Source organism: Talpa europaea (assembly GCF_964194135.1).
Source record: "Talpa europaea genome assembly, chromosome: 13".
NCBI lineage: Eukaryota > Metazoa > Chordata > Mammalia > Eulipotyphla > Talpidae > Talpa > Talpa europaea.
In genome coordinates this window covers 20,228,892-20,373,070 of record NC_140080.1, presented here as the reverse complement: position 1 = coordinate 20,373,070, position 144,179 = coordinate 20,228,892, and the positions used below count along the sequence as shown (strand labels likewise).

The 144,179-nt window shown below is 36.1% G+C and overlaps 1 protein-coding gene across 8 annotated transcripts; it reads right to left on the bottom strand.

Annotated features, from left to right (window-relative positions):
• Positions 1 to 75,008: 75,008 nt before the first annotated feature.
• CSNK1G3 (casein kinase 1 gamma 3) lies at positions 75,009 to 136,187 on the bottom strand (the record flags this gene model as incomplete). Of its 8 annotated transcripts, none has more annotated exons than XM_084252218.1 (13): positions 75,009 to 75,063; positions 84,721 to 84,744; positions 85,282 to 85,388; positions 95,454 to 95,549; positions 99,158 to 99,253; positions 100,814 to 100,962; positions 103,443 to 103,527; positions 103,645 to 103,730; positions 112,727 to 112,961; positions 114,496 to 114,644; positions 126,853 to 126,922; positions 131,579 to 131,619; positions 136,010 to 136,187. In XM_084252218.1, 13 exons carry the CDS (start codon positions 136,185 to 136,187, stop codon positions 75,009 to 75,011), a joined length of 1,371 nt encoding a protein of 456 aa, XP_084108344.1. The 8 variants fall into 8 exon arrangements, with proteins under 8 accessions (XP_084108344.1, XP_084108345.1, XP_084108347.1 ...); XM_084252219.1 differs by having other exon boundaries at positions 100,814 to 100,959; XM_084252221.1 differs by lacking the exon at positions 95,454 to 95,549.
• Positions 136,188 to 144,179: the final 7,992 nt, after the last annotated feature.

Below are 144,179 nucleotides of genomic sequence, written 5' to 3'. Positions count from 1 at the left end.
CCCTTGGTGGCTTTGGCAGGCTTTTATTGGGATTTACCAGGCACACGGCAGGCAGAGGTGCTGGGGGGCAGGCAGGAGGCTGACAGGCCTCCCAGCCCCCAGCAAGTCTCACTCTGTCTGGGCTCTCCGGCCTTCTCTGGTGGTCTCAGCTGCTCTCGCTGTGCTGCTCTCTCTGTTTCTCTGCCTCTGCTGGCATCCCCGTGATGCCGCCCTTAAAAACCCAGTCTCAGCCCAGGTGAATCCCATCTACATCTGCCCACACCCTACTCCAGGTGCCCACCCTCAGGCATGCATTCAGGACCTCAGGGTTCCGTCATCCATCCTAATGGCGGGAGGGCAGAAAGCCTGATACTTTTTTACCTTACCCTACACTGACAAAAAGGGAAAAAAATTTCCGTATAATGTCTTCTCAGATGGAATTATCAGAAGGTTGGTTTAGAGTAAATTATGAAAAAGAATAAGTTGGAATAAATGCTAAAAAGTCATGGTTTGGCATGCAGTAAGCTTTCAAATAGATGAGTTCAGGTGTTTTTAAAACTTATCAGAAAAATTCTGCATTTAACCAAGATGTTTACAAGTTTTAACCCCCCCATCTGAAACAAGTTAAGATTTATCCCTACCTCCAACAAGGTTTTCATACTCTAGTATTCAAATAATAAAGTCCAAGTGTCCAGATGAAAATAATGAATTACATTAATAAAAGGAAGTCAGGATGTGTTATGATAAATACAGATGTGATCCATTTCCTAATAGTGTCCAGCACATACAAAGAACTCAACAAATGTATTTTGGTTGAATCCATTAAATCAGATAACTCAGAAAAAGCTAAACTGGAATGAAATTAAACTCACTTGGTAACCATCAAAACAGTGCAATAAGACAGGGACCAGAACCGTGAAAGTATTAAGAGAAAATAAGTATGTTAGCCACTAGATAACAGATAATCATGCATGAGAACATAGGCAAGTGATTTCCACAGAAGTGGCAGGGAAGTCCTGGGTGATAATGACTTACATGGAAATGAGAGATCTACAGGATCTATGAATCAAAAAAAAAATTTTTTTTTAAAGCAACAGATTAAAATCAGCTAAGATAAAGCATACTGTACGGTAAATGGAATTAACCAGGCGTTTTACCCCACTAGCCTCTGTGGCTATCACCTGCAGCCTTGACTGTAGAAGGCGCTTGGGAGTGTGTGGACACCTGAACTCGGGTGTGTGCGCATGTGCAAGTGTGCACCCCTGTGACTAGGAAAGCTGGGATAAAATGTCAGTGTCACCCTAGGGGAGGGACTCAAGTTGCTGTCTCCCTACTGGTTTGTTTGCCCTGCTTACTATTAAAACCTGCGAAGCCCCGGCGGCGCAGGGGTTGAGCGCAGCGCTGTGAAGCTGTCCGAGGCTGTCGGGCTTTACGGTGCGAGTTCGAACCCTGCTGGCCGGAAGCAACCGACTTGGCACGGCAGGCCTCTCCTACCTCACCCTACCTCACCCACTGGTCCCCTCAGCAGTGTACTTCAGTCCGAATACCTGTTCTGCTCCCCACTGTGTCGCTAGTGAATCCTCTCACCTCCCCCCCACCACACATCTGGCCTGTACCCCAGTTCTTGTATAAATAAAACTTTAAAAAAAGAAAACAATAAAACCTGTGAAGATGGGGCCTCTCTGGTGGCATAGGGGTTGAGCTCTGCGCTGTGAAGCTGTCCGTGGCCGTCGGCCTTTGTGGTGCAAGTTCGAACCCCGCTGGCCAGGAGCAACACACATGGCGCTGCAGACCTCTCCTGTCTTCCCAGCTGCTCCCCTCAGCAGTGTGTTTCGGTACATCTGCCTGTTTCGGTACATCTGTTCTGCTCCCTGGTCTCTCTGGTGAATCTTCTCACCCCTCACGACTCCAGCCTGTATGTACCCCATGTAGCGTAAGGAAAAATGTCAGGCTTTTCTGCCCTCCCACCATCAGGATAGATGATGGATCCTTGAGGTCCTGAATGCATGCCTGATGGCGGGCACCTGGAGTAGGGTGTGGGCATACGTAGATGGGATTCACCTGGGCTAAGACTGGGCTTTTAAGCGCGGCGTCAGAGGGATGCCAGTAGCAGCAGCAGAAGCCGAAGAGAAGCCGAGATCACCAGAGAGCCCAGATAGAGTGAAGACTTGCTGGGGGCCGGGAGCAGGCCCCCAGCACCCCTGCCTGCTGTGTACCGGATAAATCCCAATAAAAGACCTGCAAAAACCACTGAGGACTCTGACTCCTCCTTTACCCAGTCTGCATGGGATCAGAAAACCTGCACTGTGGTCTTCCCGCCCTCTACACCCCACTTCTAAAAAAATAAAACCTGTAAAGATGATGCAATGGGCTCCAAAATTCTCTTTTAAACTGTTAGAGCTGATGGTCAATGGCCTTGACTTGGTTGCACAACACATATGTTAACTATAAACACTTTTTTTTTTAAAGATGTCCTTATTCATGCATACAAGATCCAGGGTACAGGCCAGATGTGCGGGAGGGTGAGAGGATTCACCAGAGACAGAGTGGGGAACAGAACAGGCCGACGGACCGAAATACACTGCTGAGGGGAGCAGCGGGCAAGACAGGGAAGGTTTGCCACGCCATGTGGGTATCTTCCTGGCTGGCTGGGATCGAACCCGCTCTAACAAGGCTATGGACAGCTTTAGAGTGCTGTGCTCAACCACCTGCGCCACCAGGGAGGCCCTTAACTATAAACACTTAATTAGAATTTCTTACTTGAGAAAGAGGGAGGGGGGATGGCAGGAATGAGTTTAAATATTCAGACATTAAAAGAATTTATTCAACCACCAGTTCCTCTTAAAAGACAGGAAGTCTATTAAGTTACATTAATGAAACTGCAAAAAAAAATAAATGTTAGAAAGGCATCTAAGAAATGGAAACTGACAGGACTACGGGTGTTGTGGTGCTTGTGACATGGTAACATGCACATGAAAGGTGGAATCCTACACCTCTCAATAGTACAACAATGTTGCCTCACAAAAAATTAACAGTACCATTAAAAATAATTAGCAACACAAACTATATTTTAAAAAAAGGAGGGAAGTTTCAGTCAACAAGCATGCTCAACTCCATGGAAACAAGCAAAGCAGCAAACACTTTTGCTTCTTTGCTTTTTTGGTGTTTTTTTTTTTTTTTTTTTTTGATTGTCAAATGGGCAAGTGTTTGTAAATACTAACACAACCAATTACTAGTGAGGAACGAGGACAGAGTTTCTTCCATTTGTTGGGGGTGGGGTGCATTGGAAATGTTGCAGTCACACAGTAGCGCCAATGGCAGAATCCAATCAGAGTGCAAATATCCTCCATTCAGAGATTCATTTGCTGATATACACATGAGAGAAACACCCCCATATGTTATCGATGATAAGAAAAGGTATAATGGAGAGAGTAAAGGTAGTCATACGTAGGACTTTGCAGTTCTGTTTGTAATATGGGAAACATGGGAATCTACATAGATGTCCATCACCATTTAAATATATAAGTAAAATATGTATAATCAAAATGTGTTTAATTCAATGCTGGAATTCAATATCACTGATAAAAGAACAATATCTACATACGCAAACAGGGTTGGATTTTTAAAAAAACAATACGAGTTTTTAAAAAATGTGCAGAATGCTACATAAAGTATGGCATTGTTAATGTACATTTAAAAACCACAAAAATCCTGCTGTCTGTAGTTCAGGAATTATATGCAAGTGTGTGAAGTCATTAAGTAATTGATGGCAAGGGAAAGCACCCACAAATTCTTGCTGGTGGGTGGTTTGGGAAAGTAGAGGAGACACAGTAAGTGTTGGTGAAGAGACCTTCAGCTCTGTAATGTTTTGTTTCCTAACAAAAGAAAGCAGATGAAAACACCAATTTATTAATGCTAAGGTGTGTGAATATTTGTGTTTGTCATATCCATGTACCCTTCCATTAAAAAAAAAAGTCAAAGGAAAAATACACGTAAGAGAATTATAAAAAAAAAAAAAAAAAAATTCTGGGATAAACCATGAGGCTGTTGCATTCATTTTGAATAGTTTGGATCTAGCGCCAAAGACTGATCCTGACCGAGGCAGAAGGTATGGAATTTTGTTACAAGTATAAAGGCAAAAAACACAAAAATGTTTAGTTTAAACAAGGTGTTGACAAAGGCACAATCCTAAATTCCTTCTTGATACAATGGAAAGCTTGCCTACCAAACTCTAGCCCAGCCATTTGTGCTCCGGATTCGCTTTTACTCCTTTCACGTCTCAAGGAACTTTCTGCCCCTCCTAATGCTAATCTGCCCTTACAATGCTCTAGTTACTGTTCTCAATGATTACTCCTGTGTCTGTATCATACCCAACTTTCCCTGGGTACATTTCCACCCTCGGAGGTCCCATTCAGTCCAGTATCTTAAATATCACCAATATGTTGATAATGCCCAAATTCTATTTTCAGTCCAAATCTTTTTCTTTTTTTTAAAGATTTATTTATTTATACAAGCACTGGGTACAGTCAGAAGCGCGGGAGGGTGAGAGAATTCACCAGAGCCAGAGCGGGGAACAGAGCAGGCAGACTGATGAGATACACTGCTGAGGGGAGCAGCGGGCGTGGCAGGAGAGGTCTGCGCACCATGTGGGACCCTGGCCAGTGGCCGGGGATCGAACTGGAGCTGCGGAGGCTGTGGGCAGCTTCGCAGCCCAGTCCAAATCTTTTTTTCTCCAGACTTGTTTATGCAAAACTGCAAACTTTACATTTCTATGTGATATCTAGTAGATGTCTTATTTTAACATGTCAAAACAAGACAGTCTTGATGCCCCTACCACAAAACTATTTTCCTCTAGTTATGTCCAATTTAGCATGTTACCACAATCCCTGCAACTATTTAACTGTCCTCAGTTCTTCTTTTTTGATAGACCCCCATTCATCATCCTTTAACTTCTGTCATTTCTATTTCCAGAATCTGCCTAGAATCCATTCACTTCCTTTCACCCCCACTGCACCTCTGTGGTCCAAATTACCCTGATTGCCTGTTGAGGTCATAGCAAAGCTTCACTTTGTCTTTTGTTTTTAACTGTTGTCTTTATAATATATTAACTATCCACACTGCAGACAAAAGGGTCTTTTAAAAAATAATCATATTACTCCAAGCCCTGAATTTTCAAGGCCTCCCAATAACTTTATATATAATAAATTCTGAAATCCTTAAAATGACTTACAGAGCCCTGAAGGAAGGAATTCCTGATTTCCTCTCCAACTTCAGCTTGTATCCTTCTTGCCCTCACCAGCCACACTTCAAGAACAATGTCCTTTTTTTTCCATGGGTCACAACAATCTCTCTTAACCTCCTCTGCATCTGACCTTCCTCTGCATAGTGTGCCCTTCTCCTAGGTCACCCATTAATGGCTCCTTCGAATCTTTCATAGGAAAGATCGAACGTCATACAGAGACCATGTATACATGTGTGCTGCTTTTTCTGTTAAATTCCAAAAGATTGAAATTTATGGTGTTGTAAACCACCATGTTTGTGGCAATTTGTTGCAACAACAATAGAGACCTAATGTGACATATTTATGGACCCAAAGTTTCTTCTCTATGGAAAGAAGCAAGAAATTCTGTTGTCTGCTGCAAATATATATTCACTTCATCACTAGCTATTTTACACAAAGCCTGCATTGGGGAGGGGATGGGGGTGGTTTCTCATGTTAGAAATAAAATACTACAGAAAGGAAAAAATAGCATTTGGTAAATTTTTAAAATTGTAACTTATCCTACAGATATTTGCCATGGCTAGAGACAGTCTTTGTGGGGCAATTGGCCTTTAAATAGAGAAAATAATGATCTAAGTTTCAGATTCCTGCATTAGGGTTTATTACTTGCGATGTCTGGGTTATATTAAACTCCTGGAAATCAGGGTTTATAATGGAATGGCTGACAGACCCTTAACTTTAATAGCCTTTCCAAGTACTGCAATAGTGAGCATTACTTTTTAATGTCATAAAATGATGGTTAAAACACTACAGAATTTTCTCAAGACAGATAAGCAGGTGTTCAAGAGAGCAGAACTATTTAAACTTCATTGATTTATGGTCTATCTTATATTGAAGGCCAAAAGTTTTATTGAATTCCTACATTAGATACTCTGAACTTAATTTTCCAAAATAGAAGGACTATTTCAGGGTTCCCCATATATATTAATTTCTTCACTTAACACTTGTGCTTCTATATTTTTAAAGCTACTAGGCATAATGAAATAGAAGTCATAGCCAAAAGTGTCATTTATTCTGTTTTCTTTTTATTGGTTGACTTTTCAAAGTATATTGTGTGCATAAAACCCAATGCATAGCTACTAATTCATATAATCTAAGTACACAAGACACCAACTAATCACTGAAGCCGTATTTCTGTTACTCTTTAGAATCACAAATATGTCATAACTTTTTATTTTGTATGAAAGAATGACAAAGAATTTATCATAGCCCCTCCCTTCTCTCATTGCACTTTCAACCCACCCCTAGCCCATGATCTCCAGTCTTTATGCTACCTGACTAAAAGTAAGGTGGTCATTAGAAAAGTCCAATAAACTCTCAAACATTTTATATGATCCGTTAGCATTTTCTGCTGGTTTACATAAAAAAATCAATACTCTTGTAACTGTAGAGCCCAACCCTAATGATTTAGTGAAACTTATATTTACTGTGGGATAAAACAGAAATACCATTAGTCCTCAAAATCAAATAACATTAGAGAAAGCTAGAAGCAAAATAATTACTATTATTTAGACATGTGGCTACCAAAGCATCTGATACCCACTTGTTTTTAGTACTTACTGGAAAAACAATAAATTCTGCTCATGAAGCTGGAGAGTAAGTGAGGTGAGGTGGTGTGAGAATAGACACATGACTTACAGAACATTTACTCCTTTTTTCTTCTCTCTAGCTTCCCAGACCCTGATAACAAAATTGATCAAATCAAAAACCGAAAGGGCATTAGAAATATACCAAGTTAAAACGGCAACACAGGATTTTAAAAAGTGTAGCTGGTAGCAGTTCAGGGAACTTTAGATATAGTCAGTTTAGTTAACAGATCTATGTAACTTCTACCCATGTCAATAACTTTGTTACAATCCAAGAAAATTACCAAAGATCTGCCCCTTTAATATATATTAATATAAAGAAACTTCAAATATACCATGAGACACCATCTTACACCAGTGAGAATGGCACATATTAAAAAAACTAGCAACAACAAATGTTGGCGAGGGTGCGGAGAAAAAGGAACTCTTCTACACTGTTGGTGGGAGTGCAAACTGGTCCAACCACTATGGAGAGCTGTGTGGAGATTTCTGGACCTACTAAACATAGAGCTTCCCTAGGATCCAGCAATTCCACTCCTAGGTATTTACCCAAAGGACACAGAAACATCCATTCCAAAGAACACCTGCACCCCTATGTTTATAGCAGCACTATTTACAATAGCTAAGCTTTGGAAACAGCGCAAATGCCCAAAAACAGATGACTGGATCAAGAAGATGTGGTACATATATACCATGGAATATTACTCAGCATTCAAAAAAGATAAACACATGCAATTTGCAGCAACATGGATGGCGCTGGAAGGGATCATGCTCAGCGAAATAAGCCAGAAAGAAAAAGAAAAATACTGGATGGTCTCACTCATAGCAGGAATCTAGAAAACTGAAATAAGGGACCAGGAAAATGAATAACTATAAGAAAGTGAAAATCAAAATCAACAAAAATCTATGAACCAGAGACACTTTTGGGGGGGTGGGTGGAGGGAGGGGAGGGATTGGGGTCAAAATGGGGGGGTTGAAATTGTATGGGGAATATAAAAATAAAATTTATTATAAAAAAATAAGTAAAAAAAATAAAATAAAATAAAAAAAAAGAAACTTCAAATGATGGATCCAATGCCTTGATGCTTGTTTGACAAAAATCATTTCAATCATCTAGTCAAAATCACTCTCCACTGAAATTTCTCATGGTACTTCATTCCATCCCAAAGGCTATACAATTGGATTGAAAGAGAAACCTCAGTTTTTGAATAAATAGGAGAAGCTGCACAAGACTGTGTAAGTTTCTTCTTTATCATATCTGTAAAATATAGACTGGCTATTGGTGTGCTATTTCACTAATTATAAGATTGTGTCTGTGATCTCTTTAAAAACCTCATTCAACCACGAATATAATAAAAAAGAACTTTCCTCTCATAAAAATAACCAGTTATTTGACCAGCTACACCTTAGATTATTTTCACATTCGCTTTGTCTAGTAAAAGTGAATGAAACAGAGAAAAGTTGGAATACTGAGTCTTTTAATTACTGGTCTTAAGTTATTTGAAAATCCTGAATGACTAACAATGCCTTTTTTGCCATATTACACCATTTACTGTACAATATTTATAGTACAATATTCAGTGTGACCTGAGTTATAACTATATATCCACCATCCCTTTCTCCCACAGGCAATTCTGGATTCAACTTCCCTAAAGTAATCCTACAGATTCAAAATGGTGCTTGGATACTTATAGACAATAGAGAGTTTTCAAACTTAATGAACTTTCTACATGTCTGTTATCTGAAGTAAAACTTCAGACTTTGACCTATGGAGTCTTTTAATATGATTTTGACCACAGAATAGCCTTATTTCTTTAACTTGAACATGGAGGGATTAGCTTATGCTTTCATTTTGAAAGTCCAGAGGAGAAAACAATGAATAGCCTCATTTTGTAATTTGTTTAATTTGAACTACTGGTAAATATAATCCTTATAAAATTAAATGCTGCAATTACAAGCATATATTTTAAACCTCCTAATTATAACATTGTCCCAGACGATCTGTATTAATAATAGTAAATTTTAACAGCAAGTATGCAAAAAGGATGACTTTCTTTTTGGTATCTTTCATTTTTTAAAGATTTATTTATTTATTTATGCATACAAGAACTGGGGTGTAGGCCAGAGGTGGGGGAGTAAGAGGATTCACCAGAGACAGAGTGGGGAACAGAACAGGCAGATCTACTGAAATACACTGCTGAGGGGAGCAGCAGGAGAGACAGGAGAGGTCTGCTGCACCATGTGGGTATCTCCACGGTCGGCCGGGATTGAACCCACACTGCGGAGGCTGCGGACAGCTTCACAGCACTGCGCTCAACCGCCTGCACCACCAACTAGGCCCCAGGAAATTGATTCTTGCAGGGGGGTGGTGAGGGAGAAGTGTTTTAAGGGAGGAAGAGGCTATATCCTAGCATTCAGAGCTAAGCAGCAGAGTCAGTAGACATGTAAGTTGTTTGGGAAAAAGAGGGTCCCCTAAGAACCTAAATGATACCTTCCCCTGGAGTTAAGAAATGTCTGCAGAGGGCCTCCCCGGTGGTGCAGCGGTTGAGTGCTGGGTTGCGAAGCTGCCCGCGGCCTCTGCGGCGCCAGTTCGATCCCCGGCTGCTCCCAGGCCACCGGAGGAGGATCCCACATGGCGTGCAGACCTCTCCTGCCGCCCGCTGCTCCCCTCAGCAGTGTACTTCGGTCCTTCTGCCTGCTCTGCTCCCCGCTCTGGCTTTGGTGAATTCTCTCACCCTTCCGTGCTTCTGACTGTACCCAGTGCATGTATAAACAAAACAAACAAACAAGCAAACAAATAAATAAAACATGCCTCTATAAAAAAATAAAATATAAAAAAAAAAAGAAAGAAATGTCTGCAGAATCTGTCAAACAGCGGGTGCAGGCCTGAAAGAAAGTAGTCTGTGTGAAGGGCTAGTGTGCCATTGACTTCTTATCCACATACAGACATCTCCGCCACCTTAAACACACACACACACACACACACACACACTCTATCTCAACTTTAGTCACCGCATTGTTTTGTTTTTGCTCCTTTGCAACAGAATCCTGATTTTAAAAGTTTGCTACAAAACCTATCTCCACTTCCTTATTTTGCATCCTCTTTTTGATTCAAAGCAAAAAGCTTCCATTATCATTGTCTCCCTTAAATTAATTCCAATAAGTTCACAGAATGATTATATTTTAAATTCTCTAGTTACTGTCTATTGTCTTTTTCTATTTTTACATAGATTCTAACACTATAAAAATTAAAAACTCGCTGCTTAATTTGTGCTTCCAATTCTACAAATACAGGCAATTTCTTATTATATAGTGCATTTCTTTGTGTAAAAAAAAAAAAAAACCAACAGGCATTGTTTTATTCCTTATCACACTTGCCCTCTCTGCAGCATTTGACCTTCAGGATCTTCTTATCCTGTTCTGAAACTCACTTGTCAACTTTCTCTTACAACTGTGACTGCTTCTTTTCAAGTTCAAGAGCCTCATCTTCCATGTGTAGCTTTTGAATTAGGATTGCAGAATATTTCATGATTATTAAGTGAACATGACTAGGTCACAGAAAGTGAGGTGGGGTACGGTAAATGATCACTTGGATAGGTTACCAGGAGTCAGATCACAAAGGGTTTTACAAATTGTAGCAAGAAACTCAGGTAGTCCCCTCAGGTCAATGAGCAGTCATCAGAATGGGGGATGTTAAGTTCTTGATGTGCATATGTGTGTGTGTGTGAGAGAGAGAGAGAGAGAATACTTTCACCTTTCTTTATTTACATGGACTTGAAATGCATATATTTCATACATAATAGGGCTGTAATTTGCATATTTTATGTAAGCTGGATGCACAACCAAGACTAAAAGAACATCTGGTCCAACACCTAACACCAAAAGAAGCTCTGAGAAGCCTCCTAAGGAGTCCCATGTGTGTTCACTATCACCTTGGCTTTATTGAAATAAAGGACCAGGGGACTTTAGAAAATGAAGTCATGAGAAGAAGGTCTGTTATTGTTGGGATGTTCCTGGTGAGTCTCAAGAGTTGGTTGTAGGTTACTTGTTTCTTTCAGCAGCTCTGGATGTGTGCATTAATTTCCTGTTATCTTCAAATTGAGTGTTGACATTAATATATTTAAGTGTACTTAAGTATACCAATCATTCTATAATTATTTCTTGATTATTAACTCCCCCAAATAATCATTTGATCAATTAATATATAATTCTAATAAAGGAAAAAAATGTACCTTATCTTTTTAATGGGCAGATAGATAAAGCTGTTCCTGAAGAGTTGTAGTGTACTATCTCCAAGATGCTCTCCTGTTTTGAAATTAAATTTTCCTTAAGTCCATGCTACCACAGTAGCAAAAATATCCCTCTATTTCATTTTTTGAAGTTCATAATTGAAATTTCTCTGTGACCTTAAAAAAGATTTCTTTCACAGTCAATGAAAAGGGTGAATTTGGATAAGTGGGCTTATTGGTATTATTTATAGAATGAAGTATATAGAGATGTTTTCAAAGCTTAGTCAGGCTCCAAAATCAGTCACTAGACTTGCAAACTATGAAATCATTGGAGCCCTGATTCTGGGAAACAAATATGACCTATTCAAATGGGCACATACTTTTTATTTTTCTGTACTCTATTGTCTCAAAGCAACACTTAGCCAAGTGATTTTTTTATCTGCTTGAATGATTATTTCTTATTTTTACAGGCCACTCCAATTATCCAGCTTGAGGATTAATCTTTAAGTGTGATATTTTATAACTATCCCAAACAATCAGGAAAACTGGCAATAACTTTAGAGTAATTTAAATGTCTTGAAATCTGTGACATATAAAATCATCAGTTCATCCAACTCTGACATCATTAGGTAAGACTATTCTTTTTATCAGTGAAATCACTTGGTTACTTTCAACCTCTGCCCTCCCAACTTCTGCATAAAAGATTCTTTTAAATGTGTAAATTATTGCCACAGGACAGTATGAAGAACTAATTAGAAGAGTAACAAGCAGGCTCTTACACTTTCTCATGCACATAAACCTATTGATTACTGAATTAAGTATGGTGTCTTTTTTATTTCCTTGAATAGTTATATGTTGTGAAGGTGCCTCTCCTTCAGAGAGGAAATGCAGTTCAGAATAATGACAGTTACTGATCAATATGTGCATTTAAAGAAGAGACAGAACAGGGATATGAGTCTTAAAAGAAATAAATAAGCCGATACCTAAAATGGAACCATCTAAAAGTAGAAATAATGATTCTTATTAGAATCCACCATGTTTAAAATTTGAGCTGAATCAGGTGCATTGTTGTAATTTCCTGAACATTTGTCTTGAAAACTAATTAGAAAATCTGGAGATAGTACTTGTAATTCCTAACATGTCCTGGAAGGCTTTGTGCTAGTTCTTTCAAATCCAAGCTCCCATTTGGATGCAATCCAGAATCTAACAATCAGACAAGCTTGACTCACCAAGATTCACTTTCTCAATGTATATCACTCAGTGAGAGCATGAGAACAATAACTTGGTGTCCTAGGTGAGAGACAAAAGTAAGAAAAGGAATTCTGTTACAATGACTATAAAACAGCTCTCCATCAAGAGTATACTCAGCTCTTTATAAAATCGGATGTGCTGTTTCTGTGCCTTTGTATGCAGATATGTCTGTAAACAAGCAAGAGAAACCATAGGGCGAGTAACTAGAAATCAATCATGTCAATATTATGCTCTGCTTATTTCTAAACCACAGGCTGGAATTCTGCTAACCTAAACTTTACTAAATGTTAATATAATAGCTAGGAGCATAAATCAAAAAAAAAAATAGGACTCCAAGAGTAACAAAAATGAAAATATAGCCCATGACATTGATCTAAGATTCAACAGACATTTTTGGTCAGCATAACATAAAAGCTCAGAAATGAAGATCCAGTCATGTACCTTTCAGAGAAGACTTCCTCTATAAATAAAGTCGTTACAGAAAATGACTAGCAACATCATACCCTAAGCATCTTGGCCAATAATAAATTGTACATTAATGGAAGCTGACTATTCCTTACATGCCCCCATGAACTAATAGGCTGAACATCCCAGGCATCTGGAATGACTTGCTCTGTCATGGGCTGCCATCCAGTTCATCATCCCCAGACCTATTGGACATGGCTGGTGCTCTTAAAAGCCCCAGTATTTCTGCAGCTGAACTAAAATTTCACTTTGGGTAGCAATGACATTTGTTGATCACCAGGACAGGCGGGAAGAGAAGGGGCTTGAAGAAAACTGCTTATCATGCTCCAATAATATGCACAGAGAAGAAAGAGACTGGTGCATTATTTTTAAATTGTGTCTGGCCAGCATGTCAGTATTGATTGAGAAATTCATCATCAGAGAGAAGAGTCATGTCTACATTCAGAGATGAAGAGGCAGTTATCCACTCTATTTCTTGTCAACTGACTAGATCAGCCTCTCATTTTTAGGACAAATAATAATAAAGCTTGGGAGCATCTTGTGGGACCTCTAAGGAAAATGTCACATCCACCCCCGCAACAAACTTAAGGGAAAAAAAAGACTTAATAGCTTTCCTCCCCTTCATGTAGAAAGGCAATCTGATGTGAAAATGTTTTCTCCTAAGTGATGGAATGTGCAGTCGTGCAGTCATGCACCAGCACCCCAGAGCTGAATATCAACTTGCCTGTTCTGGAAGGAAGCGCTCTGGGGTTGGACAGAGTGCACTGTTAGAAGGGGAGGCACTTCAACCCGTGAGGGGAAGCTGTGCACTCTATTTCAGAAGATGGAGGTTTATCTTCCAGTGGAGGGCTTTGATGTTATTCATATGCTAACAATATCACCATTTCCTCACAGCACTCAATACACAGGGAATAAAAGACATCATTTGCTGACACAGGGCTGAACACTCTGAGTCCAGCATACTGATCAACAATCCATATTCACCTTCCACAGCTAAGCCACCACATAACCTTTAAATTGTTCTTTTAGCACTTTAAAATTCCGGTCAAAATAATTTACCGTTTTCTAGAATAAAATGATGAAACAAAGAACCCTGACTGTATTTTCCCCATGCTCCTGAAATGTAGCTTCAGTGCCCCGAGGGCTCCTTTCATCTCGTTTAAGTGCTGGCATATGATGTGATTGTTAACATAGCTGGCCACCAGATGAAGGGAATTATCTAAACTGCCAAAGTTCCCACTTTCTTTCCAATTTAAACATCAATTTAACACAGAAACTGAAGGGTATTATGAAAGCTTTAATATGAACCATTTCAGACATGAGAAAAAAATACTGGAAGGCTTTTTCAAACAGCCAAACAAATAAGCAATTTTTTGAACCTGAAGATGAGTCAGGGAAATGAATGGAACACCAGGGCACACAGATCACGTTTTCACCAACAATCACGGAGAAGGCCCTCTTTGTCTTATGTACACACCCTTTTCAGAAGCGGGAGGATTTTATTAAAGAAAATAGCTCCATGAATGTGTTAGGTCATTAATTAAAGACACTAATCAACAGCAAAGAGAAGACTTCTGATTTAAACCATTTCAATATACACATCATAGATGCCGATGATCTGGAATGTTTTGAATAGTATCCTCTACATCATTAGGGTCTTTTTCACTGTACAACTTCCTTTTCTCATGGAAATGTTTTTCTCCACTTGGATCACTATCTGTTAACAGAATGTGCAAGCATATGTCCTGCATATCTCTTTGAAAATGAGACCACTTCATAGCGAATTCAAAACAATAAAAACTGATGCTGTCTCACACAAAATAGAGCATCCCATCCCATATTCCACATAAATTAAAGTATACAACTTAAGCCAAAAGGATATGAATTATCAAACATAATCTTTAATATTCCCAACCTTTCACAATACAAGTGGTATTGATATGTGAAACAGGTAAAGATCTATGTTCACAATTATCAAAATTTGCCCTCATATATAAAATACAAGATTTGAAGAGTTGAAATAAGACTTGAAAAGTCCTATTTAACCTTTAAAACTATATCAATTAAATATTTATGACTTTGCTAGCCAAAAACATTTAGGAAAATTAACATTACTGCAAATTTTTCTCTGAGAAATAGAAGTCCTAGAATCAGACAGACTAGATAGACAGATACATACATACATACATAGAAAGATAGATGCAGATAGCCCTTTTACTATAGAGAATTTTCTTAATCACCATTTCCACCTTAAAAGTATAATTTGGGAAAGTGAAAGAATAAAAGGCTCATATGCACTGACTGAACAAGACATTAATTACACTGTATTTGACAGTAAAAGGGATATTACCATATAAGGATTGCATGGCTGTTTCCATATGGAATGCACAGGGAATATTATTGACAACTTCAGAACAACCATATGCAATGCTCAATGGCACTTCCAAATATAAAATACAAATACAGTATGTAATACATTTACAGCATGTTGCATACCAAATGATCAAGCAATTTACTAAAGATTAGCATTTAAGAAACAAATAACACTACAAATACCATATGCACCTGTTAATGATTTATTTCATACATTGGTGGTATTCATCAGATTGATCATATGTTACAAACAAGTTTTCAGAGAAATTTCTGGCTCTTTGTGGTAAATTCAAGAAAAATTCTAGTACTATCTTGCCAAAAAGATCTTAGAGATCATATAGTCTTAATTTTAAATGGAAAAATTGAGCCTCAAAATGCTAAGTTGTTCGTCTAAGATTGTGAAGTCCATTAGTGGCAGAGTTCCAGGCTTCCTGGTTCAGGATGGGTTCAAAATTAAATTTATCCTGATTAAGTCATATGTACTCATAACACACACACACACACCCCTTTAAAATTTTCCCTTTAAAATTTGTTGTGCAGCACATAATCTGCAGAAACACCCAACTCTGAGTCTGACAGGGCAACAACTCTGTTCTGCTCCCGGTGGGATTTTACTGCCTATGACTCACACTTCCCTTGGATTCACTGGGGAACAGAAGAAGATGCTGATCTCAGTAGAAAAATAGACATGGATGGTTCCATGAAAGTCAAAACAAGGCTTCAAAGTGTGTCATCATGACATGGACTCCATAGGGAATGCCTTTGAACAAGATGCTTTCCTCTCCCTCCAGAGCACTTTAAGAAACACACCCTCCATGTGCCCAGGCCCCCTCCTCCGCCATCAGCCATAACTGGGAGGCAAGAAGGAAAAACTTGCAAATTAAAGCAGAATATGTGGCTTTCTCTCTATACGCTTCAACATGATGTATCTTACCCCTTCCTCTAGAGCCCATACCCTGCCAACCTCATAGACAGGAACCTCCACAGACCCCAGCACCACTGAAGAGTATTAAAGCACACTGTTCAAGTAAACTTGCAGACATGTCCCCAGATATAAAGCATCAGCTTTAAGGAAATACGGCCAATCACTCAACATGTACTTTTTTCCCCAACAGAAACTTGAGAGCTTTCTTGATAGTGAAATGCAAAATATTCAGTCTTAGTAAAGTAAAACAAAACAATAATTGCTTCCTCTCAAATATCATCTTTTCATTTCAAGTAAGCATAGCTCCAACCCAGAAGAATTCCTCAAAACTGTGATTATAACAGAACTTCAGTGTTTTCCAATGACACTTGAACAACCATGCCAGAAAGCCTATAGCTTGGGTTTGGGGGGTTGAAGTGGAGAAACAAAGGTTTTGTTTTTTCAATATTACCAAAACCAGATCATTTTTATGTTAATCACATAAGTAGGTAACCTATAGATTGCTGAAATGGGGGATTCTTTATAAAGCTTAAGAGGACTTGTTATTAAGTTCTAAATTCATTCCTCAATCATCAAATCTAATAATTCAATATCCAGCATTGTTCATAAGGTTCTGAGCATTGCGATTAACCAGACATAAAAAAGGATTCTGCTTCCAGATTAATCATTCTAATTCTTTCTCTGGCTTAGTAACTCACCCCTCTTCGATCAATGCAATTATAGTGGCATTACATTTACACTGTGTTAACTTTCAGTTAGACTTATTTTAAAACATATTAAATGTAGTGCATAGAAATGTCTTTATGAACTAATCTATTTACTATCCATGTTGTCTTTTATTATCAGTTTCCTAAAAAAATCTATAACCCTGTGGGTGAGCAGTGATATAACTAACATATGTACCTATTTTCTACACTAATACAATGCAATAGTCATGCAAACCAAACATTGTATTACTCATTAGTAAATGAGACCCTGAAAGGCACAGTTTCAGGCTTCACTGACCAGTTATAGATACTACATTTTCTTTTGACTTAGTACATGGGCCATTCACACTCTGAATTCCTTAAAATCAAAGAACACAAGGTAGCAGTGAGATTATAGGTGTGCATTTAGCCGCTTCAAATACAGCAGGTCTGGTAGTGATCTATGATGTCAACCCTGAGACAGTTACTAGTTGGATGAGATGCGTGGGGAATAGGAAGGAACCTAACTTTCATTAAATTTCAGCTACAAATATCTTCACACTACATTCTCCAGATCAGTTTTGATATATTGTATCTTCAGGTTAATTATACGGAGGATTTCTGCAAAGAAATACTAACCAATCACCACTGCCTTGGCATGGAGAACTGGCAATTTAGAAAACTCCTCTGAAATATTATCCAAGAAGAAAGTTCTGTTGTAGTTGAACATTGACTCCCAACCTCATCGTGCTCATTATCCATTTATGCTAGGGTTTGAGTCACATAATAGTGCATCAAGATAACTGGTTTTGAGTATTGTTAGACTAATCAGTCTTTTATTTCTGTAGACTAAAATGGGATAGTTTAATCCACCATACTTTTTGGTAAGGGAGAAAAATACTTAACCTGAATGGCCTATGTATTATTATCTAGCTCCTGGCTGCTTAAAGTGTGTGTCCAGACATGAAGCTTTGACCATCACCAAGGACAATGTGAGACGTGCAGAATTCTCAAAGTGGAGTCCATATTATAACAAAATTCCCAAGTGATTTAAATGGACGTTAAATTTTGAGGACCATTAACGTAGCTCTGTTTATAATGTTAGAACTAAAGAGACGATTCACACCCAGTGTATTACCCATATTTTTTTCCTTTACCCATGGGAAGTGTCAAGTGCCATTTATTATATATATAATATATATATTTTAATCTCATGGTTAAACAAATAAAAGCCAATATCAATGGAAAAGAAGATCCAGTTCTTGAAGCCACTTGGCAAACTTATATTCTCAAATCCCCATATCATCTTGATGAGGGGAAGAGTTGTGAGCAACTTCAAAGTTTCAGGCATTTTTATTTGAAGTAATATTATACTATAACATTATATAAGGTTCATATTTGAAGACAAGATGAAGCTGTTTGCTGAGAGACAGAATACAGTGGGAGGAGAGGGTTTTAGAGCCAGGAAAGGGAACACGATCATGAATTTGATTCTTAGTATGCTGGATTTGAGAGGCCTGAGGACATTTAAGTGGTGACCCCAATAGACAGGAAGAATAAGGATCTATTCCCCAAATAAGATGACAGAATAAGGACAAACTAAAAACTAGTATCAAAATGCAACATGCTGACACTTTGAAGGACCCAGCTACGCAAGAACAGACTTCTGACAATCATGTATGCACAAACACTTCAGAAAGAACATTTAGAAGTACAACAAGCATGGGTTATTTTAATGCTAAGTAAAGAGGCACAAAATCAGAAGTAGAATGGCCATAGCAGCAGCAGCAAGTAACTACTCAACAAACAAATGACCTGTATTTAAGATGTAGATGTTTTCTTCTCATTCTATATGAAATATGTTCAGAATGCCCCAGGTTCTCATTTTCCAAAAAAGTTCTCTGTTCATTAACTCTTACTATATTGATGATGGGGTTTAGGACAGGCTGCCCAGAGTGTGCTATCTTGGGATTAACTATTTTGTACTACATAATTTAAGAAACAGTGGGTGCAAAAAAAAAACCCACTGAAATGCTCCTTTACCCTTGTAAACAGGACAATTCCCCAAGTGAAAAAATACCTTCCCTGTAAGAGAGGAACAGAAGGCATTCTTATCACCAGAGATAAGGAATTTAGGCCAGAAAAGGTTATGGAAAAAGACTTGGTAACTTCTCTTCGTAAATCATTTTTATTTGAAGTAATATTATACTCTAACATTATATAAGTTTCAGATTTGTATCCTTATAAATCAGCATGTGTTTATACTAAATTATGTTCACTATTTAAAGTCCAATTATAATTCACCCTTCACCTGATTTTCCCACCCTTAGCAATTTACAAATTTAAATCCTTTCTCATCTCAATTCTTCTTTTTCCACAAAAGATGGAAAATGTTCTGGTCACTTCTCTAGGTCCTATATCTATGGGGCCTCCATATGTGTGAAATTATATTTATTCTTTTTTTTCTCCTGTTAATCTGTCTTATGTCAGTGTTATTATTAGACCAGCCAAAAAACAAAGAAAGGGTTGGGGAAAAGAAAAGTTTTTCTCACTCACAATGTATACATATCACTATGAATCTTAAACACACAAGTGCCTTACTGAATAGTAATTACTAAAGGAAAAATGGAACAGAGGACTACGCAGTAAGATAAGAATCTGTTCCACTCTCTGGTCCAGAAATGGACTTGCTCCTCTCTGTATATCTAGGACAGGAGAGTGAGATATTAAAATTATCTGCCTATTTGATTTAGAGATTCAAGTTTAAATAATCTCATGTTCTTTCTAGCTGCTAACTGCTTCCCAATTCACAATCTTCTGGTGGAAAATGAACAGTATCACAGAGGATTAGAGCTTATAAAGCATTACATGTAGAATTTTATTTCAAATTAGCACTATAATCCGTAATCAAGAGCATGTTTGCCTTTGTAAATCAACTACCTAATGCACTTGCCTCTGGTTGAAGCAGCGTCAGATTATTTCCTGTTCCTCAGAGAGAACAAGGCACTCTCCCTGTGATATCAAATTCTGACTTCAAAGACTTGGTAGAAATAAATGCCTTAAGTGGACTTAGAGATATATACCATGGTTTTAGCTCTTGCTCTTGTGCACTAGTATGCAGGGCCCACTTGGAGTCCCAGGTAAGAAATGAATATTTTCTCAGCTAAACCAAAACAAACCTTAGAAATCTGACTGAGAACTGAGGCTAACAGAGGAGGTGGGAGGGAATGAAGAACAAAGAGGGGAGGGGGCCCAATAGGCTATAGAGAAGGGCTCTGGGTGCTTTGGTGGTGGGTGTGCTGTGGTAACATCCATCTGAAGAGAAGTGAACCTATAGTCTTAAATCATATACAGTGTTGTAAACCATCACCCCACTAAACAAACAAAAAAAAAAGAAAGAAAGAAAAGAAGAAGGGCATCCCTGGTGATGCAGCTGGTTGAGCGCAGCACTGTGAAGCTGTCCGCAGCCTCTGCAGTACAGGTTCGATTCCCAGCCAGGGAGCTACCCACATGGCACAGCAGACCTCTCCTGTCTCGCCCGCTGCTCCCCTCAGCAGTATATTTCAGTTGATCAGCCTGTTCTGCTCCCCACTCTGTCTCTGGTGAACCCTCTCATCCTCCTGCACCTCTGGCCTGTGCCCTGGTTCTTGTATGCATGAATAAATAAATGCTTTTAAAAAAGAAAGAAATACTTTATATTCCACCATGAAAACCTATCACAATCACTGGGTATATTTCTGATGAATAAATTAAAGAGAACATAACTTTCCTCCCCACCCGCCCCTCTCCCCGGTAAAAGGAGTTGTTCCATGTGAGCCACAGTTAGATGTTTTTGCCTTTCAGAGACAGTGAGGAGGCAGGAAAAGAAAAACATATGTTTTTCTTGAAAAGGTAACAAACAGCACAATGAAATAAACTGGGGGAAAAGAAGAGAAATGCAGCGACACCAGCAAACTGAACTTGTAATTAATTCTGAAGCAAGAGGTCATTATGGATTAGTGTGGAGGAAGAACGTAGCTTGAACTCATTTAGATAAACACTGACTAAATGTGGAACAAAGTGCCAAAGTCAGCAATGAAACTGGTGGAAATCAATTTAACAGTATTTGTCAGAGTCTGACATCAAACTAAGCAGAGGCAGAAAAGGAGTCTTCCTCCTCAATCCTCTGCCTCGGTCTTACAGCACAACTTGCACACTGGTCTGGTTCCAACAGATCCCTGGAGAGAGGGAGAGGGATAAGAATCAATGTTAGAAGGAGGGTAGGCGTGCAGGGCTGCACTGGAGTCCTGTTCACTTACCAATTCTCCAACCTTAACGTTTTCCTCATTTGGAAAATATAGATAATTATGGTGTGTTCATCCGAGGTTTATTGTGACATTTTCACAAGAAAAAATAAATAATATTTATCCCATTCCCTGGCTGTAATGTTTTAAACAATAAACAAAAGATATGATTATGTTATTATTTTTAAAGCCACGGAAGTCCAAATTAGAATAATAATCCTTACACTCACAGAATTTACCCCAGAAGAGGCAGAGCACTTCATATAGATCAACTCATTTAATCCTTTCAACAACCTTTACTCTGCTAAGGACACAGAGGCACAGAGAGGTTAAGTAACAATTCCACGAATTTGACCCTACCCAGTTTAGATCTAGAGTCTGTGTTCTGAAAGCAATACTGTACTATCAAAAGTATCCTTGGACTAAACTTGCTCAACTTTTGCATGTTACAGACTAAAAAACCGAGGCATATAATGGCAATGTCATTTATTTTGTATCACAGCCAATTGGGACAATTGTCCAGTTTTAGGAATTTGAGAGCCTGTTTCAATTGCAAACACTCCCCAAAACCAAATGAATAACCCAAGGCCTGCCCCAGGGGTTGAAATGCTTGTCACATTTTATCCAGTCACTTTGCTCCACAAAAAAACGCAATGAATCGGGTGATTTACTCATGTAGGATTCACAGTGGAAAAGTCATCTTTCTAACAAAACTTGATAAATTTGCAACTGCTGGTATTTGTTCTTATGATGAATGTGAAAGAATAGGAAGAGAGGAAAAGAACCAACTTTTATTAAGTAATCACTATGCTTGGCACTCCACGTACTATGAAAACTGATAAATAACCTGAGCCACACAGATACAGGATAGGTCCTGTGCCCAGAGGGTCTAATAAGAGTGTGTAAAAATAAGATTCTTATTTCAGAGGCTGTGAATAAAACATAAGCAATGGTATTGCTTTGTAACATTTAATTGGCTAGGAGGGAACAAAGATGTACGTTTATACTGAAGTAGAAATCTGATTATCACTGCCTTAGGAATTCATTCAGAAGTTGTTGGTATTCATTGATTTGGTGAGTAGGATTTAAATGATGAGTAGGAAGTTTCCCTGATATACAGGCAAATTTCTTCAGACTGAGCATGCTGCCTCAAGCTACCAGAACTCTACCTCAGACTGGCACCCCGCCCCCCCAACACACACACACACCCAGGAGGTTCTCAATTTCAGTAGGAGAATTTGCCTCAGATTACAATGTCAGCAAACAGATAGAAAGCGGAAACAGCTCCATCTGAAGAGTTGTTTGCAAGATGGTGACTGGACAGATCCTTGAGTCATGGCTTCCTGCAGGGACACTAAGGATAGGCACCTGGAGGGAGCCGCCACCACTAGAATTGATCTGGGGATGTGAGGAACAGGATCTTAGTAAGGAACAGAGACCAAAGCCATCAAAAGGCAGGAAAAACTGAGAGACAGCAAGTCATTAAGGGTGTGAATTCACCAGCATGTATAATGCCCCTTCCCCAACCAAGTCCCCCAGGCTCTCCAGGGATCCTGGTCCTGGCCCAGGCAGGAGAGCATGTACTTCTCAGGAGCAACATAGCCCGCTTGTTCAACAAAGGGCACCAGTCGGCCAGTGATAAGTTTCAGCAGTGGGAAGAACCACTCCTCTAAGCCTTACATGACCTCTGTACCCACCATGGGGAGCTCGGAAAGCCATCTATCCCTCCTCTGTACTTGACCTGTGGCCTGCTTGACAAAAAAAGAAAATTACAAATGAACACCCCTTATGACAGAGATGCAAAACAAACAAACACACAAAATGCCCAGGGACAGAGGAATGACTAAGAAGATGCAGTCGAGGTACAAAATGGAGTACTACTCAGCTATTAAAAAAAAGATGAACACTTGAACTCTTCGTATTTACAACAGCACGAATGGATCAGGAGGGATAATGCTGAACAAAATAAGTTAAAAGGAGAAAGACAAATACCAAACGGTTTGTTTATATGTAAAACATACAGAAACAAAACAAACTGTCAGACAAAACCAAACCAATACAAACCCTAAAAATCTGAATGTGTAACTACAAGATGGGGTGAGGAAGAGGGGCACCATAATGGGCTATGGTGGTGGGTGCAGTGTGGTGACATGTGCCTGATGAGGTGTGACCCCCTGCCTCTGAATCACACACAGTTGTAAACCAATGCCACTGCACTAAGAAACTAATAAAGAGTTGTTCGTCCCAAAACTACATTTGTACAAACAATTCCTAATAAAGAATTGTTCTCCTCTTAAACCTCTTTTTCCCCCCACCTCAGTATAAATCGAGGTTCCCATAACAGTTATATCAAACTTCTTAAGATGAAAATAGAGATTCCTCAAGACAGAGGCAGAAAAATCCAACTTTGGAACCTCAAATAATACTCAAATAATGCTGAGAAGAGCAGCAGAAGAGTCAAGAGAGTCTGTTGCGCCATGCGGGTAGCTCCCTGGCCAGCTGGGGATCGAACTTGTGCTGCGAACAGCTTCATGGATTGTGTCTTAAGCCATTGCGTCACCAGGGAGGCCCTATTGAAATATTCTTAAATAAAAACGTTAATACTATAAAAGCAAAAGCAGATCAGCTTTAAAAAAAAAATCTATTTTGGGCCTCCCCGTTGGCGCAGGGGTTGAGCGCTGGGTTGCGAAGCTGCCCGCGGCCTCTGCGGAGCCAGTTTGATCCCCGGCTGCTCCCCGGCCACAGGAGGAGAGTCCCGCATGGCGCGCAGACCTCTCCTGCCGCCCGCTGCTCCCCTCAGCAGTGTACTTTGGTCCTCCTGCCTGCTCTGCTCCCCGCTCTGGCTCTGGTGAATTCTCTCACCCTCCCGCGCTTCTGACTGTACCCAGTGCATGTATAAACAAACAAACAAGTAAATAAATAAATAAATAAAAACATGCCTCTATAAAAAAAAAAGATTTAAAAAATAAAATAAAGACTTCTTGCTACTGAAAAAAATTGTGCATGGTGTCTTCACATTCAATAACCCAACCTCACCATCCATCTAGGTGTAAGTCTTACAAGTATATAATCCTGTTTCTTCTTGCTGTCTTTTTTTTTTTTAAAGATTTATTTATTTCTTTATACAAGCACTGGGTACAGTCAGAAGCGCGGGAGGGTGAGAGAATTCACCAGAGCCAGAGCGGGGAGCAGAGCAGGCAGAAAGACCGAAGTACACTGCTGAGGGGAGCAGCGGGCGGCAGGAGAGGTCTGCACGCCATGCAGGACCCTCCTCCGGTGGCCGGGGAGCAGCCGGGGATCGAACCGGCGCTGCAGAGGCCGCGGGCAGCTTCGCAACCCAGCGCTCAACCGCTGCGCCACCGGGGTGGCCCTCCTCTTGCTGTCTTGCCCCTTCACCTCAAGCAGACATTCTTCCTCCACTGAGCCATCCACTAAACTTCTAGATTGTGCTTTATGGGTAATAGCAGGGACGTAGTTGGAGGAAGACTATATGGACATAATGTACAAATGCCCTAGGACTCCTCCAGTACAGAAGACATCAGCAGGGCCTCAGCCAGGAAGCCCAGCTGGGTGAGAAGGACAGGACAGCCTGATGTGTGCTGTCATCTGCACTCTTAGATCCTGTGACTCCTACCAACCTTGTCTGTAGTGTTTCCAAGTGCTGACTCTGCTCAAACTGAAGACCTCAGCGGGACAAGTGTGATGGAGAGTGATTGATTGAAATTCAGTGCACTTTGCAGAATGATTTGTTTGACATTCCCAGTAGGAAACTCTTGTTTGTTGAACTTATTATTCATTCATGTATTCATGAAAAAAATACAATAAATGCATAATCTCTGCATAGTGCCTCAATGATCACATTGAAATGAACCCAGAGCTTTGCAGTGCTAAGCAAGGTCTTTAGTTTGCAACAGAACAGTTTTACATTGCAATATCATTAACTGTGTCTAGAGTTTACATTATGCTTATAAATCAGCAAGGGAAATTTAACCTGCATTGTAATTTAAGGTTATACAGAGAATCAGACATTAAAAATGCATATGCATAATAATAACTCCTTGTGTGACTTTTTTTTTTTTTTTTTGGTTTTCTTCCTACTGAGTGATTTAACAATTACCATGTTGAGATGTAACTGAGTCTGTTCAGCTAGTGTTTGTGTTTTGACTTTTTGACAACTAGAATACAAGCCAGGGGAAATGCAGAAATTATTTCCAACATCCATGAGTAACTTGGGAAAATGATTCTTTAAATAAGCTATTAGAGTAAGGGAAAACATGCTATATTATTTAGAAAACAACTGCTTCTAATGCAGTGTTTTTAAACAACAGCTATTACTAGGCCTAAAACGGTAAGGTCAGAGTGTTATAATGGTCCATTTTCAGTATGGACCTTAATGTTCACATTTATGACTCTGTGATGATAGACTCTGGCCTTCCTAGTGAGAGCAAGTACAGGGAACACAAGAAAGGACCAGAACAGCACGGTTGCCTCTTTTCACAACTGAGTGGTCCTATTGATCAGCAAAAGACAAAAGGGAATTCAAGAACTACACCATGCATTCGCTTGTCCCAGCATTTTTCTCCATAAAGATCTCTTTTATTCTCAAGTATCCCTACTGAAGCCTTGTATAATCTCCCAGTATATTCTTTAAAAAATCTGCGTGACCTTTCTCTTGCTGACACAGTGAGAGTTACCTGCAAACATTAGAATTCAATCTAATTTCAGGGTTAAAAGAAGACGAAGAGAGGGCCTCCCCAGTGGCGCAGCGGTTGAGCGCTGGATTGCAATGCTGCGTGCAGCCTCTGCAGCGCCAGTTCGATCCCCAGCCACCGGGAGGGGGTCCCACATGGCGCAACAGACCTCTCCTGCTACCCGCTGCTCCCCTCAGCAGTGTACTTCGGTCCTTCTGCCTGCTCTGCTCCCTGCTCTGACTCTGGTGAATTCTCTCACCCACGGCGCTTCTGACTGTACCCAGTGCTTGTATAAATAAATAAATAAATAAATCTTAAAAAAAAAAGAAGAAGAAGAAGACGAAGAGAAAATTATCATCTGGAAGTACTTTAAAAGTCTGGGGTAGCTGGATGTCACTGGTGACTATGGTTATGGGCTTGTATTTTATTTGCGCCTCTAGAACATCTGTAGAAGTTCTACACTTAAGTATCTCATACTGTCTATGCTGCCCAAGCCTACTCCAGAAGACTATATACTAAGCAACAATCCCAAATGTCTTCATCAATATTACTTATACCACCACTTTTCAGTTCTCTGAATCTTACCACTATACAGATGGCACATTTTTTAAATTTCCCTTTTCTCCAACACTAATGCCACACACATATATTCAGAGTCAATATACAGCACATACTCCTCAAGAATATATTTCAGTTTGTTTTTCTATTTAAACAACAACTCATCTATTCCAACCTTGTGTTCTCACCTGATTTTCTGCAACAATATTCCCAGAAGACACTCTGCCTTCAGTATCTATGTATACCAATAAGTCTAAAGCTGCTGAAATATTGTTCTCAAAGTTCAGCTCCACTGTATGCCCCTGAAGCTTACAAACATTGCATTGTTACTCAATGTCTACTGTTTTGACTCAGAAATTGCTTGCATAACTTTTAGAACATTTCTCAAAATTATTCACCCCACCCTTCTCTTTATCTCATCATCCTTCAAGATGTTCTATTCTTGCCTCAGTGTTGTTGCATGCTTTGTCCCTTTTGCCATAAAAGTTGTCTTCTCCTTTTAGACCTTTCATTTACTTAAACTCCAGTAAAAATGCTCACCTACTTTGAAAACAAAAAATGTCTTATTTGAAAGGACAACTAAAATAGGCAAAAGTTTGTCAAATACAACAAAGAGAAAAAATTAACATTTTAACACATGGGAAATGAGAATCATATAGAGAAGAGGTGGTGATTTGTTAAAAAAAAAAAGGATATTATTAATATAAATAGATAAGAATACATTTTAAGAGAGATGAAATAAGTAAAAATTAGTAAAATTAAAATCAAACAACAGGCAGAAATCCAAATATGTAAATAATCAGAAAAGAAATTTAAGGGCCTCCCCGGTGGCACAGCGGTTGAGCGCTGGGTTGCAAAGCTGCCCGCGGCCTCTGCAGCGCTGGTTCGATTCCAGGCTGCTCCCCGGACACTGGAGGAGGGTCCCACATGGCGCGCAGACCTCTCCTGCCACCCGCTGCTCCCCTCAGCGGTGTACTTCTGTCCTTCTGCCTGCTCTGCTCCCCTCTCTGGCTCTGGTGAATTCTTCCATCCTCCTGTGCTTCTGACTGTACCCAGTGCTTGTATAAATAAATAAATAAATCTAAAAACAAAACAAAACCAAAACTTAAAAAAAAAAATAGTCATTATTAAAAAAAAAAAGAAAAGAAATTTAAAAAGCAGTCCAAAAAGAAAAATCGAAACTTTCCCCACCTACAAAAAAAAAAAAAAAAAAAAGCATCTAGTGAAAATGTTCTCATGGGAAACTGAAGATACAATGTATAAATTTTGTATTTTAAAAACTAATCCAGAACATGTTAAAAATGTTATGATTTTCAAATTACCATAACCAATACTAAAGTCAAAGTAATATAGGTTGATGCCACAGGGCATAGCTGAGAGATTGGGAAAAGGCAAAGTTACCAAAAGACTTTCAAAGAACAAGTCCATGTTCACCTTTATGTTTCTCTTGGTAAATTTCCTATAGCTTCTACCTACATTGGACTACACTGCAACACACTTCTTCAAAGTTGATTTACGTTTGTGTGCAGCTTGAACTGAATAGCGCAGGTTCAGTTGTGAGTTGAAGTCTTTGAACACAGAGCTATTCAATACAGCTCAGAGTCTAATATTACCTGTTGACACTGCATTGAATTTAGAAATCAATTACATATAAATTTCCATTGCTCTCAAGCTTGCATTAGCATTTAGAGCCTAATTTTCATATGTACAGATTATAAAACTATATAGATTCTGAAATTTAATTTGGAATATGGGGGAAAGGGAGAGAATACTAGAAAAAGTAAGTGGGGGAATTTTTTAAATCTGGCATTTGAAATTTATAAATTTTGAAAGCTCATTTTAAGTTCCAGCTAAAACTAATCATCTTTATTTAATGCTCCTATTAAAAATGAATGTGATGCAACTGCAAACATGTTAAGATTAACAAAGATATCTAGGAGACAAAAAATAGTCATAATTTTCTGGCTTACAATGAAATAAAGATGCTTCAAATTCCTTTTTGTTTTCAAGAGAAAAAAATATCACTTGGCACCTTCCATTATTCATTATCCATCTGTCATCACTTCACTCAATATTTCTCAAATAACCAAAATTTCTTGGGGCATTTTATATTTCTTTTCCTGAAGATCATTTACAGTGCAGTTGATAAGTCGATATAATCATACACACATAAAGAGAATGGATAGTATCCAATAGACTGTTTACTAGCCAAGGTCCCTTTCTGCTTGGGACCAATGTCAATTCAGAGAAATGCTGATTCATCTTACTATGATTCTATCCATAATAGGTGAGAAAGACAGAGGAATAATACCAAAAATAAAACACAGATTAGCTCACAAACAAGAGAAAGTTACACTTAAATCACTAAATATAAAGATTGGAAAGGCCATTTTGGGGTGAAATTTGTTTTACAGTTGAATATTCAGATTATTTCATTAGGGTAAGGATTCCAGTTTAAGGTTAGCATTCTTTTCAGCATCTTTTTCCAGAGAAAATTAGAAACAAAAATCAAGATATTGAAGGTCTCTGTCCATTGGGGAAATAATAAATTCAAGAACCAGATCCACAAATAAGACAATCCAGAAAATATTTCTAAAAACTTCCTTCTTTATAGAGCCCACAACTTAAGTACTGAGGTGGAAAAAGAGACATATCGTGTCACCAGAAACTAATTCTAAAAGCAAAATACTGTGATTTTTTTTAATATTTATTTATTTATTTATACAAGCACTGGATACAGTCAGAAGTGCGGGAAGGTGAGAGAATTCACCAGAGCCAGAGCCGGGAACAGAACAGGTAGACTGATGAAATACACTGCTGAGGGAAGCAGCGGGCGGCTGCGTGCCTTGTGGGACCCTCGCCAGTGGCCAGGGATAGAACCAGCGCTGCAGAGGCTGCGGGCAGCCTTGCAGCCCAGGGCTCAACCGCTGCGCCACAGGGGAGGCCCAAAATACTGCATTTCTTAGAGAGCAGTTGTGCCTCTCCATTTATGCAATAGAAACATCAAGTAGCAAAGAATGCAAGGGCTTTGACATCAGAAAAAAGCAGGCTTTTTTGCTTTTCATTTTCCTCTTCCTTGGCCAATTTTCTCTCCTAGTTGATGCTCATGGCAATAAAAATACATGGCTTGCAATATTTGAGGATCAAATGGGATATCTACACAACAAAACACATGACACATTGACACTGCACGAGGTTGTTCAGAGGGGTTACTTCTTACTGTTGCTTTCCTTCTATATGACCACAACATGGCACGTTTTCTTCACAGCAAGGGCACAGCACTGTATGCCTTACTGCGCAAGTTTCACAAGTATTAAGTCACATCTCAAGATACTAAATTTAGTCTCTATGACTCTGAATTCCCAAAGAGATGGACAAAATGATTCACTTAGTGAGGGCTCAAGTCATTGAGACCAAATTGACATCTATCTGTTCTAAGCAACTAATTAGGTCAATTGCTAGGGAATGTCGAAAGAAAAGAAACTGGTGTCAAGCAAATGATTTTGATCAGATGAGCTAAGCTTCTACAGCTTTTACCATAGGAATTATGCAGAAATGGATAAGTCAGTGAATTGGTACTATGAAATGTTTCAGTTTGGTGATATTTTTTCTCTAGTGTTCCTTCCTTACAAAGCTTTAATTTAGCCTTGCTGCTTATGATAAATATCAAAGGCAGTTAAAATATTAAAACTCTCTATAGATTTGGAAATAATAAATGTCACTGATAGATTCTTAAGTAATACAATCCTGGAAACATATCTGTAAATTTCTTCCTCATCCTATTCCCACTGAACTGTCAACTTACCTCCCTGAAGCATTTGGAAGTGTGACCACAGTATTAAAAATGATAGCGTTGGCAAGGTAAGCAAAAAAAAGAGACAGTTGATTCCTCTGAAATAAAAAATAAAGGTGTCAGCACTTCCCAAAATATGTATCCCAATGAGTGTATATGAAATCAAACTTTTACAGGGTTCTTGACTTTATAAATACTGAAAGAAAGAGGACAGAGGAGGCGTTAACCACTCACGGCCCCTCATTAAAAGCAGTTTGGCACAAGAAAGATAAGCTGCTGCCAAAATAGCAAATAAGACCTTTTCAGGTCCGACACCCAAAGTTTATCTGTCACAAGGGGCCACAGCACACCACTTTAAATGATGTGCTTCCTGCCTGGAAAATGATATGGATGGCAGTGCCTGACCGAGTATAACAGTAGTATAATGGCAGGCTCTGAAGGCTGCTTTATTTGGTAATTGTTTGGAAATAGGTCTCTACACTAGCTACATAATTTCTCACAGGGATGCTATATCATCTGAGGGCTTCAAGTTCTATTCACCTGGAAAATGTAATCTACAATGAGGGGGAAAAGTGTACAACAGCATGACCATGATGTCTCTACAAGGCAAAAATGCCTGCAGTAAAGAATGGCACACTGATTTAAGTGATGCTGTCAACATTTGCTTCCTGGAGGCCCCAAGGACCAATACACTCTTGCAGGGAAGCAAATTTGGGTCTTATAGACAGACAAAGCTCCTAGAACTGATTATTCACTCAAATCCCCAGGAACTCTTAACACATTTCATATTTTTCAATTTGAAAGAATGATACTACTTATCTAGAAACCTCCTTTCTCCCAGAAATATAATCCATCAACAAAAATATCACATCAGCAAAAAAAAAAAAAAGGAGAATTAAATGTCTTCCTATTTTCTGTTTCCTTTTCAGTACCCTCTACACTGATGTATGTCCAATATCCAGCTGCCCATCTATAAAAGATCATTACTCGGGGGTACTATTCTTGCCCGTCACAGCGAATGACTCAGTAAAATGTTACTGAGTTGGGATATCCAACTCTACTGATTCTGAAAACCAGCTTCACAACTGAGTTCACCCCTGGACAGTTTCTATTTAGAGAATTGATTTAAGACAAATGCACTAAGAGAGACACATAGATACTCAAGTTGTTCAGATGAGTTTTAGCTCTGGTTACAAGTTCTGGTAAATTTACAATTTTCATTACCATTTGATATTTGAAGTTAACACTTCTTTTTCTGAATTTAACATCATCACTTTGAATTTAACCCTTCTTTTAATGTTATAAATTGTCCTGACCTTCGTAATGAATGACTCAGACCAATGCAGAACTAGAAGAGACCTTAGTCATTCATCAGAATTGACATTTATACCTACTCTACCAATTTCTGGAAATATTCAGAATTTTGAAGTAGATTTAAAAAATGAAAATTTACACATACAAATTGAAGTAAAAGGAAGATTATTAGTCACAGAATGCTAGAAAGATGGTATATAACCCAATGGAGGGCTCAGTAGACTGAGGCAAGCTTCTGTCTTACTCACTTCACATGTTCTACTCCCTTCAGGCACCAGACATGATCCTAGTCCCACGGGTTCAAATGTGAATACATCCAGCTTCTTACTCTAAAAGATGTCTCAGCTTACTAACAGAGGAAATGAAACACAACCTTTACAAGATGCATAATAGGGGTATTAAGAAAGGAGAACCTGAGTAGTTAGGGAAAGAGAGAGATAGGAAACCTGACTCTTCCTCAGAGTGCTACACTTTCCCTGGTAAATAGTTTGGGGATTCATTAAACATACTCTTAACATGTGATCTACTAATAACATTCTTTGGTATTTGCCTAAATGAATTGAAAATTTGTGTTCACATACAAACCTGTACATAGATGTTTATAGCAGTTTTATTCATAAGTGCCAAAACTTAGAAGCAACCAAAATGTTCTCCAATAGATGAATGAATAAACAAAGAGTGGTACATCCAGACAATGGAATTCTATCCAGTGCTAAAAATAAATGAACAAAACAAACAAACAAAAACACTTAAGTGCCTATTACTAAATTCAAAAAGCTAAACTGATTACGATTATGTACTGTATGATTCCATTTATATCATTTACATGACATTCTGGGATGGGCAAAAATATGGAAACAATAAAATGATCAGTGGTTACCAAGTGTATCAGGGGAGAAAGGAGTGAATGAGTGGAGCACAAGAGGTACTCAGGGAAGGGAAACTATGTGTGATAATACAAGTATGAATACATCACATGTTTGTCAAAATCTAAAGAACACACTGCACCAAGAGTAAACCCTAAAATAAACTTTTGGTTTATTTGGGTGATAATGATGTGTCAATGTTGGTTAACTAATACTAATAAGTATCCCACTCTGGTTTAGGGTATGGATGGTGAAGGATGTGTGCGTAAGAAAAGAAAGGATGTACATGAGAACTCACCTTGGCTTTTTTCCTAAGGATGTTTCCCAAATTAGAGAACTGAGAAAAAAAGAGAGCCCACGCAAAAACAATGGCCTTGGTGATTTAACAAGGCAGAGGTCCAAGCATGGGCAGCCAAGGAAGCTAAAATGCAAGGATAAAGTCTCAGACAAAAGGGGATCAGATATCACATAGCCTTAACGTAGCCTCAACATTTGCAAACACACTGCCCCATTCTAAGTAGCTGATAGCCAGGTTGTATATGCTGTATACATATGCTGTATGTATATAGAATTTTAGTACAAAAAAAAAACACAAAAAATTAGCAGAGGCTAGAAAGTTCAGCACAGGTGAGCAGGACAGACAGGAGTTAGAGTTCAAGTTCCCATGCCACATGAGAGGCTAGAATTTTAGTGTATTCAGAGTCACGCCTGAGATACAAGGACTAGATCCTCGGAATGAGGGGGAAAACTTCAACCTTCACAAACAGTCATTTATAGTACCAAATGATTTGCTATACTCATCTCTGCCCAAAATATCAAGCTTCCTTCTCTACTCTGTAGCCTGCGGTCTATTTACAATACAGAATAATACTAGACCTATGCAGGTAAATGGTTCCCAACTGTCTCTCTATGGGGGATATATCTGATTAACAGCATTTGCTGATTTCCACTGCACACATATTTCTACTATGAACAATTTCAAGATACCTGAGTGACATCACTGAGCAGATTTGGGCAGAGAGGTGCAAGACTGGCTCTCACCAACTGGTGTGAGCCACTCCAGCACACCCCGGGATCACATAGCCTAAAGCCTACAGCTGACACCTTCAAATCTATGGCTTTTTAGTTGAAATACATGTCATAATTTACCGTTTGTTTTAACAAAAATATTGAATGTAACTGGATAATTATCTCTCTTCAGGGATTTTATTTGCTATAAGGTAATAATATTCTTTAACATAATTTCTTCTATGAGCTACAGCCTGAGTCTCTCTCATTCAGAGACAAACAAAGGAAGTGACTTGGACACCAATGAATAATTTTCCCATTGATTTGCTTTAAACGGATGTTGATTAAACATAGTTTGATTCAACAAATATTTATGGAGTATGTACTCTATTTAAGGCACTCTGCAATGTAATGAAGGGTTACCCAAGTCTTCAATTACTCTTATCAAAACAAATATTCAACAGCCTAAAATAAAACCTGCCGTAAGGAAATGTTTATTTCTCAAGATTGCAGGGAGGAGGAGGGGAAATGTCCAAAATAAAAAGGCAAGGATAAAACAGCATACATGATGAAGGTGAGAGATTAGAATATGAAAATACTGTGATTTCACGTCTTCATTCATTGTCCCTTTGATGCTGTGTAAACTCAATTTGAAGTCTTTCCAATGGATGACCCTTAATGGAAAGAGGCTAGACAAGTTTTCATTTTGACTTGTTGAATTTGGGGTGTTATGACCTTATTCTAGCCCTCTTTTTCTGTTAAATAGAGTCACCAAGTTCACTCATGCTGTCTGCCTATGTCCAAATCACCTATTTTATAATTATGAAAAGTATTCTTTTTCCTCCTGACACTCTGGCCTTTAATGAAAAGGATAAAGCTGTAAACAAATGCTGAACTCTGGTTAAACATACGCATGCTAAAGATTTTATAAGGAAGTATACTGATGTCTGAAACTTACCTTGAAATGCAACAAAAATAATAATATTATTCAGCAATCAAAAAAGATAAACACATGCCATTCGCAGCAACATGGATGGAGCTAGAAGGAATTATGCTCAGTGAAATAAGCCAGAAGGAAAAAGAAAAATATTGGATAGTTTCACTTATAACAGGAATATAGGGGAACCAAATAAGACATCATTGTAAAAAAATTAATAATAACAGTACAAAACATGACAAAGAAAAAACAGACAATTATAAACCAGAGACATCCCGCAGGGTAGGAGAGGGATCAGAGGGAGGGAGAGAGGATCACAGGGAACTGTGGTGATGGTGCACGGGTGCCTTGGGGAAGGAGAGTCTATAGGGACTCAATCTGAGGGGGAGAAGCAAATATTGTCTAAAAAAATGTAAAAAATGATAAATGTTAAAATAAAAAATAAGTAAAATTTCTTAGGTGAAAAAAATTAACATGTTCCTTTGCATTCAAATTAAACTGCCATTAATATTTAAAAACTGCAACAAAAATAATCTGGATTTACAGAACAATTGACAGATGTGTAATGATGAGAGCATAATAGAATGTTAGAGGCAGAAGATGAACATATGGATGTTTGCCTCCAATTTTTTCCAACTTTTCTGAAAAGTTTAAAATATTCATAATAGCCTCATCTAACAAATAGATGAGCCTACAGCTGACATCTTCAAATCCATGGAAATGATGGTTTTCACATATCCATTTATACAAGACAGAGTAGTTCTCTGAGTATGGGTAAGAGGTATGGGGTGAGGCCATCTGAAGAGGTGTAGCAACCATAGCACTAATCCACATATTATGAAATTTTCAATGGTAGTTTCTTTTTGAACTTGACGTAATTAATACTAAATTTTCATGGAAGAATGGACAGACAATAGTTAAGAATTAAGAAAAAATAAAAGTAATAAGGGAAAATGTAATCAGCTGCATACTGAAATGAAATTGAAGGGTAAATGAGAAAGCATTTATCCCAGTTGAATGTAATATAGTACATATCTGCAATGACGGTATTTTTTTAACTTCCTGAAAACAATGGATTAAATTGACTAACATCCTTTTAAAGGCATAGTTGAGATGCGTAAAAGCAAGCAAAATCTCCAGAGGCTAAAGTCCAATGCCCAACAAAAGTGCCGACTACTCCCCATCTAACATACTAGAATACAATTCATCAAGAACAAACATACTAGAAAAATTATAAAGACAAATAATTGCATAAAGTAAGTTCTATACCAAATATTTGAAAATTAAGGACAGGGACAGTGTGATAGGTGAGTGCACATATGATCACCTAGATTAGCAATTTCCAAAATATTTGGTATTACAGTTTAATCAGGAAAAAAACCCAAAAAACAATTGTTGATCATAACCCCTGTATTAGTCAGGGATCTCCAGTAAAAGAGAACGAGTAAAACAGAATTTATTTAGAAAGAGACCTATTATGAGAGATTGACTCACACAACTTCTGGGGCTAAGAAGTCACATCATCTACTATCTGTAAACTGTAGACCCAGAAGAGTCAAGGCATATGTCTAGGCCAGACTCAGACAATTGTGGGCCAGTCGTATTAGTCCCAGACCAATATGAAAGCCGAGGAACCAGGAGCAAGATTCTGAGGGTAAGAGTACACACCCCAGCTCAACAAAGAGCAAATTCATCCTCAGTCTATTTCTTCTATGCAGGCCCTCAGAAGACTGGATGACAGCCACACTTTGGTGAGGGTGATTTTCACTCAGTCTGCCCATTCAAATGCTTATTCTTCCTGGAAACACTCACAGACTCACTCAGAAAGAACATTTTACCAGCTATGTGGGTTTCCCTTGGCCTACTCAAATTGACATACAAGTAATCATCACAACCCATATACATATATATATATATATATATATGTTTAAATGGTGTATATATATAAGCTATGTAAAAATCATATTATTATACTATAAACCACAGCTGAAAAAGTTAACTTAAAATATAAGTGGGACAGGGACACGCATACATGCCTATGTGTATTTATTCTAATATTATCTTAAGCACCTCAGGTATGCACACCTTTTCCCCTCTCTTTGGAAATAACTGTGTATATGAGTGTATATCATAGAATGTCAGGGAAATGGTTAGAAAGTCTTGCATCCTTCCTTTAATTCCTGGCTGATACCTGAATGTCTATTAAGTTATTTAGTTTTAACCTTTAGCATAAATAACTTCCAGTTCCCTCCTGCGAGAACACTGAAGTACAGATCATGGAGAGCATGAAGGCAGCAGCTAAAGTGGTGGGAGCAGATCAATATGGAAGGCAGAGAGGAGGGCCAGAAGGCACTGAGGGCTAGCAAGTAAATACCCCTGTCTTAGAGACATGAAGCCCATTACTCAAAAGATCACAGCACATACATAATATAACTGGAATATTTTTCAATTCTTACCCCCTCAAATTTAATAAATGTTTAACAAATCAACCCAATGACTTATTCCAAACAGATAAGAGAATAAGACACGATAGCTTCCATCCTGTCAATCTGCATAGCAGGTTCGTGCAGCTGGCTGACCAGGCCAGAATACTCTGCCACACTCAGCACTCACATTATCCCCAATGCACCCTCCCTCATCAGAGTTTTAGTCAAGAACTTCTGAGTTTTGTTTCTTTCAGATCAGCCAAATTAAATCTGGATTTGTTTCAATTCTGGTATTTTTCCATGCTCTAAACCTCCACAGTCATTTAAAACAATCCTTTAAAAAAATTTTTTTAATTATTACAAATTGACATTATAGCCCTTTGTACATCAAAAGGTTTTCATTTTTATTTAATGAACTTATCTGGTTGAGAAACTCTCTCAAATGGATTTCATGGCCTTAATCAAAAGATATCAAATGTAATTGGACATATTTTTGGTGAATTCTGGACAATCATGATGAATATCAATTTCTACAATCAGCTGGACAGATGCTTCCTGAGTTCACATTTGCTTTCTATCTGTTCTTGCTCCTTGCCTCCCCTACAACCAACACTGCAGGCATCTCTTGTTATGGGGGGTTTTGTGGACAGCGTGTCTGAATGTAGGAGCTCTTTTACCAACCAGAAGTCTGCACCACCCTAACTGATCCTAGCTTAGAAAAAGGAAGCCATCTTATTGGAAGTTGGAGTATATACAGGCCTCACAGGAGAATCTGAAAGATGCTCCTATGAAGGTGCAAGCTGCTGTAACTTAATGTGGTTATTTATCAAATTCTTGTTAAATCTAGCATTCAGGTATAATATCACTGTGTGAATGTTAAGTAGGTAAAATAACATATAAGAAATAATCTTCAAAATAGCCATGCAATAACCCAGAGTATATCATTATTTGATGGAAAAACCAAGGTTGCAAGTAAATATTTCTTATCCAGGTGACATTAAGTCGATTAAAATAGTGAAAACTGAATTTATGCATATGCTGAGTAGATACATTTCAAGTTGGAGATTAATAGATACTGTGAATACTGATTACATATTACTCTGTCTGCTATTCTAACGTGCAATCTCTAGCACTTTGTGCCTTGGAATTTTATTTAAGAGTCACTTAACATGAGTATAATGCCAGAATGCAAGAATAAATGTAGGTCAAAACCTAAAATGAAGTTTTCAGCAAAAGAGACAAAAAAGCAATGTATACAACTAGCCAGACATAATCACGTGTCCTTGAAACCCAGTCTTTCAAAGGTTAAAGCAATTTTACAGCTGCCTGAATTATGAAGAGCATAACTTTAATTCTTCACTTATTTTTACTTTGCCATATTTGGTCTGAAATTGTATTGTATTGACATCAAACACACAAGAAAGACATAACAGAAAATTCAAGCTTCAAAAAAGCAGCATCACAAGTATTCAGCAAGAAAAACAAAACCAAACCCATCATTCACTCTGAGGATATCTACAACACATAATCGGTAACTGATTATAACTTCAGAGAAACTCCTTACCCCCTATCCCACCAATCTGGTAGAATTTTGACCTCTAGGAACTATTCACATGACACATCAAGAAGCTAGACACAGGTTACACAATCCTACAACAGAAAAGAGAACATCAACACCATCTAAGTCCCTAAGATGTACAGGTTATGAACTCTGACAACTATATTTCACTATTTCCTTTTCTTTAGCCCTGTGCTATATTCCTAATAAAGTACAAAAGTGTATATTTATGAACACTGGAGCAGTAACTTTTGGAGTAGATAAAGCACCTCTCTACTATAGGAGCTTTACTTCTACATCCTCGATTTCCAATACAAATTCTTTCCCACCACAGTGCTTACAGACTTTTAAACTTTCCTCCCTAGGGCAGATTTTGTGGACTTTCTCTCACAAAACATACCCAATCCTTTCCCAACTTGCAATAATAAATAAAGTGTAACAAAATCACACCAGAGCTGACACAAGTGGTCTCAAATAGATATGTACATTGGCTGTATATCAGAAGGCTGGATAATTCATGTTAGAATATATGCCTCTGCACGCCAAGATGCAAGAGGCAGACACGCTATTTCCTTCAGTGAATCAAATAGAGTCTTTCCTAGTAGAGAGATTGTGCTGTGGATAAATGCATGGCAGGTTCAGGGTATCAGGAAGAAAAAGGATGCTTTTCCTAAGTGCTGGAAAACAAGATGATTTAGACATAAGTGAACAGCCCAGAAGAAGCTGGCTGACTCTTCCCTGTCAGTAGAGAGTCACAAATAAGGTAATAAAATTCCAATTTCATGAAGTCAATGCTAGAAAATGGAAATATTTTCTCTTTCTGCTATGGGTCATTGTAGGGGGGTGTGTGTAGGGGAAGGGGGAAATTGTAAGAGTCATCACCATGGAGTTCATACAACACAGAAAAAACAATGGAGACTTGAAATTGCAGGATCTTTGCTCTCTAATCTGCCCAATCCTTCATGTTAGCTCTTATATGTATGTTATTTGCTTAGGGTATTATCTTTTCATTGCAATTTTGGTAAGTAAATAGCTTCTTTCCCAGAAGTTTCTTATCTGGTTGCAGAATCTAATGACTTGATAAGAATAATTGAAGAAATGTAAATCCCCTCATTACTATCCAAAGTGCTTTAAATATAGTACATGTTCCATAAATACTCACAGAATTCAACTTTGCTTAATCAACATCTGTTTGAGGCAAATAAATGCAAAAGTTATTCATCAGGCTCCAGGCCACATCTAGTGTTTGACTTTGAGGAAGATTCTGCTGTAGTCCAAGGAATTTATATTCATGCATATTTATGTAAGTGCCACTTTTTAAGGGGAAAAACATCTAAAGTAAGAGCAGATGGCAGGTGCTCTTAAAATTCTTAGTCTTCTACATTCTCAATTTCCAACACAAATTCTTTCCCACCATAGTGCTTACAGACTTTTAAACTTTCCTCCCTAGGGTAGATTCTGTGGACTTTCTCTCACAAAACATACCCAGCCCTCCTGAAGTATACCTCTCTGACCACTACAGATAAGAAAGCTAAGGACTCCCCAGGTCCGGGGGATAGCTTGGGTTCTGCTGATGATGTGGTCTCCTGCACACTGATGTACCTGCATGTGATTTGGGAGGGAGCTGGGTGATGGAGTCTATGTTTGTGCTGCTTCTCTACTTTAACAAGCACCACCCTGGAAGACTTGATACCGCTGTTGCAGGAGTAGTAAGGACCCAGTGTCTAGATGCTGTGGATATCAAGCAGAAGGCCAGAGCCCCTGTCTTCATGTTTTGTATCGTGTCTGAGGTATATCTGGAACCACCCCTTCATGACTACTGGGGTAGAGATCAACTGTCTGATTTATTCCTGGAAGTGCTGACAAGGGTTGCTCCTGACCCTCCAACCATTTGTTTGTTCCTAACTACTTTCTGCTTAAACTAGCTACTAAAACACTTCTCCTCACATCATTTCCTTCTATTCTTCCTTTGATTCATAACAGTCAGACAAGTTGAGGGGAAAAAGTTTTTTCTAAGAACCTCAGTGCTTTATATATCAAGATCTAAGTATGGACAACGATAGCAGAGAACTTTCACATTGATCCACAGAACAGGAAGGGTGGGGACCTAATGTAAAGTTCCTGCCACATGTAAAACAACAGTCTATTTGGGGGCTGGGGAAGAGGAATGAGCAGAGGGCCAGACAGAAAGTGTTTAAACTCAAGGTTCTTCACTCACTACTCAGAAAGTCAAACCAAAGCTAACCAAACCTGTGAAGGGAAAGACAAATACCTGGACGGTTAGACCTGAATTGTTTAGCATGAGTGCTGATATCCTTCTGACCTAACCTGGAAAGATAACATGCCTTAAGAAAATCAACAAGCAACTATAAACCAGAGACACACTATGGGGAGCAGGGAGGGGAGAGAGGAAGGAAGTAGGATCAAAACAAGGGTGATGGGAATTGTACAGGGACTATAACCAAGATGAAAATGCATACATTGTGCAAAAATGAAAAATGATATAAAAAATATATAAAATTTAAAAAAAGAAAAGTTTCACAATTGATATGACAGTTAGGATATCAAGGGCTGAGAGCAGGAGGACATAAGGACAGCTTTGTAGGTTCAACTCTAAACTGATATACAAAGCAAGCAAGAGTTCTTGATTTTGTGGATCAACCCAGACCACTCTAGGAAGACGGAGTAATGTGGGAGGGGGGCCATGGGTGAGCGGGAAGATGTAGGAGGACAATAGGAAGTAGCTGCAAACATGAGCGCTTTGCAATTGGAGGCAAAAACCACCTGCCAACAGGCTACCCCAAAGCCCTCTGGCCTACCCACATTTCAGCGGATGTCACATCAGCAAGTTCAGGGAAGAGGTATCCCTAAGAATAGCACAGCAGATACCACAGTGCTAGATAACCAAAGTCTGAGCTACTAAATACTTCTATGAAACTATCCACTACAAAAAATACTTCTATTAAACTATCTACTACAAAAATACTTCTAGTAAGCTATCTACTACAAAAAAAAATTCTAGCTATTACAACACTTCTCCTTTTCACATCATTTCCTTCTACTCTTCCTTTGATTTACAACAGTCAGACAAGTTAAGGAGGGAAAATTTTTTTTAAGAACCTCAGTGTTTTATATATCAACCATGCAACCATGCAGGACCACATATTACTTTCCTGATGCCAAAAAAATACATAAGCTTTCCCATAAAAAAAAAAAAGATCTACCTCTGAATGGTGGAGAAAGACAAAAAGGAAACATAAGGAAAACATTAAAGACTGAGGAAGTACAAGGATGTAGCTAACATAGAAACTGGACTATGATACAGTAGTAATTGAATTTGTAAGTGTTCTAAGGATGAGCAAAATTATATATCCAATGAAGGTATGATGAAGTCACATCTATAGCTGAGAGGTATTTCACAAATGACTCCTAATGAATAATCAGTTACTTCAATGTTTTCTTTCTTCCTTATCCATTTGGCAGACAGAACCACATGGGCAGATACTGAGAGCTGTTTGTACTATGGATGGGAAGAGAAGAAAATCCATTTTGCCAAATCTGATACTTTCTTCCCTATAACTAGAGATTGCTTTCCTTTCCTTTTTCTTAACAATACTTCCAACTTCTTGGTAACAGACACTCCGTAGAAAAAAATAATCTAGGTATTTGCACTTGCACTTGATGGTGGTTGCTATAGATTACACATTTCTCAGGTCTCCTTCCTAAACTAATTCATTATGTAGTCAATAAACATTAAAAACATCAGCAGATATTCTTCATCTCAAGTCTTAAAGCAAGAATTATGGAAGCAATGTAGACAATATTTTAAAAATTCTAATGCAACATGATTTCGGTGTGCCATAAAATTTAATATAAAAGAACCTGACCATGTCATTTCCTTTTTTGTACCATCCCCAGAGACAAAGGCCCAGATGCATTGTTTTTCTACACTCACAATTAGAATCCACCCAATCATTTCCATTCCTTCCCAGGTCTGAAAAACTTTGCTCACTGCACCTGAATCAGACCACTCGAGCTTACAGAAGATGCCCCATGGTAGACACACCCTGTCCATTCCCTGTCATCAAGATCCCGGTCTCTGGATCCCTGTTTATCAAGCCATCCCTAAAACTGTGGGACAGGCCTGGGTGTCCACTGTCAGCTCTGAGTTTGCAAGATGGAGGTGATCTGGATGTCAGGGAACTGGAAACTAAGCCCCTCCAGCCAAGTGATGCTTAATTTGGGTCTGATTGCTGCCATGTCACAGTCAAATGCCACTGAATGTTCTGGATGGCTGACTCCATGAAGTATGTTGTTATTGTCATGCTGCTGAGCTGGGAACTCTTCCCAGAGGAACAATAGCATATTTCAGCCCAATTCCTGTGCTTCTTTCTCCATATTTTTGCAGTCAGACAACCAGGAATTCCCTTGCATATCTTGTTAACTTTTGTATACACCCAACATAGAGCCCGAAATACAATAAACACTCACAAAATGTTTATTGAATGAATGAATGATAGAATTAATCAGAAAAGCCAGGATAACCATGTAAAAGATTTAAATTAAAAAGTTTTTCTTCAACGTCACATCATTGTTCCAATGCCATGAAATAATTCCCAGTGCTTCTCAAACTTTAATACATTTAGGATCACCTGGGGATCTTGTTATAAGACATTTTGATTCACTAGGTATGGTATTGTGCATGAGTTTCTACACATCTCACCATCTCCCAGGTGATTCTATTGGCTCAGGCCACAAATTGAGTAGCAATGTCCTAATCAGCATTAAGTAATTGCTCTTAGAATCATTAGCACCTTAGTGAGCATCTCACATCAGGCAAACATATCTATGGTTAATAAAATAACAAACCCATCCTGGTACATAATAAGCAATGCAAAAGATAAACATAAAATCAGGCTTTCATTAAAAATTTTAAGTTGGTTTATATAATACACAGTTTCATTTTTCTAGTAATTCAAGAGGAGATTTACAAATGAGAAACTCTTCTCAGTCGTATGCCTCAGAATAAATTTCAGAACTTACTATCAAGCAAAAACAGTGTGGTCACATTCTGCCAGGCTTAAATTCACCAGCCAAATTTTTAGTTATAAAATGTCTTCAGACCAAGGTACAATTATCCCAAACTTTGTAAACTTCATTCTCATGAAGAATGGAAAAAAAATAGAGAAAACCTGATCATTACCCTAGAATTATTAAATTTTTAACATTTGTTGTTGATAAGGAGAAAGAAGGTACAGATCAAGATGGAACCTCCATGCATGGAGTAAAACTACAGAGGAAGTTAACTGTGGTTTTCCAAAACCCAAATCTTTGAGACAGAATAGAAAAGAAAATACATTTCTTTTTAATAATTTAAATGCATGATTTTCAAAGAAGACACAGTCACTTGTTTACAGTGGCCTTAGGGCTCATATTGATATATTATGGCTTCTACAAATTAAATAATTACAGAGGAGTCTCTACTTACATGGTATTTCTTGACAACAAATATTTAAAATAGTTGTCATGCTTAACTAGGAGCTAGTACTCACTCAACAGATGAGTGAGTAAAGAATACATGATACACACACACACACACACAAACACACACACACACACTGGAATACTATTTAGCTATTAAAAAAAAAGATGAAATCCTGCCATTTTCAACAAAATGGATGGCCTAGAGGGAATTATGCTTAGTTAAATAAGCCACACAGAGAAAGACAAACACCATGTCATTTCACTGATGCATGGCTTAGAGAGAAAACAAACAGATGAACTAAATAAAACAAAGTTTAACTTTTGTATTATAAGACCAATTAGTGGTTACCAGAAGGCAAGGGTAAAAGGAGGTAGGTTAACTGGGGAAAAGGGGACAATAATAGGGTGGAGAATAAATTTGGAGTTTTGGCAGTGAACTTAACATAGGATATACACATGCTGATTTTCAAAGATAAGCACTTGAAAGATATATAATGTTATAATGCAATGTTACTTCAATTTCATAAAAAGTTGTCCCATGAATGTAGGGCTTGCCGAGGTAATCTGCTTTCACCAACATGCTATTATTGGACATGACATGAAGGAAGCCTTAAGAGCTCTTGCATGGGTTGGCTTTGCACTGGAACATCCATGCTGGAAAGAACATACTGTGAGTAACTCGTGTCTCTATAGCCTGGGCCATGGAATAAACACACTTGGAGCAGACCTAACCACAATGTAGAACCCAGAGTCAAATCTGGCTGAGTCCAGCCGAGATCAGACAAGCAGATGCATTAGCTCAAGAATAAATGCCACAAGGACAGTCTGTTCAATAAATAGTGCTGGGAAAATTGGACCACCAATGCAAAAGAATGAAACTAGACTACTACCTCACACCATGCACAAAAACCAACTCAAAATGGATAAAAGACTTAAACATAAGACCTAAAACCACAAAATATATAGAAAAAAACATAGGCAAAACACCCCATGACATACATCTAGGAAGCATCTTAAAAACTCACCCCCCGAAACAAAGAAAGTGAAGGAAAAGGTAAACAGCTGGGATTCCATCAAACCAAAAAGCATCTGTACAGCAAAAAGGACAATAACCAAAATGAAGAGACACCCTACAGATTGGGAGAAAATATTTGCACTCCATGCAACTTATAAGGGACTGATCACAAAGATCTACAAAAAGTTTACACAACTCAACAAAAACAAAGCAAACAATACAGTCAAAAGATGGGCAGAAGTGCTAAAAAGGCACTTCAAAAAGGAAAGCAAATGGCAAACAGGTATATGAAAAAATGCTCAACATTATTTATAAACAGGGAAATGCAAACCAAAACCACAGTGATATACCACCTCACACCAGTGAGAATGGAACATATTTTAAAAACCTGTAACAACAAATGCTGGCGAGGATGTGGAGAAAAAGGAACTCTCCTACACTGCTGGTGGGAATGCAAAGTGGTCCAACCACTATGGAAAGCTGTGTGGAGGTTCCTCAAATTACTCAAAATGGAGCTTCCATATGACCTAGCAATTCCACTCCCAGGAAACTACCCAAAAGACACAAAACCATTAATTCAAAAAGAAATCTGCACAATATCTACAATACCTAAGATATGGAAACAATCTAAATGCCCCAAAACAGATGACTGGATCAAGAAGATGCGGTGTATATTTACACAATGGAATACTATTCAGCAGTCAAAAAAAGGTAAAGTCATGTCATTTTCAGCAATATGAATGGAGCTGGAGGGGATGATGCTCAGTGAAATAAGTCAGAAGGAAAATGAAAAATAACAGATGGCTTCATTTATAGGAGGAATATAGGGGAACTAAATAAGGGATGGGGGGGGGAAGACAAAACTAGCAGGCAACTAGAAATCGTAGACATTCAGCAGGGGAGGGAGAGGGATTAAAACGGGATCAGGATGAGCAGAAGAGACTATGGTGATGGTTCATGGGTGACTTGGTGGTGGGAATTTTATGGTGACTGCACCTCAAAGGAGAAAGCAAACTGTACCAAAATGAATAATGATGTAAAATATGTATAATTAAAAAAGAATAAATGCCTATTGTTATGAGGGAGTGGGAGAAGCAAAAAAATATTGTATTTTTTGACAACTAATTTTGTATTTCTCTGTATCATCTTCTGTTTTCCCAATATCCTCTAAGAACCATCCTTTTCCATTAGGTACAATTCTAGCATGGATAAAGTTGCCACGTAAACATGGAACTGGGTTTGAGCATTCTATTCTGATAGAATAAACTGATTAGTTTCAGGTTTCTGCAATATACTGTCTCACTTCCATGGTTTTATAGTAGTTCTCTGTATCAGAATTTATGTTTTCTGAGAGAAACCTAACTACAATGTAAGTTGTTGGATTTAGCTTCTAGCACTTAAGAAATAATTTTTACATCTATATTCATAAATGAGAATAAAGTAATAGTATTTTTTTGTTCAACTATTTGTAGCAGATATGATTTCCCTATTTTTTTCTGGCTAACAGAACAGATTTTGTAGGACATGTAGTTTCACTGACTTCAAGGGAGAGCTGATCCCACTCTTACTCTAGCAGTAGAATCATGGCCAAGGTGTAGTTACTCCACTCTCCTCTACCAGTGACTTTTCTAAAAATCTGTGTGTGAACCAGATATATCTGTCCAAGGGCACTTAAAAGACACATTTTTATGAACTTCTCTTTCTCATACATAATTAGCTTCAGTTGGGCAAAGTCTACCCTGCCTCTCCTTTTCCTCAGAAATTTTGAGATAAGGATCTAAATTACAGTATAGCACAATAATCATTAAAATAAAGAGACAATATTAAAGATGGTGCAGAAGTTAGAAACTAGGTTCCTGATGGCATCACTAAGCACAGGAATCAATTCTATCAACTTTAAGCACTACAATTTTTATTAAGTGAGAAAAGTATGCCATTATTTGCTTAATCATGACTAGATTTTTGCAATTGAAGGCTGAATTCATCCTCTATTGTATACTTTCTGTGTTATAGTGGGTTCCCCCAGGAGTATATCCTAAAATAAAGATTCAAGATGTACAAATCCTGTAAAAGACACTAGTAAAGTACAATATGTGAAAAGTACAATATGTCAAGATTAAATAGTATTTTTTTTTGGTAATACAAGACTGAATTAACATTTTGAAAATCAAAGTAATTTATGTCAGAAGATCAAATTACAAAATTACATGATTCTCCCAGTAGATTCAGGAAAATTATTTTATTAAATATGTATCTATTCATGATAAATATTGCTACCATACTAGAAATACACGGTAACAGCTTGATGTGTGAAAAGGCACCTGTGAATCCTACTGGAAACAACACAGTAAACTGTAAAATATTGAAAGTTTTACCTCTTAGATATAGACAAGATATAGGTGACACTGTCACCACTTCCAATCACCACTGTCCCGTCTACTGCAGTTGGTAAGTAAAGGAAAAGACTGGAAGAAAAATAACATGGTAAGTATGTAAAAGATTCTAAAGACTTTACGGACAAACTATTACATGTAATACATGAATTCAGAAAAATCTCAATATTCAAAATCTACCTAATGTCTAAATACTAGCAACAAACAAATAGGATTTAAAGAATACTTACAGGGCCTCCCCAGTGGTGCAGCGGTTAAGCGCAGGGTTATGAAGCTGCCCACAGCCTTTGCAGCGCCAATTAGATCCCCGGCCACCTGGTGAGGGTCCCACATGGCACGTAGACCTCTTCTGCCCCTCCCGCTGCTTCCCTCAGCAGAGTACTTCCATCACTCTGCCTGCTCTGCTCCCCGCTCTGGCTCTGGTGAGTTCTCTCATCCTCCCGCGCTTCTGACTGTACCCAGTGCTTGTATAAATAAATAAATAAATCTTTAAAAAAAATACAGAACTCTTACAAAAACATAAAAATATATAACAGATAGGATTAAACTGAATGAAAACTGTGCAAACACTCTACAAAATATTGCTAAGAGAAATTAAAGAATATTTAAGTAAGTAGTGAGAGGTAGTAAGCCCTTCTACTGTGAGTTAATGTTGTAAAGATACCTATTTCCATGGTTGATCTACAGTTTCCATGAAATTCAAAACAAAACCCCAGCATGTGTTTGTGTATGGAATCTGGCTAATTTAAATGTCATATGGAAAGAAAAAAAAAATAGTAGTTAAGGCCTCTTGAAAAGAACAAATTGGAAAACTTCCATCACTAGATATCAGTTACATGAAGACAGTAATGTATTGGTACAAAATAGATGAAAACCACATAGACAGTCCCAAGCAAGGAACTAGGAATCCCAAGACCCTTCTTCTAAGGAGGCTATTGCACTCAACGACTGGAGACACTGACTCAACAACAGTACGCAGACCTTTGTGAGAAACCTGGAAACCAATTAAGAGAGGTCTGTTCCGTAAGCAAGCACAAAACCAGCCACATCAAAGATGTAAAACTCACAGCACTCACTGACCGTAATTCCTCCTTCTCAATGTGGTACAATTAAAAGAACATTCCCAGCTCCCAGCTTCTCTGAGGGAAAAGCAGAAAAGACTAAAACAGAAAACATCTACCATTCAGATGTTTGTGGGGATGCTTGAAGGACTGATATCTGACTTGCATTAACTAAGAGTTGAGAGGAAATGGCCTCAGACTGGGGGTCATTGAGAACAAAGGCAACAGTTGGAGCACTCAGTTACAGATTCCCTTCCCCCAGCGGGAGGCAAAAAGTCAGACATGCAACATTCCATCATTCCTTCCTAGAGGACTTCTTACCTGACTGCCCATCCCAGAGGATTGATGGGAACTGATACACTTCAGGTGCCCAGGGGAAGCTACCCAACACAAGGCAGTTGAGTGACTTGCTGCTGCTGCAGGACACATGGTACAACAGATAGAGGATGATACAGCTCCATAGCCTCTCATCTGGGTGGGGAAGAGAAGAGAGGAGGAGGCAATCAACATTTTGATTTTAAGGAAGGCATTCCAAAGAATTGGGTTCTCTCTTACCCAGCTCAATGCTGACAGGACCTGGCATACTCTAGTAGTCTGAAGGACAATGAAGACAAAAGAGCTGGGCAGTCTGTGGCAGCTCCAGAGAAACTGCAGTGCCACAGACAAATACCAGTTGGTGCAAGAAACTATCAAATGAAAAAAAATTGACTAGTTAATTTCACTAATGGAGAATGGCACATGCAGGTCCAAAGAAGATGCATCCATAGGAAGAGGTTGAGAGGCCCCAATGTTTTAGCTGGGCTGAGTAGTGAAGGTCCTTCCCTCTGCACAGTCTGTGAAGACTAGAAGAGGTGGCTATTTTTCCAAATATATGCATCCTAACACAAAGTTATAAGGCACATGAAGAAAAGAGGGAAACTCTAGAAATTGATCCCAAAGAAGCAGACTTATATGAATTACACAAAGAATTCAAAATAATCACCATTTGGTACCTATGTGTACCAAATGTCACAGAAAAAAAAAAAAAGAATTTTCATGTCAACATTATTTAAAATGGTAAATTTGGAGAAAATATCATATGTCCATAAAGAGTACTGCAATTTCCACAATAGCATGATATATAAAATAAAAACAAAAGTTATTGCTACATGCACCATCATAGCTAAATCTCATAAAAGTAACACTGAATTATAATAGTCAGACATAAAATAATTATTTCTGCATGATTCCATTTGTATAAAATTTGAAAACAGGTCAAAAAAATGGTTCTTAAATTCAGTGGTTATCATTAGAAGGATGACAAAAAGTGGTAAAAACAAAGAACATGAGTGGTTTTTCTGAGGTCTAGTCATACCCAAGTCCCTAATTTAAGGAGTAGTTCTGTGATAAGTCATCAGATATAAACTTATGATTCATGTATTTTCCAAGGTGAAGAATAAAAAGGATCTCTGCTACTGGTAACTCCTATCCACTAGTGCCACAGCCACCATCCAATTCAGGGTTATCACTGTTTTCTTTTTATTTGACCCAGTCTGTTTCATCATTTTGTGATTTTATTTATTTATTTAAGATTTATTTGTTTATACAAGAACCAGGGTACAGGCCAGATGCGGGAGGTTGAGAGGATTCACCAGAGACAGAGCGGGGAGCAGAACAGGCAGACTGACAAAACACACTGCTGAGGGGAGCAGTGGGTGAGACAGGAGAGGTCTGCCGCAGCGCCATGTGGGATTCTCGCCAGCCGGCCAACCCCCACTGCAGAGGCTGCGGACAGCTCACAGTGTGATGCTCAACCACCTACACCACCAAGTAGGCCCAATTTTGTGATTTTTAATTACTGTTTATTTTGACATTCATCTGTAAGAAATAATACTGTGATATTCCCTCAGTCTTTTACCCTGTTTGCCCCAGTGGTCACATTTTATAAACTACAGCATAACTATCACAACCCAGATCATGACAATCAAGAGACAGAGCATTTCCATCATCACTAGGATGTTGCCTTTTATAAACACATTCATTTCCCTCCTGTCCCAACCCCTCTAACCCCTAGCAACCACTAACCTAGTCTTCATTTTTCTAATTTTGTCATTTCAAGACTGTTGTATAAATGGATTCATATAGTATGTAATCTATTGGGACTGCCTTTTTTCACTAAGCCTAAACCCCTGGAGTTTCATCTAGGATAGCACATGTATCAATCATTCCATCCTTTGTACTGCAGAGCAGAATTCTATGGTATGGGTATTCTAGTTTCTTTCCTCATTTACCTGTTTCCAGTTCAGGGCTACCATAAATAAAACTGCTACATCCTGTTCATGTACATGATTTTATGTGAGCAAAAGTCTTTATTCTTCTGGCTTATACCCCAAGGGGGTATAATACGGTATTTCCATGTTTAGTTTTTAAAAGTAGCTGCCAAACTATTTCTCAAAGTGGCTTTAACATCATAACCAACAATTATCTATGAGTAATGCAGTTTTTCTGCTTTCTCACCATGGTTTGATATGTGGTCACAATTTTTTAATTTTAACCATTCTAATTGGTATATAGTAATATATCATTGCAGATTTCATTTGAATTCCTAGTTGTCAATTGATATTGAACATCTTTTCATGTGCCTAGTTACCATCTGTACATCTCCAGTAAAATGCCTGCCTTTCGCCTCTGTGCTGTTTGCTTTTTCACTGCTGAGTTTTGAGTTTTTATATATCCTTAATATTTAGTCTTTTGTCTGGTAAGTGGTTTTCTAGTCCTTCCTCAGATGTTTCTCCCATTTTGTAGCTTGTTTTTCATTCTGTTAATAGGATCTCTCACAGAGCAAAATTTTATTTTAATAAAGTCCAACTTCTAAAATTTTCCTTTTATTGGTAGTGTTTTGGTGCCAACTCTAAGAATATTTGCCTCACTCTAGATCTTGAAATTCTTCTTTTTCCTCTTCTAAATGTTATATAATGTATGCTTTACATTAAGTCTGTGATTCATTTTAAGTTTTTGTATAAGACTAGTCATACCCTAGCCCTTAATTTAAGGAGTAGTTACACAAATGGGTCCATTTTGTGATAAGTCATCAATATATAAAATTACCATTTGTGTTTTCCTATAAGTATGTTAAGAAAAAGGTGAAGAGTAAAAAGGATCTCTGCTTCAATGTTGTTTTTTTAACCTATGAATGTCCAACTGTTCTAGCCCATTTGTTGAAAAGACATCTTACATCAATAATTACTTCTGTATGTTTATCAAAACCTCATTAGGTATGTTTGTGTGAAGTTGTTTATGGGTTTTTCTATTTTGTTTTAATGATCTATATGTCTGTTACTGCCAATACCACATAGCAATGATTGTCGTAGCTATGTAATAACTCTTGAAATTGAGGAAAGGATCCTTACTCTTCTTTTTCAAAGCTGTCTAACTATTGCAGATCCTTTATCTATCCAAAGTTCAGAATAATCTTGCCTATATTTATTTACAAAATATATTGCTGGAATTTTGATAGAATCTGTATTAAACCTATTAATCAATTTGGAGAGAACTGACATCATTATTTTGTTGATTGTTCCAACACATGAAGAGTGATTCTCCCCCATTTTATAGATCATCATTAATTATTTTCATCACCATTGTGTACTTCTCAGGAAACAAGTCCTGTAGAAGTTTTGTTAGTATTGCATTGAAGCATTTAATTTTTTAAATAACTATAAATGGTATTTTAATTTCAGTGTCCATGCATTTGTTGCTAGTATATAGAGTATATAGAGACACAGTTGATTTTTATATATTTGTCTTTTTTATATATTTGTATTCTACAACCTTGCTAAACTTAATTATGAGGCATTCTAATGCTTTATTTTTTGAGTCACTTTTTTTTACACATTTAAATCTTTAAGAGTCTAGAATATACTATTTAAAAATTTTATAAAAATTATATCTGAACTCCTCAAGAGTCTCTCGGCACTGGTTCTTCTATCTGGTTATTTCAATGTGTGTTCAGTATTTTAGAGGTGGTGATCTCCTCTTTAGAGATAGCTTATTAGCAAAAACTCACTGAAGCCTGGTATTAGGTGGTTTATGTGATTTTATAGGTTTCCCCTCAAACACTCCAGGACTCTTAGGACTATTCTGACTCACTTGATTTTCTTATAGCTCAGTTATGCATTTAAGGTGATTTGTTATACTGTTTCCAATGTTTCCAGATATTTTGTAGTATGAAGGTTTTCATTCTACTTAGTTAGAGGTAATGGAAGCTATTATTATTTTTATAGGTTGTTAAATTCTCTTAATTAATATTTTACTTGGAATTTATCATTTAGGCTCATAAGTGAAATAGGCTTGTGATTTAATTTATTATACTTATATTTGCCTTTATAACCAAGGTTATATTAGCTTCTAAGTGACTGACTTTAATATTTTTCTATTTTCTATAATAATAGGTTCTATTGCTCAGACTTTTGGCTAAATTCTCCTATAAAGTATTCTGGATCTGAGGCATTACTGACATGAGGTCTTTGCTATCCATTGCTGTTAATTTAATGATTATTGGCCTATTCATGTTCTCTTTTCCTCATACCAATTCTGTCATTTTCAGAAATCATCTATTTCGCCTATGCTTTTAATTGTATGCATTTTGTCTTCTCTCTTTTTTCTTCTATGTTAACCTTGGTAGATGTTTGTGTCTCATAAATCTTTCCAAATCAGTTCTTGATTTTGTGGCTATCATGACCCATGTTATATCTATTTTGTAGAGCCTTCTTATACCTACACTTGCAAATATTTTCTGTCTTTCACATTTGCAATCTAGGAGGGAGAAGAAAAAGTGTAATGTCATTTAATTGAATTCAGACTAAAATTATTGATCACCTTTAAACCCTGAAACCAATAGTGCTGGCCACATTGTAAATGTGTTCACCTGAATCATATGTTTACAATTAGTATGATCAACAAATTATTGGAATGCTCAAAGCATCTGCATCATTTTACAACAGCTTTATCCCACAGTTACCATATATAATGAATAGCATTTTCCATAACATAAATAATATTCCCTATGAAAACATCTCTACTCCCACTGTAAAAACTCATGCTGGAGAATTCCATGTACTTTAAAAAAAAATAAGCGCTAAATACACTCTGAATTTTTTCATAAGGCCAATGAAACAAACTATGAACAATAATATGTTGAAATTAAAAGTGACCATTGAAGTCAAATATTTCATCATGCTCATTTTGCAGATAACTTGGCCTGGGAAAACTGACATGTACAAGAAACACCTGAGAATCAGAACACACACAGATCACTGATTACAGCCTGATCATGAGCTGAAATTTTTCCCTTACTAAACCTTGCTAGACAAGAACAAACATTACAATCTTGGTAGTGAAGGATGATGGACAATGTGGAATGCAAGAGGGGAAACAAAAATTTAAAGGAAACATCCTACAAAGCGGCTTGAATGGGGGCACATGAATTTTAGGACACTAAGTTACTATAGGATATTAATGAGAACTGACTTTTTTTCATGTCAATATCTAAGTCAAAGGTCCCATTTGTGTTTCATTATTCATATTAGTATTTCCTTCTCATTGTTCTAACAACGATAAATTTATCTGCAATTTATTTTTTTGTGTGAGCATTTTTATTTTATTTTATATATTTTTTACATTATTTTTGCAATTATAGATGATGGGGTGCAAGAGAGAAAGCAAAAACAGGCATCAACCTTTCTTTTCTACATAATGCTAATACATGTGAGTACTTCCTATTTGCCACATCAGCAATTTAGTAGAGGAAAAAATGTAATATAATTTAATTTAAACTCAGAGCCTAATCATCAATGACCTTTAAACTCTGAAACCAGTGCTCCTGCCCACATGGCAAATGCAATTATGAAATTTGATTTCCTATATGTTGTAGGCAATGAAACTGTTTTAATTGACACTGATATATATTTGTAATAACTTCTGTATAAATTAAAAATCAATGCCAATTTCAACTCTCTGGCTAATATTTTATTGAACAGACAAAAAAATTCACAGTGCCTGAATATTTGCAAACAGCTAACTAACAATTAAAAACAAAACATGCATCTGACATAGTGCTCAACTGTGTAAAACCCAGAAATGGTCTTTCAGCTCTAAGGCTTACCAAGCCCACTGAGCAAACTGACCAGATCCTAAGGTGGTTCATAATTTATGGAGACTCTCAAACTCATATAGCAAGTAGGAGTTCCTCCAGCACTTCAAATGTTTGTCCACTCCCACTTGCAGACTAAACCACCAGCATAGTCTTTTTCCCTCTCTTTTCTAAACCCGGTTGTTAAGCTTTAAATAGGACACAGCTGAGCATAATGGTGCCATCCTCACAAAAATCAGATGGGGGATAAGTCTTTAGAGACTGCACACACACACCATGATGCCCCTGGAGAGAGGGCTGCTTTGGAGGTGGCTCTGACTTCTGACTGGCATTTGCAGGCAGGGAGTTCACATACCTCCATCCTCCATCACCAGGGAGGGAGATGGCACAGTGCTGGGGCACTCCTTCCTTAGAGCACCAGGCAAAGTGAAAGCAAATTTCTCCTGGAAGAACCACCAGCCTCTTTATGCATCCATGTAAGCACTTCCTTCCTAAACTGCAGGCTACAATGTAACAGCACTTTGCATATGGCAAATGCTATATATAGATTGAGAAAATCTTCAGAGTCATTATTTCTTTCCTTTTCCACATTGATTTCATCATAAGCTGAATATATCAGCAATTATGCCTGTCAAATCTAGAATTAAAATTTCCTCTACAGTTTTGAAAGTATCCTTTGCTGACATTAGGCCACCTGGAGCTGCGCTGTTGATATACAATCAGACCCAATGGTTGACTACAGAAGTATCTAAAGTTTCCTTTTCCAAGCCAGGTAGGATTGCTCACAATGAGAAATATGAAAATTAGGATTATGTGATAATATTAAAATGAAAAGGAATGTAAGTCAATTTTGTAGCAACAGAATTGTGTACAACTGGGTTGTGAAAACCTACACAAAATTAAGTTAACCCTATTTTAATAATTTTAATATATATATATGCACGCATCTAGGAATGTATGTTTATGTGTATGCATGTATATACATATATATAAAAAACACTGGTTTATAATATTGTATAGGTTTCAGATATTCATTATTACAAATCAACAATAGTATGTACTACATTATGTGTGACACGAAAACTCTAGTTTCCATCCTTGCCTACCAGACAATTCATTTTTACCCAGTTCCCTTTCCTCCTTCTGTTTATCCATTCTAGTAACCACTACTTTGTTCTTACAGTCTAAGAGTTTGTTTTTGTTTTGTTTTCCTTGGTCTTAAAACACAAATCAAAACAATGAGTTATCACCTCACACCTGTGAAAATGGATACCATTAAAAAGAAACAAATATTGATGAGGATGTAGAGAAAAGACTCGTACACAGCTGGTAGAAATGTAAATTGGAGGAGCCACTATGGAAAACGGTTGTGGAGTCCTCAAAAACTTAAGAATAGAAATACCCTATGATCCTGCTACCCCACTTCTAGCTATTTACCCAAAGAATATGAAAAAAATGGATTTGAAGAAATCTACATACCCCCAATTTCATCACAGCATTATTTACAATAGTCAAGAGCTGGAAATAACTAAAATACCCAACAATACACAATTGGACAAAAAATGTATTTTATATATATATATACATGGAATACTCATTGACTATATGAAAAAAAGGATGAATGAACTCCTGCCATTTGCAATAATGTGGATGGGCTCAAAGGGTATTATGTACAGTCAAATAAGTCACAGAAACACAAACACCTGATGATACCATATGTTTTTACATACTTTTTGTTTACATGTATTTTCCAAGGTTTCTACAGTTATCTTGTATTATTTTTGTTACAAAATAGAACATATTTTAAACTAGCATGAGAGGAGCTATGAGAAAATTGTGCATGGAACATAAGTCTCCTTATGTAGACCCAGAATACCAAGTGTATATAAACAGAAGGAAATGTACAATTGTATGTAAGTAAACATACACAGCGCTCAGGAAAATAGAGTTGAGCCTGTGAAAATAGCAGAGCTGGAATCGCCTCCCCAGAATATTTATATACACCCGCAAAGATATTTATATAAAGTCATAGTCCCAGACTTCCCATGTTAGTTTCTTGCCATTTATGCAGCCCTGATGCTCCAGCAGAACCTCCTTTACAACCCTATATTGAGTACCTTAACCTTACTCTGACATACCAATTCAAATGGCAGTGAATAATAATATGGGAAATCACCACTAATAACAGCTCAAAAATAAAAAGACAAACTTTTCTAAATGCCATGATTTTTTAAGATAAATAAGGGACCAGGAGGAAACAGGGGATGGTTAAATAAACAAACAAAAAACCGATGCCTTTCTTTCAACCCAAAAGCACTAAATCGTAACTGCCTTGTAAATCTCTACCAATTTGCACTCCATGTAAATCTCAAGCAGCAGTTCTCTTAGGGAACTGTTCCCTAGAAAGAGCTTGCCAGGATGTTTATAGAATCATTACTGGTAGATTTTTCTTTGCAGTATAAAAGTCATGACTACAGTTCCAACCTTTAGGGGTGCAAAATGTATTTCAGGACGCAGTAAGCCTTACTACATTAAAAAAAAAAAAAAGAATTTAATTCTAACCACAATTATATTCTCACAAGGATATTGAGAAATGAGATTTTCTTTTTAGGTACATCAACGGCTTTATCCAAGCAACAGCTCATGAATAAATCTCTTTTTAAAGATCTAAAATATGACACACAAGCTCATTATTAGAAAATATTCAAATAACTGAGTATATATCTTTAAAGGGGAAAATTGTAGTACAGTATTCTGCACTAGAGCTGCATTCTCAATGATGTATCTTTTTTTTAATTGGGAAAGTATGTTTTTGACTAGATTAAAGTGTATCTTCTGTGAGATCACTTTTCCTACATATTTCAACTATAACAAAATAATGCAACACTAATCTGTACGACTTTTTTCAGTAATAGATGTTTTTCCTCAGTAAATCAATGCAAAGGCTAATTGGGGTGGAAGGTGACTATCTCTTGTGGTTATAAATACATTTGCATTGCTATCAATCTTTTCCACTACCAATGTTAAACAAGGCTGAACAACCTAGAGGGGGAAAAAATGTTCTGTAACCAAGGAGTAAATGCTGCCATCAAGTGGCCAAATAGAGAGTTGCCCTAACAAAAAAAAAAGTCAGCTAAATTACAAAGGTCAAAACCTGTCATCAGTCTTATTCAGAACTTGATGGACAGATATAAACAGGGGTTTTAAAATTACAACCTGTGGGCCAAATATTGTCTTTACTCTGTATTTATGCAATCTGAAGTCTGAAGTTAAAAAGGTGGCTCACAAAGCCTAAAACCAACCAACAAAATACAATATCCTACAAGAGAATATGCTTTAGCTATAAGTAACTTATTACTGTTATGTACTCACCACAAAGCCTTTTTATGGCAATACTGTATGTCAGCAGCATTGAACTTGGACTATTTAATAGTAAGTCATTGAACTCTTTTCTTTTTTAAAAAAGATTTTTATTTTTATTTATTTATACAAGAACTGGCGTACAGGCCAGATGTGCGGGAGGGTGAGAGAATTCACCAGAGACAGAGTGGGGAGCAGAACAGGCAGACAGACCAAAGACACTGCTGAGGGGAGCAGCGGGCGAGGCAGGAGAGGTCTGTCATGCCATGTGGGTATCTCCCTGGCTGGCCGAGCATCAAACCCGTGCTGCAGAGGCTGCGGACAGCCTCACAGCACGGCGCTCAACCCACTGCGCCACCACGGAGGCCCTGAACTCTATTTCTGATGTGAGTTTTATCCAATAATTTCAGCACCTAATATATTCGAACGTTGTTTTAATAATTTTCACTCTTAATTGCATATATTAACTATAAAATGGGTGCCCTAGAACACGGCCTGGTACTGGAACATATTAGGCAGTGGGAAGTACGGGTTTTTAAAATAAAAATTAGTCCCTAATCTCTATGATCAATTACAATGTTAACTTATTTCCATTTTGCATGACAGGGAAGAAAAGAATGATAGATAGATGAGAATAATAAAACTATGCACTTTTTAAAAAATCAACAGATTTTAATGATGTTCATGAGAAATCAATTTTTCTTTCATTTACATAATGGCAGATGTGGAAGCATTGGGCCCAAGTTAGGAATATTTATTCTCAAAGACATCCCAAGTGATGCAGGTAATTAAATAATCACTGTTCAATTAACAAACCCATTTTAAATATACATTTCCTAATTAATAGAATGTTGAAGTAGTAGCCAGTTCTGGGGTTTTCAAAGTTCTACAAGACCTATAAAAAAACTTTTTTTGAAGATCCCCTGCAGTGGAATCATATGAAGTAATTATTACTATATCAAATTCACAGACCATAACTGACACTTCTGTATTCAACCAGTAGGTCTGATTGTACACATCTAGAGAAAAACTTAAATCAAAAGGTGAACTTCAGTGTGTAACATTGCACAAGAGATGCAAATGATTCCTTATATCATGGTATGCACGCCCTTTTACAGTGTGACTTTGCTTCCCTCCATGAAACTGGACTTATCTTCTGAGTTGTCTTGACCAACAGAATGCAGCAGAAGTGTTGCTATGACACTTTTTGGCCCCCATGTGGAGAGGTCTAATAGCTTCTTACCTTCTTGGAACAGTGAGACCATCATGCTATGAAGCTATCTAGGATGCAAGACGAAGGGGGCAAGAAACATGGACATCCCAGATGTCTCAGGTGAGATATAAATGAAGCCAAGTGAGACCAGCAGAATTGCCAATCAGGCCCCCCGCCCCCGGTGGTGCAAGGGGTTAAGACACAACCTATGAAGCTATCCGCAGCAAGAGCTCGAACCCCAGCCAGGGAGCTACCCATTCACCTGCTGCTCCCCTCAGCAGTGTATTTCAGTCAGTCTGCCTGTTCTGTTTCCCACTCTGTTGCTGGTTAATCCTCTCACACCGTACACTGCTGTCCTGCACCCCAGTTCTTGTATACATAAATAAATCTTTTTTTAAAAAATTGCCCAATCAACAAACAGAATTGGAAGAAATAGTAAAATCTGACTGATTTAATTCACTAAGTTTTGGAGTGAGGTTTGTTACATGACAATAATAATATGTTAATAAACAACCATAGCTCTTAAACTACAACATATGAAGACATAACCACAATAGAAATGTGGGGACTACACCTGAGAAAAAAAGCAAGCACTTTAAAGAAAAAAGAAAGAATGAAAGAGAAAAGAAAAATGATCAATGATGTAAAATCTGGGAAAAGTTAAAAAAAGAAAGAAAGAAAAAAGAAACATGTACCCCATATCCACTATAGCACTACTTATAACAGTCAAGGTATGGAAACAACATAAATGCCCTGACAAATGATTGCATGAAGAAGATGTTACATATATACATAATGGAATGCTACTCAGAGATTAAGATGAAATCTTGCCACTTGTGACATGAAGAGACCTAGAAGGTATTATAAGGGTAATATGTAAGATGAAGAAAGACAAATACCATATGACTTCCTTTTCCCTTCTCCGATGTTAATATTTTAAAAAATCAATGAAGAAACAAAACAAAAACAAACTGTTAGATACAGAAAATAAATTGGTGTTCACCATAAGCGAGAGGTGTTAGGATGTATGTGAAACAGATAAAAGGCATCATCAAGTGTATCACAATGGATGGAAACTAGTATTTTGGTGGTGATCATGATATAGTGTTTTTAGATATAGAATATAAAGCTGTATACATGAAACTTACACAAAGTTATAAACCAATGTCACCTCAATAAAATACCCAAGAACAATTTTTACTTAAACTATAACATTTGAGGGCCTCCCCGGTGGCGCAGCGGTTGAGCGCTGGGTTGCGAAACTGCGCGCGGCCTCTGCGGCGCCGGTTCGATCCCCGGCTGCTCCCCGGCCACCAGAGGAGGGTCCCACATGGCGAGCAGACCTCTCCTGCCGCCCGCTGCTCCCCTCAGCAGTGTACTTCGGTCCTTCTGCCTGCTCTGCTCCCCGCTCTGGCTCTGGTGAATTCTCTCACCCTCTGGCTCTGGTGAATTCTCTAACCCTCCCGTGCTTCTGACTGTACCCAGTGCATGTATAAACAAAACAAACAAATAAATAAAGCATGCCTCTATAAAAAAAAAAAAAAAAAAAAAAAACTATAACATTTGAAAGGTAATTTAATTTAACCTTTCTACTAAATGGATCCACTAGGATTTAAGTGAGTGTTCAAGTAAATAAAACAAGAAAAAATCACCAAGAAAAGCTGCCTTATTACGTTCCTCTAATGAAATGATTACACACTATCCATACATTCATGAGTTGATCGATCACACTTAAATGAACTTTTAAAGTGCATATCTTGGTTGTTACCATGCAGGAGATTAGCTGGGAATAGTATTTCCCTGTCTCTAGAACAGTTGATATAGGTTATGTACTGAGAGAAGATAGTCACAGAAAGATTAAACTCATTGGTGTGAAAGATGGAAAAGCTTAATGCTGAACCAACTTAATTTTCATTATAGTCTGGATATGCAGGGCCAAATATTCATGTTTTAGCCATTAATACTTTCAGCAAAATTACCCACTTGAGAAATTGCCCATGCCTCAAGTTCATGTAACTTATCACACGAAAGTGTGAAGGCTAAATATTCTAATAGGACTCCCTATTCACATGTTTTAGGATTTCCCTTTTAAGATTCAAGAAACTTCGCTTTTTTAAATCCTAGGGAAAATGAAAAATGATGATTATGATGTGTTTGCTGGGTCTTCTCACATGCTATCTCATGTGATCAGGAGGGAGACAGTTCAAAATTTTCAAAAGGAAGTGGGGACTTGTTCGTCATGTGAGGCTGGAGGTAGGGTAGGGACTGGTTGGAAATTTGTGTGTTAGTGGGGTAAAAAGTGTGATTTTAGCAACACACCCTAGGAGCTATGAGCTCCGCTGTTTCCTTGTTCTCAGAAGAAAATGAAGCTCTGAACAGCAGACCAACCCATTTTTAAGTATTCTGACAGGACTAAACAATAAGCAGCATTGATCAACTGTCTCATGGGAGACCAAGACCATTATCCCAGATGTCTGTCCTGATTAAACTTCTAACTATTTGTTCGAGTCTAGGACAGAATTGAGAAGGAAGGCCTTTTCAGACATAACTGATACTGGACATCTTGCCAACCCTAGAGAGCAGGGGCTCAGATTTAACATGATTTAGAAAAATAAAGCAGAATTGCATTATCTTGCACTTAATGTAATTTTAATAAAATATAATTAATTTTAAAATCTTGACATGAGTGTCACAGAATATATCTGTCTCATTTGTTTGACTTTCTCAGTCCTATAAAGTCAGCACAAGCTTTCTCCTCAACAAAAATGTATTGTGTTCAAATAAGATCATTGCATTAAATTCAGCTGTTACCCAGGAGCTTTACTCCTATTAATATATTACCTACAACATAGCTGTTAAACAAATTTATATGAATTTGAGAAATACTGTGATCTAATATTAGTTAACAGATGTGGTCTATGTGAGAATTCTAAATTTAAGGCTAAGCACTAAGACTTGCCATGGGCTTACTAAACTTGAATATCAACATGGCACCTAGCAGTAGCTCGACAGCTCTGGTAGGCACCTCCCTTTATGAATCAGTCCGATCGATCTACAATGACCAAAACATGTGATAGGGGCAATTAAAACTTGTCAGGGACAAAACACTATAGCACTGTAACATCTGATCTTTATCTTGTGGTAGGTTGAATAATTCTCCCTACTCCCAACCCCCAAAAATGTCCACATCCTAATCTCCAGAACCTATAAATGGTATCTTGTGTGACTGAAGGGAGCTTGCAGAAGTCAAGTTCAAAGATCTTGCTATATTATTATCCTGGATTTCCAGATGAGCTTGATGTAATAATAACTATCCCTAAAAAAGGGAGTTTTTTAGAATCAGAGAGAAGATTGGAGAGACTGCAACCATGAACCAAGGAACGTGAGCAGGCTCAGAAGCTGAGACAAGGAAAGAATGGCATTTTCACTAAAGCCTCCAGTCCTGCCAAACACCCTGATTTTATCCCAGTGAAGCAGATACCAGACTCCAGCCTCCAGAAATGTAAGGCTGCGGTAAATTTGGGTCATTTTAAGCCATAAGATTTATAGTAATTTATTATAACTGCAATAGGAAAGTAATTCATATCTTTTCTTCCCCATATTCATCCACAGTAATAAGTCAAGAGTTTATGGTGCTTAATGATTTACATTATGCTTTTACATAACTGGCCTAAGAGTTAAACTGCTCTAATATTGAGTTTAATTTCCCTATTCAGATAGTGGAATTCATGCATTTCAGGATTAGAGAGAGAGCAGAAATCCATCACAGTAATCATAATGAAAACACAGGCTATGACACATGTCCCCTAATGTAATTCTTACTACGGCACTGAAAGATCAGTGGTGGCTCCTCTATATTTTACAGAAGAGGAAAAAGGCAGCCTTCTGCACTGTCCCCAAGCTTTGCCTCTTCCAAGAAGCTTTACCTGAATTCCTCTCCTTCCTTGCTCTGGTTGGACTGGACATTGTCAAAGAGGTTGTCACACTCCCAGCTTGTGACAGTAGCTAGTGCACCTGCTTGTTCACCATGCCCAACCCCTCTCAAGTCTTGACATCAGAAACTATTCATCATTTCTCTCTACTCTAGAAAAGTGGATGGTACGTAAATGGAGTTCATAGATGTCTGATAAATATAAGGATTAAGTAAGTACAAAATTCCCCAAAGGATAAGGACTACCTTTGAAGGCTCATCCACCAGTCCAGGTATGATATTAAGGGTCATTAGCTGCTCCTACAAATTGGTAAAGACCCAGCCAATCTTCTCACTGAGGAACAAATCTGGGTGATTTACTTCAATTCAGGTATCAGAGTGGAGATTTTAAAACATCAAGCTTCTCCAGTTGTTCTTACTTAATACTATGACTAAGTTCACAATTACGTAAATATATCTTCCTAAACTATCCCACAAAATCCTGTTTTTCCATCCTAAGAATACCATTATGAGATGAAGTGCCTACACTGTTTTTTGTTGGGTTGTGTTTTTTTTTTTTTTTTTTGATAATTTACTTTGTTGATAATTTTTCTGGTCATTTAATTTTAGATTCAGGAAGAGGAAATTCGGCTGTTTTTCACAGTTCCACACGTTTCTGCTGAATCAAGCACAAGATAATGCTCCCAGTTCCACTCAGCTGAAACACATCACCTCAGTTACCATACGTTACTATTAAAACAAAATGGGAATCAGTCTTTCACCCAACAGTTTACCTAAAAGTCTCTCTTAGGCAAGTTTGACCTTTACATTATGAATTTCATTTTGCTGTAAGCTCTTACATTTATATTACTGCTTAACATGCACTCTTCACAGAAATCTGCCCTAACAATTTCCAACTGTATTTATTCATGCTGAGCATTCTGCTTAACTACTTGCCTAAAATGCAGTACAGTTGCCAGAAAAGTAATATTTCCTGTTATTTCAGAACTGTGAAGGTCAGACCAGTTTCATGTAAAGGAAAATGAAATGTTTTGTGTCTGTAGGGTGTGTAGAACAAATTCAAGGTTTGTTTTTTCTTTCTGTTGTTTATGGTAGAGTCTTCACCTGTACTCATTTTACTGTTTCCACCATTGCTCTCCCTGTTCTCACCCCCATGCCTTTTCCACAGAGCAAGGTTATTTCTAAAGCTGCAGGAATTATGCAACATGCACAGCATTGGAAATTTAAGTTAAAAGCAACCTTTGTTACCAGGAAGCAAGAATTAAATTCATTAAATATCTTGGCAAAGTTCTTTTAATCAAGTAATGAATCCCTTGGATAAAGTAATTTATTTCATTCTCTGTGCTATTTTGAGGAGTCAGACCCCAAAGCTGCCTACTTTGAGGTTGGGTTCCTTTTATTTTTTATTTTTGTACATAATTTTATATTTATTGATTTCTGTTTTATTTTTTATTTTTATTTTTTATAATAAATTTTATTTTTATATTCCCCATACAATTGCAACCCCCCCATTCTGACCCCAATCCCTCCCCTCCCACCCCCACCCCCCAAAAATTGTCTCTGGTTCATAGTTTTTTGTTGATTTTGATTTTCACTTTCTTATAGTTATTCATTTTCCTGGTCCCTTATTTAAGTTTTCTAGATTCCTGCTATGAGTGGTTCCTTTTAGACTTACACACAATGGTGAGCAGCCTCGTCAAAGTGGCTGCTTTGCAATGGAGGATGACATAGCGCATATACACGTCATCTTACAATGGGCAGTGGCTACATGCTTGGGCTCTGGAGTCATGAAGACCTGAATTTGAAACTTAGTTCTACCAGTTATTTGCCATGTAAACGTAGGAATGTTGCCTAACCTCCTTTGTTCAGCATTCAACAAATTTAGTGCCCAGTGTTCTATTACTATTACTCCTTGCCTATGTAAGTGCAACAAAATGAACTTAACTGCAAACCCTGAAAATATTTTCTTCATTGAAAATGCAGTAGGTACTGAAATTAGGCCAAGAACACAATATGGCTGACAGTAGGAGAGGAAAATTCCTGTAGAGTTCCATAAAACCAGTCAGTGTGTCAAAGTTTGGGTTTGTATAGGATCATCAAAGCATAACTCAAGAACAGAGCAACCTTAAATGGGGTTGGGAAAAATGCCAATGTCAGGTGTGTTCATGCCTATGGTGAGACAAAGCAACAGGTAAAATCTTAGCAATATTTAAAGATGGGCATTTAGGTGGCTGTACAACAGCCCACTGGTCTACAGCAACACTGCAACAATTCAGTTATGATAGAGAAAAATAGGCAAAAGGAGGTGGAACTTTATCTAAATCCATGGGAATTTAACATAAATCACAGCTTATTACTTTCTAGTGTATCACCTTATTACTGATATATATATATATTATATATATATATATCTCATAGATGAGAATGTTCTTTGAAACCTGATTCTAGTCCTAGAAGTGAATCAAAGCATTCATCCATTCAGCAGATATTTATCAAGGTCCCAGAATTTGATGGGTCTGGTCCAATCACACAATATAAACTGAAGTAGTAGGAAGGTGATTTAGTGGCAACCTGGACATCTTGGGCTTACCTTTGGTCTGTGGACAGTACAGCTAACTCCAGGTCTTATAACCGATGGATCTAGGACTACTAAAGTCTTACCTTAGTCAGTATTGTCTCAGGAACCGAGACAGTGCAGTCACTCAGAGAACACAGTGGCTATTCCTGTGAGAATCAGAGCCGGAAATGATAAGGCACTACTTCTTTCAACTTCTTCACCCTTCAGGGAACTGCCAGTCATGCTCCCCTGGCACTTTTCCATGGCCTTCACAATGTGGTAATAAATTTTGACTCCACTGTTTCTGAGTTAGTGTCATGATGTCATTAACTGAGCATTTCCATTCTGGAGGTGACTGCTTCAGGTCAAAGGAATGACTTTCTCATGGTCATTGTGAAGGTGCCTACTTAGTATGGCAGAGCTTCGGCTCTCTTCTTTGAAGCAAACACTAAACTGCGAGTAAATAAAAATCAGAAATATGTGTGTCTGTAGCCACAATGGTGAACCATAGTTTAAGAAATTTGCCAAGGACAGTGAATGAGCATTAGAAATGACAGAAAAAGCTAACTGGAGTCATAGGACTATGCAGATCCCTAGCATTAATATGAGGTCACCAAATGAGGAGTGAGAGCAACAACTCCTTCCTTGCACCTAAGATCTGGGTACTTGGCAAAGTGCTTGCACAGCTAGATAGTACTGACAGCCAGCTGGGCAAAGGAGATGGAGCTGAGTAAGGGAAAACACACATTGAAAGCCCTACCTCACCTAGCAAGATAAACTCCATCAAAAGTTTTTAAAACCTGTAAATACACAATCTTTTGACTACCAACTCCAATTCTAGGAATCTGTCAAATTTATACACTTGTACTAATGCTAGCATTGATATGGAACTATTTCTAGGGTCTATTTTTAAAATTAAAAAAGCAAGGTATAAAACAATGTCTAGTATGGACATATATACATTATATATGCATGGCTATATAAACATATGCTTCCATGATAGACACACATATATAAAGCTTTATGTTATATAGTTCAAATGAAGGAAACACTATAGCTTCTACCACCACATTCTTGTGGTGTGTAATGAGTGGACTATTTCCAACAGTGCAGCAGGGTTTAGGGACATCGCAGAAGGCTAACAATATACCTAGGTGTGGTCACTGCTGGGACCAGCTGACTTTCAGGAATATGGTCACTGGAGGGAAGCATCTGCTGATCAGTTGTTATATGCAAGGGTGGGGCTGTCATTGATTTGCTCTCAGAAGGCTGGAGGGAGGCTGCTGGTGACTAGCTGCTCACTTTCAGTAGCACATCGGCTGGACAGATGCCATTGACTCATTTTCAATGCTAGTGAATTAGTTTGAAGTAATCTGAAATGAACAGTGGTTTGCTTGTTACAACTTTGGATCATGGCTTAAAAAGTCGCCTCTACCTTCTTGAATATGAAAAACAAGTTCTTTCAATTCTCAGAGTCCTGTTTTGGACTTCCCTCCATCTTTAGGGATCATTCAGATGTTTTGGGGGTAGGGGAAGAAATACATGGTTTTCAGCTGGTGTTGCCACTGAAGTGACTTAGACACCAATTATTATGGAAGAAAAATAGCTTAATAGCTAATTTTTTATAATCTATTATATATAAACTTAAAGACTAAATAAAATTAAAAATTTTTATAATTTGAAAAAAAGCTGAGCACAAAATAATCACGGTGAAATCTGTCTCTACTGATATACCCAGATTTTAAAAGGATACATACAAGAACTGAAATAATTTTGCTTAGCAAATGAGTATGAGAAATGGTAAAATCTTTAACTCTTCCCCCCCACCACCACCACAACCATTAGCTGTGGATTTCTGAAACAAAAAAATGCTAAAGCCACAAAAAACGCTGGTTTATAAACCATGTATAGAACAAGACATAAGGAAAGGATTGAAGGACGACAAAGGATTGAGGGATGGCTTAGCTTTTCAAAATTTTCTTTTACTGTTTGTTTAATCAAGAATACTCTTCAACCTGGAAACTTAAGGAAAGAAAATGTCAAGATTGAAATAAAGCCACCACAGGAACATAAATTGAAAAAGAACAACTAATTCTCCAGACCTGAACAAATTTCATTCTCTCTAGAGACCTGTAAGCAGTAGATGAAAGAAGGCAAAAGCAGACATAAAACAAAATTTCTATTTTTAAGAAAAGAAACATGGATTATACAGCTGCAGATTGGTAGTGTGCATTCTAAGTAAGATAGATTGAATTAGTTAAAAGGTAATTTGAAATACTAGAAATAGAAATGGTGATCTTTGGGAGGGACAGGAATTCATTGTAAGTCATATAAATTAAATCTAGTTCCTCTTTTTGGATGGGCTAATGAACACGGCTGGGCAAAGAAATGGACTAAATATTTCATCTGGATTTAAGCAAAGCATCTAGTTTATAGTTAATGATAGTCAAGCAGTGAAGGATTATAACATATTAGAGAGAACACCTAGTGTTATTGGTTCAATGGGTTGATTCTAATTTTAAGATTATAGTGGCTTGACAGAGGGTTTTGTGCTGACCCTCTGCTGTTTGTCATTTTTACCAATAAAGGTATGAAATCAATGATTGGAATATTACTATCACTGAGGCAAGATAACCATTCTATATTGTGGTAGAATTAGGATGCAAATATGTTTAGACATAGAAATGAGGGTAATGGTAAAAACTACCACATATTGAGAATCATTGTAAATGTGATGGCTAACCCGCACAGCCATGTAGAAAAGAAGGCATTATGTCCAAGGTGAGTGGAAGAAACTTATGTGAAGAAGTCAAATGACTTGTAACTGTTCTTACAAGTTAAGAATTTGAGAGTCAAATAAGATTTGTGTGATTATGGGCCTCTCTGGTGGCAAAAGGAGTTAGGCACAGCACTCTAAAGCCATCTGCAGCCTCTGCAGCAAGAGTTCGATTCCCCGGCTAGCCAGGGAGCTACCCACATGGTGCAGCAGACCTCTCCTGTCTCACTCACTGCTCCCCTCAGCAATGTAGTTCAATCTGCCTATTCTGTTTCCCACTGTGTCGCTGGTGAATCCTCTCACCCTGCACTTCTGGCCTGTACCCCAGTTCTTGTATGCATAAATAAATAAATCTTTAAAAAAAATTTGTCTGATTCCAAAGTTCATGCTCTTTCTAAGACCACGCACTGCTTAAATATCCAAATTCACAAAGGAGCCAGACTTCCCTCATTTGCTTTATTTCTAATTCCATTTTTTAACATTATCATAATTCTGTACATTACTTCAAAATGCCTCTTCCTTTTATAAAGGGATGAAAGTTTGTATTTTGGCAAGTTGTGTCATTCAATTAGGTTAAAAAAAAAAATCTACCTCAAACATTCAAATCCTTCCACCAAGGTCTAGAACAGAGGTCGGCAAACTATGGTACACAAATCAATGCAGGCCTCCTCCTGTTTGAAATATGTCCAGAAGCTGAGAATAGCATTTACAATTTAAAAGGTTGACCCCCCATCCCCAAAAATCGAATATTCCATGACACATAAAAGTATAGGAAATTCAAATTTCAGTGTCCATAAATAAGATGTTACTAGAACTCAGCCACGTTTGTTCATTTACTTATTGTCTATGGCTGCTTTCATGCCACAAAGGCAGAGCTGAACAGCTGTGACAGAGACCATATGTGGTGCTCTCACTGCTTTGCACTGCTGCTCAACATACTACAAATCTCAGTGCAGTTTTAATCTGACAATATTTGAAGTGCCACACATATTGTCAGACAGACATTTTATTACTTTTTATTACTAATGCATATTAATACTGTAAAAAAAAAAGGTTTTAAGTGACCTTTTCGTGTTGCACTTTTAAGGCCCAGTGGAATGTGAATAATTTTGTTACACAATTACATGGCTAAGCATAGTACCTATTATGCAATGATACTTTAGCTGTGCTAATAGAATAAAATTTACTTTGACATTAATAGGCTAAGCATTAATCATAATATCCCCAATTTACAGGAAAGCAAGTCAGAATCATAGGATAACTGAAAACAGGGTATCTCATCACCACAGAAATTATTCACACACAAAAAAATGAGAACAAGGGTGCAACCAAGTTAACTTTCCAAGTGGATTGTTAGCCAAGCAAAAAAAAACTATTCACAAAGGCTGAGTTAAATTGTATTTGATTGCAACAACCAGGGTATCCAGAGAAACTTGTCTAAAACTACCAATTTTTTAGCAAGGATAGTTCCTTGATGACTTGAGAACACCAACACTCAACAAAAAAACAAGGCAAAAGATATTAGTTTTCCTTAGATTTTGTTGAGTTTATATTACCAATACTGCCCAGTTGTTGTTTACTCGAGAAGTCCATGTGAGTAAAAAGTGACTCAAGAATTACCCTTTTTTGAATAGTCTCCATGGAATAACAAGAATGATTTTTTGAAAGAATCTGAGAAAAAAATAGTTTAGTAGAAACTGATACGGAATCTGCCAAGATGTGGTGTGACTGGTATAAATATGTGTAGAACAGGAAACGGTTTACAGATTGACGTCTGTGAAAATACATGATGTTTAAAGTTAATGACTATGCATATATCAGCAGGAATTCTGTATAAAATATTTGAATCTCTCAGTTATTGACTAGTAAAGTCAATAATGAATTTCATTCACTCTTGTGGTCCTAAACACAATTACTTATATCAAATGTTGTCAGAAATAGAAAGTGAATATCCTCGCTTGCCCAACTATACCGGAGTTTAATATAGCAGTGAGATTTCATTGCAATTTTTTAAGCTCAGGATCCAGTATAACATTTTCCTGAATGACAATCACACTTACCTACTATCAACAAACACTAAAGGACTTTGGAGATTAGCTTTTCCTCAGACTTGATGATGCTTCTTAATAAATTCAATTTAGAATTACAAGACGAAACACAATTGTATGTGAAACTTGTACGGCAAGTCATTATGACAACTAATGTCATTTAAATCACAAATAATGTCAAGCTGCTTTACACACTTGCCATACTGTTAAGTTAAAACAAGAACTAAGATCTCTATTTCCATACAAATTTGCAGTAGAAGACATTTTGCAAAAGTCTGCCAGCATACTTTTGGTTATCAATGCAAGTGCAAAGGAATTTTAGTATTTCACAATCTACTTACCTGTATAATTGAGGAGCACCCACCTAACCTTTAATAGGAAGTGATTAACCTGCAATGTAATGATATGCCAAAAGGCAAATATTGAGAACATGACAGAATTCTATAAATACCTTCCAAATGATAAATATGCTCAATTAAAATCATACACTGGAGGATTGACAAAGTACATAGTAGTAGCTAGTTGTGTGAAGGCATTTGTAAGACAAAATATGTAAAATCACATTACAGAAAAGCACAATAGAAACATTTGCAAGAGATTTGCAAGATTTGCAAAAGATTTCAGTGCTTACCATATTAGCACTCAAGTGCTAACATGTATTTTGAATAAAAAACTAATGGAGGGCCTCCCTGATGGCGCAAGGGGTTAAGCACTGCACTATGAAGCAATCCGCAGCCTCTGCAGCATGAGTTCGATCTCCGCCTGGCCAGGGAGAAACCCACATGGCACAGCAGACCTCTCCTGACCCGCCCGCTGCCCCCCTCAGCAGTGTACTTTGGTCCGTCTGCCTATTGTTCTCCATTCTGTCTCTGGTGAATCCTCTCATCCCCTGCATCTCTGGCCTGTACCCCAGCTCTTGTATGTATAAATAATCATATAAAAAAAAATGGAAATTTGTTTCCTTCTCATTACATAAATGTACAAAAGCCCCAATTTTGCCTCTGGCCCATAAACCATAAGCTTTACCAAAACATTTGCCAACCTCTACTCTAGAGTAGTGCAGGAGTTTCTTTTTCACATCTAAATAAAATCATAGTATGTTAAACATCACCATGAACAGTACTTCTAACAAAATCGGTTTATATCCTGGCAATATTACCTGATAATACTTCTACATGTAGTCCTTTCTTTGGTTATGATCCATGTACTCTTATGAAGTAAATTTCCTAAGAAAATAACAGGCAGGTCTGCATTACAACTGGACAGAGAAGAAAGTAGTAATCCTGAACATCAGCAAAGCTTTATAATTTCATTTACTTCTACTCCAACAGAAAATTCAACTTTTTATTCATTAATCCAATTCTATCACCAAAACCTTGAATGCTAAACAAAAAACAAAAGCACTTCAAAAAGGTTACTTAGAAACTCCATTTTACTTGAGTTCAAAGCTTTTTCAAATGTACTCATACAAATACATGATTTCTTACAGTACCTTTAGATTTATAAAGTCTCAATATTAATAAGTTAGTAATATTTTCTGAGTACTGGATTTGCCTTTATGCTTTATTTTATCTGCTGCCCTTTGCTTTTGTTGAGGCTACTCATATAATAGAGTAGAAGTCTGAAGCTGTTGGGCATACACTTTATCATCATAAATGAAAAATCTCCCTAACAAAGAAAACAGGGTAGAAAGCGAAATAGATACACACAGATAGATTCCTAACTTTGCACCAGGATCAAGGGTGTCCGAAGCCAGTCATATCAGCTAAATGTGTTAATGTTCACCCCTTTGGCTTCAGTTAGATTCCTATCACCTAAAATTCAAAGGGTGCTAAATACTGCAATTATGCAATCATTCAGATTAAACCTGTAGATTTTTCTAGAAAGGGCCTTCTAACCATTTTCTGTTTAGATTTTTCTATTGTTTCTAGATGCTGGTGTTAAAAGGACTCATTGTTCTGGGCTTAGTCTACACTGCTCCACCTTATCTTGCTGTAGCATCTCTCAGAGAGAACCATTCAAACCACTGGGAAACCCCTTCAAGCACTTAGCACAAAAGTAAACCATAAGATACTATCACAGATCTCCATCTGTACTGATTTTGAAGTTGTTCTTTACAAATGGATTAAGAATGTCTCACTTCTGTGAAAATAACAATACAACTTCATTTTTAAAAAGTAATAAAATGATTGTTCATTTCTCTTAGTTTATTAGTGGTATTAGTTCTAATTAACTGATCTATTAGTTGCTCAGAGAACTATAAAAGATTTTTTTTTTACCCTTGTTAAGACAGCTTAGCGTTTTCCAATAAAGCTAACAACAGAAACAGAAAACAAAAGCATATTCCTTTAGCTCTGCTTCTCACATATACTAAACTAAGTGAACGAATTTGAAAAATTCCTACCTTAGCGAGTGACATAATTTTACCCATCATTAGAGGAAAGGGGAAAGAGCAAGTTTAAAAAAACTACCTTTATTTTTTATTTCTTTTTCAGTTACATACTTTTAAACAGGGATGTGTTTCAATATCCAGACATTCAGGCAACGTTGACTTCATTAGTGTCGACAGAACAGAAGCATAGAAATGCAAAACATTGTTGGCTTAACCTGAACATACCTGCATTACCTATTATTGACCAGTTTGTGTTGCCAAAAGACTTATTCCTTGGCATTAAAATGGAGCACTTAAAAATATTGCTAAAAAGCAAATGTCTACACACTGGTCTTTGCAGCAAATAAGGGTATTTATACTTTTAAAATATTTTAAGTCCATAATTGGATTAATATACACACCTTCTTATGTATAAGGAGTTCAGATCATATAAACACTGTACAGTGCAAAAAACCCTACTGAGAATAAAACTAAATAGGCTTATGATAAGAAATACAGATATCGCATGTATTTACAAACATCATAGACACACAAATTTGGTCAAATACTGTAAAGAAAGAAGTGGTTTCACATTATAATGGCCAAAACATCCATCTACCTTGCTCAAAGCAAACAAAAATAAAAACTCAGCTTGTAACTCCTGTAGTTTAAGACATGATGACAGTATACCAATAGATAGAATGGAAACTGTTGACCAAATTATACAGCAAATGAGCGCAAGTTTTTTAAATCAAGAACTGAAAAAGACCATTCAGGATCCAAAGTAACCGTGAAAAACAATGTCCTGATTTGCGGTATTCATATGGGTGCCGAATTAAAAAAAAAATGCAGTGAACTTTTGGCTAATAAGAAAATAAATTACAAAGTACAATTAAATCCCTGTAAGTGGAATAATGAAGTCAAAATGTAAATTTATTTACTTTAATTACACATTTTAAATGTTACCTTGAGACAATAAAAATAAATAAGCATGTCCAGGGCACCCACTTAAAAGACAAAGAAGGGTCTGCATGGAAGGCATAAGTAACGAGTTTATACATGAAAGGTGTATATGAGATCTCAACAACAAAATTATCTTTCTAGCCAGTCTTTCTTTTAACACTTCTGGGAAATTCTGGCTAGCAGAATGTTACAGAAGTACGCCTGTGTTTGCACAGCTTAAAACAAAGCATACTGGAAAATTGGAATGGGTTTCCTTTTTGACAGAACCGTTACTTTGTTCATATGCAGGCACTTCGAAAGACTATGGAGGCAAAGCACCTAACCCATCCTCTCCAAAACAGTTTCCAATCATCAATCATCAAAATAATGCTAAAAAGTAGGAAGATTCTAAGAGAACCAGCCAAGTTGAATACAAGAAACTAATGGGCACAAAGGGCAATAGTGAACCCAGGTTTTATTGCTGGGGAGCAGGGAAGGGGTCCTTTTTTTCTTTTTTTTATCAAAGAGCAAATAATAAACAGACTTCATTGCATGGCACATCCAAAGTCTTCTGCTTCCAGGAGAATGTAATCATTCTGTGGTAGGTTTCAGTGGGATCTGATAAGACTTCAACTTACACATTGCAATGAGATTCACATTTATGTCCTCTCCTTAGTGTATTTAAAAAAGAGAAAAGAAAAATTCCAACATATCTCATTCCTCAAAGTATTCATTTCTTGCTGTCTAACATACATTATTATCTGGAAGCATAAAGTTACATTATACAAATATTTTGCATTTTTAAAAATAAACACTTTTGCCACTGCGGCAACACTATACTTCACATGGGGTGTAACAAAGGCGGAGCTCTTATTTCCTCACCACTTGTGATTTGTTTTATCACGACCAACCATCTGCCAAACCCATAGCGCTTTTTCCTCAGTACCTCTGGGCAGCGATTGTACCATGATTTCACAGAGAGAATGTTAATATGATTCGTGAATAGCAGTACCATCATTAACACTAAAATCAATGCTGATGTCACACAAAAAATGAACTTATAACTTCGTTTAAATACCTGGGCAATTCTGCATTCTTTTTTGTAATCCATCAGGGAGAAAATTCCTATTTGAGTATGCTCTTACGGAAGTTATAAAAAACCAAATTGGCATATAACTGGCTGGCATTTGAGATACTGTACTGCTTTCTACAACAGGAGGAGAGCTTCTGAAAAATGTTCTATAGAACGTATTCATCAATACCACCTCATTGGTCCATTCCATTCACTGATGGGCAAAGTACTCATGTTTTGTCAAACTTTTAAAGCTTCCATCAAAGGTAAATTAGAAAAAAAAAATATGAATGTAAGACAACCACAAAATGAAGTATGAAAGTATGACATGTTTGTTTCTAAGAGTGAGTCCTTGAAAATCTTTGTGGTCACTACAGAGATGATTTTAATCACAAGACAGCAGATGGACACATAAGTAACTCCCCGTGATCTGTCCGCTTCCAGAGTCATTTGTGGCGCTGTATGGTTTTCCTTTTCCTTCGTTTGAAAAAACAGCAGCACCTGCAAGTGGAGAAAACACTCCTTTTATTACAAAAGCACTAAAATGTCGCAAAGTAAGGCTGAATTTATGATATTAAGAAGCAACAGGCTAGTGCAAGATAAACAGTGAACATGCCAGTGAAGCATTCATATTAGTGAAACTATGACAGAGTTATTACTATTTTGTCATCAACATGCCTTTTAGGAAGAGCAAGACATTCTATGCAATGTTAAAAGAAGCTACTTTTGCACCAAGTCTCTTTGAGAAGCTATGGAGCTCTGCATCCTAACTGACCCATCATATTTTATTTTAGATACTTAATCTCTGGTTGTGCCATGCTTTTTATAGTTGATCTCAGGCATTCTCTCCTTTCCTCCTGATAGTTAGGTATGATTGCTGGAGTAGCTGTTAAAAAAGTAATAGTGGTCCTAATAATGAGGATTTAATTTTCATCAAGAATTAGGTTGATTTGCAAAAAACAAAAAGAGAAATTCAAAATCTACTTCCCAACAAACAATTCCCATCATATCTACAAAATGGAAAAGAAAAAAATATTTGAGATAGGATAAGAATGTCAATTAACACTTTTTAATTCTTTGGGGGTTCAAGATCAATAAGCTTGTTATTTTTTACTCTAATTTTACCTTTATTAAAATAACATAAGCTTGACCACCTTTAACCCTTAAAGAATTAAAAAGTGTTAACTGATTATGCTCACCATTTCAAATAGCACAGTCAAGGTGATTCAGTTTTACAATTAAAACCTGATTCAGGATTGCCTGACTATGAAGTATATATTGATTTTATTCCCAGGGTGGAAAAAAAAAGACTAGATATAGTCCAGTCCCTAAAAGAACTAGTTTTTCTTGCAGTGAATTTGCCCAGTAATGAGCAGATGCAATTTAGAGCAATGCTGAGGCTGGTATGAACTGAAAGTCAAATAAAAATTGCTGATGAGCAACACAACACACACATTCTAAAAGTTTGGCATCCCACCAAATAAAGGTTCAGCTTTTTCCCTTACACACTTAAAACAAAGTCAAGAATATCAAGATTATAAGCACCACGTGTAGAGAGGCACTGTTGGGTATTTTTTCCACTGAAGTCCAGTGTGTATGTATGCATGTAAATGTGGAAATCATATTTTGTAACAGAAGACAAACTTATATACATGGTGATTCCATCAACAAAAAGCTATCGACTCAGAGCTTAGACATGTGACCTTATAGAGATGTCCCTGTAACTCTTATCAGTTCATCTTTATAAAGGGATATTAATTCAACATCTTCAAGCAAAGCATAATAGAAACCACATAGTTTTAACTATCTTACCTGGCAAAAAAAAAAAATGGAAAATAAAGTCATTATTAGATATGTTTTATATCTTTTTTTAAAAAAAAGATTTATTTATTTATGCCTATAAGAAATGGGGTATAGGCTAGAGGTGCAGAGGGTGAGAGGATTCACTGCAAAGTGGGGAGCAGAACAGGTGTATCTACTGAAATACACTGCTGACGGGAGCAGCAGGAGAGACAGGAGAGGTCTGTTGTGCCTAGACCTAGGAAGAAAGTTATGAAATGTCCATATTGTAAAAAACAAAACACTTAAAAATTGTACTTAGGGAAAAAAGAAGACCAAGTATTTAGAAGATCAGATTTAGAAATAGACATATTCACTGTAAACTTAGTCATTGTTTAATATAAAGTTCTATTAATAATGATCACCATTCCTATTTTTTAATTAAAAAGTACAATTTCATAAAATTTTCTACTGAAAAGTTTTTTTAAGGTATATATATATATATATATATATATATATATATATATATATGTCTTCTGGAATGGAGATTTTAATGCAATTTGTTTTTGTGAACAAATTCCAGTCCCAGATTTCCACACTTGCATTAGCATTTCACTTTGTTCAATTTAGTATTCCAGTATCATTTTGCTGCTTTCAGTTCTGAGAGCTGAGTTCCCATTTCTTAGGTAATCTTTCCTTGATTTTTTATTTTGAATACAGAAAGCCACTCTAAATGTTAATGAGACTAAATAAGATTTTTAATGAATTATAATTATAGAGGCCTTTTAAATTCAAAGACAATCTAAAAAATCAAGTTTTTCAAAAATAAATCCCACTGACTAGAGTACATACTTTTAATAAATTTACCAAAGCTGTCATCATCTTAAACCTACTACCACCAGAGGGCAGCATTGGTTTATGTAATGTGAGCACATCCTGTTAGCGCAGAAACAAAAGTGCTCTCAATGATATACTTACAGCAAAAGGAAATATGTAACCTTGTAGATGATTTCTTAAAATAAGTGATTACCAAAACAATTAATTAGGTTTCTAACCAACTGTCTCCTGTCCCTGAACATAAAACACTGTTGTTCCCATACCATTACTGTCAAGTCACCTTTTCCGCCCCCTCTGACTACTTAGCACTATCTGAATGTATTTTATTTTTTTACTTATAATCTACATTTTAGTTTATGAATATAAACTTCATAAGGGGTGACCCACATACCACATGCACACGAGGCTGGAATTCATCTAATATTTTAATAAATGAGGGCCACCCTGGTGTCTCAGACGGTTGAGCGCAGTACTGTGAAGCTGTCCGCAGCCTCTGCAGTGCCGGTTCGATCCCCACAGACCTCACAGCAACCCACATGGTGCGGCAGACCTCTCCTGTCTCGCCCGCTGCTCCCTTCAGCAGTGTATTTCGGTCACTCCGCCTGTTCTGTTCCCTGCTCTATCTCTGGTGAATCCTCTCACCCTCCTGCACATCTGGCCTGTACCCCGGTTCTTGTATAAATAAAAAAAAAAAAAAAATAAAGGAAAAAAAATAAATGATAGGCCTTATATATGCCACTAACTCCTAGCAAGAACCCAGCAAAAATTCTAAAGCTTGAGTTCTAGCCCACAGGCCACAAACCTTAGTAAACTAGTAAAATGCAGATTTTAGTACCTGTGAAAGTTTTGTTGGAAAAAAAGGAGCATGTATCAGAATCTTTAAAAAATCTGACTCCCAAGAAGCACTGCTCTCTAAATGGTCATGTTCTCTCTCTAGGTCACATTCCTGCTTCTTCATGCCCAGTAAACCCTTGTCCTGGATGTGACAAGCTGAGCACTGGAGACACTGAGAACACACCATGAGTGCAGGTGATACACAAAGAGAGACAGTGTAATTTTAAAATAGTATAGTTGAAAGGGGAGTAAACATTCTCACAGACGATGTAAATATTTTTTTCCAACAGATTATCTAGTTTTAGAAAATTATCCATACCTTCAAAATTTTAAAATGTATTTTCTCTCCCTGCTGCTCAGCGGCTACATTTACATTACTTCACACCTCATTTGGGGTCTCTTCAAGTCCAGGCTACAGACAACCACTTTGGGGAAACTGATTAAGCTCACCAGGCATTTACATTGACATTAAATCAATCACCTGACATTAAATCAATATTTTACTTTTTCTTGGCTCTTTCTTGATCATCCCTTACGTAGTTCCTGAAAGCCAATATCCTCTCACACATCAGTGCTTCTGATGTGACCATTTGGTGGTGAGCCTAAAAGCTTTGAAACCACATCTCTCCTCTTAAAGTCTTTGGGAACAAATGCCAAGTCCTATTTTTGGTTAACTCTATGGTCATACAGGTAGTTACCAAGACATGAATCAAAATCCAGAACCATGCAGAAAATGTACCTGGTAAGGGCCAAGCCTTTGCTAGTGAACGGCAGCACCATTTCCCCTGTACCTTTCTCTTTCATCTAGAATTTAGCTCGTCTTTCTGGGTCTTTGTCCTATGCTTCCTTCTCACAAAAAACCCATAGAAACAGAAGCAAGTTTCTTTGTCTGGACTTAAAGTTCTTATCTATTCCTTCCACTGGTTCATCTTTGGCACCTGTCTGACTCTATCCACTAGAAGACTCTAGAACCTAACCATTTCTATTTGACTTGGTGACTATAGAGAAAAAAAATCTTTCATGACATATAACCTGTAAATCTGAGACAAATGATTTCCCCCTGAAAACTACTGCCTGAAATATAATTTCAAATCTCTAGATCTCCTGGTTTCTAGATGAACACGTGTGTAATTAAGCAAGCAGAATTCAAATGAGAAAAAAAGACCATCATAACTATTCCAATGAGGATTCCTCATGAATCTGCAGACCCAGCCTCCTCTCCAATGTCCTCCCATTCATCCACATACGCTGAGAGCCTTAGTTCTCAAATGACTTTCGAAATTTCCATGTTCTTTCATGCTGACTTCAGAACTTTTCAACCTGTCTCCACCATTCCTGAGCCTTATAATTGACTTCCCAGCTCAATCACGCACCTCTCCAATCTGCCATTCAAACTGCCATCATACAGACGGCCAAACCCTTTTCCTCTTAAGTCTCAGCAATGTTTCTCCATCATCTAAATTCAACCAACAGGTTGGTTCCAACCTATTTCCATTATACGCTTGTCCTCTATTAGGCTTCCACCCCAGGCAATCCATAGCATGGGAAGGAGGAAGAGAGGGAAAGGAAAGGAGGAAAACAGGCGAAAATCTATGTGCTGTTCCTATATCACACCACATGGTCTTTCACATCTATGTCTCTTCGGTCATGCGATTCCTTAAACCTAAAATCTGTTTAACCTCTCTCAGAAGACAGTTATACAGTCTTTATCACCGTACAATAATGTTTATGCCTCTACCCTCCTCACTGACTGACCTCTTGAAGAAATATGCTTTACTTATCTTTATAGTTCCAGAGACTATCAAAGTCCTGAACATGTAGTAGAAATTAAATGAATGGCCCAAGATTGTCCTCTTAAAATATTTTCTAAGCAAGGGTTTAATTTCTAGACTACTTACCCCAAATATAAATTCTCTATCTAGCTTCAGAGAGAGAAACAATTTGTATTTTGTTAATGATTTTCTGCAATTTAATAAACCCCAGGAAATGATTTAAGCTGTCAATTAATTTTCCCCAGGCTCATGATTACACTGATTTTTGGCATAAAACACAAACTCACTACCCTGTACTGAGAAAGATAGGAGCATTCAGTCAGCTCTCTCAGTGCCCACTCATATTCACATACTCTATTCCCACATGGGGTATTCTTCAAACCTTCCCCATCCTTTCTTTGCATTGTCATCTAACCTCTCGTCTGACTCGCTCTGGCCAACTTTCTTGACTAGTCTTACTAACCTTTCAGAACTAGGGCAACGGTATCCTTATTGTGGATCACCCCTGCTGAAAGTTCAGAGTCCAGTCTCTGAACTCCAGTAATGCTATATTCCATCCCAATGTGCAAATTCTATCCCCTGTATTAGACCATTGAGTGCCCACCTTAGTTACTCCTTAGAAATTACCCTAGACACTTACTAAAACTAAAAATACTGATAACCAGAACCCATGACAGACCAACTAAGTGTCGGTATATTTTTTTAGATTCCTTGGGTGATTGTAATGTGAAGTCAAGGCAGAGAACTGCTGTGTAAATGGCACTGGTATACTTAAAATCTTCTCTAACAGAACATAAGGGTCTTGGCTTTTCCTCCTAACAATCATATTACTGAACAGTAAGTGTTCAATAAAAGTTGGAAAGGGAAAAGAGATGATTTCATACTACTTGAAAACTAAATAACTAAACAAAACTTTGTTCTCCTAAATTTCTGGAATGAAAAAAGTGCTAGCATTCATATCACTCGTGTTCAATTTTTTTTTTTCCTCAATGCAGTAAAAAGTAAGCAAATTCTCATGACTAATAAAGGAGACACTTTATACCCAGGGGAACAGAACATTTTCCACCATACAGGAATCAAAGAATTATCCTCGTGAGTTACTACTTCAGTAACGTGAAGACTCTACACTGTCCTCTGGACAATTCATTCTACTAACAGGGCAAGGTAAGAGGGAGCTCCACCAATGTCAGGTAAGAAGATAGAGAGGAAACTGGAAAGGCAATTCTGAAAGAGAATTCTAGCTACCCTTAATGCAGCAGAAGAGCAGCTAAGACGCAATGGAGAGAACGAAGTCATGTTCACACTTCCAATCACAGACCAACAAAGATGTGAAGAATGTAACAATGAACTAATAGGAATGTTAGAATAAATGTCAGAATAAAAGGAAAGACAAAATTTTATGTGTTAAAAAAAGAGTATCAGTTTTTTTAACTGGTGAAGTACTTAGGAAAGTTGTGGGGATTTTTGTATCCCAAATGGAGTAAAGCTTTTCTGCAGTCAGAACTGCTATCTATTCATTTTTTTAATAACTGTTTTATTAAGATATATATTATTCATGAGTCATAAAATACACCCTTTTAAAGTAAAACTTTACTAGATTTACATATTTAAAGAGCTTTGTAAGTCAGCACCAGTATCTAGTCTCAAAACATTTTCGTCACCCCGTGAAGAAACCACATCACCTACTATATCCATGCTCCTCCTCTGTCCTGCCCTAGGCAATTACTAATCTATTTTCTGTCTATATATTTGCTTAATCTGGACATTTCATTTAAATGGAATCATACAGTAGGTGGCTTTTACCTGGCTTCTTTCACTTACCATAATACATTCAATTTCATTTGTTAATATTGTCAACTAGTAGCCCATATTATGGCTGTAATTGATTATTTAGGCAATTCTTCAGTAATAATTTATTGAGATGCATTGTTTCAGGCACGAGGGTGATCTGAAGATGAAAAATCTCTTTTCAAGAAATTCAAGAGGTTTCAAAAAGTAGAAGACAAAGAAAATAACATATCAAAGGCAAACTTAAAGAACTAATGGTATACAGGATTCAGAATGGAAAATGAGGTGAGAGACAGGCAGGGACAAGACTTAGAGAGGTATGAAGGACATGGTGCTGCACCAGGAGACAGGGCGTGACACCCTAGGACACGGAGAATCTTTTATTCAGGAATAACCTTCCCACCACTTTCTTTTTTCTCCTCTTTCATCACCTACATCTCCTCTTTCATCATTTCAACTAAATTACTATGCCATTCTCCAAAGCTACCTCTATAAAGCATTCTTTGATCATCCGATCAATGAATAATCTGGTTTTTTCTTTACAAATTTTAACAGGGCTTCTTAAATACCTTTTTCATAGTATTTGTCATATCCTACTACAACTGAAATTTTTCCTGCTGGTGCTTAATCTTTTTAATGGTTCAAACAATATCAGGTATTTTTGAGATCCAAACAAGGTAACTGTTGAATGAATAACTAGGAAGATGTAACAGATTTAGTTGAAAGTAGGTCTACAAGCCATGTAATTAAAACAGCATGGTAGTGGAATAAAAACAGACACACAGGCAAATGGAATTGAGAACCCAGAAATAAAACCACACATATATGGTCAACTAATCCATGACAAAGGAGCAAAGAATATGTACGGGAACAATGATAGTCTCTTCAATAAATAGTGCTGGGAAAACTGGACCACTACATGCTAAGGAATGAAACTAGACTACTACCTTAGACCATACACAAAAACCAACTCAAAATGAATAAAACTTGAAACCACAAAATATATAAAAGAAAATATAGGCAAAACACTCTATGACATACACCTCAGAAACATCTTTGAAGACTCATCTCCAGAAACAAGGAAAATGAAGGAAAAGATAAACAGCTGGGACTACATAAAACTAAATAGCTCTGTACAGCAAAAGACAGTAACTAAAGCAAAGAGACACCCTACTGAATGGAAGAATATGTCTGTACTCCATATAATTGATAAGGAACTGATATCAAAGATCTACAGTGTTTATACAACTCAACAAAAACAAAGAAAGCAACTAAGTTAAAAAACAGGCAGATCTAAAAAGATACTTTTCCAAATAGGAAATGCAAATGGCCAACAGATATCTGAAAAAAAAAAAAAAAAGAGGTTCAACATCACTTATAATCAGGAAAATGCAAATCAAAACCGCAAGTAGATTCCAACTCACACTGGTGAAAATGGTCTATATTAAAAAAAAACTGGAAACAACAAATGCAGGTGCGGATGTCAAGAAAAAAGAACCCTCTTACACTGCTGGTGGGAATGCAAACTGGTCCAATCACTATGGACATATAACCTAGTGATTCCACTTCTAGGAATCTAACCAAAGGACACAAAACATTAATTCAAAAGGAAACTTGCACTCCATATTTACTGCAGCACTATTTATAATAGCTAAGATATGGAAACAACCTAAACAACCCAAAAACAGATACAGGGATCAAGAAGATGTGGTATGATATACACAATAGACTACTACTCAAGTGATCAAAAAAGATAACATTTGCAGCAACATGGATGGAGGTGGAAGGGATTATGCTACTGAAATAAATGAGAAAGAAAAAAAATACCCGATGGTTTCACTTAGAGATGGAACAGAGGAAAATCGAACGAAGGGTCAGGAAAAAGAAAAAAACTTGCAGGCACTACAGACCTGAGGGAAACAGCAGGAGAGGGATGAGAGGGGGTGGCAAGAGGGGAGGGGAGAGCAAGGGACTATGGTGACAGTTCACAGGTGATATGGTGGTATGAAGGGAACTACACCTGAGGCGGAAATCAAATACTGTACAAACGTTAACAATGATGTCAGAAAATAAAAAATTAAAAAAAGTTTCTTCATCTTGCAACCATTTTGGAAATTATGTAGGGTAGCTTTTGATTATGAATAAATGTTCCAAAATTTACTATCTAATCCAAGTTTCTTTATTCACTCAAAGGATGACTCAAAATTTGTACTGAAACTGAGAGAATTTAAAATGCAGCATTTCCACAAAAGGCAAATGTTGAGAATAAATTTGTTCTTCTAAACAGGGACACAATGTTTTGTAAAATCTATATTAACAGAAGTTGTTTGAAAAAGAAAAATACCGGATGGTCTCACTCATAGCAGGAATTTAGAAAACCTAAATAAGGGACCAGGAAAAAAACCCAATTATAATACAGTAAAAATCAAAATCAACAGGCAACTATAAACCAGAGACACACTACAGGGTGGGGGAGGAGGGAGTAGGATCAAAACAAGGGGGGGGGGGGTGGGAACTGTATGGGGACTATAACCAAAATGAAAATGCATACATTGTGCAAAAATGAAAAATGATGTAAAAAATATATAAAATAAAAATATAAAAGAATTTTCCATACTACACTACAGTTTATCATGAAACTTAGCAATGGAAACTTAGAATTTTCCGTACTACACTACAGTTTATCATGAAACTTAGCACATATTCACAGACAATGAATCAGTCAATGAAACACTGTTTTAGTTATACCACTGGGTGGGGCTGGGGGTCTGCTATGTGTTTTTAATAACTACAAACAGGAAATAAGAAAGATTAAATTAAAAACTGTCTTTCTATGTAAAAGAGCAAATAAAGCATCTGCATTACAAAAGAAATGCACAAGCACAAGCAGGGTTGGTGTCTCATCTACGTGATTAACAAGTGTGCCCAAATCTAAGTCACTTAAAGCAAAAAAGTTGCAGCAGGCAAAAGAGCTCCTCCAAAAATTAATTGTCACTTTTCAGGGCTAATGTAAATGATATCAAGTACTTTTGAACAACTTTTACCAATTATAATTTCTATACTGAAGAGCTTGTTTTTTAAAAAATGCAGAATCTTTGAAATTACAGTCAATGGAGCTATTTCTGCCTGTCTACACTTAAAAACTCACCACATGTTCAACACTTTCTGGCAGCTATATACACACACAAAAAAAAATGAGATAGAGATAAGTAAAGAGAGAGAGACACACACACACACACAGAGAAAGAGAGAGAGAAAGAGAGAGATCATCAGCAACAGCCCAAAATGAAATTATCACATTGTTTTTCATGCTTAATTTCTTCCAAGCATCATTATTATAATTTACACTCACAAAACACAAATTTGAAAAGGATATTAATGCATGCAGTATATATAAAACTTATAAATATTTATCCTTATTCTTACAGAAAAAATGAACATGTATGGTAATAATAACTTTCACGCATCAACTCTCTAAAAACAATAAGCTAAAAATATAGAAATCTAAATAAAAATTTGGGCATAGTTCTTAAATGACTGTATTTATATTATTACCATAAATTTAGTGATTAAAATAATTAAACATATCATTTTCCATGCACCTATTTCTTGATTTAAAAATTCTTGAAGTAATTATACAAGACTATAAATCTCAATCATGCATAGTTTAAGAACAATAAGTTACTAAAAGAAGAAAATGAATGCGTACTTGGTTTCATCCATCACTTCTACTTCAGTAGGGGCTGTGATGGGTGCATTAGAACGTCCTGCAGTAGGGTCATCTGTGTTTAACTCTCCATTTGTAGAACTTACAACCTGCCAAAGAAAATAAAAATTACACATACACAAAGTAACAGGTGATAAGCATCATTAATGTTAAGTATTTAAATTAGAACATTATTATGCAGAACACAAAACAATTAGTATGTAGTTGTTCATAACTGAATACAGTAAGAAATCTAGCTTTCTGTTAAAGATAAGATCATCCAATATTTGTTTTAACTTCTTTTTCATTTTGAAATTTTTGTACTCTCTCACCTTCCCTCTGATTTTTAAAGCTAACTCCAAAACTTCTCTCTCCATGAGCTCCCTCTGGTGTGCCCATCGCCTTTGGCACCTTGCTACATCATGAATTACTTCACTTGCAAACCTCAATACTGCTCCTTCCAAAGGATTTTCACTTCAATCTGAAATTTCATTTCGATTCACTGAAGTGTCCAATTGTTCACCCAATTGTTCAAGCCTCAAATTCAGGAGTCATTCTGACATTTCACATTTACTGAAACATCTAATTCATCACCCAATTTATATCACAAATCTCATCAGCATTCCCATGACTAGGACAGGACTTCAGTTCTGTAATAAGAGCAGAAACCTATAAGTGGTCTTTTGCTTGTACTTGTCCCCCACTCCCCATTAATGAATTGTCCACACAACAAGCATGTTATTCTTTTTAAGATGTAAATTAACTCAAGTGTTGACATCCTATTGCATTTACAATAAAGATCAATACTCTTTACCCTAATTTACAAAGCCCCAAAAGATCTGAACCTTGCCTTCTTCTCTGATTGCATACCACTTTTCCCTTTACTCACCAGCTTCCATCCGTTTGTCAAGCTCATTCCCACCTTAAGGCCTTTGCATTTATCTATTCTCATTGCCTAGAATTCTCTTTCTACTGGTAGGCTACTTCTTATCTTTCAGATTCTCAAGGAACATTTCTAAAACAGGCCCTTTCTTTCCCACAATCTAACACTTCCAGACATGCTTTCACAATATACTCTACTTTTAACTCGTTATTAGAAGAGTTACTTGCATTTATCTATGTTGATGTTTTTCCGTTTATTTCTTGATCCTCCATTATTGCAAGAACCCTGTGTTGTCCCCTTGCTATACCTCTCCACTCTACCTAGCACAGAACAGGCACTCAATAAATACCTGAAGTAAATAAATGCATGCATGAATGAATGAAATCCTAAAATAATACAAAAAGAAAAACTGTTACAAAACTCCCAAACCACCTAAATTCTCTTGGTCCTAGAAAATGACCTTACTGTCTTATTACTCACATTCCCTAAACTTTATTCTTTAAAAACAAATCTTAACTTACCACTTTTTTAACTAGATCACTGTTTTATTCTAAAGGGAACTCAGGGACAGCCAGATGGAAAAGCGGCACAGGGCAATGTATGGGGAAAGGGACAGAACTCCCTATGTCCCTAAAGGCACCACTCTTTCTGGCATCTCTGTACGTTCTCCCGAAATCTCCACGTGCTAGTCAAACTGCAAGCTTTCCAAACTCAGTCCTTTATGAGTTTTATGGAGGGTTGATGACACATTTTTTTAACAGTTTTCCATTCACTTATTTTTTTAACATGTTCTTTTAGTTTTTATCATGGAAAATATCACACACAAACAAAGTAGATAGAATAGTATAATGAAACACCCCTGCCCCGTGATGATCAACCCTCTGTCATCCTGGTTTCATCAATACCTCATAATCTGTTCTCTGTTCCTAGATCAGAACTCTAAAAGAGTTCTTTTAAGGGCCTCCCCTGGTGGCACAGCGGTTGAGCGCTGGGCTGCGAAGCTGCCCGCAGCCTCTGCAGTGCCGGTTCAATCCCAGGCTCTCGGCGAGGGTCCCACATGTCGCGACAGACCTCTCCTGCAGGCCGCTGCTCCCCTCAGCAGTGTATTTCAGTCAGTCTGCCTGTTCTGTTCCCCACTCTGGCTCTGATGAATTCTCTCACCCTCCCGCGCTTCTGGCTGTACCCAGTGCTTGTATGTATGTATGTATGTATGCATGCATGTATGTATAAATAAATAAATAAATAAATAAATAGGGGACTCAGTATTAAAAAAAGAGTTCTTTTAAAAGTTACCAAAAATTTGGGCCTCCCCGGTGGCGCAGCGGTTGAGCGCTGGGTTGCGAAACTGCGCGCGGCCTCTGCAGCGCCGGTTCGATCCCCGGCTGCTCCCCGACCACCAGAGGAGGGTCCCACATGGCGCGCAGACCTCTCCTGCCGCCCGCTGCTCCCCTCAGCAGTGTACTTCAGTCCTTCTGCCTGCTCTGCTCCCCGCTCTGGCTCTGGTGAATTCTCTCACCCTCCCGCGCTTCTGACTGTACCCAGTGCATGTATAAAAACAAAACAAACAAACAAACCAGCAAACAAATAAATAAAGCATGCCTCTATAAAAAAAAAAAAAAAAAAAAAAAAACTTTAAAAAAAAAAAAAGTTACCAAAAATTTAAAAATTTCCAGAAAATATATTTGATGGTCTTTGCTCAGTCCTAATCTTCCTATAATTTTGTATCACTTGCCACAAACTGATGGCTTTAGAGTAAGTGGGTCTAGATTGAAAACCTAATTCTATACTTAGCAGCTCTGTGACCCTAGCAGACCCTATGTGACCTTTTCTTGCTAAAGCTCAGTGTTCCCAACTACAGAATGAGAAACAGTAGTATCTATTTAACAAGGCAACATGAGGATGAAAAGAAATCGATATGTGAAGCACCATGACAGGCATATAGTAAGAGCGCAATACATGGTGGCCATCATGAGTACTCAGTCCTACCCATGATGGTGGTGTATACTACCAGCTACAAGGACAGACTCTGAGATTAACCACTCAATTAGTTAGACAATAACTAGCACACCTCACAGTGTTTCCAAAGGAAAGTAACTGGAAATCAATCAATATATCTGGCTTAATTCAAGCATTATTCAAGTTCAGCTTCCTCTAGCCTCCTGGAACAAGTACTAGAAATGGAAAGTGCATCTGTGCCTTTAGCTGAAAACAAACCTACTTTGATCATCTTGAGAAACCACCCAGGCAGACGGCTACCCCACTTAAGCGTGCCTCTGTGCTTCAGGGGCATGGGGCTTCCTGCTTTCTGCTAGTCTGTTAAGTTCTGTATTTTCCCCCCTCTTATTTCTCCCTCTTTCTGAAAACATTTCAAAATAATTATTTAACATATTTGGTTCTTTATTCTTAATTTTTAAATGTCCGTGCCCCTATGTGAATTGGAAAGGAGCTAGCGAACAGATCTCTTATCTTATACTACTGTATTCTCTACCACCTTTACCTAGCTGAGTGCCTCACACACAGCGGATAATCAAAAGAGCTCACTGAACAAATTCCATTGCTCTTCCCTCGACAAAATATTCAACTTTTTTTTCCTTTGTTTTCTTCGATGGTCCTAGATAGTTGGAGGGACCCCCTCAAATTATAGACAGCTTTCTGAGTATGTCCTCCCTTACTTTAAGCAACAATTAAAAATTTAAAACCCACATACTCCAAATTTTCAGCAACAGAAACTGCGTGTGTATGCTTATTAAATAATTTGATTTATTTCAGTTCACACGCATACTAACATTAATGAACTTTATTTTTACTAAAATGTTTCAAATCCCATTCTACCTGGTTGACCAAAAACAATCTAGAAGGAAATAACATCTCCCTTTATGCAATTTGTTAATATAAACTTCTTGGGCTTTCCTAGTTTCCTAACCTTCTGAGTAAAAGCCAAAATCCCAGGGTTGTAATAGAATCAATGTAGTAAAGAGTTCTCCCATAAACTTGGCCTACTTAACACCAGTGACTAGACAGTCTATCATCGCATTAAAACCAGTGGTCTTTTTGCAAGGGGTTTTACAAAGAAGAAACAAAGACATAATGTTGTAAGTAATGGGTTATTATATTCCTAGAAACCTAAATCAATAATCAATCACGTAAATGTATACAAACTATTTTGATAAGCCATAGTCTAAAGATGATTTATTTAGGTGACATTATTAGAATTAAATGAGCCAGAACATAAGAGTCTCTGAAATATGTATTCACCACTTGACTTCCTTAATACAAATGTATTTTAAAATGACAGATGCTTTGAGGTTTGACATTTCCAAAAGTCAGTCAGGTGTTTGAAAGGGGGTTTTACTGTTGTTTTCAAAGAAATTTTCTCCTATGGTCTCACTTTGATAAGGAACTTGGTGCAATTCTTACTTTAAATGGTTAAAAAAAAAAATGGCAACCAGACTATAGTTTACTCTTAGTATTACCAGAGTTTAAGAAGAGAGTGTGGGAAAAGCCTGCAGCTAAGTGTGAGAGATATATCAGTGTCTGTCCAAACAAATGCCCAAAGAAATCATTCTCACAGACTTTTGAATATTAACAAAAGTAACACATGGTAATTTTGTAGTCAATAATTTGAAGGCCAATTAATATATATATTCAAATAGAATGAATTCACACAGATGAGTCATACTATTATCATCCTAATTTCTGTGTGAGTTTTTATAAGCATGTTTCCAAGGCCTCAACAGAGGCTAGATATATAAGCTAACCATAGCTCTATCTTAATATTAGAAATACTAAAACATTTTATTTATGCACTCAGCTTTTCCTGAAGGTCATCTATATGAGAGCACACCAATATATGAGATACAGTTAAGTTTCCAGAGTTCACTGGATCTGTGCTAGGGATCACATGTACAGTATGAAATCAACTTTCTTAAATAGTATAAAAACTGTAAGCTAGAGTTATCATTGCTATTCTTGATATCCCAGCTCATGACCTGAAGATATTCCGACGGTCTCATTCACTTTCAACAAAGATAAACCAAAGTGGATTTTTAATCTGATTTTCACTTACAGAAGTATTAAAAAGAGTGTTCTTTGAGTACCCCAGCTTTCTGAGGTATTATTGTAAATGTTACTGTAAAATAGATCAAAATAAACTTGTAATGCTGATTACCTGAATGACAACTGGAAAAAGGATGCACTAAAGGAGATGAGCAGGAAATTACTAGGTAAGACAGGAATGAAACTACTCTCTTTCCAAAGCTGCTCTTTTGCAGATTTCTGTGCCCCAGAAAACTATGACCAGAAAGATATGACTGTGACAATTACTTAATTTTTTTCATATTAGTTGCTCTGTATTTTCAAAGATTTGATAGGGAAAACTGAAATTACTTGAAATATTTTTAAAAAGTTAGCATTACCAATTAACATAGTAGGGAACTGAGATACAGCATCTATCATTTCTTAAGGTAACATTGGTTTATGGCACTGTAAGGTAACAGTTTAAGGTAACATTGGTTTATGGCACTGTATATGACTCAGAAGTACAGACTCACACCTCTATAGATGTTCCCACACCACACCCACATCATCAAGGCACCCAGCATTCTCCATCACAGTCCCCTGGACCCCTCCACACTCCTCTGACTTTTAACTTACCTTTGTTTTCTTACCATTTTAAGGCACATGTCTGATTTTAAGGCACATGTCTGATTATTCTTCTGTTATCATTAATTGTATTAATATTCTTAAATTGTAATGACTAAAAAAAACCTCAGGCTGCTTATTACAAAAATGAAAGCTGTTCTTTCCCTTTCATCAACTATGCCTCGCTGTGTAACACACCGCCCCATTTGTGATTCTGCCCTTTTCCCTCACACTGTTTCACATCATTCCTTAGACAAAGCCAAAGGCTGCACAGTTACAGGAGATTTCAAAGCCATCAGGAGTTATCCCATAACAAGTAACAATAGTTTTTCAGTAGTGTCCTTAACACTTGTCTTCCTTCCTCTGTGTGCAATCACCTCTCAGCTTCATAGGATCAAGCTTTCAGTTAAAGCTCAGCTCAATGGAGTTTTGCCAGAGAATAAGGCACTGCGACAATGGAAAAGAGGTTACCACTATCTGCTGCCAGTGGTATATTTTAAAAACTAAGTTAGGTTTTAAAGATGCTGTGAGAATCTATGTGGGAGCAAGCACCTTACCTGGGTTTAGTGGGTTAAAATCTCCTGAACGAGAGGTCTGTTTTTTCACATTTGAAAGTGAAGAATCAATAGGTTAGCAGTTGAAGAAGGGAGAAGGGGTCGAGAGAGGAATGTACCAGGAAGAGAGAACACGCTTAAGGTTGTGGAGCAGAGAGACATGAGGAACGTATAAAAATAAATATATTTCAATATAATTATTGAACTTAAAAATAAAAATATAAAAATAATCCTGACTTGCAAGGCAGAAACAAATTAAGAGGAAAGTGTCTTTCCTCTCAGCCACCATACCCAACTAAAATCTACCTGTTAATTACCTTTTAAGTCCTTTCATTTCCTTCATCTCACTGCCTATCATTCGTCCTCAGGTATACTTTTGATAGCTGTGCTTCCACCTCAGACTTGTTTCCCTTCAATCTAATTTCTAGCAAAAACAATTTTCAGACAACACTAATCAAGTGAGTTTCCTACCAATTAAATTCTCTCTACCCAAAGGCTTCTCTCTACCCAATGTAATAACAAGACATGTCAGGACCTTTGTGATGTGCCTCCTCCTCCCTCTCAGTCAAGTTCTCAACACACAACTCCTTGCCTGAATTGTACTCAGTTCCTCGTGTCTCTCTGCTCCACAACCTTAAGCATGTTCTCTCTGCCTGGTACATTCCTCTCTCGACCCCTTCTACCTTCTTCAACTGCTAACTCCTATTGATTCTTCACTTTCAAATGTGAAAAAACAGACAACTCGTTCAGGAGATTTTAACCCACTAAACCCAGGTTAGGTGCTTCTTCCCACATAGAGTCTCAGAACATCTTGTATTTTTCTCCACTTATTACACACCGTTTATTAGCCTCCCCCAAAGACATAAAGTTCGATGGGGAAAGACACCATATCACTGTTATTTTTGCATTCATTCAAAAACCCCACACAATGCCTAGCGTCTGGTAGGTAGCACTATATATTTGTCAAAGAGTAAATGGTTAAGAAGTTGAAAGTCACTGGGCTATGTTTCTCAGCCATGTTTAATACCAACAATTCTAGGGGGGATTTCCACTCAGGCCATGCCAAAACACACACAAGACAAGATAGATTCAAAATAAAATGTTTAGATACATGAATATTATTCTTAGTCTCATGAGTGGGAAAAGTTTATGAAACGTCTAAGTGTATCCTTTTAGGTATTGTATTAACATGATTTCACTAAAGGGAGAATAAAAGTAGGACACTTCCATTTGACAATGCTTTCTTTCGGCTGTGCCTCCACACTTCACTTCCCAGAGACAGGTGTAAATAAGTCAGTTTTCTTAATGTGCAAATGCAATAAATCATTATTCATTACTTTCTAAGACCTAACCTCTATTTTGAATATTAAAAAAAATAAATTATATTATCACATAAAGCTCTGAGATTGAAGTTATCATTAGTATCTCCACTTTACTGATGAAAAATCTAGGACACAGAATTTGAATCCAGATCTGACTCCAGAACTTATGCTTTCAACCACAATGAAATCAACTTGTAACCTATATATCTGACTTGTAACAAACATAGTAATTCTGGAAAAATGAGAAATTTAGACTCTACTATACATTTTCTATTAAAACCACATCTGAAATAACAATTATCTGCGAAACTTTCCGTAGGTGTAAATGCTAAAAGATTTCACCTTGTATATCAACTGGAAACAGCCTGGACTTCTTTGAATGCCAAATGAAAAGCAATTATCAATTCCATGAAAGAGTGTGAAGACAGATGAGGGTGAATGCCATGGCCCCAAAGTGGCCCCCTGTAAAGCTGATCCTGCTTGTGAATATCATAAATTTGTACCGTATTTAATTACCAGATTACCTATGTACTTATTACGGCAATGTATTTCCTGAGGAATTATTTAATGGTATTTCCTTAATATTTATTGAGGATCAATTTTTATTTGCCATATAAAATCTTCACATCTCCTGCAAAGTCAAGGATTCAAACTTGGTCCAACAGATACCTTAATGACCATTGCATAAAGTATCTCATAGCAAATTCTTTTCCTAGTCAATATTAGTAAAAGGCTTTTTTCTCTCAATCTCTCCATTTCATCAGACAATGAGAATGATACACAATGGTTCCCTTCAGTCAAAATCAAATATGGTATTCAATTAGTGCCACAGTCATATCAGCTTAGACTTTACGCACATTTCTTTCCTCATAATTATTATTTTAAACTACAATTTCATTAGTTCAATTATATCAGTGTTATAACTTTTCAAATTTTGAAATTGGGTAGAATATAGATTATAAATGACTCAATATTTCAGGATGGGACAAGATTCAAGCATGATCATACTTAGGCTGTTAATAAATTTTCATGACTGTCAAACTAGCTTAACCTCCATCACACCAGGTCAGTTAATGTTAGAAAACTTATTCAGGAAGTCAAGGAAAATTGCATTTTACCTATGTGTTACTAGAATTCTAGTAAGTAAAACCAATCATGTATTATTAGGAATGAAGATATATGTAGTCTTTATAGTCAACAGGCAGAAAAGTTTTAAGAGAAAACAACATACAAGCAAAGTTAAAACAGCTCTTAGAAAGCCTGTGAAAAAAATAAAAGAACAAAGAATTGAAGTAATGAGCCAATAAGCAAACTCATCCACCCTTTGATAGTCCAAAGAGATCCCATGAGCCACCTCTGAAAATCCCAGAGAGTAAGAGGCAACTAAGAAAATACATTTGTGGTAATGAAATAGAAATAGTAGAAAAGCTTTCTAATAGTGCCTTAGATGTTGTACATTTCCCTGAGAGATAAGCAAGGTACTTGCAATAAAAATACAAAATACTTAAAAAGATGTAAAGTATACAGATACATGTGTTGTGCAATTAAATACAATCTATTCAATTAAGTTTTCCAATAATATGGATTAGATTCATTAAGCAGTTTACAATGCAAACACTCTTGCTTTTGAGTCCCTCACCCTAGAATTTTATAGAACTATCTGAATACTTCTGTAAGACATTACAGAAATTTCCATAAACTACAGTGTTCTATAAAAGTAATTAGCTATAAAATTTAAATTACCTCTAAAATGTAATGGTGAATAAAATACAAGAATCTAAGATTTAGAACAAAATCTAGAGTACAGATTCAGTAAATTAAACACACCACACACACACACACACACACACACACACACACACACACAGAAAAATGCAAATTTGGCCAAAAAAAAAAAAAAGGAAAATTGTTCATGAGAAACATGTGGTGGAAAAATTAAAAAACAGTGTAAGATATAAACTTGTAAGATTTTAAATTGAGATAACACTCATCATCTCAGCAACTTTAAACCAGCATTTAAATTACCTTACATTAACATTATAAAACAAAGACTCAGTAATCTTGTCCTATTTCTATAATACACATAAAAGACTAAATGTGGGAGGCGTAGGAGGGCAGAATACAGTAGCTATCTCTAAGTAGAAAAGGGGGAAAGGAAACAAAAAAAGGGACAGCATTAAATCTTTGTAAATACCCATAAAATTGAGGGAAATACGTTAAAAAATTTTTTCTTGAAATTAGTTTCTTTCTATACTTAATATATTCTGCATATAAAACAAAATATACCATTATAAAAATTAAGGTCATACTTATTGGACCTATTACTCAGAAATGCATTCTGAGTAGTAAAGATGAAAATTTAAATATCTACTTAGTTGACGTAAGTTTGAAGGAGGCAAAAAAACCACCAAAAGGGAAAGATATAAAAATGTTCTATTACTTAAAGCATTAAAAAAAAATGAGCCTATTACTGGAAAATCAAATTTAACACATATTTCAGGTAATACACTTTGCTTTTCTAACTTGTTGTATGACTTGCTTAATTAATTATTGTTGCAAACACTCGCAAAAATGAACATAGGCAAAATCTTAGTATCCCTGTTGGTCTTTCTAGACCATGTTAATTTTGGTTTTTTTGTTAAATACAAAGGAATAGAATTATGGAGAATTCAGCAGTAAGTTTTTCATTAAGATATGAATCATGCCATGAGTTCCAAAAAAGGGTTAGTTGTATAAATTTGGGAAATAATCACTCATGCAAAAATCAGAAAATACCTGTACCGAGCCACCATGTCTGTCTGCTGCAAGGTGAGCTCTCAAATGGTGGGGATTTGCCTGCTGGGAGTCCCAAGCTGCCCTGTGGTCTGCCGACTGCCATTTATTTAATGCATGTGGCATGCATGGAAGAAGAAAAACCCAATATGTTAAACATCTCATCCTCATAATATAGAAAACAAACGTATAAAAGGAATTTTAAATACCCTTACTATTCTGAATCACAGATGCAGTTATCTTTGTATATTGAAAGTGGAGATTTTAGTTAAACTGCTACAATTATGTAGTGACAAAATTTAAAAATAAAACTGTATCATAGAATTTTTAAAGTGAAAGGACTTTAGATATATCACAGATTTGCCCTGTAACTTTATTAATGGCAAGTTAACAAAGAACTAGGAAGGTGAAAACAGAGTGCCCAAGAAAGCACTACAAATAATTGATGAAACTAATTTCTAATCAATGAAAAACAGTAGAGGTCCCGGACCACTGGTTTTCTTATGAGCAACTACCTGCAGCAAGAGGATAGTCCTCAAATAGCTGTACTTGGGATCCTAGAAAACTTTTCTCTTTCGCTAGTGCCCTGTTTCTGACTATGAGGATAACAGGAGAAACAGAAAAGTCATCAGAAGCGTGAGAAGGGCTATACAGAATACTATGAGGAAATGACAAACAAGACTTCGTTTGAGTGATAACCCTACACCCATGAATCTCTGCTTCCTTGAGTTCTTCTTACCTACTTTAAATTAAAGAACCCACCTCCAAGAAATACGCTAGTAAGTCTTCATGTTTTTAGATGCCTTGATTATCTACACAGCAACAACCAAAAATTAATGAGACCCTCCAAACAGAAATAGGAATAGTTGCTTAACAGGAGTCACTTTCCTAGGATTCAGAAAAATGTACATACCACAAGTAAAAAGAAAGGCGAGGAATACATTACTTCAATTTCTATTACATTTGGCTTTGCATTAGCTATTTTATATGTGTTTTCTTATTTGAGATAGGTAATATTCTCATTTCACTGTTGAAGACAGAGATGTTAAATACTTCCCTAAACATCACAGAAGTAGCAAGTGATCTAACAGGGATTCCAACTCCAAGTGATAGCTCCTTACCACAATTCCATTTGTTCTAAACTCTTCAGTGCTCCTTTCTTTCTTACCATGAAGACAATCTGATAATGAAGTGCTAAGTATACTCATCTACAGGGAACCCAAACATATCAATCAATGGCCAGAGCAGTAATTTGGGAGAAGGGATATTAAATTCAAATAGACATAATGATAGACATTCCATTGTGAATCCTCCTAAATTAAATAGGACAACATAAAACTACATATCCTGGAGCATGAAGTATGTCAACAAAATATTTATCTGAATTCTTATCTATTCATTAAACCCTGCAAATTCAGAACCAGAATTTAGCAGATTGGTAGCTTAAATAGAAATAAAACAGATAAAATCAAATCTAAACAGGCTAAAATTATGGCAATGATACTAAAATTAAGACAACTATCTAGGGCAACCGGCAATATTTGGGGGTCATTAACCTCTTCAAGAACACAGTAAAAGCTGCATACCCTCTTCTCAGAATAAACATTCACATGCACCCAAAACTTTCTATAAAATTTCAGGATCCACTATACTTCAGCCACTGACTTTAGATTACAAATTGTTTATCTGGGAACATTACAAAAGTTTCAGTCATTTAAAGAATTATCTTTTGCAATTGTGAACTATGAGTTCCTTATACAACTTAAAAGTGTTATTTCATAGATGTTCAAGAAATTTTTTCCAAATAGAAATTTTCTTTTTTGATGAAAGCCTACATATCCAGGTTTCAAATTCAACATATAAACTATCCTAAAAGATTTCCTTTAAAAAACTTTTAACTGCCTACATTTAGTGCAATCAGATTATCAAGTAAAATATGGTTCATACTCTCATTGTAATATGGTTCATATTACAATATAGCTAGCAGGACAGGTCTGAAACATGTAGAAATTTTAAAAATATATTTAAAGTATAATTTGATTCGACAGTATCAGGAGAGTTTCACTTATTACAATACTTAACAGCTCAAGAGAAGATTTTCAGAGAACATGAGTTACTCATCTTCCAATTATATTTGAGAAATTAACTCAACTCTGAGTGTGAACTTCTTTCAATATACAGCATCTTATCAGAGTACTAAAGCTATCAACCAGCTGTAATTTATATTTGAGGGAATTTATATATAAGACTCTTTATTGTCCTGATTTTTCTAGGTAAAATTCTGAAACTAATCTTTTCAAATTAGATGAACCTAAAAGCAAGATGTAGCTAAACAGCTCCAAAATGTAGCATTGTTCTATAATGATTTTTAGTAAGTGTGTTCTTTCCTTCAATTTTCATCTTTGATATAACCCTCACTTGAATTGACGGTATAAAAATTGTAAAAGTAAAAAAGATAAGACACTATCATTCTCCAAAAAGGGTTTTAACTAAAAATTTAAAGTACTGCTTAACTCAGTACTTTATGTCAAAGGTAGTCTTAATAAAGCTTCTTTTTACAAGAAAGTAAAAAAAAAAAAAAATTGTCAAAATGTCAACAGCTTTCCAATACTTTACCCAGGAACCACAAAGTCTTCACTGTCCCCAAGGGCATATGTGTCCTGAACCTGCTCTGCTCCAACTCTACCTACTGTCTGTTCTAAGCAAACTGAACTGCTATGCCGCAAACAAATCTTACATTTTAAAACTTGTTCCACATTTTATACTGTTCACTCTCCCCCAAAGTGCCCTTAGTCCTTCATCTGCCTTTAAAAATTCCATCCATTCTTCTGCACATCTCAAAGGCCATATTCTCCATAAAATCTTTATAGATCTCCACATATTTCAAGATCCTCCATCCCACTTTATTATTATGTTCCATGTGACACAGCTTACTTTGCTTTATAAAGTAATGTTTGTGTGTTCACTGTAATAATCATGACAATAGTTATACTAGCCATGAGACTTAACGTTTACAGAAACCTTATTATATGCTTTAGATTTTAGCATGCATTATTTCAATATTAAACATGAGAGAGATGTTTCAAGAGATTTTTCCAGGGTCAAGCCACATCCAGGTATGTCTGATTCCAGACACTAAGTGGGCTTTTAGTCACTTGGTACGAAAACATTTCTTATAGGTTATACAGTTTTCCTTACCTCTGCATTTCTGCAATGTTAAGAGTAGCTCTCAACTCACAGAAATTCAGTAAATAATTTACTGAACTAAACTACAGTTAGAAAGATCAACTGTCCCAACAGTTTATTCCAACAGGGTACACAAATACTTCCATTCTAACAATATCAAATACTGCTCAAAGTTTATACTAATTATATCACTAATTAGGAATTTACAATTAAACATTTTTAATATTATCATAAGCTAACAGTGAACATGAGGGAAATAGTCTATCTATTAAAATATATGTGTTTTTCAATCCTTATCCTGTCTACGTATATCTGATCTTTTTTTAATCTATCGAAGAAAATATATGTATTTCAATCCTTCAATATGTTTATACATATGTATGTGTATACTCACACACATTCATATACACCCACACAAAGGGTGTCATCTGTGCAAGGTAAAACACCAAACATATTTATAAACTCTCAGAAGGTAATAGAGAAGGAAATTAAGACATTTCATATCCTAGAGGGCAGCAAACCTGGTTTTTGGATTGTTGCATTTTATCTCTGTGTTGATGTGCTTCTCTGTTCGATGACAAAGCAGGATCTTGCTGAACTGCACCCACTGGAGTAGGCTACAATAAAATAACAATTAACATTAGTATATAATATTTCAGAAATCTTACTTAAAATTACTGAGCTGCTTAGAAGAACAAAGGCAATAAAAAACAATGTTAAAGAGCTTAGGAAAAGATATTCTCAAATGTTGCTAAAGCTAACAAACTTAAAGCAGAGAACAACTACTTTTTACTATGTTTTCAAAATATTTGTCCACTTTGTCAACTATTGGTTTGTAGCAACAAAAGACCTACTTGTCATTACTTTCACGTTACTATTTCAAATGAAAAAAGAAAAGAAAGCATATCTGTTTATGTTGCTCATTAACAAAACTAATACATAATTGTAAAAAAATTATTAGTGAAGAGCAACCACCTCACAATTATAATCAAGACCTTCTTTGTAAGACATAACTTCAGTGGTTCTAAAAGCTAAATAAACATGCTCCAAGCAATAAATGCCAATTCCAAAAGATAACCTAAAACTACTAAAATAATTAAGACAATTTTAAAATTATGTTTTGAAAGATGGCAGAACTAATTTTTTAAAATTTTTTTTAATATTTTATTTTATATAATTCTTACATCATTTTTCATTTTTACACAATGTATGCATTATCATTTTGGTTATATTCCCCGTACAACTGCACCCCCCCTTATTTTGACGCTAGTCCTTCCTCTCCCCTTCCCTCCCCATCCCCCTGTGGTTTGTCTCTGGTTTATAGTTGCTTGTTGATTTTGATTTTTACTTTGTATTCATTAGTCTTTTTCCTGGTCCCTTATTTAGGTTTTCTAAATTCCTGCTTTGAGTGAGACCATCCGGTATTTTTCTTTTTCTTTCTGACTTATTTCGCTGAGCATGATCCCTTCCAGCGCCATCCATGTTGCTGCAAACTGCATGTGTTTATCTTTTTTTGATAGCTGAGTAACATTCCATTGTGTATATGTACATCTTCTTGATCCAGTCATCTATTTTTGGGCATTTGGGTTGTTTCCAAAGCTTAGCTATTGTAAATAGTGCTGCTATAAACATAGGGGTGCAGGTGCCCTTTGGAATTAATGTTTCTGTGTCCTTTGGGTAAATACCTAGGAGTGGACTTGCTGGATCCTATGGAAGCTCTATCTTTAGTAAGTCAAGAAATCTCCACACAGCTCTCCATAGTGGTTGGACCAGTTTGCACTCCCACCAGCAATGCAGGAGAGTTCCTTTTTCTCCACAACCTCGCCAATATTTGTTGCTGCTAGTTTTTTTTAATATGCGATGGTGGAACTAATTATAAAAACAAGCTAGCTGCTCTTTTTAATCACTAAAATATTATACAAAAAAGGTGTATCTCATATTAAAAAGAATGAAAGTTCAAACACTCAACATTCTAAAATAAGCAGAGTCCAAATACAAGGCTTTTGCAAAATTCACAGAAAAATTTTAGTGTTCTGCTACATGAAATATTTATAAAACAGAATAAAATGAACACCTTAAAAAGAATGTTTTGTTTTCAACTCTTTTCAGTTGAAGACTCTATACTGTGAAAAGAAGTACCACAACTAATCTTTTATTATGTAACATAGAGTACTCACCAACTGTTTACCAATCCAGTCATATTCATAATCAAACATATATCCTTTTCGATCAAACAAATCAGTAAAAAGCTTTCTTAGGTAGTCATAGTCTGGTTTTTCAAAAAAATCCAGCCTTCTTACATAACGAAGGTATGTTGCCATTTCTTCTAGAAAAGAAATAAAAATATTCTATTTTCCTATATACACAATAATAGAGCTATTTAAATGTCTAAAAAGCACATATTGTAAGAACAAACAGAAATAGCATTTTATTACAATTTTAAAACTTTATTCATTTTATTACAATGAAATACAAGGAAGAAAGAAGGGAAGACAGGAGAAAAGGACAAAGATAGTAAATAAAATGTTTAATATTAATAATTATAATTAATTGCATACTGTATATTAATATTTTGTTAATAAAATATTTAACAAATATTAAATAAAAGATTTTTATTCCTTTTCATTAGGGAAGCCAAAAATTTTCATTTTTCAATAGAAATCTTGGGTAGTATGAGAGGTGAAATTAGCAATTCCACTGAATCAACAAGTACCATATTCAACTCATAAATTTAAAAATTAATCAAAATATTGGTGGGAACTGATTAACATGAATGCATCTGCACTACCTTGCTGCAATTCCTTTAGAATAATTGAACTAAACTGATTGATACACAATTCACATCCCCAATCTTTGCTCTGACAATTATTCTAACCAACAGACCTAGCAAAATAAAGCTAACAGATCTATGAAATATAACACAGAAGTAAAGTTTAATTCTTCTCTTAATTTACAATTAACAATTATTTGACAATATACATCTCTACAATTTCCAACTGCATTAGAAAAACAGACATTTTTAAAAGGTCATACTTTCCAGAGGAAGAAGTCATAAAAATCAACTAGCAAAATGGTGAGCAATTAGAAAAACAGTTTTTCACTATCAGGGCAGAGAAAAGCTCTATAATAAAAGATGGTAGGTTACAGTCTAGCTGCTTTTCTGAGCCAATTCACTCATGACAACCAGTAAGAAAAGGATCATACACAGCCCACTGGGCAATGAAAATGATACCTAGTAACCTTCCTCATATGGTGACTCGCCCATTATTCCACTTCTCACAAATCACCAGGTTAATTTACTTTGGTACCCCAAGTTTCCTTGCAGAAACGTCTACAGGATTCTTAATAACATGTGTAAAGCCAGTCCCCCCAGCTCTGAGAGCCTGGCCATCAAGGAGCATTCCCTGACTGGCAAACACAAAAAGTGGAACATCAGGTGTAAAAGCTGCGGTATCAGGCACATTGAAGAGCTCCCTTCCTGCTGGGAGATGCTGGTACTCTGGAGAAGGCAGAGAAAGAGCAAGAAGGTAGCGCCCTCCAGAGGTCAGTGGAAAGGTTTACAGTCAGTCTGTAGACAAGTTTTTACTTAGATGTATTTCCCACAGGCTACAGGTGTTGAAAATGAGCTAACAGAAAGACTGACTCCTGAGTCTATTACCTGAAGTTACGACCTAAAGGTGGTAGCTATTTAAGACCTCTTTCTCTTTCAGTTATAGTCCTGTGGGACTACAGGCATAAATCCCACTGGCCACCAGAGCCAGACAACACAGAGGCTCACATTAGCCAAAACTGTAGCCCCAGACAAGATTATAAGCTCTTTCAGGAAGATGCTGGCAAACAGAGAAAAAGTGCAAAGACTGCATTCATCAGCCTCTGCTCCTGAGAGCACCTCCACAGGCTTCCTGAAGTGTGCCAAAACAGAAGGCTGACCCTTCTGGAGAAGCAAACAGGCCTCTTTCTCAGAAAGTAGTATGTTTCAGTCTGCTATATCTATGCAGTGAACTGCAAGTAGTATTCTCTCAAAAACTGTATCTCTGTTAGTCCTGTGGGATCTGGGAATGCAAGCCCATGTGACCTCCAGAATAGGTGGTCATGGGGCTTTTCCTATGCATATACTGCTGATATTATTATAATAATGAGGCCACAATGTACAAGAGAACCTGTGAACACAAAAGTGAAATACCAACTCAGTCTTCTAGAATCTAGTTCAGTTCTCTTTTCACTTAACATTATTATACAATTCACAGCAAGGATTTTAATAATCAGCAACACATTCTATTTTTTATTTGATTTAGAATCTTAAGTAAATTTTTGTTGGCTTAATTTCAAAAAATATAAATAAAAGCAAAACTATTTTCATAAATTTTCTCAATATAAAAGTAGCCTAAAAGCAGAAAGGCCAGTAAGATTTTTACTGTATTTTGAAAACCACACTAAATCTGGTATCATCTCTCTCCTTTAACTTTGACAGAGACTCAAATAATTAACAATGTACATCAAAACCTTATAGTTAGTATTTCTTAGCAAATATTTTAACTTACTAAAAGTTGGTCATATAAGAAAATACTACTTTAGCTGGTACTGATCAACACTACTAAATATGAAATTTTGTTCTGGTAACATCTTACCAAAAAATATACAAATTGCTGTGATATCTGTACATCAAATGCTGACATCTTTTAAACAGTATATTGAGATCATCCCTTAGAAGCATGAAAAAATGTATTTATAAACCAAAGCAATGGATATTAAAAGTTCTGATTTTCTGTGTACAGGCACACATACCAAGGTAGCATTATACATTACCTGGAAAATTTTCACATAACACTTCTATTGGTGTGGCTCGTTTTGTATCTCCAATTTTCTGATACCTCTCTTTTAATGTATCGGCCTAAAAGAAAGAAAATAATCTTGAGAGGAGAAAATTTTAGAGTTAAATACTTGGAAGAAAGGTTCTTAAAAGATTAAGAGTTCACAAAAGTTGATAAAGAAAAGCAAAAACTATTACCTTTAAACCTTGCCAAGGAAGACTGCCTCTCAGAAAATACATGAACATATGACCTAAAGCTTCTAAGTCATCTCTTCTACTCTGTTCTGAAATAGAAGAGAAACATGAATATCACTTTCCTCTCCTTGTTAAAGATATAAGAATGGAGAACTGATTCATTATATATATAGTAATTCTTGACAGTTCAACAGAACTATGGCCTATGTGACAAAATCACATCCAGTTAAACTGCAATATTTTTACATTAACATTATCAAGCATCTTTAAAATATCACATTGTTTTTAAAAATACTTCTAGGGATTTAGTCCCTTCCTTAGATATCTATACATAGAAACAAGGCAAGGGGTGAGGGGTTCCATGGTGAAATAGTCACTGACCATCCTTCTTCTCTTCCTTTGGGAAAGAACATGGTCTGGCAGTCTAAATGACTTCCTTTTTAAAAAAAGAAACAGCAGCAGCCAGTCACTATGTTCTATATCTGTTTTAAAGACTAGGTATGTAACATTAAAGCTACAGAGTTTACAGTATCTAACTTCATTTAACCCTGTAGCTCCTAAACATATGAGCATAAAACTCCCATCCCATATCCTCTTGTTAAACACAATTAGTGTTTTGCATAATATACATTTTTATACACTTGTATTTGACACATCCCAACATTATAACTCCTCTACCACCACCAAAATATGCTACTAGAACAAATTGCCACTTTCAAGTTGTTATTTTAGTAACAAAATGTTATAGAGCACAGGAGTGAGTGACACAGACTAAGAGAGTAGGGTGGTAAATGTTTGTTGCTAAGTGAAATTTTTTTCAATTTTTTTTAGTGAAATTAAACAAAAAATGCTGACTAATAAGAGGAAAAAAAACTTATAATAAGAGGGTATTATTGTATAAGATCTTTTATCTAAAAAAATGGTAATAGCTCAAATAGCTCAATAGTGCTAAACACTTTTAAAAAACAAACTTTTCAAAGCATGCTCCAAAATAAGGAGAAAGTCAGAAGTGGTTTTAATTTTCACTATGCATGCTCATGCCTTTCTAAAATTGTTTTCTGTGACACTTGCTAGAGTTTAAATATATACATTTCTGCTATTATTTAACCAATAGCTATCCTCCCACCAGACAGCAAGTCACAAAAGGGCAGATGTCTTTTGGCTCCCTATCCCCAGAATCTCATGTAATGGCTACCACAGAGAAGGCATTCAACATATACTATTTGCATATATAAATGAATAATTGAAAATATGTAATAACAGATATGTGTCCTTTTTTTAACAAGCTGAGGAAATTATCTAGAATAGAAATCAAATCATTAGTTAATCGGGATGTGAGGCTGGAGGACTTGAGAGGTCATTTCAATTTCTCATTTCATATACTCAAAAATGAAATATAATGGGGAATTTTTCCTTTTTTCTTGTATTTTATAACAACATAAACATATCTATTAAAATATGCTTTTAAAATAAAGTTCTTTTTAAAACTATTAATGAAAGTAGAAATGTGAATGGCAAAAATATCTATAATGCCTTTTACAACTTTATTAAAATTATAGTATTTCATTTATTTATTATATTATGGGAGTCTTAAGAATGAAATGCCATGCAAAGAAAAAATATTATTTCTGAAGTTCGGCTGATAACCAGAATCAACTCTAAAATGTTTCAAAACCTAAGATGACTAGGCCTAATATTAGAGATTGACTATTTCTTCCTCCATTAAATTACTTTTGCACCACATTCAAAGGTCAATTGAATATCTATATTCCTACCCATTTATCTATGTCTATAGGTAAATTTCAGAATCCTATATTCTTATCCATTTATCTATGTCTAAGACAACACCATCCAAAATAAGTAGAAAAAAAGATAAATGTGGAAAACAATGACAAGATTATCCTAAAATAGAAATGAAAGTCCAGATGGAGTTGCTAGTGAACGCTATTGAATGATAAAGAAGCAGTAACAATTCCATACACATGCAGGAAATAAGGGACCCCTCCCCAACTGATTACATTACCCAATTTAAAAAAAAACAGGCAAGGGAATTATAAGTAAAGGAAACTATCAAAAATATCCCTCATCAGTAAAAATGCAAATTCCTTTAAAAAAATAATACACCAGGACAAAATTGTGTTCACCCAGTGAATTTAAGGGTGGCTTAATTTTCAAGAATCAATCTATGTAATTCACCATACTGACAGAATAAAATATATAAATCATATGACCATTTCAACAGGCATTAAAAAAGCATTTGACAATGTGTCATCTGCATTTAAGATAAAAACTCTCATCAAACAAATAATCAAAGGATACATCTTCATTTTGACAAAAGATATATATAAAAAACCTACAATAAAAATGACTTAGGTGCCTAAAAGCACTCCTAAAATCAGGAACAAAATAAGAGTGCTCATCCTTACATTTTCTATTCAATGTTGACCATAAGTTCTCAGGGAAAAAAGGGGGGCAAGAAAAAAATTAAAAGATTAAAAGAGATGAGATGATTCAAGTAAGTAAAGGGGGGGAAAGTTTTCAGAGAAAACTCAGTACATGTATTCTATTCCTAAAGAAGTTCTCTTGAGGGCCTCCCTGGTGGCCTAGGGGTTAAGTCTCAGTGCTATCACCACTACTGCCTGAGTTCCATACCCAGCCCGGGAGCTGACCCACATAAGGCTCAGCAGACCTCTCTCCTGCCTCGCCCACTGCTCCCTTCAGCAGTGTATTTCAGTAGATCCACCTGTCCTGCTCCCCACTCTGTCTCTGGTGAATCCTCACTCATTGACCCCTGCCCCACACACCTCTGGCCTACATCCTAGTTCTTCTACACAAAAATAAATAAAAATTCTTAAAAAAAGAAGTTCTCTTGAAATCTAGTTCAAATTTAGCTATAATCCCAGTAACTCTGACGATCAGGTTAAAATGTAGTGAAAGAAAAGTATAATGCTACCAAAAGCAGCGTTCTACACACAGTAACATAAAGTCAAAATTAGTTGAAAACAGAAAAATCAAATAAAAATACACTACTTCAAGACTTTCTATAACCTACAGTAATCCAGACAATGTGGTATTACTGAAAGACTAGATAACAGATCAACAGACAGAATAGAGTTCAGAAATAGACACATAAGCATCATTAACAGACCTTTGCCAAAGGAGTAAAGGCAATTCAATGCAACAAGATAAGTCTTCAGAAAAGTGATACAGGAAGAATTAGACATCCAAGAAATAGACCTTATACCTTGCATACAAATTAACTAAAAATGTATCACAGATGGTCTTCGGGAAATACACCTTAAATGAGACACAACTACAGTACTTTTCAGAATGGCTGAAAGTTCTAATAGTGACAGTATCAGAAGCTGGTGAGAACGTAGAACAACAGACACACTCATTATTGGTGGGAATGCAAAATGGTACTGACACTTTGGAGGACAAATGGGTGGTTACTTACAAAACTAAATATATTCAATATATGATCCAGTAGTCATACTCCTTGGTATTAACCTAAAGGAGCTGAAAACTTATGTCCACAAAAAGCCCTATACATGTGTATAGCAGCTTTATTCATAATGATCAAAACCTGAAAGCAACCAAAATGTTCTTCAGCAGGTAAATGGATAGAATGTGATACAATCTGACAATAGAATAAATGCAGCATTAAAAATAATGAATTATCAAGCCATGACAAAACATTAAAGAAACTTAAATGCACATTTCTCAGTGAAAGAAACCAATCCAAAAAAAGCTACATAGTATATGATTCCAATGATGTAACATCAGTAAAAGACAAAACTGTCTACGGAAGAATAAAAAGATCAATGGCCGCCAGGGCTTACACGAAGAGGGGGATAATTAGGTAATACACAGAGGATGCTTAGGCAAGGGAAACTACTCTGTATGATTCTATAATGGAGGCTACATGGCATTATGTGATAATGATGTGTCACTGTAGATTCATAGTTATAACAAATGTGCTCCTTTGGTAAGGGATATTGATGGGATGGACAATGCATGTGAGGGGTATAAAGGAAATGTCTATCCTATTTCTACTTTTCCTGTGAATTTAAAACTGCTCTAAAAATATCATCTATTTTAAAAAATACACTGCTAGTTAAACAGCATTACCTCTAAATTTACTCAGGTAAATATTTTAAAAGTTTCCAACTTACTTTGAAAGCCTGAAACATCAAGAAAATACCAGTTATGTTCACCATACTTTAAGGAAGCAATGAACTGTGCAATACATTTTTAAACGGTTAAAAAGCTGTTCGGGAAGCTCAAAGAGCACGCTTCAAGAACATGGTCAATCGGGGCCTCCCTGGTGGCACAAGGGGTTAAGCACTGCACTATGAAGCAATCCGCAGCCTCTGCAGCATGAGTTTCATCCCCAGCCGGCTGGCCAGAGAGCAACCCACATGGCGCAGCAGACCTCTCCTGACTCGCCCGCTGCTCCCCTCAGCAGTGTACTTTGGCCAATCTGCCTGTTCTGTTCCCCACTCTGTTTCTGGTGAATCCTCTCACCCCCCCCCCACCCCCTGCATCTCTGGCCTGTACCCCAGCTCTTGTATGCATTAATAAATAAATCTTTAAAAAAAAAAAAAGAACATGGTCAATTAGCCTAGAAATTATATGAATCACATCACAGTATAACACTGAAAGAAGGCACTTTGGTAACACTAAATTTTTGTAATTCTTTTTTCTCCTATTCAGAAAACTTACTGTTAAAGGTTTAAAATATCATACTCCTATGAAACACAAGTTTTGTTGTTTTTTTTTTTAACACTTAGAAGCAACTGGCAACTAATTCCTTGACTCCTAGTCTTTATTCAGTCAATAAAGTTATTGAATAATAACTTTAAAATAAAAAAACTATTTCCAGAGCACTTGTCAAAGAGAAATATAGTATTTAATTACAAAAGACTTCAATAACTTATAAGAAGTGTTTCAAAGGAACAGTACAAAATGAAGCTCAAAGGAGTTGACAAAAAGTCTTCAAAAATTAAAGACACTTGAACAATTAAAAATAATTCAATATGACTAAGGAAAAGAAATTTCCCAATAAAGTAGAACAAGGAAATTCACATCTGTCACACACAGTTTTAAGATTTCAACTAGACCAGTGAAACTTAAGCAGGTATAAGAAAGGTATACAAATGACTTACCACATCTACTTTCTAAACAGAAATCACCTAGTTGTAAGATCAATAAATGCATGCCACAGGAATACAGATGCTAAATTGTACAATGTGATTTTATACTACTTTATATATTGCTTACATTAGAAACACCTTTTTCCTTTTTAAATCTGATATGGTGTAGTTCCCACAAAGGAAAAGTACTCATGAATCTGTACAATATTCCTCTTACCCAATTCTCTATTTTGAAAAATTCCAGTGAGGAAAAAGTCCTTGAATATGACAGAGAGAGAGGGAGAGAAAGAGGAAGAGACAGGCAGACAGACGGACAGACACACAAAGAGCAAGCAAGCAAAGAGGCTTTAAAAGAGTTCACCAAGGTTTAGGCAAAGCAGGGAAGGAAGACATTACAAAATTATATATACACAAATTAAAATCACCGCTAAAAGGTCACATTTTCACTGTTCTTTTTCCTTTTTTATCTCTTCCTGACTCACAAAGCCAAATGCTCTAAATTCAAAATATCACTAAATACTTCATGTTCACAGCTATCTTAAACTCATCAAATAACTTAACTCAAACTCACATTACTTTAGCTTACTCTTTTTTTTTTTTTAAATAGGAACACATGAAGTCTGGCAAACAAACTTTCTCTCTGCTAATATCACCCAATAACCCCAAGTTCTATATTAAAATGGAAGCAGGGCTTTTATGAATTGGAAAAAGTAGGAACTAATGCTCTTTTGTTGTCTGCAATACTTGCCAAAGAAATAATTTGGTTTCTCCCCAAAAGAAGAGTGAAAAGATTATTGCAACAGTTAAATACCATTTCCCAAAGTCTTGAGATTTTTCCTGAAAGCTCTGAATATTTTCCTAAAAAGGACAAACACAGAAGACTCATTCTGCCACTTCTACAAATAGGAAGTTGTTACGTTTACCATTGTTCAAAGACAGAACAGTAGGTCATAAGGAAGTTGTGACTTCATTTCTTGTAATAAAATGGTGGTGAACTTTTGTTAGTTGTTATAAAATAGTCTATTAACTGCCGTGAAATGAAAATTTGTCAGACATGATCATATAAATACAGATATGCCTGGTTTCAATGAAAGACACAATCCTGAAAGATGTATTTCTTTTTTTTTTTTTTTGAAAGATGTATTTCTACCAAATCATATTTTAGATGAGAAAGTTTGCTACTGAAATATTACCTGAATACAAGTTGTGTTTTATAATTTTGGATGTTTGAAACTTACTTTTCTTAAAGAAAGGAAAATGTACATTTTTCAGGGACTTAAGACAAATGAAAAGACAAAAACACCACAAGCCTACATGAAGGAGGCTGTTGGAAGAGATGTCAAGTGCTATTTAATTCTAAGTGAGAGGAAGAACACAACAGCATGTAACTTTGGAAAGAATGGTAAGAGAAGAAGCTTAAGGCCTGGTTTGAAGGTTGGGTTAGAAGACTTCTAATATTCTGTACAAATTTGTGATTGCATATTATAAGATACTTTTGAGCAGGTTTACATTCTTCTCCTACTCTCCCTTTAGCGTGAGATGTTAAAAATAGAATCTACAAGCAGAAAATTAAATTTGATTTCCTTTCACATGGAAACTACCCATGACTTAAGAATAAACTAGCAAATGTAACTTAGAACTGATTTTAGAAAGACACAAAGTAATTCAATGGAAGAGAATAAGATATAACAAAAGAACCTTAAGCTCTATCTCACAGCACAAAAAAAATTAATTCTAGAAAGTAGAAAACATAAAACATCGTATTACATGGAGATAAAGATCTCTTAGTATACAAAAAGTAGAAACCCTAAAGGAAAAAGTAGATAAATTAGATTACATAAACTTTTACAACTTTTCCTTATCAACTGATGTCATTAAGAAAATGACAAGGCAAGAAACAAACTAGAGAAAATTTTCAGAGCATATATATGACACTACCCAAATATACAACTATCTCCAGACTATACGGAATTCCTAAAAATCAACAAATGCACACTACACAAAACAAGGTAACTAAAACAAGGTAAATAAATACATTAAACCGTGCTTAAAATCTTTAATCACACCAAACTAAAGTCTCACTACAGTGCCACTAACTGACTGATCAAAGTTTGGTTTCTATATACTGTTGTCCATTTAAAGGACCCAAGAGTTCTTGGAAAAAGGTCAGTGGCCAAATCAGACAAACTACAAGAAGAACCTGGAAAAACTTGCTGCACAGGTTCTCTAAGAATCATGAGAAGATACCCAAAGGGCAGTCAGCATGGAGGTAAATCCAAGACCACTTTAGCATCAAAATAAATAATGACAATAATATATTATAATACCTTCAATAAGAATCTATGAGTTCACACTGATATAAGAAAATAAACAGGGAAGAAGGGAAAGTTCTGGCTTACATAAGACTATCAACTATTAAATACATGCAGGATGATGGAGACAAACAAATCATCAATGGATACTAAATCTAGTGGGCAAAAATGTGATAAAGAGCAGCATATTCAATTTCAAAAATCTACTTATAAAATACTTTTTTAAATACAAATGTAAAATAAGAAACTTTCAAGTGGAGAAACTTTTAGTAGACACTATCTAAAGAAAGTGATAAAAGCTATTCCAGACACAATGCACTGGAAATCTATCATGCCTATATTTATGGAAAAAATGCATACAAAAATAATCATTAAGAGCTATCACACAGGGGCCTTCCAGATGGCCTGGGTTAAGTCTCAGCACACCACTACTGCCTGAGTTTGAACCCCGGCCAGGGAGCTGACCCACATATGCCACAGCAGACCTCTCCTGTCTCACCCACTACTCCCCTCAGCAGTGTATTTCAATAAATCCTCCTGTTCTGCTCCCCGCTCTATTTCTGGTGATTCCTCTCACCCCCTGTACCTCTGGCCTACACCCCAATTCTTCTAGAAAAAAAAAAAAGGATACCCAAATTGAGGACACTCTACAAAATAGCCTGTAGCCAAAAAAAAAAAAAAAAAAAAAAGTTAAGAAACTATATAAAAATGAAGACAAGTAACTGTTACAGAAGAAAAGAAACTGAAGAGATAAGACAAGTAATTGTGTGACCCAAGGGGAAAGGGAACAGAGAGATAACAAAAGATATAACAAAAGAACCTCAAGCTCTATCTCACAGCACACAAAAAAATTAATAGGGGGAGTAGGAGTCCTCTGAAGTTAATATTTTACTCTTCTTTCAAATAAGGATCCCCTTAAAAAGGTTATATAATTTGCCCAAAGTCATATCAGTAATACACAGTAAACAGTACCTCTAAGCATTAAACTGACTAGTCAATTGCTATCTCCCTGGCTATCTATATAAGAAAGACAAAGGCGGCTTCAATCAAACATCTGAAAACACAGTAATTAGATAAACTTAAGTGTACTCGCACACTCCTTTTTTTTTGGGGGGGGGGATTTTGAAGGTAATTTTATTCAATTATATTAGATCTTTTCTCAAATTTGGAACTAATCAGGAATTAGGTAAACATAGTAATCATTTACATAATTATTTTTTATTTCTTTTTCTGACATTTTTCAGTTAAGGTTTACAACACTGTATGTTATTCAGAAATACATGATCCATCTTTTCAGGTATATGTTACCACACCACACCCACCACCAATATACTCATATAAATTAAATGATGACCCCAGCCCTATCAAAGTTGGACATATCAAGTTTTCACGTAAAAAAATACATAGATAGTAAATGTAAGAATATCTGTTATTCATTTACTGTAAAACAAGTTACTTTGAGTTTGATTAAATATAAACCATAGTAAATTCAAGTCTGTTATGACCAAAGAAAATTACAAAAGTAACTGTAACCTGCAGAAACAATAAATAAAAACTCACAAAGCTAGCCTAGTTTCTGAATTCAAATTCCCGTACTTATATAAAGTACACACATACCTTTTCCTAAATGTGTGTTTATGCTCATGTATCTTGCTGTTCCTGTAAGGCTCTTGTGTTCTCTGTATGGTATGTGTTTCTTTGTCTCTGGATCAATATATTCCTTTGCCAAACCAAAATCTATAATATGAATAACTTGCTGGGTTTTGTTTCCTGGTCTTCCTATTAAAAAGTTCTCAGGTTTTACATCTCTGTATATCAAGTTCTTTGAATGGACATATTCCATACGGGAGATCTTGATTAAAAAAAAAAAAAATGACAAATTCATTGTTAGGCTTTGACTAGCATAAAAAAGCATGATAGCAACAAGATAGAATTTTCACAATGAAAACACAAAAAATTTAGGAATTGTTTCAATTCTTTAAAAGTAGTATGATAAATGCTAAGTCTATAGCTTCTCTACTGTATATTCAATTATTATTTTAAAATCTTCATTTTTATTATTATGGCCTCTTATAAATGAAAGTGTTTGAATTTCATGAACTCCTTTCATTTAATCAGTAACCCTGGCTCATTCAACACTTTCAGATGACTCTAACTTATAAAATTAACAAGGCTTATTATATTAAATGTTAACCTTGCTTGAATTAGCAAGATTCAAAATCTTGAACCCAAGTGTCAACACACATACTGATAAAGTTGCGGTTTATTCTTTCTTATCAGTTCAATAATCAAGGAGCTTTTACAATTATATTAAAGAAACAGAATCTAAAGTGTAAAATAGAAAACATTCCATAAAACTTGTCTAGCTTTTTCTTTTTTATAACTTCTTTGTTTACTTTTTCTGTATGTGTCCAAAAAATTGAAAAAGCACTTGAAACTAAACAACCTTTAAATCCAACTCTATAATAAAATAGTACATTTTCATTAACTGTTTTACACATTCTTAAATAATGTCCATTGTACAAATCACAACAGAACACTACAAAATAATAAAATTGCTTCATTTCATGGCTGTCAGCTAATGTAACATAGAGTCATTCAGGCCAATATAGTTTGTGAAAAATTTTTGGATCATATATAATTTATAATATATAACAATTTGCATGACTTTTCATTAGTGATACAAGCATTTTCCAGATCATAAAACACTCTCATACACATTTTTTAATGGCTATAAATTATTTTCTGGCTATTAATAATTTAACCAACTAACCCTGCTATTTCTACACATTTGGATTTTTTCCCACTTGTTAAATTATAAACATCCTTGCACAAAAAGCTTTACGTACATCTGAATATTTCCACAGAATTTGCAGAATTAATGAGTCAGTATATAAAAACATTGTTAAGACTTCTGCCACCCACATTCCTATTAGTATTTACTTCAACACTGTCCTAAAAATCATCCTCTACTTTCCCTTTAGTTTCCTGAAGTTTAAATAATTTATAACACTCTCTCATTAGTTTATTTCTTCTTTCTCTAGGCTATTAAAATTTATTACCAAGATTAAGAACTGTGTTTCTGAGGGTTTTCTTTCTAAGTATTCATCTTCTACATGACAAGGATGTGGAAACAACTTAATTCTCAAACTAAACATTCTGATCTTAGAGTTAGAAAGATACCAATTCTTTCAGACAAATAAAACAAACTTGATTCAGTTTTTAAGTTACATGAATATGAAAAAGACAATGATACTAAAACTAGGAACATTTTTATTAGGCTGAATGCTCTGTAAGATCATGTAAAACTTGAAACCTTTGATATAAATTTGTGTCCAAACAAACCATGAAATTTTTCAATTTCAAAGCATCCTGGTTTTACTTACCAACTGGATAGCTATCATGAGAACTGTTTTAAGGGAAAATGTTCTGTCACATAAGTCAAACAAGTCTTCCAAACTAGGTCCCAGCAGTTCCAGCACCATAGCGTTGTATTTACCACAAGGGCCAAAATAGTAAACTTGAGGTATACCATCTGGGGGTAAGGAAAAAGAATTTTAATAATATCATCATGTTACATACCGAACTTTTCATCTGAGAAAAATCAATGTTTTTTTTTAATTTTGCAGTTTCAGTAATTTTTTCCCTTTTTGCCATATATACAATAAATTTTTCCTGATCCAACCCTCCCGCCCTATACCTTCTCGCTAATGTCCACAGGACAGTCTGGTTACCCCTGTACTGCATTCTATACACTGCTTCACTGGTGGTCTCCATCACGCCAGCACAGACAAGAATTGGGCATGTGAACCTTACCTTTCTGTGGCGTAGAGATACACCTGGCGCACAGGAAAGATTACACTTCTATTGAACAAAGGAGCCACTGCTCTCTTTAATAAACCGGTGGTATGCATATTGCCAAGATCACTGTACAACCTTCATATGCAAAGGTGCACAAACCCTATACCATCTCTCCTTTAAATGTAATCAAGATATCCAGATATTACTTGCAGAATTATTTTATGTTACGGGCCAATGGTGATATCATTGAGGTCCCATCAGTGGCCTTACATTAATCCAAAGGAAAACTGTTCAAGTGGATGGGCCTAACCTAAACAGGGATCCCTTTATAATAAGTCTAGAGGGACTCCCTGGTGCCACAGGGGGTTAAGTCTCAGCACTATCAAGCTATCAGCAGCCACTGCAGCACAAGTCCGATGCCCAGTCAGGAAGGAGACCCACAAGGCACAGCAAACCTCTCCTGTTTCACCCACTGCTCCCCTCAGCAGTGTATTTTAGTCAATCATCCTGTTCTGCTCCCCACTCTGTCTCTGGTGAATCCTCTCCCCCCCTGCACCTCTGGCCTGTACCCCAGCTCTTGTATGCATAAATAAATAAATCTTTAAAAAAAAAAAACATTAAAAAAGTCTAGAAATCAGGGATATTTGAAGTCTTTAAAAATGCAAACTATGTTGTGGAGAGAAACACATGCCAGAGAATGGTGCTCAGGCCTACTGCCATGAGGAAGTGAACTGTGGAGATAACCAGTAAGCCTGGAAGTGAAGAAGAGCACTCTAAGCCTCAGATAAGACTACACGCCAGGGAGACTCCTTGATTTCAGCTTGTCAAGACCTTCAGCAAAGAACCCAGATAAGTCATGCCTGGACTCCTGACCCACAGAAATTGGGAGATATAAATTCTCTTTTCTATGCCACTTATTACTAAAAAATGCATTATTCAATAATACCAAATAATATAAACTCCCAATATAAAGTCTAAATGCAAAGATGTCATCACTGTACTATTAGAACCAACTCCTAACAGACATATAATAGGTGATCAATTTACCTTAATATTACATTTACCTATTTATTTATCATGAGGAAATGAATTTTTTCTCTCTTTAAAGTCTTAGTTTTACTTCCAGGTGATTTTTTTTAACATAATTTTAGAAGGGAAAATAATCTTTCTAAAATAAATAAAGTCTTTATATTCCTTTTATAAGAGTTTGAAGACCATAATTTCCTTTTTGTTGTTTATTCTCTAAGTTCTCAGTCTGGCTTAGTATTAACCATTCGACTTTCAAGTAGACTTCAGTTTGCTTATCTACAGTATCAGGAGTTTGGACAAGACCAGTTATTCTCAAAAATAAGTATGATTCAGACAGTAGAATATCTGGAGACAGGCAGGGAAGATAATATAATTATGCCAGGGGTAGGGAAAAGGAGACAAATTCAAACTGCATACATGGTTGCCTCCCCAGAAACAGTTTTTCATATACCCACAAGAATGTATGTCAGCACCCCAACACAGACACGCATATATCACCCTGCCACTGGGATTCACTAATTTAGTGTGAACCACTCTTAGCAAAATATGTCATTCCAACTACCACATGTTGAAAGCAGGGAAAAAATGTTTCAGTGACAGTGGATGAGAGACTCACTAAAGTTTATTTCAACATTGAAGTACTGCTTTTACTTTGGAGTATGTATCAAAAGCCTGAAGCTACAGTGAAGATTTATCAACAACTCTCAATCAGTATACTTCTAGAATTATCACTACAACTTTCTTCCACTCTGTATCACTGTTAATTTTTATACTTTTAATTCACTAATCTCTAACAACTCATTTCCACTCTTTTTAGCTTGTTACTTCTGACCTGCAGGGTTCAAGGAAACCAGAGCATCAAACTTGTTAGAACTATATAAAAAATATAAAACAAGATCTGAGACCCTCAGTGAAAGGACGGCCAAAGGGCGGTTTTACTTCTTTCTTAGTCATCTATTTTCAAATAGTTGAAGTCGTTATGAAATGATATATGAATAAGGTGGCAATATATTTTGGTTTATTAAACAACTTATTTTTTGAATGTTTTGAAAGGTTTCCAAAAAATGGAAAAACATTAAAAAACTGTCACTGTGTTAACTAATTTGACAAGCACTTAAGAGTGAATAGGACACTATGATGAAGGATGATCTAATCCAAGAAAGCAAGTTGGGTTAACATTAAACAAACCACCAGTGTAATTTCACCATAATAACAAAATAAATGCAAAAAGAACTTTTAAGTTACTAAATAGTTACTAAAAACTCATTTGACACAGTTTTGAGCAAATATGGAACAAAAGGTAACTTCCTCCATCTGGTAAAAACCATCTAAGAAAATCTTGTAGCTCACATCATTCTAAAGTGGAAAATTGAATGTTTTCCACTTAGGACTGAGAACAAGACAAGGATGTCCGCTTTCACCTTTTCTAGTCACAGAAGTGGAATCAAGGGAAAAAAAGAAAAAAGCATTCTCAAAAATGTACAGTCTGTTACTTTAAGAGAAACTAACTACTTGTTCCTATTGTAACAAATAATAAAACTCAATTTTCAAGTAAATTTGAGAATTTTTAAAAAATGTCTATCTACCAGGTGACCTTGGTAACTGTAACTATGAATGACTTAAACATCCATCAAACCTAAACTAATTAGCCAAATTATGTCATACCCATTCTTTGAAGTATAACACAGGCTTTAACTACTTTTGGAGATAAATTTTCAAATACAAATTATTAATGTTAACTTCTCATAATTCTGAACATTAACTTTAAATTATTTAACTTTGCTATTTATAAAACCAGAGACTATTTTTAAAATAATACACTCTTTAAAAATATTTTATTTTTTTACATCATTGTTTTTTTTTGGGGGGGGTAAAGATTTATTTATTTATGCATACAAGAGCTGGGGTACAGGTCAGAGATGCGTGGGGTGAGAGAACTCACCAGAGACAGAGTGGGGGACAGAACAAGCAGACTAGCTGAAATACACTGCTGAGGGGAGCAGCAGGCGAGACAGGAGAGGTCTGCTGTGCCATGTGGGATGCTCCCTGGCCAGGTGGGGACCCAACTTGTATTGCAGAGGCTGTGGGTTGCTTCATAGTGCTGTGCTTAACCCCTTATGCCACCAGGGAGGCCCTCATTGTTCATTATTAAACAATATTTGCTTTCCCCCCGCCCATCCCCGGGGTCAGGTGTAGTCCCCATAGAATTTCCTTCCCCAAGGCACCTGTGCAATCATCACCACTGTCCCCTGTGCTCCTCCTCTCCCTTGCAGGATGTCTCTGATTTATCATTGTCTGTTTTTGCATTGTTGAGTTTTGTACGGTTATTATTTTTCACACTGATGTCTTATTTTGTTCCCCTACATTCCTGCTATAAGTGAAACCATTTGATATAAAATAATACACTTTTAATAAGTCATTAAACATGGGCCTCCCCTGCTGGCGCAGCGGTTGAGCGCTGGGCTGCGAAGCTGCCCGCAGCCTCCGCAGCACCAGTTCGATCCCCGGCCGCCAGCGAGGGTCCTACATGGTACGCAGACCTCTCCTGTCTCGCCCACTGCTCCCCTCAGCAGTGTATTTCAGTCAGTCTGCCTGCTCTGTTCCCCGCTCTGGCTCTGGTGAATTCTCTTACCCTCCCGCGCTTCTGACTGTACCCAGTGCTTGTATAAATAAATAAATAAATCTAAAAAAAAAGTCATTAAACATACATGTGAAGAAAAAAGATACTGGGAGGAAAAAAACAGAAAGAACGGAAAATAATGGAAGCAATGGTGATTTCTACTTCCACTTTCACATATTTTCCCAATTATTATGAAGAACACATGCTATTTTCACAATCAGAAATAAAATAGATTATTTTATAAAATTCTTCTGGAACCATGAAGAAAAACTTAAATTGAAAAAAGATTAAGGCCACATTTATTTAATTCACCTATTAACTGTACTTGAGCCAGTATTTCTCAGACACTCTGCCTAATATTTAAAGTTATATAACCTTACCTCTACTCGTAACTATTAACTTCCATGATAGGAATAAAGCAAAGTATACTATCAGATTCTGTCTACACTTTTTATACAAGTTTGGCTTCCTCTCCGTTCTGAACATATCTTCCAAACATTCTCAACTTATCTCCCTAAGGAAAGGAAGGTCCACTTTAAAGCCCAGATTTATTATGATTCACTTAGCTTGAACTCTGCTAAGGCAGCATTCAAAATTTTCTACCCTACTTCTGCAATCCAAGTTGACAACTTCCAGGCCTCTTCTTCTCAAACTATCCCCATTAAGCATGATCAAAACTTGTAATTATTCACACAAAAATTCTCAGTTAAGGAAAGATATGTGTAAGTAAATCTGCTCTGCTACATTTCATATAAGCAAGCCGACTCGCTGTTGGGAGAATCACTGTGTACCTAATATGCACAGTCAAACTCTGTACAGGGTATCTTTAGGTTTCTAAAATAACACCATGAAAAAATCAGTAAAGGAACAAAGGGAACTGCTTTAATTTTCCTTTTATTTCCTTACTTTAACAGTTGCAGTGTATCTCAAAATTATGTAGCTCTACTTATACAAGATGGCAAAATTCCATAAACAGCATCATATTTCAATGAGTAAATTAAACATTTAGTCAAATTATTTGAATGAAAATACCTCAGTTTTATCATTCATCATAATTTTACCCTTAAGTATGACTCATCACAGATCTTTGGCAGTAAAAAAGATCTAACTCTGACTTTGAGATAAATATCGTTTTATGACAGACAATTATAAATCAGAGACATCCTGCAGAGGAGGAGGGAGAGGGATCAGAGGGAGGGAGGGAGGAGCACAGGGGACTGAGGTGATGGTGCACAGGTACACTGGTGAAGGAAACTCTATCAGGACTACTGAGGTGGGGGGAACAAACATTGTTTGAAAATGAACAATGATGTAAAAAATATATTAAAAAATAAATAAATTTTAAAAATATTGTTTCATGAGTCAATGCATATAGAAACTTCTTAAATTACTATCAATAATTTTAATGCAAATTTTATGTCACTAGTATACAGAATCAACAGCTATAAATTTAAAGAGAAATCAAGAATATAAAGCAAGTACTGTGAAAGCTAAGAGTTTCATTTTCCAGGACAAGTCTGGACAGTTTTCTAAGACTAAGCAAACAAATTAAAGTGTTAAGAGTTAGATAAAGCTACGGGGGGCAAACAGGGACGGTGGAGTAGCCTAAACCAAAACTAAACAGAACCACAGTAGCATACATCTGGTAGTTTAAACCACAGAAGATTTTTGCAAGTGGGAAAGGTGGCAGAAAACAGGAAAGAGTGTTAAGTTACTAGCTGTGTCTCTTGATCAAAGTATTTGGCTACTGAATTGCATGAATGCCATCCAAACATGAGCAAAAGCAAGCCTTTGTATTTGTTCTTATACCCAGTGCATTTTCAACTATAAACTTATACTCCACCCAATTCTAATTGTTTTAAAATTATTTTTAAGGTTACTATAAAAAGCCAGCTATTGTGAATTCATGAAAGTTAGCTCTGATAATTTGCAGCAACAATAATTTTCAGAGATGCTTATTAACATTCTAAATTTTCAAATCAAGTATATTTTTACCCAAGAAAATCTTAAGAGCACCAAGAATACAGAATTCACGTATTATTTGAAAACACAATTTCACTCTTACTCTTCCAAAATTAATTTTATGAAACATTTCATTTTACATTTCAGTCTTCCCCCTTTATGTGACAAAAAATTAATTTAAGTCATGAAACAACTATTGGAAGTCTGGCATTTTGTACCAGGTCAGGTTCCTTATAGACGGATAATAGTTAACCATATCATTAAAAGAATATCATGTCTTTCCCTTTTCAAGTTCAGACTTGTTTACTTAAATTTAAACAGAAGGAATCAGAACAAAAGTACTACACACTTTTTGGGAATTTAAACTCTACATATCTAGTTAAGAAAACTTGCAATCTTGCTTAGAAATACTCAGTACAGAGTTATCACCTACACTATGTTCTTTTCCAACGAAGTTTTGCTTTAAGGCATTCTTAACTTTTAGCACAAATACTTAAACTCCTAGCTCAGCAGTTCTCAACATGTGATCTGGAGACACTTAGGGCCAGAGGTGAGTGGTCCATGACACACAGAGGTCATTGACATCAAAATTATTTTTATAGTAACACTCAGGTGTTATTTTCGTTTTCACTCTCCTTCTCTCACAAGTGAGTAAGTCAAGTTTTCCAGAGACCATCTAATACATGATGTTGTAATTGACTGAATATGGGAGAGAGGAGATTCTGGCTACTTTCTATTAATCCAGAGATTAAAGACATTTGTAAATTATGTGTAACAAGGCCACTTTCCTCTTTTTTTTTTTTTTTTGGAAAATATACTTAGCTGTTATTTTAAATTTTACTGTTGTTATTTTTAAATGAATTAACATAGCAATTAATTGTTTTATTTTTTATTTTTATTTTTTTGCAATTAATTGTTTTAATTCCAATAGCTCTAATACATAGCAAAATCCATCTGGAAGTCTCAAAGTTTTAAAAATAAAAGGACCCTGACACCCAAAGTTTGAAAACTGCTGTCCAAGCTCAGTAGTAAGCTCTGATATGAGTAAAACGGAGCAATGAGTTCTTGATTTGATAACAGTCCTTCCATTAAACTACCTCAACAATCACACTTAGTAGTGAAACATTTAAAACTACTCTGAATTTCAAAGAACATTAAAAAATAACATCACCTACAAAATAACATCATCATAACCTATGAGTTATTGTTCATAGTATACTGAAGATAACATGAATGCTGAATCAATACTATGTGAAATTAGATACTTATATTGAATATAAATTATGTTGCATATCACACCTGATATATTTTCATTATTGTTATTCATTGATCTAAATAATTAAGAAAAAATGGATGCTAACATTCTAACCCCAACTACAATCTGCCAAAAATTTTCTTCTCACAATGTACTACTTTATATTTTTTAATGAATTCTTACTCTTTTTTTCTCCATTGATGAGACAGTCTTGCCCATTGTTTGATTATATTTAAATACCTTAACTATGAAATTACTTTTTATGGCTTTACTTACTGTTTTCTTACTACTACAGAGGGAATTACAAAATTGATGCTGTATTTTAGAAAATTAAATCCCTCACCACCATTTATTTAGTCATACTCTATTTAAAAGTATGGTTTGTTTTTAATATCCCTATGTGATTAATCATTGAAAACACTATAATTAGTAACCACACTATCCTACTACCTATACCATATAAACCAAGCTGAAACCTGTGCGTTAACCCTTCTTTCTTGTAGTGATAATGTTGAGCAGTTTTTAAAATATGCATTCTCCAAAAATGACAACTTCAACAGAAAAACCTCGTACACTTCTATCTGCTATAACAATCACATATTCACAAATAAATGGACAAATATGTAGCAATGCATAACATAGAAATTTCCATACAAAGTGTCATCTATAAAGAATTAGAAATATTACATGTAGTTAAGATGTGTTCTAAAAGCAATTAAGCTAAAACAAAAAAAGAACTTTTTATGAATCACAGACAGAAACTTAGGCATCTATAAATCAGAGCAAAACACTTAAAAAACCTGAATTTTTTAACAGGGCACAAACGTAAAAATAACAGAGTCGGTACTGAAAGAAAAAGCTTTTTTAACAGTCATTAGATGATACAAACTAAAGGGATAGATTTAGAAATAAGCATTGCTGCTATCATCAAAATATTGTTTTAGAACTACAGTTGAAAATGTCAAGCCACTCACTTGAGAAATAGTAGACTTAGCATATGCATGGTCTCAAAGATTATATTTAGTATCATTTCTATGAAGGTTTGCCAAGAATAATGTATAACAGAAAAAAAAAGATTTTACTTCCTTTGATAAGCAAAAATTCACAAGAAAAAAAAAAGGTTATTTTACTTTCTATGATCAATCTATCAGGTGACAAGGAAATTACAAGGAATAATCAACTGCTAAGTATGTAGTCTCTTCAAATTGTCTAATATCAAGGAAAAAATATAAAGCAATAATACTCAGAATCACAGATCTTCAAAAAAATTTACCCATACATTTTAAAATATGTTCCATGCATTTTAATGACGTATCAACAACTCAACTAAACATTTTTAAAGTAAATTTTTGAGGATGAAGCAATATTAATAATTAGAACCAATGATTCCCTGGAAAGCAATTATTTTTAAATGGGTGGGATAAACTGTATAGTCCAGATAATTTAAACTATCTAAGTATTTTCTGGGGTAATAATTTCCATTAATTTAAAAAATTCTCATCACTGATTTTTTTCCTTTTATTTCTAATTTCTAAAATGAAAAATTAAATATACTTGGGAGGATAATATGAATAAAATTATTTTTTTAATTTGTATCACTGTCAAAATTCAATAATGTAACAATTTTGTATATTAAAACATCAATTCACTTCTAATGAAAGAAAACTGTTTTTCTAATTTAAGAATTTATCATTTCACAGACTCTAGATATCTGGATGTAAAACTGAGGTTACTGGAGAGGGTGTGGGAAGTAAAGGGGGGAAAGGACCCAATGGATTAGATGAAGAACTATAGGTCCTGTGGTAATGTGTGATGTTGTAACATACATCTGAAGCGGTATGAACCTATACCTCTTAATCATATACAGTGTTGTAAACCAATGTTACCTTAACAACAAAAATAATTTGTTTCAACCCTTTGTATACAAATATCACTCTACTCAACTTTGCCGATAAAAAGATGAATATTTAATTTCACTGCCTTCAAAGAAGTTGAGATATTGTACAAGAGACGAACACATGCAAATATGTTATGATAAAAGAAAAATAAAGATAGATTCAAAATTATTCCAGGTTGCAAAAGAAGTTTCACTGAAGAAAAAGAGATGTCAGTAAATGTATTGTAAAAGAGTTAACATTTAGTTTGGCCCAAAGTAAGAAGAAATTCATTGAGAAACAAAGACATCCCAAAGATAATGCAGGCATACAGAGTGATTAAAATCTATTCAAAGGAAAGTAAGTTTAGTGCAATTAAAAAATGTATCAAGGCCTCCCTGGTGGCGCAGAGGGGTTGAGCGCCCGCTGTGAAGCTGTCCTCAGCCTCTGCAGCACAGGTTCGATTCCAGCTGACCAGGGAGAAACCCACATGGCATGGCAGACCTCTCCTGGCTCACCCGCTGCTCCCCTCAGCAGTGTCTTCGGTCCGTCTGCCTGTAATGCTCTCCACTCTGGCTCTGGTGAATTCTCTCACCCTCCCGCACTTCTGACTGTACCCAGTGCTTGTATGTATGTATGCATGTATGTATGTATGTATGTATGTATGTATAAATAAATAAATAAATAAATAAATAAATAAATGATTTTTTTTTTAAATAGCTCAGAGAACGAAATCAAAGGAGACTAACATTTCAGCTTGGAAGGGTATTTCCCCAGTATAATAAGTAAATTCAGAAGAGCAAGCAGATTTTTTTTGAAGAAAATTATTGGAAAAGAAACTAGCAGGCTGAATTCCAGGAATACAGAATTTCTGATACCAACAGGCACATACACATATAACCAGATTTTAAGAATGGAGTCAGGAGATAAGGAATTGGAAGTTATTCTTATACAGATAGTAATTTCATTTTTTTTCCCTCCTTACTATGACTAGATCATAAAGATGATCAGGATCATAAAAACAAAAGCCACATGCTAAAAACAGAAGCTGAAATCTAGAGACAGACCAATCCTTTACTGTTGAGTAGTTATATCAACCCTACAATGGCCACCTCAAGATCCACTGTTTATTTTTCTTTACCTGACACCCTTTACTTGTCTAAGCTACTGCTGTCATGATTTTTGTTACTTATAGCCAAAGCCACTCCTACCAATGCAGTGTTTAACAGTTTTTGCCCTTGTTCCTCATGTCATTTTCTGTACTCACTGCTGAGAGATCTCATCCTATTTCTTTCAAGATCTGGACACAGTGATGGTGTTATATACAGGTCCTTGCCTTGAATTTCCAGCATATGGGCCAACAAACTTAGCTTTTTAGGGCCTTCTATCACTAGCTAGACTTTAATATATATGGTCTCACAAAAAATTAATTTTAATTCCCCATCCTTTAAATCTCACTTGACAGTGATAATTTTGATAACTCCTGGTGACCTTTCTGTATCAGACTTAAATGTGCGTTATAAAAAGTCAATAGCTCAATGATGCACAACTGAAACTTATATAATGTTAAAATTCAATGTTACTGGAATAAAAAAATTTAAATGTCTGTAATAAACATTAAAACAAAATTTCAAATTTACTGTCCTCATAATGGCTACTCACTTGGAAAGTATGCTCTTAGGGAAAAAAGAATGCAATAATATATTAAGAAATGGACAGTCTACCATCTATAATATAAACTTTTACTTATAAAAAGATACATGGAAAAAAATCCCAGTTTATTAAATCTGAGGAAATGAAGTATCCTAGGTTGTACAGCAGTACATGTAAAATCACTACCCTGGGCCTCCTAGGTTGTACAGCTGTACATGTAAAATCACTACCCTGGGCCTCCCCGGTGGCGCAGCGGTTGAGTGCTGGGTTGCAAAGCTGCCCGCGGCCTCTGCGATGCCGGTTCGATCCCCGGCTGCTCCCCGGCCACCGGAGGAGGGTCCCACATGGCGCGCAGACCTCTCCTGCCGCCCGCTGCTCCCCTCAGCAGTGTCCTTTGGTCCTTCTGTCTGCTCTGCTCCCCGCTCTGGCTCTGGTGAATTCTCTCACCCTCCCGCGCTTCTGACTGTACCCAGTGCATGTATAAACAAACAAATAAAATAAATAAATAAAACATGCCTCTATAAAAAAAAAAAGAAAAGAAAAAGAAAAGGCAGCAGCAAATGATTATTCTGGGCTATATTGAAAATAAATAAATAAATAAATAAATAAAATCACTACCCTTAGTATAAGAAAAATGAACGGGAAAAGGAGAGCTGTGAGAAGAGGCTCAACATAAAGGAAATGGAGTATACAATAGGAAATATTCTCAGTTTTTCCCAGTAGCACAAAAATATCCATTCTCATTTAAATTTAGAGTCTATGTAAAATTACACTTATTAGTTTCCTAGCATATAATAATTACTACACATCTGTGGTTGATAACTACAAGAATTCAGTTTCTCACAGTTTCGGAAGCCAGATACTTGAAATCAGTTTCACAAGGCTAGCTAATCGAGATACTGGCATAGGCCCACTCCCTCTAGAAGTTGTTATGAAGAATCCCAGAAGCCTCTTCCAGGTTCCTGTGGCTGCCTGGATTCCTTGGTTTATGACTATATCACTCCGATTTCTACCTCTATTCACTCTGCCTTCTCTTCTGTGTATACAAAACGTTCCTCCACTCCTCTTTTACAAAAACACTTGTGACTGCATTTAGGGTTCATCTGAATAATCAAGAATAATCTTCCCATCTCAAGATCCTTAACCTAGTCATATCTGCAAAGTTTGCCGTAAGGAAACATTTACAGATTACAGAGAATATAACATAATATAAATATTTTGAAGGCATTTTTCAGATTACCACAATGTCATAAATCATTCCAATAGTTATTCTCTAAAAGGCTAAGAATATGGAAGTTATATGCACATTACAGTCTCAAATTATATTGTTTCACAATGTTCTCTACTCATATTAGCAGCAACACAAGAAACCCCCAAAATACATTTAAAATCAAAAGGGAACATAGATTCTAGTAAGAAAATATCTAGTATGTATAGCCTTAAGAAATCAATCTTTTCAACCACATTAAAATTCTACTCCTTAAAACTAGAGTGGTATTAGTAACAATTCATTCTATTCTAAATTTTAAAATCAATATAAGATTTTTACCTCCAGATCCTAACTGCTTGTAGAATCTGTATTCCAAATGCAGCTGTGGTGCTCTGGATTTCATGGGCTCCTGATTTAAAAAACAACACAGTTTCAGTTATTAAAGAAATCACTAGCCTCCAATTCCGAATGTTATAAATATTGCTGTCAACTCTCATATAATGCAATATTTTACTAGGCATCTTTGTTTCCCTGTTAGATCCATATAAAAATCAACTTCATGTTCAATGTAAAATAAACTGATAGCATAGATGTACATAAGGTTAAAAGGCTATTAGATCAGGCATTGGGTAAATCTATACTTTCATTCTTAGACCCTAAAGACATTCAAACATTCATGACTAGGGAAGTGGTGGCCCTTACTCTGTTTCTCCTATTGCCAAGAATTCACAGTTGAACTGAACATTTCTGGTGCAAAGATACTATATTAAAGTCAAGTCATAGAAAAACAAGAAGGGACAAAGATGGAGATAGGTAAAATTTGATAGTAGCAACAGTGTCTTTTTAAAAGTTTTTTTTTTCTCTCTTATAATAAAATATACAGTTCCTAAGTATCAGGTCCATGAATTTTGTTAACTGGGTGTCATTAGCACCTAGAAAAATCTTTAGCACATTTCCATCATTCCTCCTTCAGAAGAAATAACTTTTTCACTTCTATTACCTGTGGATTCCTTTTGTCTGTTATTGGTGTTCACCTAAATCATATTTTACAGCAAACAGTATAAGTTTGATATGTCTGTGTGGTCTTTTCTCACACAACATGTTGAAATGTATATATATGCACACACACACAACATAAAGAGAAGCAAGACATTTTAGATATTTAAAGCAAATAACAAATGTGTGAAAATATCCTCAGCAAACAGAAAACTATAAAAGAGTAAGATAGTTGAACAAGATCCAACTATGTAACAGAAAATGTAGACAGAACCAACAGAACTTCAAAAATTTTTTGAATTTACAATAACCACAATTTGACACTCAGTTTACCAGCAGATTAACATAACATGAAAAGAGAATAAGGTAACTGGGAATAAAGTAAGTCTACCAAAGTAGAAAATTACATACAGTACATCTATATAAACTCTACAGAATGTATTATGAAGGAAGAAAAGTGAAAATACAAAAGATTACAGATCTGGACAATACTATGAGAAGATCAAATACACAGAATTTTAGGAGAAAAAGAGAAAAGTTAACAAAGGCAGCAACTGAAGAAATAATTGCCATGAATATTTAAGAATTGGTGAAGGGTAACAAACCACAGATTCAAGAGGAATAGGAATCCCAAAGTATAAATAAAACGAAATTTATATCAAGAGAAGTAATGAAATTATGACCAGGACAAAAACTTCAAGATAAGAAATGAGTGAAATTCTACTGTAACAATTATAAAAAAAGAAGATTATTAGAAAAGAAAATTTTGAGTTTACTTCTTGAGAAGGCAGGACATAAGTACAGACACTAAAAGTAAAGATATTGGCATAGGCCCACTCCCTCTAGAAGTTGTTATGAAGAATTCCAGAGGCCTTTCCAGGTTCTTGTGGCTGCCTGGATTCCTTGGCTTATGAGTATATCACTCCAATTTCCACCTCTATTTACTTTGCCTTCTCGTCTGTGTATACAAAATGTTCCTCCACCTCTCATTTACAAAAACACTTGTGACTGCATTTAGGGTTCATTTGAATAATCAAGAATAATCTCCCCATCTCAAGATCCTTAACCTAGTCATATCTGCAAAGTTTGCCGTAAGGAAACATTTACAGATTACAGAGAATATAACATAATATAATATAAATGTTAACAAAGGCAGCAACTGAAGAAATAACCACAATTTAACACTCAGTTTATCATATCTCTCTATATATAGTTATAGATACATACACACAGAGAGACAAATTTTTACACACACACACGGTACTTAAAGCAGTGCCTTCCACATGTGCTATACTATCTATGTAAATCTTCATCTAAAAGCATGTAAGTATATAAAAGCACATGAACAGATAATGCAGCAAAAGATGCTCACTTAAGCAATCACGAGTGAATTTAAATACGTAACTTATTCAGTCACCGATATCCCCAAGGTAAAAATAGAAACCCAGATGTAACTTAGTTCAGTCAGTTCAACTTGACTCCAGTAATAAAATTTTATGATGCCACCATATAAAAAAAGCTACCTCACCATGACATTTTTATTATTCCTAAAGAATACATTATTATATAAGTGCAAATAACAAGATATAGAATGATGGCTGACAAGAAATTAACAAATTATCCTGAAACAAATTATCAACCTGAATTAGGGTAACAATATACAGAAAACTGAGGAGGAGGGAACTAAATTAGTCAGTGAAATCTGCTCTCTGAATACCACTATAATGCCTTCATTTAGACCAAACTCGAAAAATCAGACAGCACTGAAGGGATACAAACTTAAGATTTTCAAGTGATTACTATTATGGCAGGTTCTGAACAAATTTTTTTATCTGTAATAAACAGATACAATATATATGGATATTTTACATTTATTTTATAGACATACAAAGATTTAGTAAACTAAGTTTATGTCAAAAAACACAATTTAGTAAACAACAGTTTATGTGAATATTTCTTTGTCCTTGCAATATAATTTTTGGATGACTTTGAGGCAACCTCAAAACATTGAGATATAGAGAGAAAAGTATTTCCAGTTCCTCCAAAGAACACCAAATAACCACCTTTATTAATATGTAGTGCTGATTCTTGTGCTTTAACCCTTTGCACTCCGAACCATTCCAGACATTGGCTACCAATGTCCCCTGAGAGGGGACAGCAGAGTGCAAAGGGTTAAAAAGGGGCAAACCAGAGTAAAGGAAGAATATTCAAAAAACAAAGGGGGGGAAGAGGGAAGTAGGAGAAGGAAATTAGCAGATAGTGAAATGGCATTAAGATAAACTAAAAATAATCATATATATGTATATACATAAGAAGGCTGAAAGATGATAAAGTACTTGTTTACTAAAGCATCAATGGGATCAATCTGGCATGGACAGGGTAAACTAATTCTAAATCTAAATGACTAAAGCAGATAAGGGGAAGGTCAGTCTAGATCAGTGGCTCCTGTTTTGACATAATGGTTGACTTGCTTAAAAATAACAGCTAAATATCATTCACATGCTTCCCTGAGCAGAGCTGTGCCACATCAAAAACAAAGAATACAGGTGCTGTCACACTACTGTTCTTGTATTTCACCCCACTCCTAGTATCTAAAGGTATAGCTCGTAGACCACTAGCTTAGAACATGGGGGAAAAGAACTACAAAGAAATGAAAGGCAGCAGTGTTCTAACACTATGCAGTCCCTGCATCCCAAATCTCTTTATTGCCATTCATATAAACCAATGCCATTTTCCTGATTTCATGCTTATGAGGGAATCTTGTCATTTTAACTAATGTACATCAGACTACAGGAAGAAAAAAATATTTATACTGATTTGTGCACTCTGGATCTATAGTAGTAAAATACTTCATTACAAATTTGAAATTAACTCTTTGCAAAAAAGGTAATAGTTTAATGAATGATTACTGTCAATAATGATACCACCTCTGATGAACAGTGACAACCTTAATGAGGTGAACTAACCAGATTTTCTGTCATAAGGGCAAGAATCAGATTAAAACCAAAGGTGAACTAATCTAGGTAAATGCCAGTCCAAGCCACATGGCAACCAGCAGTCTCTTCTGGGGCACCACAATCCCAGCATATTTCCCAGTAAAACCTGGTCTACATTCACAAAGATACTTAAAATTATATAGTACCAATTTCCATCGCATTTCAAAAGATTTTCTATTTCCTCCTACTTGCTTCTTCCTCTAACAGTTCTCCTTATTAGTCTCACATTATCCTAATACAGATTATTCTGAAAACACAAAATTGAGAAAAGCACACAAACTGGGAAAACCAAATCATGCTTAATCTCTGAGAAGTCTGGTGGCAAACTAAACAGAAAAGGTGTGCCAGGAAAATATCATGTCCTTTTTCCATCTTCTTTTTTTTTTTAGACATGTTAAAAGAACAGGTTTACTAGGAAAAGAGAAAGAAACAGAGAGGCACCTGTATAGCCACAGGCAGGCAACAGAGCTGCCAATAAAGTTGTATCTTAAAAAATTCCCAGATCTCAACCCTTGCAAATGAAAGAGCTGCCTTACAGCAGTTGTACCACACACTAAGGACATCACAATAGTCCGTAGGAGTTTGCTTTTCATGTTACCCACCACACACTTCAAATATTTCTGATACCTGGAGGTCAAGCAATAACCAGCTTTTACCATATCAAAAATATCAATAAGGAAAAATGTTTTCAAAGCTATCTGGAGATATATTCTCAAAAAATTCAACCTTGACTCCTAAGGATACATTATCCACATGCTTAAATCAGGAAATAAAATTTTACTTTCTAATTCTTAAATAATGAAAAATAGTGCCAAAATTGAAAAATTCTATTCTATAATGTTGCCAATGTAAAGAGACTGAATTTGTGCGGCATGGGAAGAGACAGACATCCTCTACAGTATCATATATTTAAGGGGTAGGATAATGCCAAGAGCATAATACAAAAGATCAGCTATATATATATATATATATATCATTTCCCAAAAAAGTGTTCATTATAAATGATATGAAAACAAAAAATATAAGTTAATCATTAAAGAAAAAATAAACATAAATAAGATACGTGAACTTACCAGTTTAATTGCCACATATTCATTTGTATATAAATTTTTCCCTTGGAAAAAAAAGAAAACAGGTGAGACTCTATAGTTATTATTTAAAGATATATTACATTTAAAAAGTACATATACATTTTAAAAAATGCAGATTTTTACTTCCAACTACTTTAGCAAAAACCCACAATTATAAGGAAATATTTTAAATCAACACAATGTATTTAGTATTTCATCTAGCTTCAGAGCAGAAAGTAATATTTATAAATACTAGCCCATTTATAAAAGTGGAAAGACTTTTACTTATTTAGGAAATAATCAATTGTAAAACACCTGCTTAACTAAATTTCAAAACCAGAACTCCTACATAAAAACAGGAACACAAAATCTGCTCCCAAGCACAAATTCATTTTAAATTCTTCATTATTATAATACGTAATTTTATTAGGGTACATACTAACTATACTTAATATAGCAAATACACAGAAAAAATGAAATACATTAAAAATAAAAAATTAATTTTCTCTCATAAATTAGTTTGAGGGTAAAAAGGTTTTTACTATGTCACCCTAGACTTATAAGTTAAATAAAACTACCAGGTAAGAGAAACATTTACTGCCAATATCTGGACACCTTTTGGAGCACAAGAAAGAAAAACAATAGTATGATCACATTTTAAACAAATTCTATTACATTTCAGTATTATTAACGTCTACATATTCAAAAAAAACTACCAGATAGAATAGATAAATGGGAAACCAGGATACAGTTAATATATTGATGATATTATCAATATGTGAAGAATTCAAATGAATTACAGTAATATTTGGCAATGAAAAATAATTTAGAAATTACAACAGATCAGCATCTGCAGCCCACATAAAGTACTATGAAGAATTTTGAAAGCTGTGAAGTATATGAAAACAATCTGTTACACAAATTATGAGTTTCTTTACAAGTATATTAAGGAATTTTTAAAAAGAAACATAACAATATGTGACTCGGTATTTTTTCACTAAGCAAGAATTATTTTCATGAGAAAAAGAGATTTTTTTTTAACTATGAAAGTAATTGGCCCTGAACACAGAACATCACAATCATGAACTTTCACATATGATTTTACAACAAAATATCCCTAGCTTCCTTTTATACAGCAGCTCATGAATGGCAGTAAAACTTCTAAACAAAATTCCAATCTTGGCTATGTTGCCACCTTTGCATGGCAGTGCTTGTTCAAGCAACTATACTAGTTTTCTGAATTAGTGGAGAAAAACATTAATGCTAATCGAAATAGTATGTCTCACAAACCCTTTACAGTTACTATCACAAGATGGAACCCAAAAGGAGAACCAAAAATGGCAGCCATAAAGCTATATTCAGGCATTTTGGAGCCCATAAATACTTTCAAAATACTAGAAAAAAATGGTTAGCCAATTATTTCATCATTTACCTATGCCATCATATACATTTTCAAGAATGCTTTTTGTATGAAACCTTAGCCTTCTGTGTGCTTACAGAGAATAATATAATAAACAGTAAGACGTTGTATCTTGAGAAATTAGTGCCTAACAAAGGGACAAATATGTTTGAGTTGGTAGATGAAATCTGTATTTCATCAAGAATTTACATTTTTTCATAAGTATATTGTATATGATATTCACAAATACATAAAAAATTCACAGGACAATAAGCTAGGTTAACTACGCATTCCATAGAACCAATATGTACCAAATACTAATTAAAGTACTGGTTTTGTCAGCTTTATATGGTTAAATGTCTATTTTTAAGTCACAACAGAAAGCACTAAATCCTAAAAGCATCAAGCCTCTTGCATATTACAGAATTTGCTGAACTCTCTGGACTATATTTATAAAAATGAACAATGATTAAACAATACTATCAATACATTTTCTGTCACTGAGCATTAAGTATATTTCCTCACATAGTTGGCTTTTAATGTTTTGCTTTGCTCATAAATAAATGACACACAAAGATGTGACTGCTCACATAATAGGAGAGAAGAGGAATGAGAGTGTGTAGAGAAAATCTAGTAAAGTGAAAACTTCACATAGGCTGGTTCCAGTTACTCATGTTTAAAACCAATAGATATTTCCAATAGAGCTCTGTGTCACACTGAGCCTGAAAAATGTTTTACCAACTTTGTGGTGGTTTCAGTAGTAATGATCATTAAAAAATTATGTTTTACAGAATACATACTTATATAGATATATCCATATCATACATACACACGTAAGCTTATAGCAGGAACAGCTAGGTACACACCCAATAACCCACTCTCCCCTTTGTGTGACAACAGAACACCCCATTTCTTAAATGACTGCCCAGCTAGAAACTACATTTTCAGCTTCCCATTCAGTTTGACATAGTCATGTGATCGAATTCTGGATAGTTGACATGAGGTAAGTGACTCCCCACTTCAAAAAGGAATGTGTGATGTCCTGGCCCTTTTTTTCTTATTGGCCGGAAGATAGCAACAACTTGAGTAATCACTAATGGAGCCCTTTACTCTATCAAAGAATTGATAAATCCCAGGTGGAGCAGTCTTTCCCTAACCAGAAAGGTTTTTAAAATGTGAAACCTAATAAAAAGAAAAGTTTATATATATATATATAAAATGTAACCCTGTGTCTTATCTAGCTATGTCTGGTCTGACTCAGTACAACTCAGTACAAGAAGAGGATGGACAATGAATGGACAGACTAAAAGACTGATCTTATTCCCATTCCTATTTATTCACAGACTGCAAAAGAAATGCATTATTTTATTGCTTTTTCAGCATAGAGCATATATGGTGTCAATATACAGTACATATGCTGCTTTATATTGTCCTGGTCATGAGACAGCAATAGATAAATGCAGTATGCATTTATATAATACATCTACATGGCTGATTCATATACATTTAAATAAATATACATATGATTGCAATTTAAATTTTAAAAAAGAAACAAGTATCTTGATATCATCTTTTAAAGACCAGAAATTTGTTGTCTTGTGAAATATGCAGGCATAGTGTTGGTCCTTTACATTATCATGTAAATTAAATCTTCATATTAATCTAGGAAGGGAAAATAATCTCAATTTTAAATTGAGAAATTTGAGGTCCTAACCTAAGTGGTTAAAAATGGCTTACGGCTTCCATAACATCAGGGATGGTATTTCTGTCTTTCCAATGTATTACCAGTGCCTAATCATGCTTCACCTATAACAGGCATGCAATAAAGGGTGAATGGATTGATGAATGGTGCTCAGAGCTACACAAGTAAATAATCTAGTTTTTCTGTCTCCAAAATCACAAATAATTTAAGATTTTCAAAATAACTAACTCAACATTCTTCCAAAAATTAAATGTAAAACATTCACCCTTTCAAATACTTGAGGCCCTACATGCAAACAACCTGCCAGTCACAAATCACATTGCAGCTATGCACAAACTTTGTCACTGCCTTTTATTGGCTTGCTTCAGTCCAACATTTAATGCACACTACACCAAACAATAATAAAATTAAGGAGTAACTACAAATTAGGACGCTTTATAACATGAAAAGGACAAGCCGTTGAGTAGATAAACATAGAATTGAATTTACTTCTTAACAATGAAGTTGGATCTAATGAAAACTGTGGAACCAATTTTTCCTTTTTCACTTCTACAGTTTCCACTTTGAGAAATAGTACTGACCCGAGCTCTCAAGGTAACCTTAATACTGACTCCATATAACCATGCAGTGCACCTTCTTGTTTCGTTCCAATGAAGAAAGTCACACTTCAATAGTACCAGGAGTTAAAAATCTCAATTTTGTTCCTGAGTCTGTCATTAAATTATGCTGTGACATTTGGCAGGGAACCTGCCCTCACTCAGTATTAACTATTTTAAAAATAGTATTAGGAGATTTAATTACACCAATGTTTCTCAAACTTATCTGATTATAAGAATAAGGTGAGTTTGTACTTTGTGTCCCTTGTTGAGAATACAGATTCCTGAACCCCCACCCAGTGGGGAAGATTTGAATAAATCACAACAATGTAAATTTCACTGACTTTTACATAGTTTCAGGATATTGCATTCATTTTAAGCCATACAAATCCACCAAAAAGGATTAGTTACTAAATGGGTTAAAAGCAGAAAAAACAGCCTAAATGTAATTCCTAAAGACTACACTAAAAAGGCTTTCCTGGCACTTATTTCAGCCTGCTGGGACTTTTTAATCTACTTTCTTTTACCCCATATTCTGCATGGTTAATCTCAAGTAAATGGCCACTTCAATAACAGAGAATTCCTTACAAATGAAAAACACAAGGGTATATGAAATTTCTATAATCTGTATTCTTTAAAATTACCATAACAAAAAAACTAAATTATTTTCATTAGAAAGTATCTTTATTTAAAAAAAAAAAGTTTCCAACATAATAGAAGAAACACAATACTCTTACCTAATCGTAATTCTCCAAAATTGCCACATCCAATTTTTTTTCCAACTCTAAAGTTAGGTCCAACCATTAAAACTCCAGAGGATGAAGATCCAGTTCCACGAGTACTGTGTCCTGACCGACCACTAGGCCGTGCCATTCTATCATCTGATTTGTCTTTGTCTTTCTTTTTATTATCCATATCAAGTTTGCGGTACTCCACTTTGAATTCTTTAATCAAGACAAGCACACTGAAATAGGGTACTGTGAAAACAGGTACATCACTAGGTAACTGTACCAAGTGGGCAATGTTAACATTCAAATTGCAGAAGGTAGTCAATTTGACTGGCGCGTGTTCATCCCATTCGTAAAATTTTTCTCAGTTGTTTTTTCAGCAAAACATGTCTTCAGAATTATCTTTTCAATGATGTGAGATGACACTGACAGAGAGCTAGAACATTAAGAAAAGAAAATTAGTCAACCAAAAGAATTTAAAACATGTTGGGAAATTAATGACATCAAAAGTTTAGGCAATGTATTATTGCTATTTGTAAATACCCACTGAAATCAAATCACAATAGATTTTGAATTAACCATTACCCTTACCTGCCTATCCCCAAAAGATGACAAAAACAGACAAATGAGGATTTATTGAGCTCTTTAAGCAAAAGTAACAAAAACATATTGAGTGTTTCATAAGCCAATATATATCCACCAAAACATCCAATTTAAAATCATTTCACTTTTTAAAAATACTCAAACAATTCCAGTAAGTCCTTAGAAGATTTCCAATTTAAAAGCAGAAAAAGAATATATTTTATTAATAAATAAAAGGTAGTAATAAAAGTATCTTCTACATATTCACATACTTAATAATTTTCAATGTTTACAAAGATACATTCGTATTTGAACTTCATTTATTATCCACTAACTACATATGGGAAGGGGCTCTGAAATGATAATATAAAGAACATTCTTGCCAACCATCAAGCAAAACAATTAGTCTTATGTAACATTGTGGAATGGTCCTTAAAATATAAATGTAGTTTCACAATGTTAAGAAATGAGAGCAGGCATCAACCTTATGAGATAAAGGGAAAAAAGACTTTCAGTTTTCTAATATACAAGTGAAAGTACTAAGGCACAAAAAAATTTTCAAAACTTTTGGTGAAGTCAGCCGCATTTAGCTTCTCTAGGAATTTTACCCATCAAACATGCTTCAATTTTGTGGTGAACCTGCAAAATTAAATAATCCTCTGAACATACTGAATGGATTCCTATTCTTTGTAATTAAAGCTGCTTTGACTTCAATATCATAAATTTCTTATTCCTTGAAATTTCTCAAATTGTTGATTATATAATGTAATCCTAACAAGGGTTGAAACAAATAGCACTTTGTGATTAATTTTCCAAAACTCCACATATGCATTTATTTCCAAAACCCATCCTATTTATCATTAAATTGTTAATAATTTATCAATAACGGCCATACTCTTATTCTGCTTATCAACTTGTAACTACCTGTTTGGGATATATAAAATTGAATGAGACCTCTGTTTCCAGCATAACCAAGTAACCGATACCAAACTACCCTTCCTACTATAAATAACTATGAAACTGAACAAAACATATGAAGCACCTGTTCACAAGCATTGTATAATGTGTAGACACTGATCCTTGATCTCTGAAAAAAGAAAAAGACCTAAGTTGAACTCTACCTTTAGCCAAGCTCTCTGGCTAGGGACAATTTTCTAGCTACAGATCAGTGTGGGACTACTGAAGCAAGTACAATTTGTGGGACATGGTATAGAAGGTGAGGTAGAAGCAGTATTGGAAGTAGGAACTGTTAGGGGAGATGGCTAGGCTACATGTGCTGAGAGGATATTCTGAAATACCTACCAGACAATGGCTACTTTGGGAGACAATGGCTACTATGGAATTAGTGAAAAATGGACAAACTAAAGGCCACAAATAACAAGATGAACCCCAGAAATTCAGCTGAAATGCCACAAGTACCTGGACTCAAGAGTAAGACAATACCCTACCGTAAGGACTACTCTAGACTAGCTCAACAAAAGTTGAAAATCAAACCTAGATAAGAATAAGAATAGCTCAGTTGAATTAACGCATCCCAGAATGAAATGTAGCAAATTTTAAAAAGAGAAAAAAAATTTCCACAATGTTCAATTCATACCATCCAGCATATGGTTGTAAGTTACCAGAAAAGCAAATAAGCAGTAAATGTGACTAACAGTTAAAAAAATAAAGATGTCAACAGAAACAGACTCCAAAATAGCCCTACACTGAAATTAGATAAATAGAACATTAAAGCTACTAAAAAGTTATTAAAGTCCTGTTAGTTTGGGAAAAAAAGCAGAAAAAAATATATGAAGAAATGACTAAAAATCGCCTAAGTTTGGTAAAAAAAAAAAAAAAATCAACCTACAAATTGAAGAAACTCAGCAATTCCCATAAGGGATAAACAGACAAAATTAAATTTAAGTATACCACAGTCCAAAGAACTAACAAAGCAAAAATAAAGGAAAAATCATGACAGCAGACAGAGAAAAACTATGTAACATATAAACTGCTCTTAAAATAAAAAAAGGAGGCTCAGAAGAAAATGAGAGACTATTTTCAAAACAATGAAAGACAGGAAAAAGAAAAAAACCTTCAAGCCAAAATTCTACAACCAGTAAAGTTTTTCTTTAAAACTGAAAGTGAAAGAAAGCCATTTTCAGATGAGGGAAAGCTGCGAATTAGTCATCAACAAATGATTCACACAGAAATGTGAAACTTCAAAAAGAAATGAAGAGTGCTGGAATTCAGAAATGCATGGGGATTGATTACCTTAAAAGATGTTAGTGTTTAAAGTACAAATAATTTCTTAGTGCCATTTATAACATGTATGGAAGCAAATTATACGGAAAAATGACAGAGAAGAATTAGTAAATACAATTAAGCTATTTTATTAACTCTCAAGTAGCTAATGACAGGGCTTAGTACTAAAAATGCATGATTTCATAGTTGAAATAAATTCACCAAATTAGCAGAAAAAGGTATGTCAATAAAGAAGAAAATGCTGGGCCTCCCCGGTGGCGCAGCGGTTGAGCGCTGGGTTGCGAAACTGCGCGCGGCCTCTGCGGCGCCGGTTCGATACCCGGCTGCTCCCCGGCCACCGGAGGAGGGTCCCACATGGCGCGCAGACCTCTCCTGCCGCCCGCTGCTCCCCTCAGCAGTGTACTTCGGTCCTTCTGCCTGCTCTGCTCCCCGCTCTGGCTCTGGTGAATTCTCTCACCCTCCCGCGCTTCTGACTGTACCCAGTACATGTATAAACAAAACAAACAAACAAACCAGCAAACAAATAAATAAAGCATGCCTCTATAAAAAAAAAAAATATATATAAAAAAAAAAAAAGAAGAAAATGCATTTGCTGAAATCCAAGCCATTAATGATTGATTTAACCTCAGTAATCCAAAAGTGTAGAACTGTTTCAACCAAATAAAACGAATTTTAAAAGAAAACCTACATTATCACACTTAATGGCAAAACATTAAACTTATCAACCAGTCTGGGAAAAAAACAAGTATGCCAGCTATTATATTTTCTAGTCAACACTGTACTGAAGAACTAGCTTGTGCAATAAGGCATGAAAAGATGCAAAAGGCATGAAAACGAAAGAAAAAAGGGTATGACTGCTGTTCATACACATGATTGTGTGTACAGAAAATCCTACTGGGTTATGTCATCAAGAAAGTAACACAGGCCATTGGCAACTTTCGTACCCAAAGAAGGTGGTCAACCAACAGACAGCCACAGAGAAAACATAACTGAAAAAATTCCTGAACTCAAGGATAAGGTTCACGCATTCTCTTACCACAGAGACCAAGGACCAAATTAAAAGCACAGAGCAGGGGCTAAACTCAGATCATGTTGCCCCTGCCCTCCGCTCCCTGAGGTCAGCACTGCACCACATCCAGGTGTTTCTTCCAGTGGGAAAATGAAAGCTCAAGCTCCCCAGCATTGTAGGGCCTTTCCCAAGAGGTTCCTTTGGGTCTCAACTCACAGGAATCACTAGGGCAGTCTTCTGGGAACCACAAAGAAACAGGATATCTCAGCAAACTAGCAACAAATAAGGAAGTTAAATCAGTAATCAAAGACGTCCCAATAAAAAAGCCCCAGGCATAAAGAACAACTAGAACTCTCATACATTGCTAGTGAGAGTATCAAATACTTTGGGAAAAAATGTAATAATTTATTATAAAGTAAAATACTCACTTACAAGCTATCGATACCACTTATTTAAGCAAGAGAAATGAAAACATGTTTATAGAAAGACTTTTTAAAGCAATGTTTATAGCAGCCATATTCATAATAGCCAAAAACTGAAAACAATCCAAATGTCTATAAACAGAAATGATAAGCTGATACATTCATGCAGTGAAATACAATTCAGTAATAAAAAGTAAAGAAATTCTGATACATGCAACAATATAGACGAATCTCTCATTTCATTGAGTGAAACAAGTTATACACAAGTGAGAATATATGATTTTCGTTAAATGAAGTTTTGGAATGAGTTATTGCTTCAGGAGGTGGGAAATTTCATAAATTATATGAGGGTAGTTTCTAAGGAAGGGAAAAGTTCTGTATCTTGATAAAGAAGGAATTACATCGGTGTAAATATTTTCCTAAACTCATCAAGCTACACTTAAAATGTATGTATTGTATGTAAATTGAATTTAAAAATGTGATTTTCAGAGTTAATCTACAACCCCCCCCCAAAAGTAATGTTATATTAGATGTGCATGTTTCCCCCACTATAACATTATCATAAAACTTAACTGAATGGGCCTCCCTGGTAGTGTGGGGGTTAAAGACACAGCGCAATCAGGCTATTGCCAGCCACTGCAGCATGATTTCGATCCCTGGCCAAGGAAATGACCCACAGGCTCAGCAGACCTCTCCTGCCATGCCCGCTGCTCCCCTCAGCAATGTTGTTTCTTTCAGTCTGCCTGTTCGGTTACCCGCTCTGTCTCTGGTGAATCCTCTCACCCCACACACACAACACCTCTGGCCTACACCCCAGTTCTTGTATGCATAAATATATAAATAAATTTTTTAAAAAAATTTATCTGAAAATGCTAATTTTTTAAAAGTTAATGTACATCGTTATTTTACTTTAGAAGGTCTTTTTAAAATGGGTCTTCTTTATCTACTTTGAAAGAAGTATTTTTCCTTTTAGCTCTTTGTTTATGATTACCCAAATATCCAAAATACATTCTACATGTAATAAGAATTCACATAATGTAGAAATACCCACTGGTGTTTATCTCTAATTTCTAATCTCATATGCCAAATTGAGAGGTAACCATCACCTTCAATTTGGTGCACATGCTCCAGATTTATGCTGTAATGTCTGTGTTTGCAGTAGTATTTGTAGATCTGCTTTATATAAGAGATTTGCATGAAGTCTCTGAAAAACCCAAACTGCCCCATAAGGCCAGTTACTTCCTTGAGCTCCCAAAAGAATTCCTGGCTCCAATCCTCTACAAATAAGTTTTATATAATATGAAATAAACTTCTTTCAAAGTAAGTCCCAATCTTTGTAACCTGCTGCAATGTACCAGTTCTCCCCGTTATTTGGGATCTTTGTGATCTGCTTCTAGACCTCGTTGATGTTTCTCCTTGTCTATGTACTAGAAAAAGCATAGGATTAGAAAAAGAAGTGTTGAAATCCCAATGTAATTACCAAATAGTTGTGACTCTTGGACCAGGCTTAATCTGCCTAAGATTATTTTAACAATAATTAAAACAGGAGAATTAGACAAGGAGATTTCTAAGGATATTCTTATACTACGCACCATTTTAACTGCTTGCAGTATTTGAAGACAATGACTCTTATTATATGTAACTTTGTGATTTCCAAACTGAACACACTGCTTGGCATACAGGAGAGTCAACAGATGCTGATAAATTCTCTGCAGCTCTAAAGTTTGAGTCCAACCTAGACCTCCCTGCATCCTAGCTACATAGCACCAGATCCCTTAACACTGGAATCTTGGGCCTCCCAGGTGGCGCAGCGGTTGAGTGCAGGGTTGCGAAGTTGGCCGCAGCCTCTGCAGCGCTGGTTCGATCCCTGGCTGCTCCCCAGCCACCGCAGGAGGGTCCCACATGGCGCGCAGACCTCTCCTGCCGCAGACCTCTCCTGCCGCCCGCTGCTCCCCTCAGCAGTGTACTTCGGTCCTCTGCCTGCTCTGCTCCCCGCTCTGGCAAATTCTCTCACCCTCCCACGCTTCTGACTGTACCCAGTGCTTGTATAAATAAATAAATCTTAAAAAAAAAAAAAACACTGGAATCTTCATTCACCTGAAGCTCATCGCTGAACCTCACATAATGCCAATCACTATGCTCCAGTGTTCCTAAACAAGAACCTCCTGGATGACATGGCATTTCTTGCCTGAATTATCCTTTCAATAATGTCTGCATTTCTCCCTCTGTACTGAAGCATCTCAACACCAAAGCAAAACCTGTTCTGAAAATCACATATATTCTTTTAACTATAGCTATTATCAATAGACCAGGAGGTTACAGATTCAAATTCCCAAATAAGTGACGCAAGTAACATAAATAAGTGAATCAAACAAAATGTAAGACAACAAGAAATACTAGAGGCTCCGGCAAACTGAAAGCCATAGCTTTTAAATAACCCCATTTAAAATGGGAGCTACTGTAACTCAACTATAAATAACTGTTGGCATTCAGGAATACTAAATATTCTAATTTTTCAAGAAAAATCAGAAACTGCTAAGCACTTATGGTGTTAAGTACTTTGAATAGATTAATTCTTCAATTCTCACAATTGGAAGGTATTATTACAACCCGTATTTTTGCCAATAAGGAAATTTTGAAAAATTATACATTTGACCAGGACCACATATTACTACCAAGGAGCCGAATCCCTGAGTTCATATTCTTTATTTTCAATGTTGTGCTGGCTAATTCTCTGATGTTCCAGTCTGGTCTGTGCTTTTCTATTTGGATCTTCAGCATCTGTCTGCTCCCTCTAGCCAACCTGCACTAAAAGTATCTCCAATACCTCAATGTTGCCAGATACTAATTTGAATCAGTCTGTGGGAGGGGAAAAAGGGAAACCTGCAGTCAACACACCCCATTCATGTACACAGGAGTATGAGACTTCATGTAGAAAATGATATATATACCACACATGTACACTATGAAGCAAAACACAACACACATAGCAGAAGAAACTGATCATTAACCTACAATGTGTTTTCTTATTATGATATACTCTGGATAGACATTATTCCAAAGAATATACACGAATGGTCAACGGATCCACGTAAAGGCACTCACATCACTAATCATCACTGGAATGCAAATCAAAACTACAATTACACAGCACTTTACAACGGTATGATGGTTATTAGCAAAAAAACCAAGAGATAACAAATGGTATGGGTATGAGAAAAGGGAACCCTGTGCCCTGTTGGTGGGAATGCAAACTGGTATAGCCTTTGTGTAAGACACTGTGGTGGTTCATCAAAAAATTAAAAAGAGCTACCATATGATCCAGCAATTCTACCTCTGGTTGTAAGTCAGAAGAAAATGAAATCAGTACCATGAAGAAATGTATGCACTGCCATGTTTATTGCAGCATTAGTCACAATAGCTAAGATACAAAAACCACCTAAGTCTCATGAACAAATGAAGATAAAGAAAACATGCTATAATAAAATAATCAATGAATTATTATTTAGTCGCTACAAAGGAAGAGATCTGGGGCCTCCCCGGTGGCGGCGCAGGGGTTAAACATAGCACTATTAAGCTATTACAAGCCACAGCAGCACAAGTGATCCCCGGGCAGCCAGGGGGCAACCCACCTGGAGCAGAAGACTTCTGTCTGGCCCGCTGCTCCCCTCAGCAGTGTATTTCATCAGTTTGCCTATTCTGTTCCCCACTGTCTCTGGTGAATCCTCTCACCCTCCCGCACATCTGGCCTGCACCCTGGCTCTTGTATAAATAAAGTAAATCTTTTTTTAAAAAAAGAATATTTCAAATGATTAAGTAATAAAGTACTAATCCTCTAAAATTTAGTTTTGCTTTGCTTTCGTTTGTTCTGAATGAAAATAAAGTCCACAACACTGGCAAAGGTTGTGAAGTTCTTAACATG